Source organism: Ascaphus truei, chromosome 8 (genome assembly GCF_040206685.1).
Source record: "Ascaphus truei isolate aAscTru1 chromosome 8, aAscTru1.hap1, whole genome shotgun sequence".
Taxonomy (NCBI): Eukaryota; Metazoa; Chordata; class Amphibia; order Anura; family Ascaphidae; genus Ascaphus; species Ascaphus truei.
In genome coordinates, this window is record NC_134490.1 from 22,114,341 (window position 1) to 22,258,519 (window position 144,179).

Sequence of the window (144,179 nt, forward strand, 5' to 3'; positions counted from 1 at the left end):
CATCCACCCCTGCTCTTCCCATGCATGTTGTCTCCTGCCATCTATCCTTTGCCCGCAGGGTTGCCACCACTCCGGGTTTGACCCGGAGACTACGGGTCTTGGCCACGTATCTCCAGGCTACGGGTTTACCCGAAAAATCTCCGGACGGCGGCATTGGCATCTCCCCCGGCAAATCCCATCAACATGGATCTGCGACGTCAAATGGTGCCACTTTGCCATGACAATGGGATGCTATGTGACATCACGCGGTATCGCGTTGCCATGACAGCGGGACTCTATGCGGCGTCGCGGCATCACGTTGCCATGACAATGTACATCACGTGACGCCTCTGCGCCATAAGGTGTCCCATGGTCATGGAAACTTAACATCGCAAGGCGCCATGACGTCACATTTGTCATGGCAACATGCGCCTTTTTACGTCGCAGAGCCATGCTGATTGCACCCTGCAGAGGGAGATGCTGGCGCTGCTGCTGCTGAGTAAGAGAAGTAAATATATAAAATAAATAAATAAATGTAAAACATGTCATTGTAAAGCATCTCCGGGTTAGCCTTCAATAGATGGTGGCAACCCCTGTTTGCCCGCACCTCGTGGAGTCTGCACCAGGGAGATTCACCATGCTGCCGCCCTGCCGGTATGCTCGTGGCATCTCTGTGCTTAGCGTGGCTGGGGACCGTGTCCATGTGGGGGTGTATTAGTTTTTGCCAGTAATATTGAATTTTTTTGCTTTTGTTGTTGCGTGGTTTTGTTACAGCCTGGTCTTCCTGCCTCACACCATTAATATATTATTAATTAGAGTAATATTGAAGTTTTTTGCTTTTGTTGTTGCGTGGTTTTGTTACAGCCTGGCCTTCCTTCCTCACGCCATTAATATATTATTAATTAGGTTAATATTGAAGTTTTTTGATTTTGTTTTGTGGTTTTGTTACAGCCTGGCCTTCCTTCCTCACGCCATTAATATATTATTAATTAGAGTAATATTGAAGTTTTTTGCTTTTGTTTCGTGGTTTTGTTACAGCCTGGCCGTCCTGCCTCACACCATTAATATATTATTAATGAGGCACGCCTCTAAGTATATGTTAGTAGCGTCATTCTAATTTGTGAAATTTTATCCTGATTTAAAAATAAAATAAAAAATCTATTGTCCTTCAGGAAAATGTCAGCACTTTTTATACCCTCAAGCCCATTCTGGAGACTAGCGTTACAAATAAGAGATCAGATTGCTTCTAAATGCTAAAATCTTACTCTAACTCTGATGTCTGAGTTGTCTTTGGACCAAACTCTGCTCCTGAAAGAGGCCGGTTCCCTGTGGCTTATTACTGACAGTGTGAAAGCTTTACACACACACAGCTCGTCCAATTCATCTCACTCCTACCAAGATGTTCCTGTGGTTTTATTCAAGGCCTAAAACCCCACCCAGCTAGGCTCGGGCACCTGAATCGACTTGATTTGCGAACGCCCTGCGGTTTCAGGGTCGCCGCCGCTGTGTGTTGTGCATTGTGCAGTCAGCGGCAATCAGATCACGGGAATTGTCTGCTTCTCACACTTCATCCAAATTGTTCAAACGGTGACTGGTAATAGAATGGAAACTGTTTTTCTGTATGGAGCTTAGAAGCCGTTATGTAGGTGAGTGCCAGAACTTGCTTACTTCTTCGACAACATATTGGCCTCTGCTATGCATGTAATACTTACAAATGTATGTGTCTAAGTCCATTATTAACAGTCTCACTGACATGCCTCACATGCCGGTATCATATTTAATAGGTAACAGGTCTTATTCTATATCCAACCCTTAAATGTAGCTGTTTGACCTCCTTTTATATATATATATATATATATATATATATGTATTTTTTTTTAACTAATACTTTTAACATATGTTATGGGTAGGTTTTTACAATCTTTAGCTAATGTCTTTTGGTGATAAAGCTATTTGTCAGCCCTTAAAGCCCCAGGTCAATAGTTAGCTTTGCTGTGCTGTTGTTTGCAAAGTAATTATGATGCCCTCGTTAGTCAAACAGATTAACATACAGTAAGTAGCTGATATGCTTAAATACAGTGTTGCAATACAGATGTATTTTTCACAAAGTACAGGTAAGTAAGACAGTTGCTTTAAAGGTGAGTTAGGCCTTGTACATAGTAGGCGCACGTGCGTGATGTCATGAGCGCCTGATGCACAGGCGATCCGTGGCCTGTGGGGTTTGGAGGAGGACATGCGACCAAGAGCAGCTCTAATTCAATGTTTGGGGGCGTGGCTGTGACATCACGTGAGCGGTTTGCCCTCATTGGCTGAACCGCGGACGTGACTCAGCCGTCGTTCGACAAAAGCAAAATATTTTGCCTCGCGAAAAATCACGCGCGCTCTATGGCTATGCGCATTGCCTTACAGGCTTCTGTGTATGCGGCGCGGGTCGTCACGCAAACTATGGGCGCAGGCTAAATCTTTCTAAGAAAGCCAATTTTATTGATACGTTATTTAAAATTTTTGTTTTACTTATTTCGATACCATAAAAAAATAGCAATATTGCGTCTATTTTCAATCATCTACTTCTTCTGTCAGATGTACAGGGAGGAACGGAAGCTAAATAGATAAAAACATGCAAATAAAGATATTATGGGGGTTATTAATAAGTCTCCCGAGTGCAAATCTGGTGCAAAAATACCGCACCAGATTTTAAACGAAGAATCCTATTCGTTTCAGGGAAAGATTTTCTTGCTAAATCTGGGGCCCTTTTTTTAAATCCCAGTTTTGCACCGGAGAATTTGATAAATAACCCCACATAGGTTCTTAATTTGAAATGAAAATATATATATATATATCAGTTCTGCAAATATTCAGAGCCATATTTACCGAGCGGTGTCAGGCTAGAACCTTTTGGCGCTGGCCAATTCAAGTGAATAGACGGTACCGTGTGTTTTAGCATAGCAACATTTAGTATATATAGCCCACGGTCTTTTTTTTTTGTCTTGGTCAAACTGTGATGGTACTAAGGAATATGGTATTCAGTACACAAAAGTACCACTTTTTTCTTTGGACATTAACAGTTCCACTGTCTTTCTTAAAAAGGAGGATTTATGAAAAATGTATTAAAAGCTTTTTTCGTATTTGTATAGCATAAAATCTTTCTAAAACAAGATCCACAGAGATTTGCCACAATATTTGACAGGTTTTATATATATATATACAAATATGCTATACAAATACGAAAAAAGCTTTTAATACATTTTTCATAAATCCTCCTTTTTAAGAAAGACAGTGGAACTGTTAATGTCCAAAGAAAAAAGTGGTACTTTTGTGTACTGAATACCATATTCCTTAGTACCATCACAGTTTGACCAAGACAAAAAAAAAAGACCGTGGGCTATATATACTAAATGTTGCTATGCTAAAACACACGGTACCGTCTATTCACTTGAATTGGCCAGCGCCAAAAGGTTCTAGCCTGACACCGCTCGGTAAATATGGCTCTGAATATTTGCAGAACTGATATCATGCTGAGAGAGAACGCCAGATACAGGCCTGCTGAAAAATGAATGATAAAGAAGTATTGCTGCTTTAAACTCAAGACACCCAAAGGCAACAAAACATTATCTTGAAAGTACCTGTTTAAAAATGCATGTTCTAAGCCAGGGGTGCACAAACTGGGGGGTGCAACATTTTTTTGGGGGGGGGGGGGAGTGCCTACAGAGGCCCCGCGCTCTTACCCACAACATTTTATTCAAATGCTGGGGGAGTGTGCAAGGCCTCTGTAACTACATCTTACCTGCTCACCAGCGTCCTTTGTCGGCGCGTCGCCATGACAAAGCGGCGTCAATGGCAACGCAACGTCACATGACATTGTGACGTCAAATGACACCATCGATGCCGGAGAGAAGGTAAGAGTGTGGGGGGGGGGGGGGGAAGTGCGAGCAGGGGAGGTGAGCAGGCAGGCGGTGCAAAGAAAAAAATATGTGCACCCCTGTTTTAAACAATTAAAAAAACTGCAATCTGTATGTTTTCAAGTAAAGTTATTACTAATACTATGTGAGTTTTAAAGGAGCAATTTTTAACATAGGGTTGAAGCAGGGGGTCTCTGGAGCTGAAACCCGATAATTTCAGGTTTGTCGCCCCCCTGCTTCCTGAGATACAGACCTCCAAAGGGGGTGCCGGTAACTCGGTAAAATGTAAAGCTCCCGCGTCACGCCGGCCAATAGGAAGCCAAACCTGACGATGTCAAGGCTTCTTATTGGCCCGCAGGGCTCGGGAGCTGAGAAACGACGCCATTACGTGAACCCAGCTAGCCGAGCAGCTACCAGCATCCCCTATGGAGGTAAGTATCTCCAGAAGCCAGGGGTCCCCGCAGCTTAAATAAATGGGGTTCAGCTTTGGACACACCCTGCTTCAATCCTGTGGGGTTTTTTTAATTTATTTTTTTAAAGAGCACGAATTGCTTCTTTAAGTTCGCAATGAAACACAGAAAGGGGGAGGTTCTTGAGAGCATTGATAATACATTTGCAAAAAAAAATCGTAAACTTGGTTTGCCAAAGTAAAAAAAGGTCTAAATATCAATTTAAAAAAAAAGTTAAATCATGCAAAGTAATGGCCTTCATAGTTCCCCTCAGTGTGCTGCCGTGTCCAGTGTCCTGCATCTCTCTGCTGTCCAACTCCTGTGACGCCCAAAGAAACCGTTAGGTAAAAGCAGGAGGGGGTGCTTGATAGCAGTGTGATATTAATGTGACGTTTTCCTTTGAGACTGAGTTTGTTTAGCACTGATGTGTCCCAGTGCTAGATGTATTTATGTTGCCTGGTATCGTGTTGGCATCTGGGGAGAGTTGAGAGGTATGTTACATTACATCAATGTCACTAATTCCTGGAACGTCCCGTCATCAGCTACAGTACATCACTAATAAAAGCCACAGGCAACTCCCTCGTCTCCTTTCTGTTTAACACATGGATAATTCAAGTTAAAAAAACAAAACAAGCAACATTAAAATAAATAAAATGCACACTTAAATATTTTGAAAGTAACTTGCTTTTAAAGGCGCGTCCCTCCTGCTCGGACCAAAGTCTTCTAACTCCAGTGACATGTTAAAGGGGTTTCGTTTTGGTGGTTGATCCCTTTTCTTAACCAAACCTGACACCTATAATTATTTTTAAATCATTTTATTTAAGTTAGCGCGTAAACATGGCGAGCTGAGACTTTTGTGTGATGCCACGAGAAATCTCCTGTTCCAAATAAACCCCAAAACACCAAACTTTGTGATTTTTTTTATTTTATTTTTTTAAAAATATGTTTTTTTTTTTTAACTTTGTGTGTGTGTATATTTGTTTCACTGAATCATAAGTAATAGGCAGTAAAAGACACTGTGAGGGTCGCCGGATCTGTATACTGTATATTGGCGAGCAGGATTCATTAAACGGTTAAACTTGGCGCCCTGATTCATACATATACAGTCTAACACTTTTTGACATCTAAAATTACCGAGAGATACAATGTAAGCACTTAATAAATATACAAACTGAAGTCCTAGCACTTGCACATGGTTCTTAAATCTAACTTCAAAGTTATTGCACATGGTAAGACATTGTTTTTTTTAAGACTAAGCAGTTTGTTCCTTTCAGGATCATAGGTCGTTTTTAAGCACAGAATCAGAGAAAATATTTCAACACCTTTAAAATACACAGGTATATTAAAGGCTTATATAAAGAAGACATGCATGCGATTAGTCTGTGGCTCCCAAAGACATATCTGTTATGTCAAAAGCTAAACATCCTTTCAATTTGAGGATCAAGCACACGTGAAAACTATTTTAAACGTCAGTTTTATACCATGAAAAGACTTGGGCCAGGATGCATGAAGCCGCTATGCGGGTTGTTGACTTGAACGGCGGGTAATGCCCGATTGGTTGCAATAGCCTGCTTCCTGGCTTTGTGAAACTACCCCTTTGTGTTCTGTGCTCAGTTGCTAGAACAATATCAACATGATTTCCAGAAAGGACTTTGGAGATGCTGGGGTTTTTTTTTGTGTGGCCAAATGTGCTTGATTCTCACTCTGTAACACAATATGGACAAATAACGTCATTATACCACTGCAGAATTTGTTGGAAATTCAGGATATCATTTAAAGACTCCAGTGACCAAAAGTACATTTACATAAACATTTTGAGTGCCTTTATTACTTAGCATTTTATTTTCATGTACAAGTACAGCATTTCATTAAAATAGGATGTGGACTCTTGAAAGAAGGTTATGTATATTCAGTACAGTTTGCCTTACATTGGGAATGAAGGTGGATACATGAAATTCACTCTCATGGATGTTTCCAGTTACAGATTGCAGGGTGCCTGAAGCACCTGCATGTCCAACTAAAAAATAGGACAACGCTTCTCCTGAAACTCCAATCTAATGCCTCAACTCAACAGTACATTGACCAACCCTACCGCTAAAACATTAGCTAATTTCCTACTGTACCTTGAGGATTGGTAGTGGAATTAATGTTGACACCCACTCATAGGACCAGTCATATTATATGGCCTTACACTACATAGTTTATTTTTAGAATATCCTTTCAAAGTTTGTAAGGTGTGTTTGGTGACCAAACATTATCAGGAATATATACAATAGCAACAAAATTGTTGTTTGTGACCTATATCAATGCACAAAGTGATAAAATAAGCTGATGAAGATCATGATGAGAAAGTCAAATCTCCTCTTCTAGTCTGATGGCTAGTCCTACAAATGTATGCTTTGCGTTCTCCGTATGTCTGTACGCCATCCGGTTTTCTGTGGATCAATTTACATTTCATTCAATTTCTAAATGAAAGGACTTTCTCTGGATATTTACAGTGTGTAAAATATTAATACTCGTTATGTTGAATGAAAAATAAATACAGCTCTAGGGACATTTACAAGATTAAAATCCAGACCAAAAGCTGCAGGCAAGTGTGTAAAAAAAACAACCCAAGACAAAATTAGTATTTGTGTCAATACGGTGCAATTAAGGGGAGCAAAAACGTTTAATTGTGTCAACCTACGCCGGTGGCATATGTCTGAAGCCTGTTAATCTTCATACATCTGAGACTGATCTCTTAGGAGTAGAGGTTAACATCACTTAAACCTGTTAGATTTAAATGTTTCAAAGACTACACCCGATAAAGGGATACGTTTTGAATTGTCAGATTATAATATTGTGCAGACTATCTCCCCCTGTAACGCCTCCTATAACCATCTCAAATCGCTCACTGGTGCAAGAAGACCAGAATTGGCCCACAGCCCCATACATGATGATGAAGAGTCCAAACGATGCAATTTGGAACAATTTAAGATCAGCAGTGTGCGACACATGATAGATGTAGTGGAAAAAGGCAATGTAAGGAGAAATAAAGACAATAACTGGAAACAGATAAAAGTCCAGAAATGATAATATAGAAAAAATATACCATGCTAAAAAAAAAAGCAACATAAAAGATAAGAATCATGTTGTGGGTTGGTAGAAAACCTCAAACTTTCTCTGGATTGACGCATTAAAAATCTTCACTCTTATTAACCCCTGTGCTGCCCCTGTGGGAGTAAAGGGGTTAAGATATCAGGAGAAAGAGCTGAATGGATGTGATTCACGTGCATATGCAGTCAAGCAGAAAGCAATGTGAAGCTATAACATCATTCTTCCTCATTCTGCGTCATATAGCTAAGGATGCACATGGGAAACGGACACATTTCATACCAGTAACATACATCAGATTAAAGGAGACTGTGGTAATAAAGTGGCTGAACTGAGACCGCAAATCCACTTAGCCTGAGCCTAAATTGGTTCAGTGTTGAATAGCACACACATGGTATGAATTAAGAGTGTGTCACTCAACCATTAATTTTTATTTCCAAGCCACTTGGGCCATAGTTAGTAGGGTCCAATAACGGAACACATTGACATCTACCATACCAGCTGCTATCAAACTATTGTTTTCTTGATGGTCTCCCAAGTATGATGGTGCAATGAAACAGATTTGGGTCCAATAGCAACCAACAAGGAGATCTATGCTAACATCTAGGTTCCATCTTCTGGGTTCTTAATACTTTGCAATGTGACAGACTATATAGAAGTGATACTGGAGAAGTAGCACTCGCGCTTCTGCAAAAGGTCCACGGCCACATGTGCCGGAGCGTTTCAGCGTATGGATGTAGATTAGGAAAATCGCACTCACATGCTCGATGATAATAAGTGTTTATTAACAGTGGTCCATGTTTCAGTCCTAGTCGTGGATCTTTCTCAAGACATCAACCACTGTTAGTAAACACTTATTGTCATCAAGTCCATGCGAGTGCCACTTTCCTAATCTACGGACTACATAGAAGAACATATGTGAGACATTATTACTCATTTTATTTACAGCTTATGGGGAAATATTCTAGACGGTTAAATAACACAGGACTTGGTGACTGTGTAGGGCTGTACTCTATTGGGGCAGAAGATACTGCCTTTTAAAAAGGATTAAGGGCCATGGTTACCAAGTGAGTGTTTTCCATAAAACACCTTCCGGTGCTGGAGGACACTCATTCAAATGAATGGGTTGAAGGGTGTCTTCTGGGGCCGGAAGGTGTCTTATGGAATAGCACTTGTTTAGTAAATATGGGCCATATTGTTAATAGAAATAAGACTAGCAACATTAATATACAGTATTATGAAGTCAGCTGACCACCTACCGTAACTTTCGATATTAGATATATATTATTATATATTATATTCGGATCTAAAAACCTATGCTGCAGTGTTGCCCTGATTTCATTAAAGCACCCAGCCAAGTATCATTTATCTGGAGTGAGTCTCACTCACATGGAAGGCAATCTCACTGTTTTTGCTTTACTAATATCACTTGTAAATCTGTTGCATGAGTGCGTTTCATAAAGTTCATCGGAACCCTGCTCTTTAAGGCTAGAAAAAAAAATGCAATTCCCCCACACGCATTGGAAATCATTGACGGCGATCTGCTGGGTATTTCAAGTTGGGATATTAAAACTACAAGCGATTATATTTTATACAGTGTTACCAAACAGCTGTGGAATACAGAGCAATGTGATATAAGTCTATGTGAAATAAAGATGCGCAGCTAATGTTCCTATTTGTGAATAGCTTAGCAATATTGGGTAATTCTTCCTATTTTGGGTGATATTTCTAATCAATGTGTATTATAATTAAAGTATTCAGTTGTTGCCTTAAGTGTGAAATGCACATACAGTAGGTGGGAAATTGAACTAATGACCGTGATATGTTTCATCAAACTGGGTGACTGATGACTTTGCGATGCCAGAATGTTTTTAAAGCCCACTTGGTAGTGAAATAATTATCTTCGTTGCAATATGATGATGCTGAATCCACTGCAGATTAATATCCTTAACTCATGGTAACTCAACATTTGGTTTCCAACCCATATTGGGAGTTTACGTATACTGTTTGACTCATTAATAGTTTACTGTTACTAACGGTTAGAAATACTGACCAGTTTGCTAAACAAAATAGCTACCAAAAATAAAAAGATATTACTAAAAGAATGGAAAAATATAGAGGAAGGGAGAGCTTAAGGAAATAAGCATCTTGAATGTCTAGTTTTATTTTCAGTCTATAACACCTTTATGTATGGTCTAATGTAGCAGCCACCATCCTATTTACAGATATCTCAGGATATTTCCATGTGCTGTATCCCAGCTATTAACATTCTATTGTGAGACCATTCTTTATTTAGTATTATACTGTATCTCCAATTTGTGGTTAATATAAACTTTCTCTGTAGAGAAGGGTTTCTTAATACTACAATATCTGCAGGATTAAGCCATAAATATGGACCCAAAAACAAATACTTGGATGAAACCATCAGGGATATTTAGCAATGTCTCCCCAGTGTGGGAAAAAGGGACAAAACACAGGATTATATGAACTAACCTCTTTTACTTGGATTGCAGAATCATCTGTCAGCAAAGGAGTTACAGGGAAAAAATCACATTGAAAGCAATTATACTTTTGAAGATTGTTCATCCCCAGGGATTGGGTGGGAGGCAAAGCAAATTAGAGTGAAAACTACAGAAGTCAATTGAAATACTGTACTATACTGTATATGGAAAATGTATACATGTATGGTGCCATAATTATATATATGTTTGTATTTGCTTTTTCTAACATATTTTATTTTTATTGTCGTTTTTATTTCCAATTGGATGTTTCATGTCAACAATAACATGTCTGTAAAACGTAATACACAGATCAATGAGAAAAGAAAGAAACCAATGATATATTGTTGTTGTTTTACTTCAATACACTTGCTGCTGTTCTCTTTTTAGCAGCTTTGCACCATTCTTTGCAGCTTGGAGACTGTGATAGAGAAGTTATTTATCTTGCTATGGACCTAAATTGGACTAAATGTTGCTACTGAATCCTGCTCCAAACGGCCCCTTTTGATTCATTTTGTTATTTACTGTTTTGTAAAGAAGAAAAAAAAACCTTGGCTAAAGTCTGCATTTGAAATGTGTTTATACAGTATCACTGAGAGGCGTTCTTTGTTCATTGGATGTACATCATAGTATTGCCTATTGTATGATGGAAAGTATTTTACGACCGCTGAAGGATTCGCAGTCACAAACAGAAATCTCTTGCATTAAGTCACGCAAGCGGACAGAAAATCAAGGGCAGCTAAATAACCGTACCTTCCTTTCAATGGAAATACTGCAAAACAATATTATGTAACAGCAAACATGATCAGAATGATATGGAGAAAGAGAAGAATATTTCTATATGATGATTGCCAGTGTACTAGATTACTGTCACTTTTTATACTGATGGGAGAACAATAGAAATTGTCGTATGGTTATATTGTTCTAAGCGCACTTAGTAATGCTTATTCAGCTAGCTTTTCTAACACCCAGGTTTACTTAAAGCTGCAACCCCTTTAGGCTGTGGCCAGGCTGGAGTGAACCGCTCGCGCTCGGTGCGATTAGCTTGGTGACTCTGGGTGCACACGTCCAATGTGCGGTTGCATGCTCGCACACGTGGACGTCTGCTTGTTGCTTGGCGAGACAGACAAATTTGATTTGGCTGCTCCTGATGCGTCATGTGAGCGGCTCACCCAATGAGGGCGAACCAGCTCCGCCACACCCCCTGACATGCCCCCCCACGCACGCAACTAGTTGGCCAGGAATCGCCATGCCAAGCAGAGCGCATAACGTCACGGCGCTCGAGCGCCAGCGCGCTCCCAGCCTGGCCGCAGCCTTACCCCCTCATGATGAACTGTGCTATTTGTAACTCTGGGGTGCCTCCAGTTCCTGAGATATTTACCCTTTTATGTGCCAGTGTTTCTGGTCCCTTTTGGGAAATTAAATTGACTGCCATCCAAGCCTCACTCCTACGGCCAATAGGAACTCGCAATGTCATCAGAGCATGACATTGCAGCTTCCTATTGGATGAACCCGACAGCTATCGTTGACTTTAGTTTTATTTTACAGGCACATAAACAGTCAAATATCTCGGATACCGGAGGATCCCCAGAGTTAGGCATAACATGGTTCAGCTCCAGGCGACTACTGGTTCCCATTCTGTAAAATAAAATAGGATTGCTGCTTTAAATAATTATCTTTATATTAGGAAGTTCAGAAAAGAACTACTGTATAGCTTTGGCTAAAAACTCAATGTCATTTTCCTTACTTTAATGTGTTCTTTAACAGCTTTATTCCCAGAAATATTTGAATTAATAATGCATGTATATGTTTGTAAAGTAGCTAACAGCTTAAAACATAAAAATATGTATATATACTGTACTACGGTTGTGTAGGAAAACAGTTGAAACAATGGGTTGGTAAATATGTTGCTTTAACTCGGTTAAAGGACTACCCAGAAATGACAGTGACACATTGCTAAGAAAACTGTCTTTCTGACACCAAACAGGTTTGACAGCTGTGGCCATTAAATACATGCTGCATATAGAAATGCCCAACCTAAGGGCAAGGAGAGTGCTGGAGAGGAAGGAGACGGTGAGTGTGGTGTTTCTGTTAAGGTAGCAGGAAGAGTCTGCATAGGCATTCAGCATCTGTATGCTGAGGGGAGGCAAAAGCAGCAATTAGCTAGCAATACTCAAGCAAGAAAGCTAGAAAACCGGTCTGAAAGGCTACAAGCCACATGGAAACGTCAGGGTTTAATCTTCCAGGAAATATTTGGATGCAAGAGTTAGAGGCAGGATCCCACCTACCAGGGTAAAATAACATGCAGCAGAAAGGAATAATTCACACCTTCAAGTTAACTAAATATATATTACAAATTTTCACATTATACAACAAAAAAAAACAACCCCACAAAGGATTAGATGTCGGTGTCCAGAAGTGAAGGACATCAATTACGGCATCAAAACAAATGGGACAACGTTTTGACCAGTACCCACGAGCATTCATCAATGTTTTAAATCTGCATCTGATTTCCCTAGGCAATATGCTGGGAAGTTCTCTTCCCCGTGCTGGAGAAAGGTTTAGCTCCACTCAAATGAATGGGGCGTTTTCACAGCATATTGAATAGGGACCTTTGCTTCTGATGTCATTAAGTTTCTTAACCTCTAAATCAGGGGTGCGCAAAGTTTTTGACCTGCGCCCCCCCCTGCCTCGCAGCTCCAGCGTTCGCGTCCCCCCCCTCCTATGACCAGGCGTCAAATGACACCGCGGGTCATGTGACGTCACCCCTGCGTGTTGCCATGGTGACTTGTCACGTCACTTGACCCCGGGGTGTCATTTGGCTCTGCGTTGCCATGGCGACACGTCGCCGAAGACTCGGCTGGCAGCACGTTAGGGATGTTACAGAGGACTCACACCTCCCCCGGCATAGAATTTAAAGGCCTTGGGGAAGGGTGCGGGCCCTTTGTAACTGCATGCACCCCCCTAGAAAATCTTGTGCCCCCCAATTTGTGCACCCCTGCTCTAAATAATAGTAATAGGGTCTATGTATCAAGGCAATTTTGGGGCAGAACTAGTGCATTTTCACCCTGCATCTATGTATCGAAGCCTTTGCTCCCATTTTGCCCCATCTGCCCCAGCTTGCACCTTGGGCAGTGCCAGTAGGAGGAGTTGGGGAGGAGTTACACGGTGCACATATTATAATGAGATGTACAGTATCACAGTCTGTGTCTCTCTGCCCCAGCTTGCACGTTGGGCAGTGCCAGTAGGAGGAGATAAGGAGGAGGTACCCAGGGCACAGATTATAATGCCATGTTTCACAGTCTGCATCTTTTTTTTTTTGTCTTATTTGCCGCCCCCCCCCCCCCAAAAAAATATTCTAACATACTGCATCAGATATAAGAAACTGCTCAAACATTGCAACAGCTCTACTCCAATAAAACAGCAGTCTTCCCGACATTGATACAAAGACCCCAATATGTATTTTTCCGGTTATGTCATGATCACTGAATTCCTTAAATATAAGAATTATATATATATATATATATATATATATATATATATATATAATATTTTTAAAATATATATTTATATATTAATTTGTCTCAGGGTATTAACTTCAGCTGGCAGCTAAACGGCTCAGAGGTGTGTATGCTTGACATAAATTTTTAATGAATAATGTGATCCAATGCTAATTTATTTACCAACATCTCCATTTCTTTGAATGAAAGTATAACAATGACTTGTCTTTTTGCTGTCATGCAGCTCACATTGATTATGAGAAAAATTTGAGCTGCCGTCCTCGTCTCGCTTCTAAATAAAATTCAAAGCAATCAAATCGACAGGCACACTTGCATGCTCACACACACAATTTCTTTTGAAATATAATGTACATTCAGCTGTGTTTCCTGATCACTGTGGCATCTGATTACAATTTACTGCAGTCTTCCAACTTGTCTGCAAGACACAGAGAGAACTGTGCTGCTGTTTGTCTACCAGATATATCCTCCGTCATCTGCTTCTCCTGTCTCTCCCTCTTCCTCCTCTGCCTCCTCCCCGGCATCTTCGGTCTCTTTTTCCTCTTCATCTTCCCAGCCCACACCGCTCCCGAAATCCCCCGAGAATCCGACCATGTCATCTGGAGAGAGATATGCAAAAAAGATCAAGATTCCATGTTCATCACCAAGGACAGTGATATCATGAAGAATACCTATTATATATAATGTATATATGTGTCATATATATATATATATATATATATATATATATATATATATATATATATATATATATATATAATATAAATGTATATAGATAAATATATATACATATATACACTCGCCTTTCAGGGGTTACAAATACAGAAATAAGGAAAGAAAAAATAAATAAGGAGTGCAATACATATTTTTTATACATCAAAAAAGGTCCAATTAAAGAAGTTCCAAATGATCTGGTTCAGTATCGTGCTTTTTGAGGTCAGTAGATATTTAGTGGATGCTGGTAATTATGTGCAGAATGCAGCCAACCTTAATCAAGGCTGCTCATTTAGAAAGCGATTGAAGTGCTGCAATAATGAATAATGGTCTTTGGACCATCAAATGTCCCAGCAGGACATGTATTAATATATAAAGTAATTTGATCCTTCGTGTAGACCAAGAATTCTCTTGCATGTATTTTTGCCATCATTAGATTAACACAATGTATATTTTATTTCTAACATCTGCCACTGATTTCAGAGTCAGGGAAATTAATTTCACCACAGAACTTAAGTGACTGAAAGAAAAACGAAAACAAATCGGCAGATATAAACACAAACTCTGATACATCTTGTTCTAACACCAAGCCACTGCTCCAATAACCAGCTCCCCAAGTCTTTCAGCGAGTGCTTGAAGGCTCTATACACATTATTGAATCTACTGTATGAACAATTATCTTGTTGATCCATTGAAAGGCATCATAGCCTTTGACGAATCTGAAAATCCTCCAGAACCAACACACCTACTAGAACCTTGCATTTATTCCAGAACAGAAAAGGGACAACAGATTACAGAATGAAGCAGATCTAGGAAATATTATGTTTTACCACGAATTCTGGAAAAGTTAATTAAGGATAATATAAGGACATTCTGGAATCCTGAGTGTATAATATTGACTATATACAGTAATAGCTTCAAAACAAAATGATCTATTCCCGTCTTGTCTTACCACAGTCTGGGTTTCCATGTATCCTTGTTCCTGTCAGCTCCAAGCCAAGCTGATCCACACACCAGCATTCCCCACTGGACTGATCACACTGCATCTTCTTGTAATACCCATCTTCATCACAGCTGGGAATGAACACACCTGCAAGATAATTGTCAAGGTATTGTGTTAAACTAAATTAAACAGGGACTAGAAAAGAAGAATGAAACGATCTTGGTAAAATATGATCTGCCAATTCAAAGCCAAACATGCATCCTTGTTAAACAGAGACACATTAGATCGGAAAGAATACAATTGGGAAAACTGTTTTACAATGAAAAGGAAACTCACCAGGTTTCTTCTTAGCTGCCTCCTGGATCTGAACCTTCTCAAGCTCAACAAGGCATGGTGGCTCTAGAACAAATCCAGTAAACAGTAATGAATGAAATGGACTAGATCAGGGGTGCAAAAACTGGGGGGCGCAAGATTTTCCGGGGGGAGGAGGGGGTGGGGCGGCGGTTACAGAGGCCTCGCGCTCTTCCCCAATGCCGGGGGATCGTGTGAGGCCTCTGCAACTTCCCTAACTTGTCTTTGGCAACACGTCGCTATGGCAAAGCGGGGTCAAATGACGCTGCAGGGTCACGTGACCCCGTGGCGTCGTTTGACGCCCATAGAACAGGTAATGAGTGGGCGCAAGCAGGGGGGGAGCAGGCAGGGGGGAAAGTTTGCGCACCCCTGGACTAGATAACATGTAAAACACTTCACTGACAGAAGGGCCGTCATATTGGAATGTGTTGCTGGCCTCTTTGGCAGTGAAGGAGTTAATTGTCTTGTTAAACGTCATCTAATATTTACTCTCTGGATAAATCGAACGTGATGCACATGTGCCTTTTTTTCAACCAACATAAACATCGATGTCACTGTGCATCTATTAACCCTAGATAATATCCCCCAAATTCTCGATTCTGATCCTTTTCCTTTCACTAGGGCTCTTCAATGTCCATGGAGCGTGCAGAAAATGTATCTGCAGATTCATTGGCCGTTTCCAGTGTGAAACGTTTCCAGCAGAAGTTATCTTTCATTATTAATCATGGTATAATAAAGGTCCATATTTGATCTAATATTTTGGACGTCCCTATACTACAATAGCTGTGCATTGTTCTAAGTACATGTGTGGAGGGAATCGGTAATCTAATAATTGGTAATATGCGTCATGGAAGCCATCGGTCTGTTTGGCATCCTGCATTCCTTGTTCAGAAGACGCTAATTTCATAATTTGAGTACAAATGATCCCGGAGTGTTTTATATTGTAACAGATATTCCTTCCTTGGAAGTAAATTCTGAGTTGGCGTCCCTTTTTGTGAATTCACCTTGGATCGTATAAATGTCGCTTCTCATAGGCTCTCTCATATGAGTACTGGTATTGATGTAGATCAGGGGTGGTCAACGCCAGTCCTCAAGGGCAACCGGCAGGTCAGGTTTTAAGGATATCCCTGCATCAGCACAGGCGGCTCAATCAGTAGCTCAGTCATTGATTGAGACACTGATTGAGCCACCTGTGCTAAAAACAGGGTTATCCTTAAAACCTGACCTGCTGGGGGCCCTTGAGGACTGTAATGGTTGGAGTTATATACTGTTAGGATGATTTAATACATTGTGCTGCGGCCTTACCACCACCTTTTGAGTCTGGTGTAAGTTTTCAATTAAGCTAAGTTTATCTTAAAGGCTAATGCATCATAAAGTTCTCATGTGTGTTTGATTGTAAATGGTAGGGAGGTATGTGGCCCCTCCTCTTAGTTTAAGCTCGCCCACCCCACCCCTATTTGTGTATCGTTACATATTTGAAGACACTTTCCCGTAGCCCTCCAGTTGGCACAATTAAATATATCAATATGTAATACTGTGGGACTGGGTTTTGCGCTTGCTAAGATTGTGTATATCTAACTGACTCAGGGGAAATGTGAGGAAGGGCGTCTTCACTGAAAGAGTGGTGGGCGCATGGAATAGACTCAGAACAGAGGCGGCAGATGATAATACTGTAAGGAAACTAAAAAATGCTTGGGATAGTTATCCTCAATGTGAAAGAAAGACAATGATCAGAGTCTGAGTTTTTAGGATAGGAAAATTGGCAGACTATGTGAGAGAAATGATTTGTCATTCTGTTTTTATTATTCAATATGGGCTAGTCACAGAAGCTACTAGTCTTTAACCTGCTTTAAGTATCTGAGTCGCCAAAGTCCCTCACTTACTCTCTCTCCAGAAGCAGAAGCACCACTCGGCAGTAGAGACTCGCCCATCCTTGTAGGTGTCACAAGAGTTGAAGAAGGGCCGAATACAGATCTCGTACTTGTCCAGGTTGATGGCTGCTAACTCTGCTTGGTCCAGGAAGAGGTCATTGTTGGAGTCCAACTTAGAAAACATCCATCCAATGGAGTCCTTGCAGCTGGCCACCAGGCTCTTATCTAACACTGTGCAAAGAAAAGCCCTGGATTACAAGTACATTACGTCTAATACCACCTCCCCCCCCCGTCTTCTTTTTATCGGTAACAAAATGTAATCATTTAGTTAGTATTAAGCTGAAACCTGACATGAAGGGAAAAAAAAGCTTAATATGGTTATTAAATAATATATAGCTACGGATTCCAGTTGTCAGTATGTTTTTGTAAAATCAGTGTTAATCATTATTTTCTAAATACTTTTTCCATATACAATAAATCTGTTTTTTTTCTGTGTAAAAACAATAGATAACCATAAAAAATGTGCATCTGGGTGCCCTCTGCGATCTCTTTGCTGCTCTGCGCAGGATGGTAGTTGCGGACTGCGATCTCTGTGTTGCACAGGAAGACGGAACGCACAGGCTCCAAAGAGTTTCCCCACTCAGGATGTAGCTTGCTCACTGGGTACGACCTTCTAAACTCTCCTAGCTCATTGTTGCTCTAAGAAACAGTGCTTCATATCCAGGCTAAATCTGTTTTCAGCCTGAAAAGCACAATGATTGGATGTTTTATCCGTTTTTTTTTCTTGTAAACTGAAAAACGGAATCTTGTGCATCGTATAAAGTAAGTGTTGTTGCCATGAAGCTGATGCTAAAAGTGATACTTTATGCATGCATCTTTTGCCATTAGTGTTTTAATATTGCCCTTGTTTTACACCATGTACACCAGTGAACAATTTGGTATGTAGAGCAGTAGGCGTGTGAAGGAGGATGTTGGTTACGTGATGAGTTTCTGGTTCCTCTGGCAGTGGGAGGGTTGTCATTCTTTAAACCTCTCTGGCTGACTGATCCTTGTTAAATGTAACCATCTAAACCAGTGGTGCTCAACTCCGGTCCTCAAGACCCCCCAACAGGTCAGGTTTGAAGGATATCACAGCTTCAGCACAGGTGGCTTACTCAGAGACTGAGCCACTGATTGAGCCACCGGTGCTGAAGCTGTGATATCCTTAAAACCTGACCTTTTGGGGGGTCTTGAGATGTGAAGTTGAGCACCCTGATCTAAACTAGAAATATTCTTACATTTGATGCAGTTGCTACTTGCTAATAGAATGCATAATACAAGCTACACGTGGAGCTTCTTAATAGCCAGTAAGGCCAGGGGCTGTAACAGTCACTAATAGCTAAATGGCTACTTATTAAAAGCCTTAATATTGTAGAGCTCTTTTTTTACAACCTCTTAGATTGTAAGCTCTTCGGGACAGGAACTTCTTTTTCCTAATGTTACTTTCATGTCTCAAGCGCCTATTCCCACGATGTGTTATATTATTATGTCACGTGTATTACTTTTGTGAAGCGCTATATAAATAAAGATATACATACATATAGATACATTCAAATAAAGCATTTTGCTTTGTAACTGGGTTAAAAGGGATTAAGGAAACCTTGAGGTTACACTGAAAACAATAAATAAAAATGACAAATTAGTCACGGCTATTCCTGTCCTTAATCTGCAGAAGATTATCTTTTTTCCAAGGATTAGCCCAGTTTTTAGGCATTTTCTCACAGCCTGCTAGCATTTGTACTGTACCATTTTTTGGATGCTAAGTGATGCTACTTATTCAAGTCACTTTACGGCAATATTACCCCAGTGTCACAGCTATGAGCCTTTGATAATTAACTTCCGAAATGTTTTGCTTTTATAACGAGATGCTAATTATGTAATATAAAGCATGTATCAAAAGAACAGATCAAGATTTTTTTGGAATGTGAAATGTTCCAATAAATAATTGGCCCAGGTTTCAATCAACCTGCTTCTAGATTCAAGACCAGATGCTTCATTTAAATCTCTCTATTGACAATCATGCTGCACATGTCGGCACAGTGTTAATTACAAGAGTAAGGAGACAGGACTACAGTCTCATTCACTGGGTGGAAAGAATATGGAGAACAGTAACATTCACTAAGAGTTCAGTACTGTTCACTGGTTTCAGTGAGTAAGGAGCACAGTACCGCTCAATGGTTTTAATAAGGAGCCCAGTACCGCTCAATGGTTTTAGTAAGGAGCACTGTACCTCTCAATGGTTTTAGTAAGGACTACAATACCATTCACTGGTTTGGGGGCATAATGATTATGTTACCATTCATTTTGAAAGAGCAATACATACAATATAATTAATTAGTTTGAGTGAGCAATGAGTAATGTACCCATCACTGGTACTGTATTCCTTACTCACTCTTACCAATCACTGGTTTTATAGAGTACAGTACCATTCACTGGGTTGAGTAAGTAAGGAGCACAGTAACACTCAATGTTTTCAGTGAATAAGAAGTACAATAAAATCCTCTGTTTAACAGCATAGGGAGTGCAATTTGCTTGTTTGAGAAAGTAATTAGTACTGTACCATTCATTGGTTTGGTTCCTGGATTTGCTGAGTTGTTCTGCTTGGAGTTCTCATGAAGGAGCTGGAACCAGTCTCGTAAACGGTCACCCAGATCAGCTAAATCCTGACCAGTGCATGTCTCTCCTGTGAAATGATGTAGAGAATACAGCAAATAAGAAGAGTGAAGTTATCATGTTCACCAAATTAAAGAGTAGCCCAAACAATATAATTCTAAGATTTTGGATTGAGCTCCTGTAGGTTACTTTGCCCTGAAGAAGTACAGGTTTGTTCCAGGTTGTGAAACTTTTTTTTTTCTTCTTTATCTCATCTACCACCAAGAGATATAACTACAAAATCTAAAAATGTTTCCTATCTGCCGATGGCTAAAGATGGTGATACTGGAGGAAGCATAAGTCTACATTGAGCAGTGGAATTACAGACACGATGAGGACAATAACATGATTTCCTATGAATAAACTGTGGGGTTTTTTTTTATAGTGTGACTCTTTGTTCTTGGCAATTGCCAATATTTATCTTCTACACTTTTCAAAAGGAATGTAAAACCAATTCTACTAGATGTGCAACTGTGCCTGTTTCTCCTCGGTGTGGTAAACACATTTTGTAGTCATTTGTGATTAATGAGGAATGTAGGTTTGTACAGTACGAAAACACTACAAGAATCAGAGGGTACAAGCAGCCCACATTCTGCCCCTAAATCTCAAAATAAAGGTTCGTTTTCAAGGCCCCCACTCTAATTAATGCTTCAAGATGTATCCATGGTGCCAATAATAATTTAAAAAAAAACCGATGAAGCATTTGAATTTGCTGGCAGCAAAGTTTCATATTTAAATGCTAAAATAGAGAGAGACACCTCAATGAAGAAATGTAAATGCTAATCACTAATTGGAATGTGACTGCTACAGTAAAAGTGTACCGAATATAGGTCTTATCTTGACCTCAATAAATGTCCAAATATTAACCCAATGTGTTGCCCTTGCCTGCCCCTCTCGCAGCAAAGGGATTATATGAAGCGTATCGGTGAAGGGGGAAATAAAATCCTACTATGGAATTCCTGCTCCATTTTATTTTATATTTTTTTGCAAAATCGATACGGAGCTGAACTGCATTATTCTTATTCCATGATCCCCCCCAAAAATCGATCTTTTTTACTTGCTCGTGTTTTTGTTGGCTTTCAGTAAATCAAAATGGCCACCAACCGGAGCCTCACTTCTGCAGTCCAATAGGAAATTGCAATGTCATCCGAGCAGTTTAAATAATGGAAAGGTTCTATGTGTTGGGTGACCCCCAAAATATTACAGTACATTAGTTGGGATATCTTGTAAGTGACATTTTTCTTCATAGATTACAATTTAAAACCTCACAGGTGTCTTCTTCAAACACTGACCGTACACTTGAAAAAGATACCTGCAACCAAGTTGGTAAAATAGCACCTCCGCTGAGTGCTAAATAACTTCAGCATTTACAATACCACCTATTGACAGAGTATATATTGGTCACAAACTATAAATAGCTAAATTTCTTGGATAAAATCCTCATCAGGTTTTATTTGCATCAATAGCCTTAATTAAACAGCATCTGTAACTAATCAAAGGATCTTAAATACTAGACAAATGTAGAACTGAGCAGAAGGGGGCTGGGAAACCTCTGTGAAGAGGAACAGTGCTGTTGTTACCTGAAAGCAAGCTGTGTTAAAATACTATCTTAAAGTGTTTGAAGACAGGGTAACTGGTTTCCGGTAACTGGTAAACCTCCTGTAATATGATTTGTTTTTGGTTAGATTAGGACCGTGGTTCATTTCTTATTTTTCAGCCTAAAGAGTGCTAACAGGCCGTGAGCACTTTATTAACGGTGGACTATCAGAATAAACTGATTTAATTTAAAGCTAAATTGGTCTGTGATTCAAAGCCCGGGGACCTACAAGCATGGCTATTTGGGTAACATGGGACACCAAAGGGCCACGCTATAAAACCTATTGGCCAATGGGTAAAAGAGAGCACTGTGGCCACTGAACCTACAGTATGTCAGCATCTCAAAGTGAGCTTAGAAGCTGACTTACCTTGTTTGCTGCTGTCTGTGGTACTGATTGGAGTGTGCTCTGTTGGGCAAGGGCATGAACCTTGACATTTCACAGTCAGTTGTTTGCTGCTCAGACATGCCTGCTGCTCCAGTTTACACTAATTCAGGAAAGAGAGATGCATGCTCTGGGTGAGAGTCATGATGATTCCAAATGTGTGTGTGTATCTCTCTCTCTCTCTCTCTCTCTCTCTCTCTCTCTCTCTCTCTCTCTCTCTCTCTCTCTCTCTCTCTCTCTCTCTCTCTCTCTCTCTCTCTCTCTCTCTCTCATTAACTACTTCATATCTGCAATGGTACAACTCAAGAGGTGTGGAATCATTTGGTGAAGTAATAAATTAATGATTTCCAATTTGTACCTCTGGTAATTGGGATACATTATTACAAAAGTATTTGTGAAGAAGAAATTACATTTTCAGCTTTGTGTAACGCAGTCCAATTCTAATCACAACATCAATACCCAACACTTATTCCCAGGGATAAAAGTAGACAACTGGCACACAACACAATTAAGGCAATAAAGAAGTCCTTAAAATATACCAATAGAAGATATCTCTATTACCCGTAAGAGCTGCCCTATAACATTAGTCCCAGGGAAAGTGCAGCTAATGATACCCTTAATGGAATAGGGGAGCTGATAGAAGAGCTATCATAGCTCAAACACTAAATGAAGAGACTCAAGATTCATGTGCAAATGACATTTATACAGAACTGCCCAGTCAATCCATTAAGGCATCATTGACCATAATTATGCAAATTGAAAATGGCAAAATGCGAGTGTATTTTTAGTAGTGATGGAGTATCCAATGTACAACACTGCTAACGATGTTGAAGGCATCACAACCAGCAAACAGAGGAAGACAGGTTTAGCATATGGATTAGCATATGTATTGGATACAATAGCAGTGGTTGCATGGCACTGACAGATGCACCTTGTGTTTGTCACCTACACATAATTGTGATGCTTTTTGATTTATGGCTGCGCATTAGCATTTATTCCTCACCATAGAGCTGTAAGTGTGTCCATCGGAGCCACACACAGAGGCCGGCTGGGTCGATTGACATGGCTTGCAAAGGGTATCTTTGTTTCCATGGAATTTCAGGTTGGGCTGCTTAATTCTGCCCAGGAAAAGTGAGCAAGAGGTCAATACTTCAGGGAGGGAGGGAGGGAAGGGGGTTATTGGAAGAAGGGTCACATAAGAAAACTGGAGTGAATATTTATTAGAGTATAACATCCAATTGGGGAAAAACTATGTAAATAAATAACATCCCATTGTTGAATATATTGGTGTTTGTTACATCTGTTTTCTCCTCGTTTTGCTGCCTGTAGATGTTTCTAAATAGCCCAACTGCTACATTTCAGTAACACGTTCGAAGCAATACATCGCTGCTCTCTCGGTCAAAACAGGTGTAACAATTATATAAAAAGTTGACATATTCCATATGTTTTTCTTAGCACAGGTCCATGCAACTTGGATTTGCATTTTTTTAAAATATTTCAATGAAGATGGTCTCTGACACCCATTTGAACCAATCTCTACTGCGGATAACCATGACCCTGCCCTCTGCCCACAATCAGAGGACACAATAGGAGAGGTGAAGGGGGATATACAAAGCTCTGATATCGTAGCTCGATCTGGCGTTCACCGTCATTGGCCTGTATATCATTTAGTGCCAGATCAAGCTCCAATACGCCTTATTGGAGTTTAGGGAATCCCTCTTATTGCTGAGTTCCCAGAACACACAAATGGGAAGAGACCACTTTTTTTGGTTTAGGAACCCTATAATTATATTTTAAAATTCTGAGGAACCCCAACCCTCTCTAATAGCGCGTCTGAGATCAGATGCATTGTAAGGAACCCCAACCCTCTCTAACAGCGCGTCTCAGATCAGATGCATTGTAAGGAACTCAATAACTTGGTATGTGAGGTACAGCTCTCACATCAGGTCCCTGTATATTGCACTCAAAGTACATATTAATGTCATTAATATGATGAAATCATCAAGAATCTCATAATTCCTATAGAGCAAGGCATTAAATACACCTTATATGTACCACTGACTTTAAAGAAAAATATATAATGAAAATAATAACGTTTTATTTTATCATCATTGATTAACTATTTTTTCTCCCTATGCACCTAAGTATCAATTTATACTGATTAATATGTACGGCTTTAGGAGTGAGCGGATGGTTATCTTCAGTAAAGCATTGTAAGGAACCCCAACCTTCTCTAATACAACTGAGATCAGATGCATTGTAAGGAACCCCAACCCTCTCTTATAGCGCATCTGAGATCAGATGAATTGTAAGGAACCCCAACCTTCTCTAATAGCGCGTCTGAGATAAGATGAATTGTAAATTCTTCAGAATTTGGTCCAATTTTCAAATGACCTGAAAATTACATGGAACCCTTTAGGGATGTCCTAGGAACCCCTGTTGAAAAACACCGGTTTTACCCTTTAAACATGTCACCGTCCTTGTTCACTAGAAGGAGCTGCACTATAGGGGTACTTGTTACTGCTGCATGTACAGTGTGGTTGTGCAAATAATGTCCTTTGTAATAACTGCTTTTTCTTATAAAGCACCTATTTCATCTCACCTGTGTTCCAACTTCTTGCGGCTGATGCACATGGCTTTCTGATAACCGTGGGCAATGCAAACCTTGTGTCGACTACATTTGACTTTTTGGCAGGGATCCTTAGTGGTGTCCAGAGCTGGAATCAGAATACCAATATTTAAAAGTGCACTCCCATGAAAGAACATTGTGTAAACAAATTAGTACTGTGATTGGTTTCCTTAAATAAATCTAACCATGCTAAGAGCAAATGTTTGTCGGCTTTCATTTTTTTGGCGGGGGTGGGGAGGAGGGGTGAGGACTTAATTGCATGTTGAATTTCTTAGGGTGGTGAGTTTCACAATTAAGTGTTTTCTTTACCCTTAGCACACCCTGTTCTTTTCAGAGAGCCAATCAAGATAAGGGGGGAGGGGGTGGGGATTCTGGCTGTACAAGAACTTGTTGATCACACAATGACATCACACAAAAGTTAGAAGCCAGAGGAAATCAAACCCCTCCCAAGTCTCCGCTTACCATACTTACAAACCAATATAAAAGATTATTTACAAGTTTTTGGTAAAATAAATAAATCTATCACCAAAAATGTAACCACATGTCTTCTATTAGGCCATTTTGGCCCTAAGAGGGATTGGCCATTTAATGTACAATGCATATTTTCCTATAAGGATGAGAGTGTTATATATATTTCAGGCAAAAGGTGGCATTTGCATGTAATTTCCCAGAATCCCTTGCTGCAGTGGAAGCACTGTATGCTAGGTGATAATGGTGAAAGGCAGGATTGCAGACCTGTCTAAGACATGTGAATGTGCTCACAATTGATCTTTTTATTATATATATATACATACACACACTTTATACCTGCAAAGATTGAGGCAACACTGCACCATATGTATCTGAATGCACCCCCACTTGTTTTATTGTTTGATTAATCTGGTATTGTTATTTTTATACCAATTTTATATATGAATCATATACATTTATAATACCAGGTGACTGAGGGGGAACCAGAGCCATGTGACCTTGGATAATCCCCGTCAGGTCTCTGTGCCACATGCAGCAAAAATGAAATGAATACAGCGTTCTTCTAGCACAAGATCTGGAGGTGAGTATACCTCCAGCGCTGTATAAATAGACGACTCTACTCATCTTCTGAAGCTGCCCCCTCCAAAATAAATCGCGCTTGCTGAGACTTTCCTGCGGCTTGTTTGCTTAGCAGACAGGTAGCTGTTTTAGGAATTGAATGTAATTATTTAAACACACTGAGATTGTCTTCTTTACAACAGGTCCTTTAACAGACCGGAGTCCCTCATGCTGATAGTCACTAATTAGTCCTTTAGATAATGCTTGTCTTTTCTCTGCTCCTCCCCAATAGACTGAAACCACAGTGCTTTTGTCCCTCTCTTCTGTTCTGTTGTTTAGAGATTACATTTATGGGAAAGTGAATAGTATTTAAGGTAATAAAAAAGGAATACAGGGCTACGGGCACCTGCATTGACAAAAAATTAATTAAGCTAGGATGAAAGACCTAGCATTTTATTTCAGAGGTGTTTGCATTAATGGTGACATTGTCAGCAGAAAAGCAGCGATTGAAGACTAAACCGGCCAAAAAACAATCTTTTGCAATGCAGTTAAGTCTAATTGGCTTCCCTAAATAAACCATGTTAATAACACAGATTTGTCTGCCTTCAATTTTTTTTCATTGCATTTCTTAGCTCACCATGTTTACAAATGAACAAAGTTTTGATAGAAAAAAATGCGTGTAGGATTTAGATTTGAGTTTAAAAAAATCCTTCAATCACCTAGATAGGAGTGGCCAACTCCAGTCCTCAAGGGGCCAACAACAGGTCAGGTGTTCAGGATATCCCTGCTTCAGCACAGGTGGTGCAGTCTTTGACTGAGCCACCTGTGCCGAAGCAGGCATATCCTTACAATCTGACCTGGTTGTGGCCCTTAAGGACTGGAGTTGGCCACTCCTGACCTAGATATAACCCCTTAAACTTGTACTTGGTACCATGTTCATCTTAGAAGGAGTTACCCCTTTAAATAATGCTTTTGCCTCCTACCAAATAAAACACGGTAAGGCAATGTAAGAAACAGACAATTATCACAATGGCACCTAAATTGGTAGCTGGCGAAACAATTGCAACTACTGAAGTGGTTTTGAGTTGTGTTTTTTTTTTGGTTAAGCACTATTAGGGTGAGACAAATTGACAAAGCTGTATATGGGGACTTTATACGCATTCAGTTCATGTTCTGGAATACATTGAGGTGTTTAGTTTCCATCACAGTCTTGATCAGCACTAAATCCGTAACAATCAGCCCATTGCAAGGCTGACGAACAATGAGCCGGCAAATAGAAAAACACAATGCACTGCGAGCAGAGGTGAGGGATAAAATGCACACATCGACAGCTCTCTTCATTCATAGCGGTTTCTTTTATTCTAGCTGAGCCTACCCCGCGTTCTCTGTACAATGCACCTGTAAAATAATAGCATTGTTTCCACATTCCTCTGGCAGCACAGGGGTTAAGTGGAAAGAATAGATAGTCTCCAAAACAAGGACAGGGCCACTTATGATGCAGTCCCACTTAGCTCATAAAGAAGTGTAAACAACTCACAGTACCAATGCCACTGATTTAATTAAAGCGAACCTTTTGCTCTATGTCTCTGAGTGCTACCGCATTATAAACACTTCCATGAAAAAACAGAGATGCGGTGCACCACCAATTTAATGAAAATGCCGAGAGGGTGAACTCCGGTAATAGAAAAGTTAGGTTTATTAGGTGATGTTCAGATGGAAGGTACAAAAAAGAAACCCTATGCATATCGCACTGTAGGGCGCTTTATTAAGCGCTATTATTCCTGATTTTTTTATTATTATGAAAAGTCCAGGTAGGTGCTATTTTCATACACACACAGGTCTGGCAACTTTTCATTTCTCAAAGGTCAATTCTTACGGGATACCCTATTTTTGCAATCAGACATATGAAGAATCCTACGTTGCCTTAACTCTTTGGAGCACCATATTCCTTTTCAGGACTATCAGTATAAACACTTTCAGGCATCACTGCTACTAGTTTAATTTGGTCGCAAGTAGGACTACTACATGTTGGATACATCACTTACAGTAAGTGAGAGTTGGTGATACCAAACTCAAATAAATTACCTTCATCTCCTGGCTGGTTATCTTCCCAACTCTTGATATAGTCATCCTGAAAGGAAGAGCAAAGACACTGATGATCAAACTGAGTGCTGATAACACATGATGTGGCAATGAAGATTGCAAAGAGGACAAGGCATACCGGATAGAAGACTTGCAATTGTGGGCAGACCAATGTTTTTCACCATTTTAAAAGACACGGCTTACATTTAGCTGATGCGATACCAGCAGTAAGTAAAAAAAGCAAATACAGGTAGTCCTCGTTATCCAACGTTTCACTTTACAACGAATGGCATATCCAACGCTTTACAATGCAACCCTAATTGCCGTTTTTCGATGCCGGAATGCGCTATCCAACGCCTCACCACCACTGATTAACATGGGACTCACTTTACAGCGGTTTCACTATCCAACGCTACTTCCAGAACAGATTCTGTTGGATAACCGAGGACTGCCTGTATAGAAACATGGACTAAGTAATGATTGCAAGCCTCTTCTCTGGGGGTGTTCTGTATGCATATAGTCAGAAAAATAACCAAAGCAATTCAAAGGGATTCAGACTAGTAGTTAATAATGCAGCCGCTTCAAAGATTGTTGCAAGAAGCACTGAGGAGGTCAGTTGCCCTGGGTAAAATATAACTGCATTTAGATACATTTTGTGATAAGCCTGACATGGATGTGAGATGAGATACTACATTCTGTGGCCTATGGACATCCAGCCTTAGAGGCCTGCACAAAACTAGGAATATTGCAATATCCCAAACATAGTCAACACTCAGAACTTGGTTTACTGTCAGAGAAGAGATTAGTTATGAGGTTACTAATTTTGTTAGCATCAGGTCAGTCAGTATGAGGACTTTTATGCAATCTAGGTGATGTGTTATCTCTATGTATCCTGCCACTTACTGTAGATCAGTGGCTACAGTGTCCCTAGCATGGCAGTAAGAAACTCAGGAGTTGGGTTACCACCTGTATATCATTGCATGTTCCTTTTTCAATGAAGGACATGGCACTGCATTTTACTGTATACGGTAAAAATGTGGCTCTCTCCTGTAATTATTTTGGGAGGCTACACATTGTGTCTACCCTTTGTCTAAATCTCACTAATCACCCCAATTAAAAGTTCCCTGTGTGTCCAGTTCAATGTAGGACCAACTGTGCCTAGAACACTAGCAAGGGAACAGTTTGATTCTGTCTCTGTTATAAATCCTCATAGTATCTTTTAGGAGACAGCCAATGTAAATGTTATTTTTAGTAAGCTTTGTTGTGAGGAAATGTAACCCCTTCCCTGCCAAACAGGACAGCAATGCATTTGCCATCGCTATAGCAATGAAATAGTTAAAACAGAAGGACATGATACAAGGGCAAAAACATCAACATGTGGGTTAAAATCTGAGGCGTGGAACCGTGGCTTAGTGGTATATACATGTGCAACATGTTAAGTAAAGTTTGCAAACCAGGCGAAATTCACCAAAACACAAGTGATACAATTTTGTTGAAAACTGCAAAGTTTAACGTACAAGGTCACATGTCCCTTCATATACAGCCATTTATCGACATTTGGGCACAATTCTGATCAAAAGTAGCAAAAGTCTGGCAACATTAGTGACATTTCCCTGACAAAGTAGTTTGCTACGAAACATGTAGGATTGTTTATACTACATTGGACACTGTCCTGCAATACTACCAGCGTCTTTGATCCTGCTTGCACTACCCACGGGACTTTCGTTTGCTTCTCTGATCACTGGGAGGGTCCATTGTGGACCTACGGCGTGTTGAGGTGACATCAGAGTCCTGGTCTGTGAGTGTGGCGAATCGGAAGCTTTGCTGTTCCCTGACGGGCTTTGAGCTGAAGCAGATCGGATGGAGCAGGAGAGATTTGTTTCCATTTGTCTCTTCAATATAGCCTTTATTGGGTACTGTGTTACGGACAATACTTGCTAGCGTTGTTTGGCTACCCCTGCTGCTACTTAATATACTGGATCAGGAGCAGTGTATGCTGAAGGGCCCCACGAAGCAAGTCCCCATCTTCCAGAGGGCTTCCATCTGCTTATATGATTAGTCTTTCTTGCACGTGCAATCATTTACACTTTATTATTGTCATAATATAATTACATTTTTCCGCTAGGAGAGTCGTGCGCTTTGTTCTTTTTCTCTTTTATTAGTGAAATTTCCCAATAATCTTGTACCGCAGGCAGATGAGATGGTCAAATTCTATGTACAGAACTGAAACAACCGTCAGTGTTATATAGGAAACATTTTCTGGAAAGATTCAATGATATGTTTATTTTATTGAACTTTGCTTTCCCACCGCATCTTAAACAGAGTTTGTGCATATTTTCCAACCTTAGCTACTTGATGTTCCTCAGTGAAGCTATGACTTTTAAGAAATGTCAGATGTTCAATAAAAGATGTTCAAGGACTCACGCAAAAGAAGATGAAACCACGAATGGTAGCAAGAGGTTAAAAAAAATTCGACATAGAAATACACAATAATATTGCTCAGGGATATGGTGGTTGGAGAAGACCTTGAAAGTTGTTCAGATGAAATAACAAACAAAGCTCACTCCACTGAAACAGAGACAGACTTTCATTGGGGCGCCTTTGTACAAAAACACTGGCGGAGATTCTATCTTTCTTGCATCTTAAAAAAAAAAAAAAAAGGGAAACCGGTATTGCTGCTTTATTACAGGATTGAAGCAGGGGGTCTTCGAAGACTGAGCCACTAATTGAGCCACCTGTGCTGAAGCAGAGATATCCTGAAAACTTTACCTGCTGGCTGGTGGCACTTGAGGACTGGAGTTGCCCACCCCTGGCCTAACCTGTAGCCTGGAAAACTGTGATGTGATTATGGAGTAGTCATCTTACTGATCTTGGAGAGTGCAGAAAGCCCCCTTATTCAGGAGCCTGCTGCTATACCAGAGGTCTCCGTCAGATTAAAAAGTTATTTGACTCGGTGCCCAAGGAAGGGGAAGAATTCATCAGCAGAAATATTGTCCTTTGTGTTATTGTTCCCCTTTGGTAAACTTCTACCCACAAAGGTGGTTAAAACGAAGACATCAGTACTTCAAATATAGGGTCATATTTACTAAGGTGTGCTACTCCATAAGGCACGTTTCAGCAAGGGTTGGTAAATATGACCATTCAAAGCGTATTTAAGTGAATGGGCTCTAAAGTGTCTTTCGACCCAGAAGGTGCCTGATTGCGTATCACCGGTAAGTATATATTGCCCTTTATGGTCCATTCAATTGAATGTAACGTGTCTTCCAGCTCAGAAGGTGTCTTATGGATTAGCACTTCTTACTAAACATGGCCCATAATGCTATTTGGATGTTGATACTCATGATGAATATTGGAAGAGAGAAATTGGCAATTTCAGGACAAACACTTGTTTTGCTATTGTGCCACCTAGAACATCTACTGAGTCTGACAAAAATCGTGTAAAAGCTCCAAGAGTGACAGTCAATGCTGCTTAGAAGGAGCCATTAATCATAAGTGTTCATTCAGTTATTGGAGTTTGACACCGGATAATGCGGGTTGAAAGGGTAGAATGACTGGGAAGGAAAGGAGGGCTTTTACGGAACACTGAGGGGACAATACATGAGAATGCAACTCACTCAGTCTCCCTCGGTTAGCCCCGGCTGCGCCCGGTGTGGAGTACATGTTACTCACGATCAACCACCGCCTGTCTCCCTGGGAATCCAATGTGACCCTGACGTACAGAGACGTCTCCCTGGAACCTCCGGTGGTGAATGTAGATCCTCTCTCAGTAGCAAAGTGAATAGGTGAAGATCAATATCCATCCGCTCCGTGGAAGAAAAATAGAACTCACCAGCAAAAGAAGTTAAAACCTAATTTATTAAACTACATAAAAAAACAAAATAAACAAACAGTACAAAGTACTCTCCCACGCGTTTCACGCCCACTATGGCGCTTTTTCAAGGAGCACTTTGTACTGTTTGTTTATTTGTTTTTTTATGTAGTTTAATAAATTAGGTTTTAACTTCTCTTGCTGGTGAGTTCTATTTTTCTTCCACGGAGCGGATGGATATTGATCTTCACCTATTCACTTTGCACCTAGAACATGTAGTCCTATCAAATGTGATTCCATGGGGTTCTTCCTTATATTATATGAAGCGGTTTCCCCATAAATAAAAAGATTGCCCTCCTCTTCATGGAATTGAGCTTTATTCTTCTCGAGCACAGGGAAGCAGTTTAACAGCATATAGACAAGTCACGCGTCTCAAATACTGAAGTGCAATATCATGTCATCTCAGAATCAGTTGCTCCCATAGATTTCAATTGGATATCACTCTTTAAAATCAATATTTTTCAATTAACGTTCTAGAACCCCAAATCTCACAGTCTTAGATCTCTGCTTCCTGGCAGCCATAAACATCTCTCATTGATTTACCCGTGTAGTAACATTCCACACGGTGTTTAACACTTACTCAGGCTTGTTATTGCTGTAGCAACATACTTAAACACCAGTAAGATCATAGCTTTTGTAGCAAGATAGCTTATTGATTGTCCGCAGTACAGCTGTTACAATGTTAGCCTGTTCATCCAGAAAATATTGCTCTCTAGGGACCGCATGTGAACAAGTTTGATTTTATTTGTGGAATGAAACAGAATTTTACCGAGTACTTTTGCCAGGTGAAAATTATTTAATCATTACTTGAGCATTCATTCTACCTCACTGTTATCCAGGCAGGCATTTTATGGACAAAAAGACAGTTTTTATCCACTTTGTTATTGGCAAGAACAGTCTACTAGAGATATTAAACAATGTGTTTACAGTTATGCACTGACTATAACAATAAACAACCTGAATGTATCTCAATTTCAGCCGGTGCACCATTAAATCCCTAGCTTCAAGTTACAGAAGATGTCAGGGCTGCAATGAAGTGAAAGCACTCTAGTAAGTAACATCTTCTCTACCATTTATATATATATTTTTAATTATGTATGCAGTGGTAAACATGCCTTAAAACAGTACTGTTAGTGACTCATGTCAGTTAACGCTAAACCTGTTCAACATTGGGCCAAATCTCATTTGAAAAAGGTGGGCACAAGACTTATGTCCTTACTTATGCAAATTAAAAAAAAGGATGTCTTGTTATTTAAGTGACAACTTTTGCAGTGGCTTACGGCTGGGACCCGCTGCGCCTGGCGGCGCGGGCGGCCGCACGAGCGTTCCCCACCAGCAGGGTAATCCTCCCGAGCCGGTCCCAGTCCCCCCTCACTGCACAGCTCACTACACGCTGTGACGCGTCAGCTGCTAGGGGATTCAAGAGAATTGTAATCCCAAGTGGCGACGCGTCACGTGGTGTAGCTGTGAGCCAATGAGGAGGGGAGGCTTCGGGGAGCGGGGAGGAGAGTGTGGGGGGAAAGCAGCGATTTTAAATAAACTCTGCAGCACCCAGGAAGTCCCCCCTGCTCCTTCCCACAGACTCTCTCCTCTTGGGGGGAGGGGGTCCCCCTTCCGATTCCCCCCCTGCTCCGATCCCCCCTGCTCCGGTCCCCCCGTGTGTATTTGTGAGTGAGTGCGTGAGTGCCTGTCTGTGTGTGTGTATGTGTGTGCCTAGTGCGTGCGTGCCTGTCTGTGCGTATATGTGTGTGCCTGAGTGCGTGAGTGCCTGTCTGTGTGTGTGAGTGGCTGAGGGGCTTAACAGTTGAGGGGCTGAGGGGCTTAACAGTTGAGGGGCTGAACAGTTGAGGGGCTGAACGGCTGAGGGGCGGTCCCGCCCCCTCATGTCATGACCACGCCCCCAGACCCGTTTGGCCACCCCTCCCCCCCCCCCCCCCGCTCGCAAAAATGATCCCTTTGGACCGGAAAAAGCCCCAAGTGCCTCTCCACGCGCCGCCTGTCTGCAGTGCGGGCGCGTGGTCTGAGGCAGCGGGGCCTTAGCCTCCCAGTAACAGCTCCTTGTGAATTTAGACTTGTTCAGTTATCTCCTTAAGATTTGAAAACAAACACTTGCCATATTGATACTTTTAAGTACTTAAAAAAAAAATATAGACACTGTATATGTATCTGTAACTATTGGAACTTCTGCAAGACACGCTGCAGAGTAACTGAAACGGAAAATATAAATAAATCCTGCAAACTGCAGGTATCCTAAGTCTCACTTAGAATTACAGCTACTTATGCCCTAGATACAGGATATTAAAAAGTGGTACACATGTGTTACAGTGGGAACTGCAGTCAACATGTGGCTGACTCAATAAGCTACAAAAGGTGGTGCTGAACGGATAGCTCTCATTGACTCGACTTGGAAAGATATTGGCAGTTATTCAATAAACTGCAATAGTGCAATTTTGGGCACTATAGCATGAAAACTCCCACTAAAAGTCGTGCGATAGTGCCCCAATTAGTGAACAAGGAAAAATTGGAGGCGCTAAAGTCAATTATCTACAATATAGTGGTTTGGACGCACTGCAATGGGATTTGGTTGATTTCTGCTGCTTGGGTGAATGGTAGGGATTCTTAATTCCCTAGAACAAATGCAGAATAGAAAGGAATAGAACACCCTAGCGCAAGTACCACTGCTTAGGAAATATGACCCAGTGGGGCTAATTGGGGCACTGAAACTTTACCAATTAATTAAACCCTCAATGTTCCTTAGAAACAATTGGTACCAAGATTTCCAAGTACAATACAATGTGCAGATTCAAATATAAAATGTAATAAAAATTCAATACTTGTAAAAAAAATTGATGACTAACACTAAACTATTGGTTTGGTAAACCTAAACCATGTTCAAGTTTAAACACAATCAACTAACAACAACAAACAGTAAATAAAACAAACATATCATTATATTTTTAATAACAGAAGGACTATTACATGCAATTGGATGGCATGTGGAAGATTGATTCCCAACAAAGTCCCCACGGTTTAGTGAATTACATGATTGACACAATGACCCAAGTTTAAAAGTATCCAATGTGAAAGTATCATTTATTTCCACTTTGTATCTTCAGAAAGGGTTTATTTCCCTCTCCCCTGATTGTAGGGGAATAGATATTTACTTTTTTTGTATTATTAGATCAAACCTTGTGATTGTATTTGTAAAACAATATGTTCACACTCCGTGATAATGGAGTGGTTGATTATGTCCAGTAAATGGTACACATACTTTGGTTGAAGTAATTAAATTGTTTAATTATGTATGCTCGCTCCGTTGCTGTGAAATGCGTAGGGTGATACTGCTGCGGCAGAGTTTATTCGAGCATTTGCCCGTTCTCTGCCGCAGCAGTAGCCTGGCGCGCGCCCGAGAGTGACGGGCGCGCGCCGAAGCAGCGGAAGAGCGCCCTCCGGTCGGGGCGCTCTCCCTACCGCTGCCGGGTCCGCCGGGTCCCCCGGAACCCCCTGCCGCTGTCCCGCGATCGCGGGACACCAGGGCTCCCTCGGGGAGCCCCTGGACGCGCGTGCAGGGGGCGCACGCTCCCGAAGACGCGTGACCGCGCGTCTATGACGCGCGGCATGCCAAGGGGCGGCCACTAGCAAGCCGGGAGATTTCCCGGCTTGCGGTACTGACCACACTGCAATAAAGTGTGTCGGTACTGTATGGTGAGACAACCTAACTTTGTGAGGATCCGGTAGCCGAGCGTGAGGACCGCAGTTTCTCAGACATCGGACCAGGAAGCAGTGGGGAAGGAGAGTTCCCCCGACGGATCAACCGAAGGAACTGACACTCCAATTGGCAGCACAAAGGCTTCAGCAGACTTACCAGAAGAGGCACCAGTGCAGCACCGGGTGGGAGCGGGGACCGTGGATTTCTGAGGTCCGTGGAGCAGTGCCCCGGGGTAAGACTGCACTAACAAACTGCCGGCACATTCACATAACAAACAGCAATGGAGAGAGCATATATAATTAAAAAATTTCATTACTTCAACCGAAGAGAAGTATTGTATGTATAACATTTACTGGACATCATCAACCACTCCATTATCACGGAGTGTGAACATATTGTTTTACAAATACAATCACAAGGTTTGATCTAATAATACAAAAAACGTAAATACCTATTCCCCTACAATCAGGGAAGAGGGAAGTAAACACTTTCTGAAGATACAAAGTGGAAATAAATTACATTTCAGAGATACAACGTGGAAATAAATGATACTTTCACATTGGATACTTTTAAACTTGGGTCATTGTGTCAACCATGTAATTCACTAAACCGTGGGGACTTTGTTGGGAATCAATCTTTCACATGCCATTCAAATGCATTTAATAGTCCTTGTGTTATTAAGAATATAATGATTTGTTTGTTTTATTTACTGTTTGCTGTTGTTAGTTGATGATTGTGTTCAGGCCTGAACAAGGTTTAGGTTTACCAAACCAATTGTTTGGTGTTTGCCATCAATTTTTGTAAAATTATTGCATTTTTATTACATTTCATATTTGAATCTGCACATTGTATTGTCCTTGGAAATCTCTGTACCAATTGTTTCTAAGGAACATTGAGGGTTTAATTAATTGGTAAAGTTTCAGTGCCCCAATTAGCCCCACTGGGTCATATTTCCTAAGCAGTGGTACTCTACAAGACACTTTCCAGCATAGCTTTGTAAATATGGCCCATTACAGACCACTCAAGGGCATGGGCTGTCTTCCGGCATGGAAGGTGTCTTATGTAGTAACACTACTTAAGAAATGTGGCCCATTGAGATAAAGCCGTGTTAGAAACTTGAGAAGGGTCAATAGCAGGTCTAGGACATGTTCATTGGCAAATGGTATTTAGGACGTAATTAGTTCCAGGACGAGGTAACATGGACAAATTTGAAGTGTAGATGAGCTTTCGAAAAGTCATAATATTCTCAAGAGAAACCGTTTTGAAATGTTTGAATTACATGCACATGATAAAAAAATAATAATAAAATCATAATAATAATAAAAACAATAATAACAATCAAATATATATATATATATATATATATATATATATATATATATATATATATATATATATTTATATATATATATATATATATATATATATATATATAATTATTTGATTGTTATTATTATTTTTATTATTATTATTTTATTATTATTTTTTTATCATGTGCATGTAATTCAAACATTTCAAAACGGTTTCTCTTGAGAATATTATGACTTTTCGAAAGCTCATCTACACTTTCAAATTATATATATAATCCCAACCGCTAATTAAATCAGATGTGAAAAGGATAATGCGAAAAAGGAAAGAGAAATGACAGATAAAAAAAAATAAGTACTGACCTCCACCTCCTTGGACCAGGCAGCAAAGCAGCATCAAAGAGAAATAAAGAAACAGGATTTGTGTTAGTCAGATGAATAACATTATAACTTATGTCTAACATGTTTATATTTATCAAGGGTCATATTTACTGAGCAGTACTACTTCTAATAATAACTATTTTGTTTTCTTATATAGTGCTTATAGTGTACACAGAACTGTACACAGAATATTTGCCGGGACAATGCTGCCCTGAAATGCTTGCAGTATAATTTTGGTAAATAAATTAGCCAAAAGGTGTGTCACTGCGCTGTAAGGTGTGTCACTGCACTGTAAGGTGTGTCACTGCGCTGTAATGTGTGTCACTGCACCATAAGGTGTGTCACTGCACCGTAAGGTGTGTCACTGCACGTAACATTTGTCACTGCACCGTAACATGTCACTGCACCGTAACGTGTGTCACTGCACCGTAACGTGTGTCACTGCACCGTAACGTGTGTCACTGTGCAGTAAAGTGTGGTACTGCGCTGTAAGATCTGTGTAAGGTATGCCACTGCACTATAAGGTGTGTCACTGCACTGTAAGGTGTGTCACTGCACTGTGAGGTGTGTGTAAGGTGTGGCAGTGCGCTGTAGTGTGTGGCACAGCACTGTATGGTGGGTCACGGTGCCGTAAGCTGTAGCACTGCACCGTAGGGTGTGGGACAGCACTGTAAGGTGTAGCACTGCACCGTAGGGTGTGGGACAGCACTGTAAGCTGTAGCACTGCACCGTAGGGTGTGGGACAGCACTGTAAGGTGTAGCACTGCACCGTAGGGTGTGGCACTGCATTGTAAGATCTGTGTAAAGTGTGTCACGGCGCTGTAAGATCTATGTAAAGTGTGTCACGGCGCTGTAAGATCTATGTAAAGTGTGTCACGGCGCTGTAAGATCTATGTAAAGTGTGTCACGGCGCTGTAAGATCTATGTAAGGTGTGTCACTGCGCTGTAAGATCTGTGTAAACTGTGTCACGGCGCTGTAAGATCTGTGTAAAGTGTGTCACGGCGCTGTAAGATCTGTGTAAAGTGTGTCACGGCGCTGTAAGGCTACAGCCCCGCTGTCTGCGCTGCACGCGCACCTGCGAGGCTGGAGGCGCGCGCAGCCGAATTCCTCGGTCTGCAGTGAGCTGCATGGGGAACAACATGGGGGCATGACGGGGGAGCGCCCATGACATCACCCGGCAGGTTTGCCCTCATTGGCTGAACCGCCGGGGGCGTGGCCTAGCGCTCCTTAGTCCGTGTCCATCTCAATTTTCGTGTTTGGAAGAAAAACTCGCCGCCCAGCGGCCCCCCCTCGCAGCGGGCACAGCCCCATTGAGAGGCGCTCTTGTCACCGCAGCGCCCGACATAGCGAGCGCTGCAGTAGCCAGTGGGGACCAAGCAAGATTTCACACCTTGTTCAGTATGGGACCAACAGTGTCTTGTTACTGGGACCACTTCTCATACCAACAGCATATCTATAAAGGAATCACATGCAATCACTGCGCTGTATATGGAAGGAAAGCCTCATAGCGAGCAATGTCTGATGGTGTCTCTGATCATTTATAGTCAAAAAGTTGAACAACCTAAACACAAAAAGTCTATGGAAACTACAAAGCTTTAGGGTATTGTGCAAATAAAGGAAAATCACATAGAAGTGAACAAAGGCAAAGTCCCCAAGAAACACGGCTCGTCTCGGCATCACCTTTTGCATTAGCATTCAAACAAGTTAATATTTTTTTTTGGCTACACATGTACTTATTCACCTTGGGAAATGGAAATATGCTAATTTAATTCAGCATTGATTTTATTTTTTTCACAGTCACAAATTTGTGACCGCAGCCTCATTCCCAGCTTTAAATCCTACTGCTCTGCATACAAAAAATCCCTGTGGTTATACATGTTGATGTATTAGGTCCTTATCGGCTTTTACCATATTGTGTCCGGCCGTTCTGCAGAAGCACAGAGCACAGCGCTTGGCTTTGCTTCAAGGTTGACGGTGGCATCAAATGAAGGAGAACCTTGATACTTGGGTGAAAGATCCTGTACTTCATGGGCAGCTGTAATTAAAAACTTGTGGTCCAGGAAAATAGTTTTGATTTATTAAACAACTCACTGCAAACCTCTTATAGCATAATCTGTCTTTCCCTCACATAACCAGTAGTATGCCAATTGGGAAATGTATAATGAGCAATAGTGCCCTAAAATTGAATATCCACATCCCATACATTTCTCAAGTTACATTGAATTTCTACTACCCTCCCTGTGTATTTTTATTTTACACAGAATAAAAGGAGGAACTGGGAAACAGATACACAGGGCAGATATGAAAAGAAAATATATTACATTTTACGTGTGGGGACCATCACTATGACCTGTGTTATCCACAGCCAAGAAGATCTGGGACGTGGAAATAATTTCAATGAAAACAGACCTGCCTCAAATGTGGGAATCTTGATTAACGAATTGATTACATTTTTACTTAATCGCACTTCACGGGGGATTGAGGCCACCCAAGTTTTAAATCTTTAAAGTTGCAGTCCCACGCAGTCGCCTCTGAATGGGGAAGGGTTTGTCAAGCCAAGTGTTTTCTTTACTCTTATTCCGTTCCAGTACTTATCAGAGAACCAATAAAGATAAGGGGAGGTGGGGAGGGGGGCTCTGACTACAAGCACTCGCTGATCACACAGTGACATCACAAAGGGAGGAAGAGCCAGAAGACACAAACCCCTCCCAAGTCTAATGCTAAGGCCCCAGTGCCTGCGCTGCACGCGCGTCTGCAAGGCAGGCAGCGCGTGCAGCCGAATTCCCCGGTCTGCAGAGAGCTGCAGGGGGAAAGACGGGGGGGGGGGGGGAGGGGCATGATGGGGGAGCGGCCATGACATCACTCGGCAGGTTCGCCCTCATTGGCTGAACCACCGGGGGGGGTGTAGCCTAGCACTCCATCGCGAGTACGATCTCAATTTTCTTGAGAGCAGGAGAAACTGACGGCGCAGCGCGGCAGCCCCCCCTCGCAGCGGGCCCGGCCCTATTGTGGGGCGGCCGTTGCCCCTGCAGCGTCAGCTGCAGTAGCCAGCGGGGACCTGACCTAAGGCCACTGTTAGTGAATGGCTTGCTGGCAACTTCCTGTCAGCAGCCATTACATTTCTGAACATTCCAATACGTAAGGGATCAAATATATACTTTACCAGGGAGACCACCATGGAAAAAAAATCAGTGGTCCTCCTGACTCTCAAGTTTTAACAATGTAAGAAAAAGGAACTACATTAAATAAGTTGATATTTCAACCAGAAACATTTCAAATATTATTTCAACAGTTTCTAGTTACTGAACTGTTACAGTAATTGATTTGGAATATATTATGGTCTACATCTCTAATATCAAAAGCAAATAATAGCAGGATAAGTACTCTGCACGCTAAAAATATACATACATGGTGCTGTCTCAATCAACTGCAATGATTTGTACTCATTGGCAGCCAGTATGATTCATTCCCAGCATGCATCAGTGGCCCCACAGACTTTAATAGCGTCTGACTCAATGGAATCAGAATTATTCAATTACATTTATTATTTTTTTATTTGCTCCACGTCTCACTCGTTTATATCATTGACAGCAATTCATATAAGTCATTTCCCATCTTTGGTTGAACAGCTAAGTAAATATTGCAGAGGGGGAAAAAAAATGATGCGTTGGATTTTACAAGAGGTGAAGTGGAAAAACATACAGTCAGAAAATAATTGTCTACAAAATGGAATATGCCAAAAGGAAGGTTTTAATGGTCGAGGACAATGTTCATACCCCCATGACTCCTGATGAAGGAGATAGAGTCATGGAAATGTAAATAACCTTCGGGAGACAATTGAAGTTATTGCTCAGGAACAATGGCGTACTGCCTCTAGGGATTCTGGGATTGTGCTTGTTTGGTTAATGTAAGAGAATACGGGGGAACAAAATGAAAACAACGATTCTGCCATGGGCAGGACCATGCACCAAAACAATGTTATTGTTATATTGATTGTAGACAAAAACATTTTTTAAACATGCATCTTTTAGCATGTAACATGTATCACTTCAGCCCTTTGAGTGCCCTAGGACATGGCTAACATGTCATAGGGTCTGGCATCTTGGGTGCCTCATGACCTAGTAGCTATGCCCCCTCAAAAATGCTCATTTTGCTAGAGGACATCTCTGCACTGATGACGAACGGAAAGCGGATGCCTCCTCCCCTTCCATCATCAGTGACACAGTGATCATGTGACCTCCGGAACTCAAAGGGGTAATAATGAGGCGGCTACTGCTTAGATTTGTTGTGCGTGGGAGTATCAGCTCCATCCACACTGTGTTGTCTGTCTGCCCTGTTGAAGCAGGCTAAGCAATTTCAATGTAACCTCTGCCTTTAAAATCCTGTTGTCAACCCAGCTAGTACATTCCACAAACCACCGCCCACCCCATCTCCTCCTTCTCTGGCACTTTGCTCTCAGCATGGTGCAGTCGTGGACAACTCCAGTCCTTAAGGGCCACCAACAGGCCAAGTTTTAACAATATCCTTGCTTCAGTACAGGTGAGTCAATCAGTGGTTCAGTCATTGACACCTGTGCTGAAGCAGGGCTATCCTTAAAACCTAACCTGTTGGTGGCTCTTGAAGACTGGAGTTGGTCACCCCTAGCATAGGGTTTCTATATGCCCCCCCGTATATAATATGACACAAGAAAGATCAAAGTTACCTCGTTTAGTAAATTGTTATCAAATCTCCCACATACACAACACACTGAATTTTTAATTCTACAGAAGATTTAGTAGCCTCCCCCCCAACAGGTTTTAAGGATATGCCAGCTTCAACACAGGCGGCTCAATCAGTCCCTGCTTCAGCACAGGTGGCTGAATCCGTCCCTGCTTCAGCACAGGTGGTTCAATCCGTCCCTACTTCAGCACAAGTGGCTCAATCCGTCACTGCGTCAGCACAAGTGGTTCAATCAGTCCCTGCTTCAGCACAGGTGGTTCAATCAGTCCCTGCTTCAGCACTGGTGGCTCAATCAGTCCCTGCTTCCGCACAGGTGGCTCAATCAGTCCCTGCTTCAGCACAGGTGGCTCTGTCACCTGGTTCAGCATAGGTGGCTCAATCAGAGGCTCAGTCGAAGACATAGGGGGTTATGCACAAAGCAATGATAAGTGTTTTTAAGTGAGATAAATGCCTTTATTTCTCAATATTGCGTGCAGCGCAATTCACAAAGCAGTGATAACACTGCAGTATCGCGCTTAAAAGGCTTTTTATCACCAAAACACAGTCATTGCTAAAAAAATTGCGCCATAAAGCATTTATCTCACTTAAAAACACTTATCACTGCTTTGTGTATAACCCCCAGAGCCTCTGATTGAGCCACCTGTGCTGAAGCAGGGTTATCCTGAAAACCTTACCTGTTGGGGGGGAGGGGGGCAGGGGAAGGCTTGAGGACTGGAGTTGAGCTGCTCTAGTCCACCCTGTTCCTATTAGAGCACTAATAAAGATAAGGGGAGAGGAAAGTGGGGGATTTGCCTGTGTAAACTCCTGTTCAGCACAGCGTGATATCAAACAAAAGCTAAAGCAGATAGAGGAGATCAAATTCCTCCTGTGTCTCCGCTTACCTATCTTTCAGACCAACTGTAAGAAAATAACCTTATAGATGTACGTATTTTGTAATAAGGTGACAATCACCTAGATGAAACTTCCTAAATATATGTTCATTTTAATCCTAGTAGAAACTGCACCATTAATCTAAAGGAAGAATACCACAGGCCATGTTTACTAAACTGTCTTCTCCCATAAGACACATTACAGCCCATTAAAGGTGTCTTGTGATGGAAAAACAAAAGACCAATGGGTGCTAGAGCAATTTTGCTAGCTCCAAAAGATTGCGGAGGTCTGGGAGTCCCGGATATCACTAAATACTATTTGGCGGCCCAACTAAAACAAGTAATAATGTGGAACAACGACCCAACTACAAGTTGCTGGCTGGGGATTGAGTCTACCTATGCAGGACCCTCTTCTCTGCCGGCAACCCTTTGGACCGGGGGAGGGAGGGAGAGCCTAGCAGATAAATTAAAACTGGGAGCAATGAGGTGTACATGGAGGACATGGTCAAGAAATAAGGAGAAATATCACTTGGCATCGTCCCCCACTCTAATGACCCCCATATTTAGCAACCCCGAGTTTATCCCGGGCTGCCTCCCAAAGGGACTTAGTAAATATAAAGAGCTGAGGTTGGTAATGGCTGATGATTTTGTATCCAAAGATAAGATTCTTGCACTCCCAGAGTTGGAGAAAAAGCATAAAATTACAAATTTACCGGTGTTTGGTTATTTACAAATTCGACATTACCTACAAACAGTCTCAAAAGACACAGCGTTTGCTGCTATGACAAAATTTGAGAGATTATGCAGAAGAGGCTATTATTGCAAAGGTCTGATTTCTGAGGTATATCTGGGCCTGGCGTCAACTGGGGCACAATCTAAGCATAGCTACATGCTAAAATGGGCAGAGGACTTAAACCTAGAATTAGATAGAGATGACTGGGAGGATATCTGGGAAGCGGCCTCTAAAACATCAATCTGCACAACTATAAAAGAAAACATATACAAAATTCTGTTTCATTGGTACCTAACCCCAAATAGGTTGAGCCAGATTTTCCCCGGGTCCTCAGATTTGTGTTGGAGAGGATGCGGGCAAAAAGGAGATATGGCTCATATCTGGAGGAATTGCCCAAAAATTCAGGGGTTCTGGATCATGATACAAACAATGATACGAGAGCTCCTGGGGGTAGAGATAGAGGTGGACCCACTGGTCCTGGTGCTGTCTAAACCAATAGAGGGCCTACAACCCCAAGAGAACAAAATGATAAGCCACGTCCTCACCTCTGCTCGCTGCTCGGTAGCTGCGGCTTGAAAAAAAATAAACACCCCCTCCAAGCAGACAGTACTGAGACGTGTCAGGGAAATAAGACTAATGGAACTCCTCTCGGCACAGCTGAGTCAAAAGGTTGATAAATTCCAAAAGGTTTGGTCAGTATGGCCAGACAATTAACAATAAAACATAGGGGCCATACAAGACTGGAGTTAATAGGCCACCGCCCACCCCCTCCCTCTCATTTCTCCTACCCCACCCCCTCCCTCTTCTTTATTGCTTTTATCTCCACTATCCTTGATTTTCTCAGAGAGAGATGTTCGGAAGCGGCTGCTTCCTCAATAGGTTGTTAAAATTAAAAAAAAAAAAATATATATATATAACAAATGTTTTGTAGAATTCAACGGATGTAAGTTAATTTATAAGAAAAGAAGACAACAAGAGTATTATTTATGTTGTAATATAATGTTTAATATTTTTTTTCTTTTTATACACTGTGAAGTTGTAACAGATGTATGTTAAAACCTGTTATATGATGTCATTCTCTCAAAAAACAATAAAAAAAATTGAAAAAAAAAAAAAAAAAAAGGTGTCTTGTGATAGAAGCAGTTTCGGATTTAAAATGTACGTACACCCTGCCGCTTCCTGCTGCACCGCCACCTCCTCCTTCTGCAGCATCAAATGACGCATTTCCATGACAACGCGATGCCATGTGACGTCACATTGTCACAGTAACGCGTCACCATGTTGCAGTGTGTATTGACGTAGCGATGCTGCGAAAGGAGGAGGGCGGCGCGAAGGAGAAGGTAAGAGACCTTTACAGTGGCCCCATGCTCTCCTCCGGCCCCAAATTTTGTCACTCTAGGCCTGGGATCGCAGCAAGGCAACCTGTAACAGAGGGTACTGAATCCCGGTTTATGTATCAAGCCAAAGTGGTGCAATTCCTGGGCAACAAAACTGCACCATACGTATCCAAGATAAAATCCTATTGATACAAGTTGTGCAGATTTGCCCAGATTTTCAGTTTTTTGCCTTGATACATAGATCCCACCGTGTCAGTATTTGGAGGTGCAGACTTAACTGTGATGGTTCAAAGGTGTATGCAGTAGCACTATTATTAAAATGACTAACTTTGCAGTTACATTTCTTTTGTTAAAGATAGGATTGCTTTAAAGCAGCAAAACATGTGGAATCTTATATGGTTTGTCAGGGTCTCAGGTCCCTGTTTATTATAAAAAAAAAACTATGCACTTCACACACAAAAATCTGTTGTAGCAAAATGTGTCTGAAAATGTAAATACTCTCTCCAGAGTGTGCAACAGTTAGTTCAGAGCCCCAAATAATGACTTATTAAAGAATTGTTTAAAATATATATATATATATATATATATATATATATATATATATATATATATAAAAATACAGTGCTTCAGATTACAGAAAAGGAAAATTACAAGAACATGCAATTACAGTAAATGCAGGACATTTTCTTAAAATAACAGGATAAAACATAAAACAGAAATCCCTATACAGTATTTTACCATATGTCATAGTTTTTCCCCAGAGAGGTCACTGGCGTAGTAATATGAAAATTCACGTGTTTGGTCCCAAACACACCTCTGTTGAATTCTGATTTTCATAATGCTTAAGACTTATGCACAATTTTTCCCCCCAGTGAAACCACATAAGCCCACCCCTGTAAATCAGCTGCTAGGTTGACGGTTTTATGAGAAAAAAAACTCTGCTCTAAAAAGGCACTTAAAATCTTAAGTGGTGGGTTGGGAACAAAAAAACAACCAACATAATTAAATTGACAATACAAATTCCTCATTCCTCCATAATGAAGTCATAAGTGAGGGTTGTCCCATTAACCCCTTCTTTTTCTCCCATGTATCCCATACACTCAAAGTAAACTTAAAAATTGGGTGGTTATACACCTCTTTAGGTCTATTTTATGGTGGAATCCATAACAATGAGTCTATACTCTACGTAGGTATCTCACAAACTTCTATTTCTATCCATTTGATTGCTTGTGTGGGTTTATACCATGCTGGTAAATTGCTTAACTGTGCTGCGGCATAATATTTATTTAGTGATGGCAAAGCTAGACCCCCATCTGTTTTTAATGTACTAAGAATACTTCTTTTTCTTATTCTAATTTTTAATAAAGTCCCCTAACTAAGTCGTGACATGTGTGTGTCACCTCTCTCTGGGGTGCACAAGTAATCATTCAAGAATGTTTTGTTTTCTTTGAGGCTGAAAGAGTAGTATCTGGCTATTGTTTATTGCCTTCTAACAAATGCCACTTTTAGTGGGCCATCAGTAATAGCCCCCCCTCTTAGACTCTCCCCTCACTCCACCCTCACTTTCCCCTCTCCCTCTCCCCATCCTCTCTCACTCTCCCTCATCACACACATCTTACCCCCCCCCTCAAGATTCTTATCCCCCTCCCCCCCACAAGATTCTTACCTTGGGGCGTAGAGGCCCATGGATGTATCTATAAAAGGAAAACCCCTATGACGAGGCTATAAACTGCATGTAGTTTTAGGCAACTCCAAATAACTATGAGAACACAATTAATTTGTTTTTCATCTTCCATGAATGTACCTTTTACATTATAATCCCATTTAGAGGTCATTTAGGGAACTGTATGTTATAAAAATTATGTCTCTAATGCTTCAGAGTATTCATAAATGCACTTATTAAGCAGTGAGACAAATTGAATTGGCCGCCAAGCAGCAATTAATGTGAAAATACGAAACTATAAGATGTTGCATACTTGTGATATAGATGAATAGACAGACAGATGTTTTATAAGCCACACGGGGCTCCTGCTAAACTGGAGAATTATCCAGGGGAACAAAATGCAATTACAAGGAAAACATTTTTTAATTATTTTGATCAATTTAAACAGGGCAACTAAGGTTTTTGGATACCATTTTATATTTTTGCTAAAAGAACAGAAATGAAGTCGCAATTGTTAGAGCATCAATATTACATTCCCTCTTTTTTCCTTTCTTTTTTCTTATTTTTATATGTAAAGCATGTGACAATGTAAAATTCTACATTCTTACCTAAGCTTGCAATCGGTTGGTGCTTATAAATGTGTAAAAATCCTGATTATGTGCCTAACATAATAGCCGCCTTTCAGTTTCAATGAATCCTTCAGTCAGTGTAACTCAGCAGCTACAATGTATCCTTATATTACTAAGGTAACATTATCTATTGTTACAGTTTACACCTCAAACTTCTTGGAACATTGGCAACAAATTATCGCAAACAAGAAAGTCTGGAAAATATCTTGCACTGCTTGGGAGATGGGCTAAAACCTGCTATAGAAATCAAAGAATGCTTTAAAACTCAATAAAAATTGCATTGAGTTGAATTTTAAAAAAGTGTTTGTGTGGCGAGCATGCACATTTAAGTAAAACTTCTTTGTCTTTTGTCACTGTTTTGTCACAGAAACTGTTTTGTGGTGGTGAAGTTTTTAATTAAAAAGCAAAACACAATTTAAGTGACAAACCGCAAAGAAGTTTGACTTAGAACGCTTGTGCTCGGCATCCCCCCCCCCCCCTGAATTAGCTATTTGCACTTCTATATTTATACTGAGAATTCCTCGTGTGTATCTGTGAGTGTGTGTGTGTCTGTCTGTGTGTCTCTCTGTGTGTGTCTGTTTCTGTGTGTGCATGTGTGTGTCTGTGTGTGTGTGTGTCTGTGTCGGTGTCTCTTTGTGTGAATGTCTCTGTGTGTGTCTCTGTGTGTGTCTCTGTATCTGTGTGTGTGTGTGTGTCTCTGTGTGTGTGTGTGTGTGTGTGTGTGTGTGTGTGTGTCTCTATGTATGTGTCTGTGTGTGTGTGTGTGTGTGTGTGTGTGTGTGTGTGTGTGTGTGTGTGTGTGTGTGTGTGTGTGTGTGTTTGTGTGTGTGTTTCTGTGTGTGTGTGTCTCTCTGTGTGTGTATGTCTCTGTGTGTGTGTCTCTGTGTGTTTGTGTCTGTGTGTGTCCCCTTGCTTCTGCGCGCGTGTCCCCTTGCTTCTGCGCGCGTGTCCCCTTGCTTCTGCGCGCGTGTCCTCTTGCTTCTGCGCGCGTGGTCCCTTGCTTCTGCGCGCGTGTCCCCTTGCTTCTGCGCGCGTGTCCCCTTGCTTCTGCGCGCGTGTCCCCTTGCTTCTGCACATGCGCACCGAGCGCCGGAGGCTACCCACGTCACTCCCATTACTCTACTTCCATCACCTTGAAGGTAATTTGTGCAAGCGAAAATGTTGTAGGTGCCATCAAAGAAGTTTCACTTACAAAATATGCAGTAAGTATTATCTAACACTACAGAACTGATTTATTTTAAAAAAAAAAGTCATGATAATATTATGAGATATTAAGTAATTTAATGGATCTGGTGCTTCAGTGGTTAATGTAGCTATAGTGTGATTTTAAAAATACAAATATTGGGTTTCTGACAGGTCAAGACTTTTCCTGCGTCTGTGGTGTAGATAGGGGGGAGAGTGATAGGGGGAAGAGAGAGGGTGGAGTATAAAAGAGGGGGTGAGGGAGAGGGGGAATAGGTGGGAGAGTTATACAGAGGGGGGTGTGAGGGAAAGGTGAGGGAGTGAGAGGAGGGTGTGAGAGAGACAAAGGTGTGAGTGACAGGCGGGAGAGTGAGAGGGGGAGTGAGAGACAGAGGTGGGGGAGAGAGGGTTGGGGTTCCCCAGAATTTCATGCTATAATTATAGGGTCCAACATTGACCAAAAAAAGGTTGAAAGCCCCTGATCTATGCTGTTTTATTGTACACATTTGTATCTAAAAGGCAGAACCTTGCAAAGCAAGCACTTGGTAAGTCTTTGGGGTTTGTTTGTACAGAGCACTATTTCCCCGGTCTGGTACTCTGACGTCAACAACCTTGTGTTTATTCCTGGAGGACATGGCGTAAACTCAGACAGTATTACACTTTATGTGGGTATTGTGTGCAAGTTTTCTGCAAAAGTATCATTCCGGTAAATATAAAAACGATAATTTAAATTACAGCAATACAAAGCAAATACAGAATATAGAAGTATACAGAATAGAAGTACTCAGGGAGAAATAATAGAAGACCACAACAAATGTATATACTGTATAATGTAGTAGTAGTAGTGTTAGTATATTAGTGGTTGGTTCAGTTAGATGTGCACTCATATTGTGTATAATATAGTATATATGTAACCCTCTCTGCCAGGCTCCTAGGGCGTTTACACCAATGTCTTTTGTCTTGGTTTACTCAGAATTGATTACCTTGTCAGAGTGCTGGATTAGTGCGGCTGGGAAATGATATAGCAGTAATGGGCACCAGGAACTTTCTTAATTCAACGGCAGCTGTATTGTTCCATCAATATACAATATCCTCCCTCTGTTGGTGATAAATGTCCCTCTCGCGGGCACTGCGTACCTCCACCTCATGGCAGTCTGGAGTGGAGCCAGCTATGTACTCCGATGGGGCTGGTCCAACTATGCCTCAGGACTATGGGCTGTTGAGCCCCCACTGGGCATAGGCTGCCTCTCAGTAAACCTTTAGTGTTGAAGGGAGCCATCTGTGTGGGACGCTACCTAAGCAGGTCCCTCACTAAAAAACAATAAAAGGGCTTCTTTACACTATATAGAGGGGGGGGGGGGGTATTTAATAATACATTTTAAGTGACAGATTTTGATTAAAAAGACAACAAATCACCCAGATTTAAACCCTTACATGTGTCACTGTAATTAGAACACTTTGGGATGCGCTCTAATGCAGAACAGTTATATTCTTTGCTTTGTATATAGATCCAGTGGCTAACTTAATCTACATTGCTTAGTAGAAACACTTCATTTGGTCTTTCAACCTTTTACTCGGGATAAAAAAAGCTAATTTTCAGAATCACTGATCTTCCAATGTTTTTTTTCTCTCTTCCTTTCCCAAATTATTTGATTTTCTGTTAAATTGGATTCACATCTCTGATTTTATTCTGTATTTCCCTGGTTCTCTCTAGATTCTCTTTGCATTACAACACTCGGACCATGGCATGTTACTCATTCCATGTAATACAGGTCCCCATGGAAGGAAAAAGGTTAGCATGCTGCAGCAAAGCGATACTAAGTACGATACCATACTATACAAATAGAGCTAAGAGCTTAGAGATGAACATATAAACTCACAGCAGATTTGGGAATTCTATAGAGATACTCAGCATCTTTATACATCACACTAAACTCATTTCAAGGCATGGCTGGAAGGAAATGTGAGTCCCTTCTCCTCCCAAACACACAATGCAGGGTCTCCCTTCACGTATCATAATACTTTTCGTTTTAAGAAATTGCCTTTATTTTTGTTCTAATAACATGCGTACTTAAATATCTAACAGCATTTTTTACTCCATGGAAACAGTGATGTAAAATACATTTAGTGAGTCCTGTCAAGTATGTCAGTCACTTTTAATGAGCCAAACTCTCTGCAACTATAAAGCAATTGTAGCATACTTTCCTTATTTGGGGATTGATGGCTCTAGGGTCAGCAATAGACATGAAATTATCTCACACCGCCATCTTGGTTTTCTATTGTTAGCTGGAGCAAAGCTCCTCTAAGCAGCCATATCGTTCTTCACTGATTTCTCAACTGGGAGGTCCCAGGATAAATAAAGTAAAAGATAAATACAATGCATTTGACCAGCTTTAATTGCAACCTCGCTACTTGCTGCTATAATTGCAAACCCAATAGGTAATTAGAATTATGAACCATATTTTCTAAGCGAGGCTATTCCACGAGACACCTTCCAGCGGCAGAAATGGCCTGTAAGGCGTCTCCCAATGCCGGAGGGTGCCTTGTGCAATAGCACTGCTTAGTAAATATGGCCCTTTATGTGTATTAAGATCACATTATAAATGCACTGTTCAGAAATGATGCATTGTAACGGTCATATTCGCGTGAGTTAGGGGAGCCAAACCCTGGGGTGTCTTACTACTGGCAGTAAAAAGATTTCAATTGACGGCACAGAGAACCAGATCAGTATTATGCTGTCAGCTCTTCAAGTCTCCAATTTGTTCTCTGTTATCGATCCGCTTTAGCACCTCGTCTGCATCTCCCCTCCCTGAGATCTCTGCAGTTTTACTCTCCTCCCCTTTCGCAGCGTGTGATAGGTGCAAAGTGCTCTTAAAATCTTAAAGCCTTTTTGCTGGACCACCAGCTGTCCTCCGTAATGATTGATTCAATGGGGGGGGGCACCCATTCTAATTGGATCAACAGGACACGATTTCTGCACTTCTATCGAAGCAATATTAAAGCTGCAGTTCAAGATGCTATTTAAAAAATAATGTGCATCAATACAACCTGCACACTGGCAAGTGATTGGCTAAGCTGCAGATCGATCCGTTCTCCTGTAATCGATCGCTTGCTCCGGGTTATTTAATTCAGTTCTTGCACAGCATTCTGGGTAATGTAGTCCTGGAATATGATTGACTGGGCAGTTACTCTGCTAGAGAGAGGGCGGGGCTCAAGAGCCAGAGCCTATCAGAAAGGGAAGGGGGCTGTCACTTTGGAAATGCTTCCTACATTAGAAACATTAAAAATGTCTCTAAAACATTTTTTTTAAATGCTACAAGTATTTTCTCATAGCACAGAACTGATTTATTAAAAAAACGCACATGTAGGATATTGCTTGAACTGCTGCTTTAATGTGTCACTAAATGCTTTCACTCAACTCTGCTGCAAGAATAGGAAGTCAAATAAACCTGCAGCAGTAACATTACAAAGTGAGAAGGTTCAGGGTCAGAGCAGCGCTGCATTATCTCAGCCTTATCTGTTCATGGTCCAGGGATTTTTGTGCCTATTCTTTTGAAATACTCTCATTTACACTTAAAAACAATGACACTTGCATAGGTTAGACCAGGGGTGCGCAAACTATTCGAGCTGTGCCCCCGGTGCCCGCGCCCCCCCCCTACCTTTCTTTCCGGCGTGCGGGGGTCATGTGACATCACGCCATGACCCCACGGCGTCATTTGATGCCATGTTACCATGGTGATGCGTGGCCGAAGACCCGGCTGGCAGCAGGTAAGGGAGTTACAGAGGCCTCGCCTCCCCCGGCATTTAATTTAAATGCCGTGGGGAAGCGCGCAGGGCCTGTGTAACTGCCCTGCCCCCCCATGCAAAATCTCCTGCCCCCCTCATCTACTATGTAACTATGGAACTATTTAAGACACAATAGCAGGGATTCACTTATCTCCGATAAGAGGTATTGGAATTCGACTTGTAATAACTGCCATTCAACACCAGATCGAGCTCTGATACCCTGTATCCGAGCTTTGTGAATCCAAAGTTCCAAATTTTAACATTGACACTTCTTCCTTTATCATTTCTTCAGTGATGTGGTCATGGAAGAAGCTTGAATAACCCATTCCGTGCCAGAGAGGCCAGCAATGCACTGAGCTATAATGCATTGCAGGTCTCCCTAACAGCGGAAGTGTTAAACAGCATCATTAATATCACATCACTATGATCATAAAAGGTCTGTACTTTACATTCTTCCCGGGAGCTCTTTCCTTTTGTATTTAAGCTAAGAATAGCAGAATGGTTTGATAAATATTGGTCTTCGACCACTTGCAAAACCTTGTAAAAAGGGACTCATTATAGAATTAGCTGTGAAATCAGTGACATTGTTTCCATGGTATGTACACTAGGGAAGGACTTTGTTTTATAATTCAATAATTTAAAGAGGCAATCCAAGCGGCACTTTAAACAAAAACAAAAAATAGATACATTTGTTGTTTTAATACATTCAGTCTTTAATTACCTTTATTGAAAACTAATTACCTAAGCTGCCGATCGATTCGTTCTCCCGTAATTGATTAACAAAGATCCTGCTTCCCGGGATTCACTAAATGGCTTCCTTTCAGTTTCAATCAATCCTTCAGTCAGTGTAACTCAGCAGCTACAATGTATTCTTTGCAGCTCCAATGTATTCTTATATTACTAAGGTAACATTATCTATTTTTACAGTTCGTATGCTCAAACTGCTGGGAATATTGGCAACAAATTATCACAAATAGAAAAGTGTTGCAGAGGTGTGTTAGAACCTGCTGTAGAAATCAAAAGATGCTCATTATATTAAGACTCATTAAAAATGGCATTGAGTGGAATTAAAAAATGTTTCTTATAAGTATTATCTATTACTATAAGCGGCAGAGAAGCCCAATGCTACATCCAATATGACAAAAATACACAGTAAAATACTCTTGAAAAAGGGTCATTTAGTTTAACCCTTTGGCCAAAGCGTTGTAAGCTTGCGAGCCACGACAAGGCAGACCCATATCACAGGTCCTAACACTACCAGATAAAATACTAATATACCTCTATTAGGATTATAATTCTCATTTACCTCTATTAGGAGGGAGAAAGAAACATTGGATCTATATCCAGTAAAATGAAAAGGACCTGCTGACTTGGGAAGTGGGGAGGGGCGGGCTTAAAACCTGGGGGCTCTGGGGTTCCCAAAAAGAGCTTGCTGGGTTTTCTGTGTGTTGGTTATCTAATACTATACAACAAAACGGTTTTATGTAAAAATCACACATGTAGGATATTGCATGGAGTGCTTCTTTACCTCCCTTCACAGTAATGTCATTACAGACTGATCCAGTCTCATATGTACATTACCTGGGCAGGAAAACAATGTTTTCTCATCCTGTCTACCATGATTATCTGGTCATTTCTGTCCACGTTATATATAAAATCTCCGTTAACAGAGAAACGTTCAAATACAGGCTACGCAAAACACGGAAGGAGAATCCCTGTTGATGCACACTCCTCTACTAATATTGACAATAAATACATTTGATTAAATATAGAATGGAACACAACTATCTAATTTAAAACCTCAAACAGCGCCTGTGTGCTAAGTGCATATATCTTATTCTCAGAGAAGGGGTTGATCATTCATGCCTTAATGGTTAGCTATAGTAGTGCTATCCTCATGCTAGTTTCCATGAAGGGGTTAATGAATAATGCCCCAAAGGTGAGCTATAGTGTTGCAATCCTCATGCTAATATATAGTTTGCAAGGATTTGCTGGTACTCAATTGCAAAGCGTTATAGGTATACCAATATAACACTGGAAACAGAGGATATATGAAAGCAAGTGTCTCCCTGTTAGGATCGTAGCTACAGGTTTAACCAATACAGGATACAATGCGACAATGTTCACTCTCATGTATATTGGATCTTATTTGTGATAGTTAAGGGTCACCCCCTCCGGATAGAGACGCGAGGAACTTTCGCAAGAGTTTGCAATCCACACATAATCTGCCCTATTTCTTATCGGCAACACATTTTGCGGCCTAGTCAGTGTTCACAAGCGATTCGCCTAGCAGTAAATCCATGTGCAAAATCTAAAACTATTTTCGCTATATTATTAGCGCTTTGAGGCTTGGCGTCAAGTTTAGCGAAACCGCTAAATAAACAAAATGCCTGCAACCCCATGTTGGATAGTTTTGTGCCTCTTTTCTCCGAAGCGTCAGTATGCGCCACAACCTGAGTGACATTTGCATGAGAAAGGGATCCGGTGTCTGCCAGGGCGAGTTCTGAGATGCCAGGAGGCGGGGCCAATGAAGTTGGGGCGGGGCCAGTGACATTTAAAGGCAGGGTTAGGCCGCGTCCATAGTCCGTGCGATGAGACGTGCAAACAAAAGGCCGAACCTCAATAAGGAAGGCCATAGAGCCGATTCCCGGGCAGATAAAATCATTTGATTTTGTCGCGCGACTGCCAGGTCACGTGAGCGATTCAGCCAATGAGGGCAAACCACTCATGTAATGTCATGGACACGCCTCCGGCACACCTCCCCGTCGCGTCTCCCTCTTCCCATCCCACAAACCGCGGATCGCGTCTGCAGCAGGCGCGGGACACGATGTGCTTCATCTCACGCACCTGCACTATGTGATGTTATCACATATATGTTGGGAACAGAGTCAGTGATTAAGGGGGTGGATGCAAAGGACAGGGTTATGACATCAGGCACAGGATTTAGGGATGTGTGCTGGGGTCTCCCAGCAATGGCAGACCGTGAGACACAGCCCTAACATGTGAAACATGCAAATGACGTGAGACTTCACAGCGTTAGCGAGAAAGGATTGTATTTTTTGTTTAATAATACTTTGAAAATTGATTGTAGTGACAGACTTTAAAGCAGCAGTCCAATCTGCGGTTTTTTTTTATTTTAGTTTTTTTTCCCCTTAAATATGGGCATCCATACAATTTACACACTGATAAGTGATTAGCTAAGTTGCCGGTCGATCCTTTCTCCTGTGATCGATAGGTGAAGATTCGCCTCGGGGGGTTCACTAAATGGCTGTCAGTGCAGCAGCAGAGGACCCAAGATGCAAAGTTCTGTGGCGAAGATCATGTGACCAAGCAGTCAGTAGATACAATTGGTGCACTGCAGGAGAGAGGGCAGGGCTCAAACAGAGCAGGAAGGGGATGTGACTTTGTAAATGGTTGCTATAGAAACAAAAATGCTTGTTACATTATAATACATTCAAAATATCTTTCAGGGTGGTTTTAAAACAGAACTGATTTATTAAAAAAAAATTTTTTAAACCATGTAGGATATTGCCTGCTCAGCAGCTTTAAGACTGTACAGTAAATGTGCACATTTCTTGTCATAGGGCATGCGAGATTGTATTTTTAAAACCTTGCTGCTAATGGAATCTGTAACACACTGCACCATTTTCCTTTGGTTCTAATTGAATTGCTCCCCATAAGGGAGGGGGGGAGAGAATGAATAAAGAAAAAAGGAAGGAAGACAAAGGAAAGAGGATAGAAGAAAGGAAGGCACGTGGTGAGGAACAAAGCTCACAGACAGTTCAATATCCTACAGTTCTTTTCACATAATCTGTTTGCAATGTAAAGGATAAAATATGTATTTTGATAGTGTTGCCATTGAGTTTGAAGGGTTGGAGAGGTATGCAATATCAGAGACCCCATTGGCGTCTCAGTGAGGAGTTCCGATAAAAATTAACCTCGCGGCTTCCATTGAGGTTCTCGTCTCCATTTGGTTATTTAATGGAGAAAACAAAATTGCTTTGAAAACTAAACTAAAATCTAATCCAGAATATGTTCCTTCCCTGCCCAGAGATTTGAACATAGGTGCTGTATGTGGTAACTCAATATCTGCTTCCATTCTGATATGCGCCATCTTCTTTGCCTACGGCTCTCTAACCCTGACACACAGATTGTGCCCTGGGTTTTGTTTTAAGCTGTCTCTGCCCACTGTGGAGTACAAGTTCAGAGAGCCCGCGGCAAACCTTGCACTGATAAACAGCACAGCCATTCAAATATTCTAGTAGTCCCCATGACAACACAGGCCAAGGGTGTCTCATAATATATTCTTTTGAAAATGTGTTCAGTCTGGCAGAATTAAATATAAATGTGCTGAATTTCCAGGCTCAATCTACCAAAGCAAACCACAGATTCTAATAACTTTGCTGCTCGCTTTGACACGAAACTCAATCAAATAAAGAAGTTAACACAGTAACGTCAACGTCTTCAAGACCATCTGAGGGTACGTTATGTGCCTATCCGGCACACTCAATCAATGCCCTTTATTTCGACTTCATTTTAGCTGATGTATACTGTTTGTCTATTCCATCCACATTATTTTCTGTAAGAGGAGACCTGTGTTTGACATATTCACACAACGTACAGTGAAAAAGGGTGGGTGTCTGTGTATCGAGACGTAAAGGAAAGTGTTTTAGCTGCTTTGGTCATAAAGGTATTTTGATTTTGCATTTCAAATGTACAGCAGTATATTATTCCATTTGCATGTGAAGTGGTTACACGCAACAGCAGTGTTTGCTGGAGAACTAACTCCGGTAACCTTTCAATTTATTAAAAATGCAATGCCACTCAAAGTCAACTTTGAGCTGTACATATATAAAGGAAAGGTCAATTAGATGTAACTTTGGATCTAACTTTTCGTCTAAAAAAAATCTCCAAATCTTTCCCACATCTACAGAGATGGGCAAAATATTTGCACACATTCCATCTCGCAGCACATTCTGGACTTCTGTGGCTGCTGGAGAAATCACCAAAATATCAAACTTCACCCAAATTTCATCAAACCAGGGTATCTTACTCAGAGAACAACCTTGATTCCGACATCTGTGATGGTTTCGGTGAAAATGCTGCACATATTTGCCTTTTGCTCTCTCGGGATCTGTCTCATCCTCACTATTTATGGTTCTCTCTCTCTCTCCTGAGTTAGGGCAGTGACATTATCAGACTGGAAATAATGCTTCATCTGAGTGTACTTACCATGCTGTTCTATCCCAGTCAGCAGGGATTTTCCAAAGGCCTTTTTTTCTAACTACATTTGAAGTTCTTCCAAAGTCCAATAGTGTGAACAAAGGTTTTGAAACCAGGGAGGTCTCTTCCACATATTTGCACGTGAAGAAGAGACTCTTTTTTAAAAGTTCTGTACACCCTACTACACCTGTCAAAATCTATTGTATTGGTACAGTATATTTTTAAAAAAATACCACGACTTTGGAGAAGAAGCCGAGATAAAGGACCCAACAGTGAATCACGCATCTGCATGTCTTCCACTGGGCCTCAACCCCACTTTTCACGAGCAGGCAAGGATGCTGGGTAAAGATATATAACTGAGAGCACTCAGCATGCCACTTTTACAATCCTATGCATTTTTACATGGAGTCCTTTTCCTAAATAGAGCTTTTCCCTGCTACATTACAGAGCTTGAATGGCAACAATCCTGAGACAAGGAAGGTACAGAATCCGTTGACCCAGTCACAAACAGCTTGTCCTATTGGACTCAATCAGTTTGCGCTTGGATATTATCGTATTTGCCCGAATATAGGGTGACTCTATAATTTTAGAAGCAGCTGGCAAGAAAATAGATTATACACACACACACACACACACACACACACACACACACACACACACACACACACACACACACACACACACACACACACACACACACACAACACACACACTCTGTGTCTTTCAGTGTCTGTGTCCCTCTCTTTCTTGGTTTAACCTTGGTGCCACCAGGAACATGGCTGCATCAGTCCCCCAAGGTGGATCTTCCTCCATTTTACCTGCCTACATCCAACTGCTGATTAACTCACAAAGTGGGCGGGCCCGATTATAAGGCGAGTATGTACTTTTCAACTTAACTTTATTTAAAAAAACAACAACATTATCTTGTAATCGGGCAAAACCGGTAATACCGCATGTACAAGAGGCATGTAACACATTTGGGGAAGAACAAAGAGGGTTAGAAAAAAAATACCTATGCACCAGCATCAAAAACAGAGGGAGAAATCTCCTCACATGCCCCAAGAGGATTCTCAAAGCATCAGCGATCGTTAAACAAATGAGTGCTCATATCACTCAGGTTTGCACATTTAATTTAGGATGCCTACTGTAGGTGAGCATGACAACAAACAAATCAGAAACTGCTGCAGAGGCCATTATAATTCTAGCATCATAAAGGTTCACAGTGCATTGGATTAATGCTGCACAGGATGGCCTGGGCTGGGAGCACGCCAAGTACCTAGAGCAGATGTAATTTCAGGTTTGACTGGCGCTGGCATTTTCAGAGGCGGACCTCTGTAAGATATGCTGTCACACTTTGCTGAGGAGGACAGGAAACCTATTACTTTTGACACACACAGTGCTTCTTAAATAGCCCGACTGAAAGAGATACCAGGAAGAAAGGGAAAATCAAATGATGAAAAGCAGTGGGGGTTGGGGGGGGGGGATAAATAATGAGGGATGTGGCAGAGGAAAGGTAGCAGGGAAACTAGCAGGTAATAATATCTTTTATTAAGGGGCAGTATCCCTTAACCCGGGACGCGCCAAATCCAGTTCTCAAGGGCCACCAGCAAGTCAGGTTTTAAGGATGTACCTGATTCAGCACAGGTGGCTCAATCAGTGGCTCATTCGTTGACTGTGCTGATGCAGGGATGTCCTGAAAACATGACCTGCTGGTGGCCCCTTGAGGTCTGGAGTTGGCCACCCCTTCCTTAACCCCTAAAGTGCTTCACTAAAAGTGTAGGGAAGTGTGCAAATGATCTGGGTATTTATGGGGACATGTGCATGATCGGCCCAAGTTTGCCAGATTTGCCACCATGGCTGTATGTTGTACCCACTCCTATATTATACCGCAGCCAAACAAGAAGGAGAGAAAAATCACTAACTCCTTCATCTTTAGCATTGTTTGAAAAGGCAAAGAGGGTTGTGCTTGGGAAACAAGGCTGCATCGCAAGTGATGGAACTGTACGTTGAGTGCAACATCTTCCACTTCAAATGTCAAGACTTTTGGCGTAAGACTGGAGTTGGGCACCCCCAATGTAATTGATTGCGACTGTCAAAAAAAAAGTATTTCCCAGTTGTGATGTCAGCGTCATATCACTCTTCAACCCCATTCAATAAAACACAGCGAACTATTCAGTAACATGCATTCAGTTGAGTAGAAGCCCTTGCATTAGTGACAGCACAATATTCTTCTTTTCACTGTGCTGAATATGGACATTGGGTTTTGACAGCAATGTTTGTAGGATACACAGCATGAAGAATAAAATATGACTGTAGCGGCAGACGAACGATGCTGCATTATATCCATGTACGTCACACACTAGTTTCCGGGCTTGCGTCCCATATAGCGTTGGTGATCAGAAACGCAGCAAACGAAGCCCACGCCTTATTGCTGGGAGCTCTGAGACATATATGTGGCTGAACCGACTCCATGTTAAGTAGGGTGCTGGAGGATGGTGAAGGAGCTAGAGGTGCTGGAACGAAAAGCAAGCGGAAATGTCACACGAAACGTAACGGATGATAACGCCTGCAACGTAAATGTCACAGCGCTGGGGATTAGAAGCTAATGTAGCTGTCTTCTCCGGATATACACAACCCGACAGCCAACGCTTTGAAACAGAACTGCAGCAGAAACAGAGACACATGTATGACAAGGCTGGCAAACGCACACCCCGTTTCATTCCTACTGCACATTAGTGATGGTGACAGCCCTGGCACTGAAATGCTCAGTAGCTTTTGCTGAGGATTACTGAGGCACTTCTATTTAGCTCACGTATTTGAGTCTCAGCCAGGCGGGTTAGGCACCTGCATGTGTGACGTGGACGTACAATTGTCATCCTTATTGTGCTTTCTAGAATGGATAGTCTTGTTTATATAATAAGGGTGGACATCACTCAGTTAATCAATAATTGAAGCCTAAAACAAAGGTCCCTTTGTCGATTGGCTGTGAAGTTATTTTGATCATGGTCAGGGAAGCTCTAAACCCCATTTACTTGAGCGGAGGCAAATTAACAGGGCTTAGAGTTTAGCTCTCACTTCCCCCCAATCTGACATCTATTATTTACATTGGCACACTGCCCAGTTTAGTATGGATACAAATTAACATATTGGCCTGAATATAGTGCTATGTTTTTTTCCTAAAAATGTCCTTCCGAAAACTGCACTCATATTATATGCGCAGCCTAACACCTTTTATTTTTCATGTAGAACACCTTCACAATTTAGGGGTCATATTATGTGCGGGGTCGCAGTATATTCGGGCTAATACAGTACTTAAAAATTGGCTACATTTTAGGGACACAAAGAAAATGGTGCAGTGTTTTTAAAGGAGCACTCCAGGCCACACTATGCTTTTTTTTATAAATTGTTTTGAAGAAGGGGGTCGTCAGAGCTGAACCACGGGATTTCCGCTCTGGGAACCCCCTGCAACAGTGCGTGCGGCTCTAACAAAATGCAGGGTATCTATGGGGCCGGCCATAATGCGTGTGAGCGCGCATGCGAGGAAGCGCGCCAGATTTTTTAAAAGACAAACTGTTTTGGTTTTTTTCCGCGCGACGGCAGCGTCCTGTGAACGGCTCAGCCAATGAGGGCGAACCAGCTCGTGACGTCGCGGCTATGCCTTCCCGTTGCGAGCGATCTGAAGTTCACAGATCCGCTCAGGCGACTGGAGCCCGCGACGCCAATACGCTCCATCGCGCGCTCGCGCCTGCACTATATCCAAGGCCTTAGGCTCCAGTGAGGGATTTGAGGGAAGAAGTCACGTCACAAGCTGCAAAGCAAATACTTGCTAAGCTGTTAAAGCGCAACCGGATAACAGACAGCAGTGAGACCCGTTCCCGACACAAAGTATCCTTTGTGAAGTATGGAAGCCTCTTACAAATATTTCACCTATAACAGGCCTGCAACGCGACTACACACCAGCATAAAATAAGAGCTTCAACGCCATGCCGCCATTACTAGTGACCTATTTGTTTGCTAGACTGGACACTGGGACGCAGCATCCTCATTTATTGAGCATTGTGTGTATATATATATATTGCTAGACATACAGTAGTGTGGCGTTGAGATTGGTTTCTTCACGCATGAGGGCCGCTGGGCTACGGTTGCCCACGAGCCATAAAGCCCCAGTTAATAAATCCACAAGTCTCCTCTTATTTATCGGTCTGGTCGGTCCCATTGAGCGGTACTAAGGGAGGACGCACTCAGGCTCCGTCATAGCACATATAGGGGCAGATGCAGTAACTTGCGATATGTGTGTGTCGGCAGCGCGCTTAAATCTCCTGTGTTTGGCGGGAATTTGCCGCTAAATGCAGTAAATAGCGATTGTGAGATACAATGGTGAGTTGCACATGTTGCGAGTTCCTGCAGTGAGTGGCGGGTGACTGCATGTATCCGTATTTCACTTGAATGTGGCGTCAACCTCTGCACATAAATAAAAAAACCTCCTTCTTGCTTATAGCATTCAGTTACTCACGGTAGTGACTGTCTTGCTGTTACTGACATTAGCAAACCTTTTACTGCTGTCCCTAATTAGATACTTTTAGAAACATACCTGGTGCAGTGCTACAGTTGTGTCTTCTGTTCTTTGACACGTGAAGAGGTGATACATGGGTGCATGTGTCTTGTGACATTTCATGTACATTTGTGTCTGTGTGTTGGACTATGTTGCAAAGCTTACAGTACATTTCAGTGAGTTGCTGTGTGTACTGTAACCCGTGCATGCAGCAAGAGGGGAATCACTTCATGCATCTGTATTGAAGGAGAATTTGGCGGCAACTTTTGAACATGAAAAAATCACCTCAGGATAGTTTGACCTTACATTCTGTTACTCACAGCAGTGTGTTTCTTGCTGCTAGTGACATTAGCAAGGCTTTCACAGCGCTGTCCCTCAATATATAGTTTTAGGAACATACCTGCTTCTTGTCATTCACAAGACAGACACCTTTGGCTAACATTAATAATGTATTTTATTATAAACAACACATGTAACAGGTTCTGAATGACATGTAATACAATTGAAGCTGCGCTGCCAGCAGCAACAGTACAATGACACAACAATGTCACTAGCAGCTGAAATGTTCGGCTCTCGCCTGCTTGTTGGTGCCGCAGCTTTTTGGCGCTTTTCTCGCAAGGAGTTTCTCCCGCGCACCCCCGAGATCTTACTCGGCATCTACTGCATTCTGCGTGCTGCTTAATATGGCGAAATAGCCATTCTCGCCACCCCGCCAGCGCTTGATTTCCGGCAACAATTGCATATGCCGTTTTTCAGGTAACTCGCACACATACCGCCATCAACTGCATACTACATGCCAATCTCGCAATAAAACAGCCAAATTCAGCCTTCTCGCAAGTTACTGCATCGGCCCCATAGTCTGTGGATAGTGAGGGGTTACACACACACACACACACACACACACACAAAGTGTCGCCAGGAGGTGCCTCTTTAACATTGTCGTTCATTTCGGATTAATGTTCATGAATGTGATTAATGTTCATTTCGGATTAGGCTGCGTCCACGCTGCCGCTGAGCGCGCTTACCGCGTTTACTTCAGTGAATGTAAATCTGCACGGCCACGCTCGTGCACGGGCACCTATGCTCTCAGATAAAGACAGATAAAATTGATTTTGAAGCGCGCTCAGCAGCAGTCATTGCACACAGCTACACACACACACCACACACACACCACACACACCACACACACACACACTACACACAGAAATAGCCCCGATCCACCCAATGACAACCCCCCCCCCCTCGCGCTTGCAAAATTATGCAGGACACCCTGCGCTCATGCTTGGAGAGTTGGTGACGTCATGGCTCTCAAGCATGACCGCGCTCAGCGGCAGCGTGGCTGCAGCCTTATTTCGCTCTGCTCTTTTTTATGAAGGGTTTGTAATCACCAGTTTTTAGGACTGAACATCTATTGTATTTTTATGAACTTCTTCGGCTTTTCTTTGCGACTAAAAATGTTGAGCACATTGCTACATAAAAGTGACGCTTGTTTTGCTTGCATATATTTTGCTAGCCCACTGGCAGCAAAGGGGTTGCTGGCGCCCTCTGGTGGTTGTAGCTGCTGACCCCTAATGTCAGTACATGATGCACTTTAACTCCTAACACGCAGAGCACACCCACGTTAACCCTGGTTTGCACAGACACTGATATGCACATATACTGTTGGCACTTTTGCACAAAGCCTAAACACTGAGAAACTGATATAAACAATGATATACACACAGAATTGTGCATGTACAAAGATACACACATACAAGATACTATACTGTAATGCTGGGGTGCTCATCTCCAGTCCTCAAGCCCCTCCCAGCAGGTCAGGTTCTCAGAATATCCCTGCTTCAGCACAGGTGGCTCAATCAGTCCCTGCTTCAGCACAGATGGCTCAATCAGTCCCTGCTTCAGCACATGTGGGCCTCTGATTGAACCACCTGTGCTGAAACTGGAATATCTTGCAAAACTGTTGTGGGAGTCGAGCACCCCTGCTGTAATGTATTGATGAGCTGAAAGTACAGTCCTGTGCTTTTGGGCTTCTATGGATTTGAGGCCCTTTTAATGCGCTGGTTTACAAGTCACTGTCCACAATTTTGATATCTGCAGCTTAGACACCGTGCAGTGTTTGACAGACTGGAACAGACCTGCAGAAAGTGTTTGACACTAGAAGTGGATGGGCTCTTCCTTTTCTTTGTCTCGGCTGCAATTCAGAAACCCAGGTCTAAGTTCTTATCACCCAGAGCCATCAATGAAGGTACACAGACACAGACACACAGACACACAGACACACAGACACACACACAGACACAGACAGACACACACACACACACACACACACACACACACATCAATATGCATGAAATGTTCTTTACCCTGATTAATAGTTCCAAATTCAAGCCTTCGTGTTTCTTGCAGGCCCTGATTAGGTAATTTATTGATGTATCTGCAGTCTTGAGCTCTGCTGCTATGAAACTGGGAGGAAAATGTCACAGAAAGGAACACCTAATGAATAAAGAATGACATATACATAGGGATAAAGATTTATAGAGGTTTGTATGTATCCTTATGAAAGATTTAGAGCCATATCTACCAAGCAGCGCTAAGTCATAAGACACCTTGTTCTAGTGAATGGACCAGACGGTGTCTTATGGTGCCACAAGTTGTCTTACTGCATACTGTAGCACCACTGTGGCCATTACTCATATATTTGAGTTGCAATGAATTGAAGGTAGCCAGCTATGTAACACGTTCAATACGTGAATGTATGTTCATTAAGGATGTGTGTGCATCTTCCAACTCCACATGAAATCACTTTGTTGCCATATGTAATTAATAGTGGTTGATAGCTTTGGCCTTGCCCATTTACAGGGATATTGTGGCAGAGAAAGAAGAGGGGGGGGGAGCTGTTTTGAACTATGCTCGATAAGCAAGGAAGATCAGAAGGAGAGACGTAGTTCTAAGTTAGATTGTAAGCTCTTCGGGGCAGGGACTCCTTTTCCTAAGTGTCACTTTTATGCCTGAAGTACTTCTTCCCATTATGTGTTATTCGTAGTACTTGTTATTTATATGATTGTCACGTGTATTATTGCTGTGATGCGCTATGTAAATAAAGACAGACATACATACAGTACAAAAGTGACCTCAAGTTCTATAACCCAGAGGCTCTCCAGCTTATTTTTCACACGGGCAACTCCAGTGTTAACTTAACGTGTGTGTGTGTGTGTGTGTGTGTGTGTGTGTGTGTGTGTGTGTGTGTGTGTGTGTGTGTGTGTGTGTGTGTGTGTGTGTGTGTGTTGAAATTTTCTATGATACTCTAACTTTTTCATGTTTTCATTTTTTTAATTCTTTAAAACTCAAAGTAATAAACAGCATCTATAAATGTTAAACTGATTGAGCCACCTGTGCTGAAGCATGGATATCCTGAAAACCTGACCTGTTGGTGGCCCTTGAGGACTGGAGTTGGCTACCCCTTGTTTAAAATGTCACAGACAGAGCTCCAGCCCAGTGTTTCCCAACTCCAGTCCCCAGGGAGCCCCAACAGTTCAGGTCTTAAGGATATCCCTGCACCAGCACAGGTGGCTCAGTCAAAATGACTGAGCCGCTGATTGACCCACCTGTGCTGAAGCAGGGATATCCTTAAGACCTGACCTGTTGGGGCTCCCTGAGGACTGGAGTTGGGAAACACTGAGCTACACACTTTCCTAAAAAACATAGGGTGTTGTTCATTAAACTGTGATAGGGCTGGTCGGCGGCACTATCGCAGTATAACTTTGCCCGATTTGTACTGTATGGTTATTCGCTCAGAATGTGTGATTTCAACAGCCGCGATATTAGTGGAACATCTTATAGAATACGGCGCGACCGCCATTTATTTTCTGCTACTTGTCAAATGGCGCGATTTTACATGTACAATACCGCAGCTACTTAAATAGGCCCCATACAGTGTAAAAAGTCAAAACAGATTACTGAACTATGTAGTTACTGTATTCACTTATTCCAGGGTAGGATGGGGGGAAAAAAAGGAGGTGCGTTCTAAGTGTTTCAAGCCATAAATATCATAAACATGAAAGTACAATTTGATTGATAAAATACAATGAAGTTTGATTGGGAAGGCGCAGGCTCGGCAAATACCCCTTTTATTTTTATATATATATATATATATATATATATATATATATATATATATATATATATATATATATATAGCAAATGGAAATATTACTATATGTTCATTTGCATGTTTTTGACAGGTCTGCAACCCTGTCTTTCACCATTATCACCAGCACACAGCACTTCCACTGCAGCAAGGGATTCTGGGAAATGACGTGCAAATGAGCACACAGTGCCACCTTTTGTCTCAAGCTCATATTACACGAGCAACCCTTAAGCCAATGCATGCTGCTTTAAACACAGCTTTTAAGCATAGGCTGGGGTGAGATGCAAAGCCAGTAAACCCACTCACAGACATGTTTCAACCTTGATGGGTATCATCAGTGTGAGGTTGGTTGTGCTGGCTATGCTGGTTTGAGACTAAGAGTAGGTATTCACCACACATTATTAAGGTTATGGTGGGTAAAAAAAAGTGACAAAAACCCTCCACAGTAAAGCTTACTGGCTTTGCATCTCACCCCAGCCTATGCTTAAAAGCTTGGAAAAAGTTGGAAACAGGAGAGAGATTCCTTAGCTCACATTTGGGCTGACCGAAGGAAAGCAGAGAAGCCAGCACACAGACACTGTCTTGAGCACAAAGGTTGTGCTGAGATCAAGACACCCAGACACCTATATTTCCTGGACACCGAGGACCGAGGAACCTGCCAGAGACTGACATGGAGGGCCACTTGCTTTAGGTACTTCCTGAGACTTTGGGGTGATAGGCTGGTGATGGGAATATCCCTCCAGTCCTGCAGATAGGGTCTGGGGAAGTAAGTTAGTTCTTACAAAGGTATAGGGGTTTGCTATTTTGTTGTTTTTGTATGTGTTGCCTGGATAAAGGAACAGGCTTAATAAAGCCAAGATATACAGTAATTTCACCCAAATCGGGCTCCATTATATGTACCTCTGGACACGTCTCTTACACTGACCTTAATGTTTAAACACGACACATGGGCAATGTTCCAGGGAAAAAGTCAGCAAGAAGATCAAAATTAACAGGGGTTTATTCAATGGGTATTTTCGTGCGGCAATGCCCCCATTGGCCCTATTGCAGTTCAATGAATAACCTCCATAGTGTTTGTTCTGATTTTGTTCTTATTACCCATCATGCTCCTGAGATTAATGCATTTATAGAGTTTCATCGTGTTTGACTCATTCTTTTGTACGACTGGAATAGTTTTGTATTAAATCTATGTAGCATTGGGGATTATTTAAAGCTGCCCTGGTAGCTATCCAGGTAAATGGCAGCTGTGATAAAGTGAATGTCTCCAAATAACACTTTGTAGGCAATTTTAGTGAGCGTATGTACTAAAGCAAGAGTGGCCAACTCCAGTCCTCAAGGGCCACCAACAGGTCAGGTTTTAAGGATATCCCTGCTTCAACACAGTTGACTCAATCAGTGGCTCAGTCGTCGACTGAGCCACTGATTTAGCCACCTGTGCTGAAGCAGGGATATCTTTAAAACCTGACCTGTTGGTGGCCCTTGAGGACTGGAGTTGGCCACTTATGTACCAAAGCATATCTCCTTGGTCTGGCATCACTGGGCTCCAGGCCTACGGCTACTAAACTGCTTCATGTTACTGGGGGAAATAAAACATGGCCTATGTTTGGGCAGGTAATAGGGAACAAATCTACACATCCTATAAACCTTTACAAAAGGAGCTATTGTGGTAGCCCTACCCTGGTTCCCAACCATTTTAAACTAAGACTGTAATTTGTTTTGCCTTTGAGATCCCCATTGTGTAGTCAGGGCACAAAGAAACCCGTCCAAAGGTAGATGGTGCCCCATGAATATCACACGCAATAGAATAACAATTCCACCTAGGTGGATATATCAAACAGGCTATTGATGAAGGAAAACTGCTATTCTTCCCACTGTATGTCTCACTCTCTGACGCCATATATTTGTCACTTCATGCTTTCCCTTTTCTGTGCCACTTCTTCTATCTCCCTTTGTCTGTATTCCTCTTATCTTATTTAGAAGTTGCTTGATGCCCCCATAGGTACCAGCCCCCACCAGGTTATGAAACATTGCCCTACCCACTGGTCTGAAAACAGGTCCCGTGATCAAGTGAAAGGTTGCACTAAATCGAGCAAATAACCACAAGCTAAATGCTGATTAAGCCCTCAATGTGTTCACCCTGGTTAGGATACGTCTTGGGCATCAGCTTGGTGTCTGCAGGGGAGGATCACTGCAGTGCTCATCTTGGTGAGCGGCTATGCACATGACAGTAGCTGTGAGCAGCTTTGCTTGATGACCGGTTTAGCTGCTGACTCATTATCAAGTGACAATGACAGCACATGCCTCAATACAGGGACGCAGTATAGTCTCTTCTCGGGAAAAGAAGGCGCGGCTAGAAGAAATAGCAAAGTGATGGTACCAAACCGTGTTTGGTATCACCTAGTTAGGATGGGAAGTAAAAGATGAAGAGCAGTGGAAATACATTCATTCCATTAAATTGCTCCCCTCCACCTCTTTGAAGAGCTTCACACTTATGGCAAGATGTGTGATTCTCAAACAGTCAGACTGATTACCCCTCTGCTGTTACCAATGGTATAAAACCAGCGGAATTAAGAAAATACTTAAGAAACATGAACTACATTAAAATAACTTGAATTCCTGTAGACTTGTATTTTGAATACACAAATGAAGTACATTTCCTTTCATATCCTTCTCTGTCTTTTAGCTATATTTCTATTATTGAGTTGAAAGTTCATTCCCATTTGGCAATGTATATGGAAGTTATAATCAAGTAAAATCGCAGTTAGATAACACCCATTCTACCTCTTCTATTACTTGCTTTACTAATTATATATGCAAAAACAAACAAACATATATATGTAATAGTGAAACAAAAATAATGTGTGTGGTATATGTATCAGTGCACATGGTGAAATTCTGGGGCAAAACATGTACAGTATGTACATATAAAATACAAGGAGACAGAGAGAGATTTTCAGTAATGAAGGACCCATATCTAATCATCCTAGAAATGCTTCTATTATCCTACAAACATCTAACCACAGATTAAGATGAGTGAATCACACCCAGTGAACGCTAACAATTCTTCGTCAACATAAAAGGTTATAAATGGCAAGCACTATAAAATAAGAGACATCATCGCCACAACCAGCAATATTTTCATGCCATTCTTTTCATGCAGTAGTTATCAAAATTATTTGCAAACATTTTATTTGTGTGAAGATCTTCTCCTCATTAGATTCATGGCGTACAATGTTTAAACATTTTTCTCGTTTTAGTAGAAAATGATGGTTAAGGGTCATTTGAAGCAAGACTATTCAATACAAATCACAGTACACAAACTTCTCGTGACCTTGCAAAGGTCACTTTATGTCGCTCCGTGCTTCAGGCACCCACAACATTTATTGTAAACTCTAGTTCTAGTAATAGTTGTATTATATCATGCATAACTCTGGGTCAAATTGGTTGATGCCACCCTAGAGTTACCTCTTTTTCAGACCAGATCTGTGACAAACAGATGTCAATGGATCTGTGACAAACAGCTGCCAATGGATCTGTGACAAACAGCTGCCAATGGATCTGTGACAAACAGATGCCAATGGGTCACTAGGTATGACTTCAGTCAACAGCACTTCTACCAGACTGGAAGATGCCAACTCTCTATGGAACACTTTCACAGGAGGACCTCTTTAATGTCAGAAGGTCTGCAATGCATTGCCAAGCAAAGAACGCCATCGTTATGTAGAAGAAAATGGCGTTCTTATGCCAACTTTAATGCTTTCTTGAGATCACACTTGGTTTGCCATAAACTTTAAAGCCATGATCCTGCCCATTTCACCTATAGATTTTATTTACAGAATTACAACTTGGAGGTCTTATACAGCTGAACCGTACGATTTCCCAAGATACCTACCAGTTTAGTTACCAGTGTTCTTCCATGACATTTAAAGATGGTTGCGGCAGTCGTCCAATTGCAATCAGCAATGTCATCCCCCTAATAATGTTGTAACTCCTAATGGCCCACAGGACTCCAGAGATTTGGGTCAATTTTTTGATTTCTCTAGCAACTCAACCCCCTGGTTTGAATTTTATATATAAAAAAAAATCAGTAGATTATAAAAGGAGTATGTGGGATTTCTGCTTTAATATACATCATCTGTAGATTTTTGAGCACTAACATAAGGCAGCTGCCAAAATCCTTACCATCATCTTCTTACATTTCAAATCAAAGATGTATTGTACGTACAGAATTTACCCCCAAAATACAGGAACACAAAATATAGATGTAGGCAACATTATTGCACGGTGCACGGATACAGTAGCAATGTAGCCCAGCCCCCTTTTCACATGCGGCTGAGTCAAAGCAATGGCTGCTTCTCCCCAAGGTTATACAAATTATTATCATGTAGTAACAAAGGAGGGAGGGGGTTAGGGGGTATGATACATTGTATTGAACCAACAAGTACTATAGTTGTTATGTTACAAGCTTTCGAACCTCTCAGGCTCAGGGTTACCCAATGAAGGACCCTGAGAGTGTCAAAAGCTTGTAACAGATCAACTACTTGTTGACACAATAAAAAGGTATCGTAACCCGTACTCCCTCTCTCTCCTTTGTTACTACATGGAAGAAAGGACCGACACAGCTACCCACCCTTCTTTGCAAATTCTAGTCATACAGTATACTGTATCTCAGGGGATTAGAAAGACAAAAAGTCACAAAAAGATATTTACCATAAAATGGCCTTTTCAACATATTGCTGAAAAATTGGAACACTAAGTTTTTGCACAACACAGGCATTAAGGAAAAATGAACAGTTTAGAGAAAACCACATTATTTATTAGCTGGAGTCTTTACCAACAAGCATTTATTTAATAAAATCAGACAGGTTTATCGCTAGCTATAAGGACACATTGCATGAATTACATGGCAGTTGTGCCTAGATAGAAGCCAAATAAAATTACAAAATACATTGACAACGTAAAATCTATTCATTAGGAGGCTTGAAATACTCACACAGACGTAAAGGGAATTCATCAACTCCACACAGTGTCTAGGACATTTGAATGATAATGACAAATGTAAGTTTAATTCCTGGAGAAACTACAATGCAGTTGGAGGATCTATTTAAACCATGTTAATGATACAGTTGTAATTAGGCGCGAGTAGCACATAAATGGTATTTCACAGCAGACACACTACAATGAACCATTAAAAAAACGTCTTAAATGCAATAATAGCCAATTCGGTCCACACTGTTTCATCGCTTCAGTCCCCAAAAGGTCTGCAATACATTATACAGTCATTTTGTACTAGGCAAAAAGGCGAAGCCCTTCCCAATAACAGTTTTGCTTTGCAAAGCAGACCCGCTTAAAATATCTACTTTTTAAAAATTGTCCTCACTTTGCCTTTTGCTAGGGACATGATGCTATGTGTGTGTTTTTTAAACTGTGCTTTGTAGCTCGGCTCTGATCACTCAGGTTTAGCGTTTCTGCTGTATACTGTATAACATGCCTGTGTGGGTCTGTGTTCCTTTATACATGTCATTGTGCAGATCTGTGTATATCAGATCAGTGGGTGCCCAACCCGAGACCCGCAGGTAACTTCAGCATGTGAATTGGCCCACACCTGATCCTCCAGAGATCAGCCTCTTCTCGTGCCGGCCCGCGGCCCAAGTCGAGCCTAACCTTCATGAGGCCGCATTTCCCCGGATCGGAGGGGCGCTGGGGCCTTGTGACAGCTGCAGATCTTTGGCCCGACATCCGGTGCGGACCGCCGTGAAAAGAGGCTGATACCCGGAGGATCCTGTGTCACTGAACCCCCAAAGTACAATTGGGGGGGGGGGGGGAATTGTGAGTAGAGGAGGGATGAATTGTGAGTGGAGGGGTAGGATTGTAAAGGGGTAGGAATTGTGGGTGAGGGAGATTGTGTATGTGTGGGGAGGGGGGGGGTGAGTGAGAGGTGGAGAGTGAGTGAGAGGAGGGGGAAGAGAGAGGGGGAGTGCGTAACAGTTAGGGGAGAGAAATACATGGGGGAGGGTGAGAGAGAAATGAAGGGGGGTGAAAGCTAAGAGGTGACAGAGAGGGGTGTTGACAGGGCCGTCGACACAGGGGGCCTAGGGAGGAAACTCCTGAGCCCCGGGAAAGCTGTCGCCAGCCCTGCCCACTGCACACAGACTTTCGTCATCCCCACTGCTGCAATTCTACTGCCCCCCAGAATAGTTTTGCCCATTTATTGGGCCGCCAGAGAAGACAGTTGGCCACCCCCGGTTTAGACCATTGTGAATCAGTACATTTGTGTAAATCAGTGTTAATGTGAGTGTACTCTGTACCTCAGTGTGTCAGGGTGTGTGTATCAGTACATTTGTGTAAATCAGTGTTAATGTGAGTGTACTCTGTACCTCAGTGTGTCAGGGTGTGTGTGTATCAGTACATTTGTGTAAATCAGTGTTACTGTGAGTGTACTCTGTACCTCAGTGTGTCAGGGTGTGTGTATCAGTACATTTGTGTAAATCAGTGTTAATGTGAGTGTACTCTGTACCTCAGTGTGTCAGGGTGTGTGTATCAGTACATTTGTGTAAATCAGTGTTAATGTGAGTGTACTCTGTACCTCAGTGTGTCAGGGTGTGTGTATCAGTACATTTGTGTAAATCAGTGTTAATGTGAGTGTACTCTGTACCTCAGTGTGTCAGGGTGTGTGTATCAGTACATTTGTGTAAATCAGTGTTAATGTGAGTGTACTCTGTACCTCAGTGTGTCAGGGTGTGTGTGTATCAGTACATTTGTGTAAATCAGTGTTAATGTGAGTGTACTCTGTACCTCAGTGTGTCAGGGTGTGTGTGTATCAGTACATTTGTGTAAATCAGTGTTACTGTGAGTGTACTCTGTACCTCAGTGTGTCAGGGTGTGTGTATCAGTACATTTGTGTAAATCAGTGTTAATGTGAGTGTACTCTGTACCTCAGTGTGTCAGGGTGTGTGTATCAGTACATTTGTGTAAATCAGTGTTAATGTGAGTGTACTCTGTACCTCAGTGTGTCAGGGTGTGTGTATCAGTACATTTGTGTAAATCAGTGTTAATGTGAGTGTACTCTGTACCTCAGTGTGTCAGGGTGTGTGTATCAGTACATTTGTGTAAATCAGTGTTAATGTGAGTGTACTCTGTACCTCAGTGTGTCAGGGTGTGTGTATCAGTACATTTGTGTAAATCAGTGTTAATGTGAGTGTACTCTGTACCTCAGTGTGTCAGGGTGTGTGTATCAGTACATTTGTGTAAATCAGTGTTACTGTGAGTGTACTCTGTACCTCAGTGTGTCAGGGTGTGTGTATCAATACATTTGTGTAAATCAGTGTTAATGTGAGTGTACTCTGTACCTCAGTGTGTCAGGGTGTGTGTATCAGTACATTTGTGTAAATCAGTGTTACTGTGAGTGTACTCTGTACCTCAGTGTGTCAGGGTGTGTGTATCAGTACATTTGTGTAAATCAGTGTTAATGTGAGTGTACTCTGTACCTCAGTGTGTCAGGGTGTGTGTATCAGTACATTTGTGTAAATCAGTGTTACTGTGAGTGTACTCTGTACCTCAGTGTGTCAGGGTGTGTGTATCAGTACATTTGTGTAAATCAGTGTTAATGTGAGTGTACTCTGTACCTCAGTGTGTCAGGGTGTGTGTGTATCAGTACGGCCCATATACTAAGAGTCGCAAACTGCCTTATCTCGTGCAAAATTGGGAACGGAAACTTTATATTAAAGGAGCAATCCAAGCGATATCCTACGTGTTTATTTTTTTAAAATAAATTAGTTCTGTAGTATTAGATAATACTTACTACCTTTTTGTATGTTAAAATTCAACTCAATGTCATTTTTAAATGAATTTTAATATACAGAGCAGCCTTTGACGTCTATAGCAGGTTTTAGTCCACCTCCCCATCAGTGCAAGATCTTTGCAACACTTTCCTGTTTGTGATCATTTGTTGCCAATATTCCCAGCAGTTTGAGTTATAAACTGTAACAATAGGTAATGTTACCTCAGTAATATAAGATACATTGTAGCTGCTGAGTTAGGCTGCGTCCAGGGTTGCAGCAGCCGTATAGAGGCGCGCTGAGGGAAAGCGGGTGCTTTCCCTGGCCTTGGTTAGCGCGCCGTCCGTGGGCGTGTCGGGGGGCGGGCCAATGACGTCACGGAGCTGGTTCGCCCTCATTGGGCGAACCGCTCACGTGACCGGCCCTGCGCTCCCATGAGCGCGAAATCTAAAATTTGGATAAGACTTGCGTAAGCGTGCGCAAACCCCTACTAAAGCCGCTCTCATTGAGGCTGCAGGGGCTCACTGGAAAGCACCAGCGCGCCTCAGCACGGGTCAGCGCCTAAGCGCTGACCATGCCCGAGGCAATACACTGACTGAAGGATTCATTTGAAACTGACAGGCAGCCCTTTAGTGAACCCCGAGAAGCAGAAATTTGCTGATCGAACACTGGAGAACCAATCGATCGGCAGCTTAGGTAATTTGTTTTCAGTAAAGGTAATTAAAGACTGCATATATTAAAACAATATATATTTTTTACGCTGCTTGGATTGCACTTGTGTGCACCTATACACTAACCTGACATTTCTCATTCTGTGCAATTAGTGTCAAAAACACGGTTTATCATTTTGGGGGGCAGTGCTAGTTTTAGCCGTTTTAGTACTAAAATGTTGACGCATAACTAAAATTTTATGTTACTACGTAGGCCCCGGCTTATTCACTTAGTTAGTGAATTTGTGCCGTGCAGTTACAGAGTATCAGGTGCTGGCCTTAGCAGCTATAACTGGGGAAAGGCTTCATTAGCCAAATTGCTCTGGCAGTAAATGGGTTAACATGTGTGCCTGCATCTGTCCTGTCTGCCTCCCTCTATGTATTAACCTTTGCATGGTACGTGATGTTTGTTATTGCACTTGTCACAGTTAAGTTTGAAAGCCCACATTACCTACTTGCAAAGCAGTGCAAAACATTTGTACAATTACTGAAAGAAACCTTCATGTGTCAGAGTGTAAGGAATCCACACCTCAGTTTACTGCTTACCTTGCCTCACAGACCTGTGCAGTCCTGGAACACTCCCTCTGGTATCTACTGCAGCTGTGCAACCTATCACTGCAACCTAGCCTTGTATTCACTCATTAAAGCTATGCTGTCACACGCCCCTTCTGCTATTGGTTCACTGACCTTTAAAGACAGCCTTCCCCACAATGCTCCCTGCCGAGCATAGTCCTTCCTGGATGTCACTAGTGTTCTGCCATAAGCCCTTGGCTTGTCTGTGTATGTATTAACCTCTCTAGTTGTTATTCCCTAGTTCCTGAGGCCTGCTGCTAGTCTTCATGCAGGGGCCTGTATTTCCTGATTATCCTGTGTATCCTGAGACCGGCTGCTAGTGTCACGCAGCGGTCTGTTCCTGTCTCCTGTGCTGAAGCGGAGTACTCTCCTTGTTGACTTCAGCTCCCTGTTTCCTGAGACCGGCTGCTAGCCTCATGCAGCGGTCAGTTCCTGTCTCCTGTGCTGAAGCGGAGTACTCTCCTTGTTTACTTCAGCTCCTTGTTTCCTGAGACCGGCTGCTAGTGTCACGCAGCGGTCTGTTCCTGTCTCCTGTGCTGAAGCGGAGGTTTCCCCAGTGTTGCCTTCAGCTCCCTGGTTCCTGGGGTCTGCTGCTCATTCTCTACTGCAGAGGCCATGTCCTGGTTCCTGCTCTGAAGCGGAGGATTCTCCAGCCCGCTCAGGACTCTTGCGCTGAAGCACTGATCTACCACTGCTGCCTGACGGTGTGCCCACTCCGGTCTACCTATCACTTCCTGAGACCAACACCATGGGCCATAGTCGCCGCACGCGCAGAGCCCACTCCCGCGCTCCTAAGCTGAAGCGGGGAACTCCTGACTACCTGTTGCCAAACTCCTGCTTGAACAACATTTACCCTGATGTCTCCAGTCCTGACCCTGGCTTGTCCACTGACGATGCTGCCTTCTCCAGTCCTGACCCTCCTACGTACGACTACGAACTGTGCAATCCGGATCAGCCTGCGCGGTCTAAGGTCGGTGCTTTTACAACCCCACCTCAGCCACGCGGTCCGACCCAGGTTTGTGGCGAGCACAACCGTGACACAGAGAAGGTGTTAATCAGCTGAGTGCTTTTACTCTCCTTTACCTCCAAAGTTTGATGCTTAGTGAGTCTTCGGGGCATATGTATCAAGGCAAAAGTGGAGCAAGTCTGGGTCAAAATAACTGCACCGTATGTATCAAATTGAAAAATCTCATTCAAATCAATAGGATTTTTTTCTTTGATACATTTGGTGTAGTTATTTTGCCCCAGAAATTACGCATTTTCCCCTTGATACCGTACATATGCCCCTATATTGCTGCATTCTGCACCAGTGGAGAGGAGTAGGAGTAAGACATTGCTATAAAACTGTAAGGGGGAAGAAGTGCTAAGTAGGGTATACATTATGGAAGTCAGGGGGGTAGCTATAGCCCGGGCAAAGCTCGGACCAGCGATCTTGGGGGCCGTCATGATAATATCAGGAGATATTAGGTCGTTTAATCAATTTGGTGCTTGAGGGGTTAATGAGCTACACTTGTATTAACAAAATACAAAATGCTGGGTTTGAAACAGGTTAGGACTGTTTCTTTGGTTTGCTCTGAACATCAAAAGGACTTACTTGGGGCAGAGGTCCATCCTAGATAGCCCACTCAAGGTATCAACTGTTTTAATCAAGTTCTATAGACATGGTCCAGGTAAAGTAGCTTCAAAACATCCTCTAGAAGGGGTGGGCTTATGCCAGTGCCATGAGGAAAGAATGTATTGAAGTCTGGGCAAAGATTTTGAAAATCAGATCTCACCAGAGGCATGCTTTGGACAAAGCATGGGAGACCTCATGTTCTGAACCAGCGCCTCTCTGGGGAAAATCTATGGCATTTGGTAAAGTATAGGTTTTCTTTTAGGTTTTACCTTTTTATTTTAAGAAGCTGTTCTGCCTTGTATTGTAACTGTATGGTTTTTTTTGTAATACCTTTCTGTAACCTAAGCACTGTGTTTTTATATATATTAAAATGTTTAATAAGTAATGCTTTGGGCTCTGAATGAACTGGTGCACGCTCTGGAGAGAGTAATTTACGTATTCGGACACTTGTTGCTACAACTGATGTTGGTGTATTAAAGTGCATAGTTTTTTTTCTATAATAAACAGGGACCTGGGGCCATGGCAGATATTAGTCTGATATCTTTTAACATATTTGCATACTCTCAGGTGGTGGCAGTGGATAGATATGATTTATTTGCAATTGAGTAGGGGTTAATATTAACTCACTCATTCCTTGCGGAGGAGAAAGGTGGGTTGACTTGTGTAGCCGTGTGTATTAACCCTGGTTGCATATCTAAGTCACGTGCTCACTTGTATGCTGTTCGTGGCGGTGGTGTATTGGGACAGATTGAGGAGAGATACAACTCATTTGAGGGACCTTTGCGGAGGTGAAGAGTGGGGCAGCTAGTGAGCTGTATACTAATCCTGGATCCTGTAGAGGAGATATTGTCCATTTGATGGACCTTTGTGGAGATGAAAGGTGGGAGCGCTGTTAACGGTAGAAAATCCTCGTTAAACGGCCACTTCAAACTACATAAAATGACCCCCTAAGTGTCGCAATAACCTTAAATTGAATGTATACGCATCACTTTCACATTGCACCTGTTTGTGTCAATGTATACAAGCGCACTGAAACAATCCGCTTGCATCAGTGAGAGATTTGAGGGGGGGGGTGGTTTATGGCAGCACTGGAAGCCATTTTACAGCACTTTGGGGCATATGTATCTAGGCAAAAGTGGACACAAAGCAAAGTATATCATATGTATCAAATAAAAAAAGTCCCATTGAAATCAATAGGATTCTTTTCTTTGATGCATCTTGTGCACTCTCTTTGCCCCAGAATTGCACAGCTTTTGCCTACTGTAGATACATAGCCCTGCTGAACCCTACCTGAACAGGCTGTAAGGTGTCTTCTAGCCCACGTAAAGATGACCCAGAGTTTTCCAGGTTTGAGCTGGCATTTGCCTCTGCATCAAAATCAGACTTATAACACAAAACTCAAGTACCAAGTCTCGTACCTTTGCCGCCAAAGCGAACTGACTCAAATGACATTTTATGTCTCAATTGGTTCATCTTAATACAGATCTACTTCTTTAGCATAATGGTCAAAATATCAGGTACCTGACATTAACCCTTCAAGTACCAGAGGGTCCGTGGCACTCCTCAGCGATCACATGATCACGTAGTCACCAAGGTAACGCCATGGAGGGCAACGTACGGCATAAGCACATCCAAGGGGTTAATTTTTTGTCAGAGGCGGTTACGTCAAATCCGTCTCGGTGGAGGTTTTTAATTTGATTGCAGGGGAAACTAAAGTCAGAGATGCAGAGGTTCCATTATAATGCGAGTGTTGGGTAACTCTCTATTAATATTCCTTAAAGAATGCACAGTAACAAATAGCTGGAGGCATTGTTGCTACAAGATGCATTGCCCTCAATGCTTCTATTCTTACGAAGACACCATTTGCTTCTGTTGTTCTCTGCACTTAATGTAAAATGAAGCTTAGCATATTAATACACAGAGCTGGCTGCTGTGTCTTTAAGCGCACAGACAATACGCAGAGCACTCTCCTATTGGCTGACAGCGCTTCTGTTGCTAGGTCCATCCATCTGGGGAAAGACAAATTATAGGTATGCACTGCAGCTAGAGTCCTGGTGCTAAGAATACAACAATGAATTATCTCTGCCTGAAGTGGCATTTTCATTACAATCAATAACCATCCATCCCGTGTCATGGTTACAAATACTGCAGTATCCAGCCCTGTTGGACAGGTGTTTCACTAGGAAAACCAGACGGGGTTGAATGATGAGTATAAATCTGGGACGTTTATCCACACACAAAAGAAGACAGAGAAAGAGGGACACAGAGTTCTAGAGATTTTTGAGGCATCTTTAGACTTCATCAAGGGGTGCTAATACTCCCAAAGATATTGTGTTTAGATCCACACCAATCAAGGGTTGTAAAATTATTATTTTCTGGTCCGACCTGTCAACTATCACTGATTTTGCAGTCAATCTCACAGATTTTAAGCATCAGATGTCTTGTAGACTTTGATAGAGTCTCACTGATAAGAAGAAACCAGTGTTTCCATGAATATGCCCCAGAACACCCACATTTCACTGGTTTCGGTCCTTGGATGTTAACATCTCTGAAGATATGTTGATAGCTCAAGGACTTCATTGTCGCTGCTAGGGGATATGTAATGCAATACTCTGTGTTAAAGCAAAAATCACCCCTGATAGTCAATAGAATGTACAAAGAGTTTCTACTTTTCAGGTTCAATTGCCTTTGTCAGGCTTTATTCAGACTCTTTGTATTTTAACATCTCAAGGAGCCCAAGATTGGCAGTGTTGATCAACCCTTCTGAAGGTAGCTCCCTAAGGAGGGCTTGGGTCAGTCGTACCCTGGGAAACTCCCTATCCTTCAGATGTTAAACCTATAAATGTAAAGGAGATTTGATGTGGTTCCAATAATGTACAGAATTAGAATGCAGACAAGATACAATACCAGATGTGATTGACATGGTGAGGGGAGACCTCAATGTATTACTGTACAAAGCAGCATTCAATTGCTAACCTGAGAATAGACTGCACTGAGCAGACATTTGTAAGGAAACCACACTTAGAAAGGCAAGTAGAAAAGGGACAAAAGTGTTATGAAGTGTACTGACTATTACCTAATATATCATATTCTATGGACTACATCAAATCTACTTTAAACTTCCAAATTCAGGTGCTCATGGCTGAGCTAAGCATCCATATAAACTCATTATCTGTAATAATTGCAATTAATTTGTATATAGCATCATTATGAATAGAAATCTGCAGGGTATAACAAGCCTCATTCACAAAATATTAAATGTTTACCCCAAATTAATCACAATGGTGAATGACGACCATAACTTAGGGAGATAGTGACATTGCACAGTCAAAGGATTTCCTTATCTTATCTATAGTAGTTTCGAAAATACTGGGCATATCCCTAATGCTCAATTAAAATATACTTACTGGGTCAGCTTTTGGTATATAAAAGGGTCCTCCGGGTTTCAATGTTTCAGCGCTATACAGGCATACCCCGCATTAACGTACGCAATGGGACCAGAGCATGCATGTACTGCTGCGGCCCCTCCTATCCTCCGACTTACCCGGAAAAATGCGGGGATGTTATCCGACTCTCACGGGCCTTCTCCGCGCGGCCCGAAATCAGCTGATAGCGCTTATAGCGCTAGACAATGAAAGCGCTTAGCGCTAAACAATAGAAATGCCCGCAGGCGCCGAAAACGCCCGCGATTTTTAAAATCGCGGGGAAAAGGCCGCAGGAGGCTAAAGGCGGCCGCCACTGTAAAGAGAAAATGTACTTATAGTGAAGCACTACCTTTTCCCCCACTTATCGATGCTTCGGTACAGGTAGGGAGCCGGTATTGCTGTTCAGTACATGCTGACATGCGCATGCGCGAGCTGCCGTTTGCCTACTGGGCGAGGGGAATCGGCGCGTCACTACTACGGCGGTCTGTAGGGCAGAATAAGTGTCTGTACTCGCGAAGCGAGCGTACGGACACAGAGGTATGGGGCTATTGAAAATATGTCCTTACTCACGAGTGTGCTTAAAGTGAGTGTCCTTAAACCGGGGTATGCCTGTAATTAAGCACAAACACTAGGAATGGGACACATCCATAAATCAACAGCCAGCACATGTTGACGTAGAGTTATTCTTACTACAGTCATTTAGATATTTCCTACAGATTTAAAAAACAGCAACACATGATGGCACATTTTGCAAGGAAGTCACTGCTCTCATGAGCTTGCAATCTAAAGGAACAAGGTCATTATGAGCACTATGCAATAAAATGATGTCGTTAATCGGCATTCGGGGGTGTGTTTGCTATTGAAACATCGTTGGTTTTCAGGAACAGACAAACATTCATAAGTTTATGTCAAGCACAAAGCCAACGAGGGCAGTAAAACGAAGCCGAACGTAAAAGAAAAACACAAAGCTGTAAAACGGTCAGGGTTTTTTTTGAGGTGGTAAAGCAAAGGATGGTCACAAGGAGAGTAAGTTTCCAGAACACATAGATACAGGAAGAAATGTCATGTGTGTTGATGTACTCCGCTGTCATGTGTAATAAAAATGCTTATTGTGTCTCTTACATCGAGTTAGGGGCAGATTCATCAATAGACGGCACAGGTTACTGCACCTGATCCAGCGTTAACTCACATTCAAGTCAATTGGAGTTAAATCCGGATTGATGAGCTAACCCTTTCCAGTGCTTGATGATTCGGAACCGTATGGCCTTCTTTGCGACTCCATACAACACTTTCTGTGCTGGAAGAAATTTTACAGCCCCATTAATCTGAATGGGCCAGAAAGGGCCATATTTACTAAATGGTGTTACTCTATAAGATAGAAAGGAAGTTCTGCAGGCACACATCCTAAAGGTCACAAAACAAGAAAATGCCGGTGCTCCTAGAAGTAGGGAAAGTCCTGCAAATCCCAAGGAGTGATGTAGGAGTATAAGAGCAGCAGGGCTCACGGATTTAGCATGAAGAATATTTAATCCAGCCAAGAAAAACAACGTTTCTCGCCTTCATCTTGATCAAAATTGCGTGGCAGTCAGAACGTTGGTTTCCTTGGCTGGATTAAATATTCTTCAAGCTAACTCCATGAACCCTGCTGTTCTTATACCCCTACATTACTCTATAAAATACCATCCATGCCGGACGACACCTTACAATTCACTCACTTGAATGCGGCTTAAAGGGCCATATTTAATAAGCCATACTGGAAGGGGTCTTATGTCTTATTAAATATGGCCCTGAATGACACCTCAAGCCTGTCAAGCTTAACTAATTCAAGGTAAGAGTAAAATAATGTTCATTAACATTACAGATGCCAACCTGGATGCATCCTGTTATAACATGGTATCCAATAACGCCTCCCTTATCTTCTCCTTCAATCTTCAAACTGGTCACTGATGATGTGGAACTAGTTTGGCGCAAACCACCTTCATACGATAATATTAGGAGAACCCGACGGTGTTATATACCAAGCATGTCAACTACTTTTCAGTCAGCCTCACTGATTTGGAGTCAATGATTTTAGCATCAGAAGTCTCATATACGGTAGTTCAATGAAGTATCACTGTATCAGTGGAAGTCAACACTTTTTCATTAAATACTATTATTTTTGGTTAAAAATCCCCAAATCTACCTAATGTCGGGTCCGTGGACGTGACATCTCTGAGTGTCAATATACCAGCAAAATAAAAATGATCATGCTTTATAAATAGCCCTCCACAGATATTAAGGGCATTAAATCATTATTAACCCCATAACCACTTCTGCTTTGCAGTGTGCCCTACAGCACACAACTGGTTAATATATTTGTTCTGATCTTTAATTTTACGGATATTAAACATATTTAGAATGGGTGCTGTATGCTTCATAGGTGAAGAAATTATTCCAGGCAGCAGGGCCCCTGCGCATATAGTTAGCTTGCTTATCTCTTGAATCACCGCTGAGATGTGAGGGAAAATAGATAAAATCTGAGAATATACTTGAATGTGAAAAATATACAGTGAGATTGAAATTCAGGATCCATTTTCCAAGCAATGATTGTCAAACCTAATGCTCACTTGACATGCAATTTGCATTACTTCTTTCATTTCATATACGGTAACAGCAGCTGCGGTATATACTATGCTCTGTGTATATGATTTGCCATAAACAATTTTGCAAATGAAGCTTGTGCTGTATAAACTGTAAAACTCTTCATGCAAATAATATTCCTTCCTGTCAGGAGCTCTTGCATGTTTACTTAGGGGAAAAACAAAACAAAATACTGATCCTAGATTCTGATGGTCCAGGTAATTGTAAAGCCGGATACTTTATATTGAAATAAATTCCAAAATAACATTCAGCAAGAAAAATCCTTCAGAAAGGCAACTGTACGGTTTATTTCTGATCTCCGTCTTTATAAAGCAACGGTGCTTTAAAAGCAATCCATCATTTGATTCTAAAGCAGTGATCACTTGGTGATTTTCATAACAAGATTAAAAAAAAGAGAGAGAAGGTACTGCAGAGGAATGAAGGGCGATGATGAAAGACCAGGAATGGCCAGCGTTGCGGTGGAGGAGACAAGACAAATGAGGAGACGATGAGAAGGATGTGAGACTATGAAAGGTTCTTTGGAGTTCTGCACAAACACTGACGAGAGAGGAAGGTTCAAAAAGAAATCTTCGGAGTTAGCAAACAATGCCGACATTTGCAGGCATTATTCTGGTCACTGCCGCCTACTGGGACATGGCTTGTTTGAAGATTGGGGGGGAGGGGGAGGAATTCCCCCCCATCCCCACAAATTCCTAAAATGTATATGATGATCTCCATAATGATGCAGTGTGTTTCTTTTTAGTTTCTGCCCCCCACAGCTGCAGTATCTACTAAGAGAAAGAATTCACTTTTAGACGTCTATTCAAGAAATGTGCACACAGCATTTATTTATTCATTTGCTGCCTTCAAATGTGTCATGTAAGACGATTGTTGATGGCATGTCTTACATTCTACAGACAGGGACGTTTCTTAGACATGGAAAGATCTGATCTTGATAAGGACCACACGGTGACTTGGGATTTTTCAGGCTGTGTTCCGTGGAACCCTGGGGTTCAACTGGAGCTCCTCAAAGGTTCCCGGAGCCAAATATGTGCACGTCGGATATTTGACCTTTTAAGGCATTTGTTTTGCCATATTTTGCATGTAATATTTCAAACAGGTTAATGTTACCATGTTATGTTATAAATGTAAGACTGTAGGAAGATGTTAGTTTATTACCAAAAAATATACATAATCCACACAATGGTATTTTTAAGTACACTAGAAACATAGGTTGGGATTCCGCGAAGACCCAGTACATTGTTAAGGGGTTCCAGTGAATTACAGTACTTTTGAAAAGGGTACCACAGCTCTTAAAACACTGAAAACCACTGCTATAATTTATCAATATCTGCAAAAAAAGTCATTGGTAATAGGGTAGAGTAGAAGGTATTGCATCTTTAAGGCTATGCCTCCCTTGATATATAGAGAGAGAACCCAAAATCTGCAGAGCATTGCCATGTCTGAATGTTGATTTGGTGAATCCTCACTGTCCTTAAAATCACTGTATCTAATAAACAACATGTGAGCTTTTACCCATTGTATTAATTTCTCTATTGGCGTTTGAAAGGGACTTAAGAGAATAAGGATTAGCAGTGATCTTCTGTTATCTGAATATTAGAGGATTTGTTTTAGCTAGCTGGGAATGTGCAGCTATACTTAGTACTGCACCTCCACCATCAACCTTTCTTCTGTGCATTTCAGCAGTAGATGCCAATGCCTTTGGAGCCAGCGAACCCAGTTCAAATCCCAGTGTGAACTTTTTGTGTCTTTGGGCCAGTCATTTTCTGTCAGGTTGCCTGGTGTCCAGTATTGAACCCGACTGTCCTGTATTTGGACACTCTGTCCAGTAAAACATAATAGAGGTAATACTGGACATGCATTTGTCCGGTATTACCTCTCTTGACATAGTGACTTGACCGTCTTGGAGGGCTGCAGGATTTCCCCGAGCAGGACTGTTGCTAGTGGGCTGAGCAGCTTCCTCCATCCTGATTGGCTGCTGCTGGGTAATGCAACCAATCAGGAGGTGGTGTCAAAAGCCTGGGGAGTGGGGCCAAGGAGAGGAGAACAGCATGGAGGGCAGACCAAAGAGGTGTGTGTCCCGAGTGTGCATGTGTGTGTCTCAAGCGTGTCACACCTTTCACCATTGTGTTCAGTATTTTTGGAGAAGCCACCTGGCAACCCTAGTTCTGTGCCACAGGAACCACAAATTGGACTATCATTTCTACAGGGCACAAATGTGCTATGTACAGAGCTGCACTGTATCATCCATCCTTTGGATAAACCTGAAATGCATCTTAGGCTGCACAACAAACAGTACAGCTCTGGTTGTTACTACACTGTCTGCACTTCAAAGCTACCTATCTGTTTTCCTGAAGACATCGCTGACTGTGACTCATTATAGCATATGGCTTTCATTCCTTGAGAAGGCATTTTTCAGAAAGCCTGTTACTTGCTACTGTAAGAGAACCCAAAGATGAATGCATCCTCCGTCTGTATGTTCAGGGGGTATAACATGGTGCAGTGCTCTGCCAAGAAAAATAGAACACAAAAACATTCATAATGATAACAGCTGTCTGCAGAACACTATTATCCATACCTCATCCATCTAAAAGGGCATTCGCTTAATGAAATAACACTAATTCTCAATTCCACTCATATTTAAAATCTAGGTTCACTTAGCTTTTCTAAACTGTTAATCCGGAATATTGTGATTCTGTGCTAATGTGGAAGGTTTCATACAGTCTGCTTGGAATATAATAGCAATATGTTCAAAATGCTTTCACTATAAGCATAGTGTGGGAGAGGCAGTCTTTATCATTGTATCCTTTGTAGGTTGTCATACATTTCACATATAGCAATATGATCATGTGGTAGCCATGTTAGTTCAGCCAAATAAATACAACAAAATATCTAAACACTTTTACTGTGAAAGCTACCTCTTGAGCTGGTTAACCTCATTTCATATTCACAATAACCTGGGAGCTAAACTAGCCTTCATCAGGCCTAAAAACTGGAGCAAACTGAGAGTGATGACGCTGTACATGAGCTTTTGAGACTACAAAATGAACCATTAGTAGTACAAGACTCTGGTACAGTGCCTGGAAAGTTCTATCTTACCTGATGTGAACAGATGGCCGCACGTTTCCTCCGTGAGAAGACGGAAACTTTGTTTGAAATCTTTTTACTAATATTAGTGCACTACATATCAACTACAAGTCTGAGTTCCAATGAAGAAGGGACATCTAAAAAGGGACATGGCCAACCTTGACAGCTTTAAAGATCACAAGCAATAATATCCATAATTATTTCTTAACATGGTAGAAGGTACAGCTAACATTTTAAGAAGTGGTTATAATATTGGTCTTGAATATATAAGGCTGTGTTTGATTCCAGTCTTAGCCACATACAGTCACTCTATGGGGCAGTGTTTTTCATCCAGGGTCCTAGGAACCATTGGGTTCCCCGGGCATCCCTAAAGGGTTCACTGTAATTTTGAGGTCATTTTAAAATTGAACTAAATACATAGAATTTAGAATTAATCTGATCTCAGACACGCTATTCGAGAGGGTTGGGGTTCCTTACAATGCATCTGATCTCAGACTCGCTGTTAGAGAGGGTTGGGGTTCCTCAGAATTTCACATAGAGTTCCTTAACCAAATAAAAGTTGGAAACCACTGCTATGAGGTTTATCAAAGTAAACATTGCACGAAATGTATAAACAAAATCCTATAGCTTTCAAATAGATTTTTTCCTTGATACATAAGGTGCACATTTATAAACCCTGGGGGGAAAAAATCTGTGCTAAAGTGTGGGACCTTTTAGTGGCTGGATCCATGTCAACCTATCAACATATGATATAATTGGGAATTCCTAATATTATTGTTTATTTTTCTCCTCCCCCTTGGAGACTAACACAAATGCCTCTACGCATATCTGTAAAGTACTATGGATCTGAAAAGCACTTTGTAAATACAACATATTTTTATATGGTATGATGATGCCGAGTATCTCTATATACTTCTAGTCCAAGCCCCACAAGCTACACAAAGTTAAGTAGCCAATATGACCGCCTGCTAAGTATTCACTTTCCTTTGAGCTTGATTGATTCTTGAATCTCTACTACAAAAGGAAAGAAATAGTAATTTTCCATGGCTTGGCAGTTCAGCCAACTGAGAGGGAAGGAAGGCAAATGTAACAGCAATATCTATACTTTCACAGCTGCATGTACATTATAAATGATTACATGCAGAGAATTATGGATCTTTAACCAAACTTTGGGACACAGACACTGCTACATTCACGGAGCAGCAGAAAGACTGAGAAACCTTCTCATTGATTTTATCTCCTGAAAGAATAGATGTTCTAAAACACAGAATTACTTATGCTGTATGTCCAGCACATGGCAAATATAAACCCATTGAAATACAGCTTCAGTCTGCAAAAAAACGGCTTTCATCCAATCCTAAACTGGAAAAAAGCTCTGAAATGAAAAATACCATACCGGGATATACAGTACCATGGAGAGTGCTGTAAACAAGGACAACAATCAATGAGATAACAACCTATTCAATCCATACTGCACCGACACACTTTATTCGAGCAAATACCCAGTATGTACCTGGCAGATACCTGGAATGCGCCGCTCCTCACCTCTGACAAGCCCCGTTGCATTTGCCTTCCCAGCCTGGGTTCATGCCTGGCTGACGGGCGGCTGATCTGTTAAATGATAATGATTAGGATTTAATAGGCTGCAATGCTTCGCGTGTCTACCAGATGGCATAAATTCATGAATTGTAATGCAGTATATATATAAATACTGTGCAGTATTGCAGCCAGCGGGAATAAAATGCTTCAATCCCTGCCTGAAAATACCTCAATGCACTCGGGCAGAAAACAGTCACAAACCTCAATACACCCGGGTATACCCGAATTCGTGGGACTAGCCGAGCTCGAATAAAGTGTGTCGCCAGTGTAAGTAACCTCTCTTCTCGTAAACTGTGTCCAGTAAGATGTGTAAATGTCTGCAGCAAAAAGATTTACACTGTCCAGAGAGGGTGAGGATTCCAAACCTGATCCAATCATTTACTGCCGGATTCCGTGGCATCATTGCGGCCACTCACCATTTTATTATTGGTGTACATATTGCTTAGGGCAGGGGTTCTCAACTCCAGTCCACAAGACCCCCCAACAGGTCAGGTTTTCAGGATATCCTGCTTCAGCACAGATGACTCCATTTTTGACTGAGCCACTCTTTGAGCCACCTGTGCAGAAGCAGGCTCTTTGACTGAGACACTGATTGAGCCACCTGTGCTGAAGCAGGGATATCCTTAAAACCTGACCTGTTAGGGGGTCTTGAGGACTGGAGTTGAGAACCCCTTTATTAGGGGAACAGAGTGATTCCAAACGAGTTAGTAATGAAACTGTGATAGTGCTGATTGGGGTACTAATCACATTCACATGGGAGTTTCTGTGCCCTGATCGGCACTATCGCATTTTAACGAATACCCCTCCATATGTGAATGGTGTTCTTGATTGATGTTTATTTTAGCTACTGCTTTATTTCACCCGTCGATACTGTGCAGAGTGCGAAGCTGCCTTATCTTAGAGATTGCCTCTTTATCACAAGATTATGATGCCTACAATGTAGATGCGCTTTATGGATATGAAGACATAGTTAAGCGAAAGGGACATTTAAACTATGTAATGTTTATTACATACTACAGAAGTCCCCCATAAGCTAAAAGATGACGACCTTCTGCATACACAGTAATGATTTATTTGAAACCAAGATTACTGGTACCAAGAAACAGGTGCAATGGAGTGAGTGTGAGTGAGTGTGTGTGTGTGCGTGCGTGTGCGTGCGTGTGCGTGTGCGCATGTTAGTGTGTGCGTGTCCAGTACAATATCCACCTAAGAGTGAAACATTACGATCTCTGAAATAAAGCAATACAAACAGGAAGGTTATATGCTGCGTTGATGGAAGATTACAGAAATCCCTCACTTTACTCCAAAACGCCCCTCACACTAGAACAGGGGTGCACGAACTTGGGGGCATGAGATTTTTTTGGGGTGGGCACGGTGGTTAAAGAGGCCCCGTGCTCTTTCCCAAGGCATTTAAATTAAATGCCGGGGGAAGGGGGGGGGAGGGGGAGGAGTCTGTGTGAGGCCTCTGTAACTCACTTACCTTGATTCAGTCGGCTTTGGGTGACGTGTTGCCATGGCACGTCACATGACCCCAATGTGTCATTTAACCCCAGCACAAAGGTAGGGGGGGAGAGCAGGCAGGGGGGCCAGCACCAAATGTTTGCACACCCCTGTACTAGAATATGCCCAGTACTGTACCTTTCACTATTATATTAAATGGCTAAACAGCATAGGCCAGGACTGGATCATACTCCCAGAGAGTCAGCTGGCAGGAAGGTACAGCATATACAGTATCCCATATGGATGGTATCTATATTCGACACATTTACAAATGTCCACATGAAATAGGATTACATCTTAAAACCACTAATAACACCCACATCATCACAGAATATAAAAAACGAAGAATTGTTTGAACGCAAGCTACTCACTAATGTGTGCTGGATGCAAAATGAATGTTAAACCGCATCAGAGAAATACATCGCTGCTTTTTATCCATTTGATAAATCTGCTGATATATTTGCCCCACAAAGTTTAACTAGAACACTGGAAGCTGAAAGGAATGTCAATGGACGCAAGGTATTCAAGAGTTGATAAATGGAAAGATGATGTGACAGGTAATTTGTTCTTATTAAAAAAAACTCGTCTCAAATATATGATCGATTAATATACAGCTGTGTACACAATGGCTCAGGAGTCTTAAGTCTTAACGCGCTACATATCTGTAGAGACAAAGATCCGTATCCACCTGGGACCAAATTAAACTATGGATAGCAACATTTTTAATAGGTTAAAGGTGCCGTCTCTTGAAGGACCAAAGTGCACATTACACTGCCTAGGATCGGTCACACAGTTGTGTTAGCAATAGACTGATGAGTAGGCAATAATATTTATTAATAAGGTGTTTGAGGACCAAATATTTCGAAGCAGGAGAAAAGCTGACTCATTTTACACGAGAAGCAAATACATTACATTTGTGCTTAGGGACAATAGGAAGAAAGCATATGACACTGATAAATTGTTTCTAATAACTTTTTATTGCCCGCTATGCGGGACAGTCCTTGTAGTTCCTCCACGGATAGAAATGCTTTAAGGAAGTGGTATTAAACCTGGGTTCGGTGGAACCTTGTTTATCCAAAGGAGGTCACCAAGGGATCTCTGACAACATTTTGGGTATAGCCAATATTTTACTGTTCAACAACTAGATGTTTGCCATGTATTTTTTTTTTTCAATTTAATAATTCAAAAAACGTTATCAAATATTACACGGTAATGTTATAAATCATATATGATATAAAAGGCTAACATAAAATTAAAAAAATGGACACGCTTAGTTTAAATAGGCTGAAGTTGAATGGAGTCACAATACAATATTAAAGGGTCCTGCAGTTGACAATGACAACCACTGTTTTAAATCTGAGTGATATTTGACAGTTTCGGCGATTTGGAATGACGGTAAGATGGAAGCTGGTGTGGGTGGACATCCTGTAGATACCGTCTATTGCAGTGATGCTCAACTCCAGTCCTCAAGACCCCCCTCGAGGTCAGGTTTTAAGGATATCCCAGCTTCAGCACAGGTGGCTCAATCAGTGGCTCAGTCAAAGACTGCGTGTTGAAGACTGAGCCCCTGATTGAGCCACCTGTGCTGAAGCAGGGACTGATTGAGCCACCTGTCCTGGAGCCGGTATATCCTTAAAACCTGACCTGTTGGGGGGTCTGGAGGACTGGAATTGAGCACCTCCTTGTCTATTGTATGATATCAGTTTGAAAATCACAGTTTTAGGGTTTTAAACTGGTTGATACCACAACAATATTTGTAACAATGTATCAAAGGTAGCTTTGTACAGCTTGCGAGATGAAAGATGGCACAAGGTGGGCGTTCCGTAGCTCCTGATTACCGTATTTTATCACTGCGTGTTGAAAAAGGTACCTTTTTATCTTCCCAGTTCTGACATGAAGGGGACAGACTTTGGAGAGGGAATATTTAAATCCATTTTAATCCTTAAGATCCGAGCTGAAAACATTTTGTTTATTCTAAGAAACAAAAAAAAAAAATATTTAGCTCTAAACAAATTGATTACATTAGTCTGTTGGTTATAAAATACTTTTTTTGTGAGCTATGTGCAATTGCACCTTTAATACTATCTCTTGATGCTTTGCACAAAGTATTTTGTCAGCATGTAAATTCGATTTACTTTTAAATTGTCACTGCTACTTTCCTTTTCCATACCGGTTGAATATACAATAAAATATCTACCACCCTGAAAATGTTTGTGCTACAAAAAAAAACTAAGTTTACATACAAAATTGAAGCAGCGCTAACATGCTGATATACATGGGTCTCCAACTCATGCGTTGAATTTACTTGTAACTTAAAGTAGCAGTCCACGCTGCTGGTTTATTTTTTTATTATTTAATTTTTCCCCCCTCTAATATGTGCATCAATACAATCCACACAGTGATAAGTAATTAGCTAAGTTGCCGATCGATCGAGATGTGACCAGACAGTCACTAGATACAATTGGTGCACTCCTAGAGAGAGGGCAGGGCTCAAAAAGGGGTGTGCCAGAGCCTATTTCAGAAGAAGAAGGGGATGTGACCTTGTAAATGGTTGCTCTAGAAACAAAAAAATACTTGTTACATTATAATACATTAAAATATCTTTCAGGGTGTTTTTTTTTTTTTTTTTTAAATGCTACAAGTATTTTCTCATAGTACAGAACGGATTTATGGGGGAAATAGAACACACGAAGAATATTGCCTGTACTGCAGCTTTAAGGGAGAAATGTAAACTCTAGATGAAAACTGGTATATTTGTTGTAAATGCTGATCTCATCCACTCTGTGACCAGAGCCTTGATCGCTATCTCCTGGATGTATTCCATAAAAAGGGTTAGTAGCTCTGTTTCTTTGCCCTACAGCTACTGCCAAGATAAAAACACAAATATGTGCATTTTAATGACATTTGGTTTGCTTGTGTACGGTAAAGACCACTGGGTATTTTAGCATGGAAACTGGCAGTGTTGCAGGGGACAGTCCAACCTAGACGTCCTTGTAAGAGCAGCAAAAAGCAGTTATAACTAAGAGAACATTTGTGTGACCTCAACAAATTGAATTTAAAGAGAACATTGAAGTTCATTGAACTTGGATATACTGTAATAACGAATGGTTGCCTTCCCTACAAAGACTCAATCACATTAAAAGTAACAAATTCGCTGGCCCAAAAATGCCTATAGTTTCCTCGGGTCTGTTTTGTTCTAACTTGAACTGGTAATTATAGTTTTTTTTCCCCATTATCTTTTCGGATAATAATGACAGCATATTTCGTTTAGACCAAACATCCCAAGGAACAAAGACTGTGTCAACAATTTGCCTAAAATATGCCACCGTTTGCAAATGGTCTTATCACAAAGGATTAAGTAAAGAATATAAAATCGCTCCAAAGCATTAACCATTTAAGAAATTATGAGAAATACTTATACTTCCAAAAAAAAAAAATGTGTTTTTTTGTAAGTATAATTTTGTGTCTCGTTCACTTGTTAAAAAGATGGTAGATTTTCAGTCCTTGATTTGAGAATGCCCAGAATTTATTATAGAAACATGGATGGTAATTACCTATTTCGGAACTGTTCTACCCTGTAACAGTAATGGTAAAGTAGGAATAATGTCAAGAACCTGTTGAATTGGACCAGCATTCCTGGATGCCTTTCCTTGATGCCACCTCGTCTTCCTGTCTGAGACGTACTGTAAGGCTTGTTAATGTGTTCAGATTGTAAATGCGTTACCTTTACTTACATTTGTTGAATAAACAATTTTACAATATATGCTCCTTTTTCATCTTTTTTAGATTTATACCATAGAGGATTATAGGAAACTAGAAGCACAACTCCTTAATTTACTGGTGTGCAAAGGACGAATACTGGTGTGAGAAGGACTAATACTGGTGTGAGAAGGATGAATACTGTGTGAGAAGCACTAATACTGGTGTGAGAAGGACTAATACTGGTGTGAGAAGGACTAATACTGGTGTGAGAAGGACGAATACTGTGTGAGAAGCACTAATACTGGTGTGAGAAGGACTAATACTGGTGTGAGAAGCACTAATACTGGTGTCCAATGGACTACAGTAATACTGGTGTAGAAGGACTAATACTGGTGTGAGACGGACTAATACTGGTGTGAGAAGGACTAATACTGGCGTGAGAAGTACGAATACTGGTGTGAGGACTAATACTGCTGTGAGAAGGACTAATACTGGTGTGAGAAGTACTAATACTGGTGTGAAATGGACTACAGTAATACTGGTGTAAGAAGGACTAATACCGGTGTGAGACGGACTAATACTGGTGTGAGAAGGACTAATACTGGTGTGAGAAGGACTAATACTGGTCTGAGGACACTAATACCAATATTGCAATACTAAACCACTTCTTGACATTAATTCACTTAAGCAGTACTTCACTATATTTCTTTTTCTCTTTTTTTTCTTTCCATATTTACCGTGCACCTATGGATTCCTAACAAGTGACTAACCACTACATATATTAATATAAATATACCTTACACATTACCACAAGGACAACGCATGCATTGGAAATAGAATAACCAATTTCTGAATAGGGATTTCTAGTCTTGTTTACGATCCAACTGTTTAAATCTTTTCTTTCTTTTTCTGTGTGTATAAATCATACAATCTGTGCAAATACAGACACCAGATGCTTTCTCTCCAATTCCCCTTGTTATGAAGGATTTCAAATACTTCTGCCAACCTTCTTATCCAAGGCTAGCAGGTAGCGAAGCGAAAAGAGGGAACCAAGCTGCATTGGCATCACAAACACCAGTACAGGGAAAACTGATCCGATCTCCCAGACTCCACCATGGCAGGAGTCACGCATGTCACACACACGCGATGCAACTTATTCAATAACACATTGAGGGGGAGATACATACCTTTTAGAACACAAACATACAGTAACTTTACATCCCCAAAAAGTCCACTTGGTTCCAAGATCATATGATCTTTATTACAGCAATCACATTCTTGTGAATAGAGCTGATACAAAATCAAGTGGCCTTCCAAGAATGTCCCTCGGCCCGTTGGAATGAATGAATTTAGACTGCAAGCTCTTCAGGGCAGGGTCTCCTTTGCCCCAATGTTTGCTTTTCTGAATGATGCCGTTTGCCCTATTTGTAATAATATTTGGTGTATTGTGTCTTGCATAATATCTCTGTATAGTATCTCTGTAAAGAACTGCGTACATGGCTGGTGTTATCTAACTAAACATACAATTCAATACGATACTTGTGCAGTTCCTGGAATGGGAACCGATAAAGACTTAACTAATGCATCAATAATTCACTTATTGTAAGCTTCCACATAAGAAACAACTAAAATAATCAAGAAACCAGACTATTGTTCTGTAGTACATGGATTGCATACGCTTTTACTGAATCCTGTGATGGATGGTGCATTCATTGTATAGTGAAATGTACACTCCCAGCCCCACGTGAAATAGAGCCAGCGAACTCGCAAAGCAAGCCAGGTTTCTGCCTTCCAGTTTAACAGAGAAAGATTTACCAGTTTATGGGAATGCACTAGGATATTGCTCATGAAGTCCCTCTTGCCAAATTCCGGCTTGGTCCATTGGTGATCTTTTGCTTTCAATAGCTGAGACTTTGACAGGCCATGAGTTGGTCTTTAGGGAAGTCTAACAATCACAACGCAGTCAGCTAACAGCCTCTCAATGTGCATCTTCTTACATGATAAGCATTTCCCAGGGATAATAAAGCACAGTATTGTGAAACACACTATGTGACAAGGTTTGCTTAAAGCCTTCCTTTTTTTTTTCATTATTAGATTCTCCCCCTGCCAGTTTGTTAAACTGAGCAATACATATTTAAATGTATCTTGTATCTTGGGTCATTACTCAGCGCATCTAGACTTTGTCAAATGATCTTCCCTTGATTTATTCATCTCCAATATTTTACGATTAGAAGATGAGCCGAGATATACTCTCATTTTCATGTATGTTTTGGGATACAAAGCAGCAGAGTCATACATCACAATATATAGACACACAATGTAAGACGGTGCAGAGAACATGAAGATAAGTTAACCAAGTAGGTCAATTGCTTGAACATCTACTTGCCATACAGAGCTACAATACCCATTCTTCAGATTGTACAGCTGTATAATACAGGATCGAGGCAAAACTCTATTGAGGTTTCATTGACTGTTCACAACCCAACGTGCTTTATTGGTGGCTATTCTGATGCCATGATGTATCATATTGATACAAAATGTATTGGCAGACAGAATACTAAGATATATCTGATAATACATTGAGAATCTGATTTTCAAAATGGGATTTACCATAAAGCAAGTAGATCAGCTTATATTTAAACAGCTGTGCTAAATGAGGACACGGCAAAAAGGGATTTCCAAAGCGACTAATCGTACAGGACTCGAGATTTTAACACAAGGCTTTTCCACAAATATAAGCAATATCTTATATTAGGGTGATAGTAACCATTAACATTCATTGGCACATATTTGCTAAGCAGTGCTATGCCACAGGATACCTTCTGGCCCCGGAAGACATCATATTCATGTAAATAGACCATAAGATACCTTATGGCACAGCGACATTTAGCAAATACAGACCATTATGTTAGGGTAGTGGATGCATGAATCTGCCAGGTGGTTTTGGTCATTGCGGTAATTAAATAAAATATTGCATAAGGCAAGCACTGGGGAACTAATAATCTCTTTGAGGCACGAGGGACCGGCAAACCCATACTACACGGTAGGGTGGTCTCTTTTGGTACTTAATCTGTGCTAACGTTTAGTACGAGTGCTTAGTAAATCTGAGTTTAAGCGTATCACTTTTAAGCTTAATATCTTAATAGGAATGTATATAATACTGCAAACCCGCTACATTTAGAAACGTGGCCAAGGGAGTTACAGAGCTAGTGATCTATTTACGGGTACTGTTTCATCATTTGAGACTCATTAGTGAAAATATAGTTGCTACGGTACTGTAAGTTCTTGTTAAAATGGGAGGAAGCCTAAAATCGAACCAGAACATTTATGGAAATAAATGATGTGATGACAGGCATGGTTATTTGCATGTCTGCACAACACGATCCTATCCCTTGCAGTTGTATCATGTTTATAGAGACTGGAAGGGGTTTGTGGAACCTGTTCTGAAACATTTGCATAGCCTATTGCGTGTTTTCAATCTATTGTTCGTTGAGTAACTGAGACGTAAAGATATACTTTTCTACCTATTCCTCAAGAACATGACTTCTGGCAAGAAAAGATGACATTACTGCGCCAGATAAACAATAATATTCTTTCCCATATAGTGCTGACAATGCGGGATATAAAATGTTAGCAGGCACAGTAAGTCCCTGCACCAAAGAACCTAACAATTTAACTTTAGTACCTGAGGCATAGGAAGATAAGGGGCCATATTTACTAAGCAGTGGTGCTGTGCCATAACACAGGGGCACGCAAACGTTTGCCCCTGCGCCCCCTGCCTCCTCTACCCCTCCCCCTTACCTTGTCTACGGTGTCAAATGATGGCGCGGGGTAATGTGATGGCACGTTGCCATGCCAACGCGACATCACATGACCCCCGCTGTGTCATTTGATAACGCATTGCCACGGCGAAGCGTCACCCCAAAGCCGTCGGAGACCAGGTACCCAGGTACCCCAGTTATCGCACCCCTGCCATAACACACCTTCCACCCCATTCACTTGAAAGTTATTTGTGCAGGGTCACAATGGAAAATATAGGGATCTGAACCAGGTTCACCAGATTCAAAGGCGGTGTACACAGCAATAAGCGACTCCTTCATTGCTAGAGATATATGGTCCCGCTAAGCAAATAACTTTATTTTCCTTGAAGAAAACCGTTCTCCCTGTTACTTAACATAATGCTCCTACTACACTTTTTACGTTGAAGTAGACGTTTGAATCTAAACGTTAATGTTGTAGGGCAGGTGGTAGATTTTAAAAATGAGCGATGATATGAACACATCCAAGTTAACCTTCAAGCAGCCCCAGCTGTTTCCTGACACGGGAGCCCTCACGCTGCTTCCACTGCAGCTACAGATAATTTAATCTGCACGGATGCTCATTCTCAGATCTCAACTCCAAATCATTACCTTGTGCCAAATTGTATATGACAATCCTTTAAAGTTTACTGTCACTCAGAAAGTCCCACCTGCGCCCATCAAATTTATTACACTCAACCATATAACAGTGCAATCTGGGGCCTATAAAAACCTGTCTACACAGTACCTGTACTGCCTCACAATGACATCTATTCAAAATTCTGCAAAGATGTCTTCCAAGAAGATTTCAGTCTCGTTTTTTTTTAATGATTTCTTTTTGCAAATGGTTTTATTTTTTATTTTGTACGTAGGGTTGAAGCAGGGGGTGTCACGAGCTGAACCCCATCAATTTCCTATGTTAAAAATAAATCGCTAAAATGAAATCGCCAGCTTGGATTGCCTTTTTTTTAAGTGAATTTATGGAAATCCTATGGTCCACCTACAATCTTATTGGCTAACATGTCAATCACGGTGGTTTGGAGGTAAACATCTGCTATGGTCTTTCATTGAAAAATGTATCAGGAAGTAGAAAATGTTACATTTCCGATAAAATATTACGGATCCTTCCTGAGAAATATTAAGAGTTCATTCAAATACATGACGGTATGTTGATTTGTACATCTTCTGATTATATACAGATGCAGCACTATGGTCGGTCTCGCAGCCACCTTTAAATCCGCCGTGGCACCGTATTTTCTCCATCTGTGCTCGCGTCTGCTCGTGGTCTCAGTAAAGAGACTTAATGGCGCATCGGGATTAACACAGCAATGGTCCCTACGTTTGAATGGGATTCGCGTTGTGTGAATCCCACCAGGCTGCTGCTGTCTGTAAGAGACGCGCACTAGCAGTGAGACTAAATCAGTCACTGTCCCTGCGCGCCTCTATTAGGCGATTGCACGGCTTTTATTTTAATAACACAGTATTGAAGCAGGGGGTCTCAGGAGCTGAATCGCATTAATTTCGGGTCCGGGGACCCCTTGCTTCCCGAGTTACAGGCCCCGGTATGAGGTGCCGGTATCCCCGCCATGTTTAATTTTCCAGCGTCACGGCCCATGTGACTGGGACATTTAAAGAAAGCAGGGGGATACCGGCACCCCATACCGGGGCCTGTAACTCAGGAAGCAAGGGGTCCGAAGCTGAAATTAATGCGATTCAGCTCCTGAGACCCCCTGCTTCATTACTGTGTTATTAAAATAAAATAAAATCCGTGCGATCGCCTAATAGAGGCGCGCAGGGACAGTGACTGATTCAGTCTCACTCTTAGTGCGCGTCTCTTACAGACAGCAGCAGCCTGGTGGGATTCACACAACGCGAATCCCATTCAGACGTAGGGACCACCGCTGTGTTAATCCCGATGGGCCATTACAGACTTCTAGTAGGTGTACCGCGGACTGTCAAGGTTGAACAGTCCAGTTGCAGGTGACCGACCATAGTGCTACATCGTTACCACAACGTTTTCATTTCAAACCTTTTGCATTAGTATGTAATAAAATATGATATTGTTATATATATTGAATAACATATTTTGCCTACATGCTCGGGACAATATATGCAACTGTCAAATTAATCACTCTATACATTTTACAGATTATTACACAACTAAACTGTAAATCCATAAACCATTATCTGCATATCAACTGAAAATCATCATTGCCGTTATTATAAATATAAAATCCATTTTACCAAATAATGCAAAACATCCCATTCTAGCACATTAGATAAATACTAAATCACTTCACCGTTTTCAAATGCTGAAGTGCTAAATTATTGTGCGTGCGGCCTACGATAAATTGAGGAAGAACGAGACAAGTTGGAAGGTGAATAGACGTTGTCCTGTGCATACATATTGGTTAAGCCTTAAAAGATTGCCCATGCTAGAACTAGAGGCTGTTGAAATGGAGGAGAGAGAAGGACCCAGCAGCAGCAACCTTGAAATTGTGTATGTGCAGCCTACGGTAGATTGAGGAAGACTACAAAGAGTTGGAACGGTGTTAGACTTCAGCCTGGGTATACGTACGGTTTGTCCTGAAAAGAGTGCCAATAAAGGGGATCAACCTCTAAACACAAAGAGTCAGTCCTTCAGCACTGAGGAAAGGAAAGGTCCCCAGTGCAGGAAAGCTCTGGGGGTTTATGGCTGATAGATTATCCCTCGCTCTGGGGACTAAGAGGTTTTTGGGGCAAAGGCATAGCAGATTTCTGATACAGGAATTAGGAATTTAAGATTTGAAGCCGGAGGAGCTCCATCTTCCCAGTTGTTTGATGATTTAAGGTGGAACTTTATTTCTGGAGGCCGTGCTGATTCTGAAGGGGTTAAGGCCAAGTCGTAGTAGCAGTTTCCTTACAAGGGATACATATACTTTGGTCGTCAGTGGCTGATGGAAGGAGAGCGCCTTACGGATTTCTCTGAGTCAAGTTAGTTTGCAAGAGATTGAATGCATTGGCCGGACACCAGTGTGTTAGATTATTGGGAAGAACAACCCCTTTTGACAGGCGATCGGTTTGGAAGTGAATGAGATTAAGTTGGTAGATTGGATTCTGTAAAATAGGCAGACGATTTGGAAGAGTTGGTAAACTCTCCTGGTCTTAAGAATCCATAGAATGCCAAATGGATTGCTGCTGTTATAAATAGATTAGATGGTTTGAAGGTGCATGGAGCTAGGAGGTGGACACTTCCATGGAAAACGGATGGGATGCAGGTTGGTTGAGCGATAAGAAATTCCTAAATTTGGTCCAAGCAGTGGAGTAATCTTTCCTGGTGTTAGGAGCAAAAGCATTCCACAAAAAATGATTGAAAGGAGAATATATTTAAGGCATAATTAGGTCACTGAAGGCTTAAAATATAATAGGATTCAGAATGGCAAAAGGGTGATGATTAAAGAAATCCTACATTAAAAAATGTGATTGTGTGTCAGCTGCAAGGTGGTACTGCTGGGGATGAATTTACAATGGATGTGGAATAGGTATGATATAATGAAAACCATGTCCGTCCCAGCATGAATAGCATGATTGATGGGGAGGTAGATCTTGCTTTGTTGATCATTTCGGAAGTGGCTTTGTTGTCTGTTTAATGAGTCCCAAGTAAGAGCTGTGATGACAATAGGATACATTTCAAGTTTTATGACAATTTTGGAGGAAAAATAAATCCATCAGACATTTGGCAGAAATCCAGGTGTTCTGAAAAATAACAGGGTAGCCAAGTGTGGGAGAATCTTCGGTGATGATTTATGGATAGGAGGGAGTATGTTCCTGGGGAAATAGCGACTGGATATTCCAAATGTTTTTTGTAAAGCGGGCCTACATGGATATGGGACTGGTCTGGAGAGTGTGCCAGGTAGATGAGAGGCAAAAAAAAAAAAGAAAGCTCTAAACACGCGGTTTTCACCATTAATATGCAAATAGCAATACAATAAATAATAATGTGAAAAACCTCCAAAACATGAATCCACGGAATGTTAGTCCTGCGGCCGAACTCCTGTACGGAGGGATTTCCACACCCCTCCAGAAGACAACTGTAGCGGAAAAAATGTTGGCCCTTTTGATGGCGCATGGATTATTCAATTAATATAAAAAGAATAAAAGGAGAAGCATATAGGTAGATGAGAGGAGAGAAGGTATGAAATTAAGGAGCGCCCTTGAGGAATGATCCACATGGTTCAATTCTGGTAGCCTAAGAGTTCTTGTTGTCTTGAGCACAAATTTCTTAAAGAATATACCTCAACCAGGTTTTGAATGCAATGGACTTTGTCCAAGGGTAGATTTATTTAAATGGCTATGGGACCCAGAATGATCCACAGAAATTTGGTGGAAGTAGCAGGGCCGATGGTTTCATCTACTGAAAGTGGAACAGTCAAATAATGGAATAATTTGGTTAATTTTGGGAGACTGGCTGGAGGAGTGTCTGGAGGGTCTATGAAAACAAAGTTGTCCAATAAATAGATTACTACAGGGCAACGAGATATGTTGAGTAAAGTCAACATAATGTTTCTTCAAAGAGGTTGAATAGCTTGAGCTACTTTTGGAAACAAAGGTTAAAAGAATAGTGAAGTAGGAGGAGTATTGCCATTTCATGCCATGGGGATACTAAAGTGATGGGTGTATAGCAAAGAGTTTAAAGGTATCTGTGATGTCTGCATTGGATAACAAGGAAGCTTTGCCAAGATGCCTGATTTAGTGAATGGCATTGTCTATACGAACGTATTAAAGAGAGAATTCTTCTGAATGTATTCACAAATTCATGCTTGGGACTGTTTTGGAATATGGAGCTGAGAGATTGATGATTGGCATTTTCTTAACAGAGAACTTTCTAGATGATAAACCTACTAGGCTGACTCTCCATGCGGGGAATGGCAGAGTGGAGAAAGGGCCAATGATGTAAACTTTTGGGTAGCGCTTTGTTAATGAGTTGATCAACTAACTGGTTTGCGAATGGCCAATAGAAGGTTAGGACACGTGTAAGAAAAGGCAGGAATGGCAGAAATGCCTGTATGGCATCCTTGGAAGAATCCAAAGAGAAGAAAGTGGGTTACATCTTGGGTGATGCTCCAAGGCTTTTGCTAAAGCAGAGACGTTAACTGAAGAGTGTCCTTGTCAATTTTCTGGAAAACGCAGTTTGCGACACACAGTCTTGGCCTGTGCTCTGCTGCAAGTAGAACAGATATACAGTAGGCAATATATACTGGAGTGGCATCCCTAGATATTTAATGTATTGCATAGTTGGAACTGTCCCAATTGTGGATGGCTCTACCCAGTCTGTCCACCATGGGCAGGGCACTAGAAGGAATGGATTTGGTACATAAGATGCAAGGTAGTGAGGAGTTCCTCGTAGTGAAGAGCCAAGCTGAGAATCTTGCACTGACAAAGGACAGAGAGGTGTTAGGTGGCAAACGGATGAAGGTTAAGGTAGGGATGACTGCACAGTGGTTTAGACGTCTCACCACGGCAGCAAAGGGTGTGAGTCTTGCGGTGGTCACCCTACAATATAATATTCTACATTGTAAAACCTACAATAAGAAGTAGCACATAACAAGGGTCAAAATACATGTATTTTATGTAATGCAATGTATATATATTTTCAATTGAAGTACTTTAATGTTACTCTTTTGTCTGCCTTCTAAATGTTGATTAGAATGTTCTAATGCTCAAAGTTTAAGCCCTGAACTATGTTCTTCATGGTTTATATTCTTTTTATTACACTTTCTCTGTATGTTATAACATTGACTGTGTTGCATTATATTAGCCAGATACCTTGTTGATTGTATTTTATAGCTTTATTGTATAATTCATACTTATCATAGACTATTTTTTTTTAAACACAATACAATGTAAATGTATAAAATACATTCTGCAGCTGTTTCTTTTATAGTATTCTATACTCCATGCCAGTGGTGGGCAACTCCAGTCCTCAAGGGCCAGCAACAGCTCAGGTATTCAGGATATCCCTGCTTCAGTATAGGTGGCTCAATCCGTGGCTCAATCGACGAAGCAAGGAGCAAGCCTAGCACCTTATTATTTATATTTTGCCCAGGATTGAAGCAGGGGGTCTCCGGAGTTAAACCCCATAAGTTTCCGCTCCGGGGACCCCCTGCTTCCAGAGATTCTTAACTCTGTTGTAGGTGCCGGCAGCTGCTCCGGCTGAGCTAGCGGGGCTTTAAACGTTTAAAGCGCCCACGTTACGTGGGCCAATAGAGAGCTGAAACCCGATGATGTCACGGCTTCCTATTGGCCTGCAGGGTGCGGGAGCTTTAAACAGAGGCCATTACGTGATCCCCGGTACCCGAGCAGAGTGGCTACTGGTACCTACTATGGAGGAAAGTATCTCTGGAAGCAGGGGGCCCCCCCGGAGCTGAAATGAATGGGGTTCAGCTCCCGAGACCCCCTGCTTCAATCATGGGTGAAAAACTAGAAATAAAAAAATATATATATCTTTTCCAGTGCGGGGAAAGATGGCTTCACAGTATACTGAATATGAGTCTAAAGCACCTACCAATAGGAAAGTTTAAAGGGAAAGTCTTATTTATCTCACACACAAAAAACCCTATGAATTACTGGCCCTTTGGCACCACAATCACTGTTATTGCAAAAGGAAAAGATGCACTGAGATATACATTTCCTTTACAAGTATGTCATGCGAACGCAGAATGAGACAGCAATCTGCCCAGAGCCAGGCAATGAATTTAAGTGACCCTGACAGAAAGTGAAGGCAGAATCACAATAGCCAACTCTTTTTACTTATGATTTGTGGACATATGTGCCCTTTTTTTTTAACTTGCTCCCTGAAAAAGAAAATGAAGAGATCTCTCCCGTTTTCCTCCCAAATCTTGAAGAGTTCTCAGATGTTGCCCAGTACTGTGTGTTCATGCTCACATCTTTAACCACTACACCAGGATTTCTCCCCAGTATGGATGGGCTGTATTAAGTCATGTGGCCATCCCTGGCTACCATTTGCCCAGATTCTGTGACGGCTAAATCTGACAGCTAGCCAGCTCTTTCAGTTTTCAAGGTCAGTGAGTAACCTACTGGAGATCCTTAAAGCTGCAGACCAAGCAATATCCTACATGTGTGTTTTTTGTTTTTTTTAATAAATCAGTTCGGTACTATAAGAAAATATTTGTAGCATTTAAAAACAAAAAAAAGAAACCTCGGAATTATTTTTTTTATGTATTATAATGTAACAAGCATTTTTTGTTTCTATAGCAACCATTTACCACGTCACATCCCCTTCCTCTTCTGTAACAGAGCCTGGCACACCCCTTTTTGCCCTCTCTCTAGCTGTGCACCAATTGTATCTTCCCCACAGAACTTTGCATCTTGGGTCCTCTTCTGCTAGTGGCCGGATACTGGGCAGCGCAGATATATATAGAAAAGAACAAACACAGGCAAAATAGTGCAAGTATGTCTATTCAAGTGGTGGATGATTCAGGTCAATATTTCCCAATGAGATTTGTACTTACACATTTCTCAGAGGGTATCTGCCTCAGCGACTTGGACGGTGTTCAGACAACCGTCTTGGAGTGGTAGCGAATGGGTCTTTCTGTGTGGTAGGAGGAGGTGCCATCGGTCAGCTGATCAGGATGAAAACCTCGTGGTGAAACGCGTAGAGTGTCAGTCCACTTCAGCCAGCAGAGGGATACTCTGGAGGATTCCAGCCCGCCCGATTTCCTGCCTCTATGAGCTGCGACAGAGCCGGTATAGACGAGTGACGAGCAACGCGAATCACAAGGGCCCAGAGTGACGTGGGGAGAACGCACGGAGTTTCATCAGCTGACCAAACGCACCTCATCCTACCACACAGAAAGACCCATTCGCTACCACTCCAAGACAGTTGTCTGACACAGTCCAAGTCGCTGAGTCAGAGATACACCTGGCGGGGATACTATCCCAAACTGCTCGATTACACTTGTAAATTGTGAGTGCCTTTTTTATTGTTCTTATACATAACATTTTTGAACAGTCTGCGCTATGTCCAGTGTTCTTGTCTCTCCCTGCTAAGGTCCCACTATACACATTTATGTGTGAATTGGATTACACGATAACAAAGAAACCTTTATGTACACGCACCCTGTGAGAAATTTGTAAGTACAAATCTCATTGGGAAATATTGACCTGAATCATCCACCACTTGAATAGACATACTTGCACTATTTTGCTTGTGTTTGTTCTTTTCTATAAATATCTGCGCTCCCCAGTATCCGGCCCCCAGAAAACTGTTTGGATTGAAGAAAAACAATCTACACGAAGGGTTGAAGCAGCATTTATTTCTTACATCACTGATTTTTCACTTAATTCACTTTTGTATATTTTATACTATCACTGATGTGCACTTATTAAGTCACTGGAAATTAGATTTAAGCGCCACTCTTTAACCATTGGTTTGCACTAGTCAGCTTCTGCTACACTGACAGCCATTTAGTGAACCCCCGAGCCGAATCTTCGCCGATCGATCACAGGAGAACGGATCGATCGGCAACTTAGCTAATTACTTATCATTGTGTGGATTGTATTGATGCACATATTAAAGAGGGGGAAGGGGGGCGGGAATGTAATTTAAAAAAACGGCAGCTTGGACTGCTACTTTAAAGTTCTATCTACTATATATTTCTGAAAGCACTGTATGTCTGCGTCCCAAGGGCCAATCGCATTGCACCTTTGGCCTGTCGCTCAGGCCATGCCCGCCCCCGCACACCTCTCATTGGCCTGCGTCCAACACCAATGCCACACTGTCCCACCCCTCACTGACTCTCATTGGCCTGCGTCCAACACCAATGCCACACTGTCCCACCCCTCACTGAGCTACCACTTCCACACTGTCACGCTTCACAGCTCTCAAAACCCTCACCGTCTGCTACCACAGAACTGCCGAATCAGGTACAGAATCAGCTACACACAACGCACGATAACACCAAACACTGCACACACAGACATTCACACAACACCAAACACTGCACACTGCCTCTTCAAAACACCACCCTCGACCCCCCTCCCCCCCCCGGTCCACGCCACAGATCTCCCTCCCGCTACTTCAGACACTCTACGGGACGCGGACCGGCCCGCACGTCACACATCTCCCTCCCGCTACCGCAGACCCTCTACGGGCCGCGGCCTACACTAAAACACCATCGACACCGGCCCACACGCCACACATCTCCCTCCCGCTACCTCAGACACTCTACGGGCCGCGGATCGGCCCGCACGCCACAGATCTCCCGCCAAACAACATCGCCACCGGCCCGCAACGCCCCCAACAAACAAACACACACTATGCTAGGTACTCACTTTGGCACCGGCCCGCACGGAGCTCCTCCGAAGGCCACCGCAACCCCAAACACCATCGGCACCGGCCCACACGCTCCTCCTCTGGAGGACACCGCACGCCACACATCTCCTGCCAAACACCATCCGCACCGGCGCCGGGGGGGGGGGAGCGCGAGTCACGGGGAGGACAGTGTGTGTGGGGGGGAGGAACAGTGTGTGTGTGGGGGGGAGGAACAGTGTGTGTGTGGGGGGGAGGGAGGGACAGTGTGTGTGTGAGGGGGGTACAGTGTGTGTGTGGGGGGGGGACAGTGTGTGTGTGGGGGAGGGGGGGCAGTGTGTGTGTGGGGGAGGGGGGGCAGTGTGTGTGTGGGGGAGGGGGGGACACTGTGTGTGTGTGTGGGGGGGGGGGGAGGGGGACAGTGTGACTCCCGGGCAACGCCGGGTCTCTCAGCTAGTTCAATATATAGTTTAAAGGTGCAGACTTGTATAGGACCACATTCAAATAATGACCGTGTTATTTTTAGTACGTTGGCTTTTTTATGATCAATGCCTTTGAAAGATCAGATGAGTATGTGCTTTTTGAAAAGATTCTTGAATATTTATACTGGAAATGTCTGTAATCGACACAGTGAACAAGGTAGTCAGGCACCCCAAAAATAGACCAATCAAAAACGTGATTTCATGACTAAAATGAGTCATAACAGCATCCAACGTTTCGGTGCAACAGGCACCTTCATCATAACTTTTTGACGGGTCTATTTTTGGTGCGCTTGACTACCTTGTTCATGTTATCCTGTCTCCTTACCTGAGTTTTTGTGTCTCAGCACCCATTTGCTGGTCCCTTTAATGCCTTTAGACCCTATGAGGGGGCATCCCAATTTGATGGACCTGGTTCTGCTTTTGTAATGGATAAAGGCCATGTTCACCAAGCGATGCTATAACACCTTCCCTGTGGTCCATCCAAGCCAATGAGGGGTTACTTCAACGGGCCATGGAAATGAGTGGGTTGGAAGGTATTTTACAGCACAGCATCACGTTATAAACAGGGGCTTTTGTTTACTGCCCTTATTTCTTCATTATCTCTTCCCTTGTCTGGTTCTCTTTCCTAATCAGTGTTTTGTCAGAGGAGAGCGCATACATCTGGACACATTATCATTAGAGTGAAGTAAGCAAGGCCCAGACCTTACTGTAGATGAACAGAAAAATGTGCAGACTTTAAATAAATATATTTTAATTGCAGATACCTCTGGGGGTTTTTTTTTTGTTTGTTAAGAAATTCAACCAAGATTGAAACAGTTGAAGATATCAGCCACGTGGTACTAAGTGGAACTGCGCCTTTAACAGAGCATAGGCCAGGGTTGGGCAACTCCAGTCCTCAAGGGCCACCAACAGGTCAGGTTTTCTGGATATCCCTGCTTCAGCACAGGTGGCTCAATCAGTTTCTCGGTCTTCGACTGCACCACCTGTGCAGAAACAGGGGTATCCTGAAAACCTGACCTGTTGGTGGCCCTTGAGGACTGGGTTTGCCCACCCCGGGGTGCTGCATATCCACTACAGTCCACGCTCCACCTTCTGCTTTTCTGACCTTTCTATTAATTGTACAGCTCAATAAAGCAGACAAGAGGCAACCTCCTGCAGGATAGAAAATACTGTGTATGGATATACTGTAGGGAGGGGCTGATTTGCTCGCTGTACTGCAACCCTGGATATGCACAGGGAACAGAGCAGCTTATTAAACAACTGAAGATCCTTATACAACATGCAAAGGCCCTTCTACTAATGAGCATCGTTTAGTTTTTTCATTGTGAGCATATAATTTGCAGAAACAAAACTGGTCCGCTATCCTGTTTTAAAAAACAGTGTCAGTATGTAGAGATGCATTTTTAATGATGAAGTAGAGCAAAAGGAGTCAATAGCTATTGATCAGCAATTGATTGATATTAGGGTTGAAACCCTGCATCATCAGAGCAGAAGATGGGGAAGAATAAGGATCAAATAGAAACCCAGGGATCAGCTCGGGTGTGAGCTTTTACAGCAGAGAATGGGCAGGTGGGCCAAGTGCTTCTATCTGCGGTCAAATTGGATATTTCTATGTTTAAATGTAAAACCAGCATTGCATTCCTTCAGTGCAAGAGGTTAAAATGATACACACTTCCACTTCTCATATTATCTCGCCAGTGCTGCATTCCATCAAATCAGACAGCTATACAGAACCATTGCTCGGAGTGAGCTCAGCATATATTAGGCACATATATAATTGCTCAGCATATATTAGGCACATATATAATTGCTCAGCATATATTGGGCACATATATAATTGCTCAGCATATATTAGGCACATATATAATTGCTACTCAGCCTCTCTCTGCACATTTAATTTGAAGAGTTGGAATTACATCAGTTCCTTCCGCGTTCACTTCCACAGAACCCAGCAATCTGTTATTGGATCCATGTGTGATAAGCCGCTTGCAGAATATAGAAACAGGGTGGGAACCTCTTTACAAAAGGACAATTACTTGGGCTATTTATTTTTATATGCTCAGTTCACCCTCTGGTTTCTGTGCTATTTTTATCCTCACATCAAGCTAAGAAATGATGGGAAACAATGCACTATTATAGTGATATGTAATAATGCGGAGCCAGCTGTTTAGACTGACATGAAATGTCTCTTGAGAATATGTGCTGGCATTATATATTCCGAGAAGCTGTCAATAAAGGACGGAAATCTATCTGCATTTATTTTCAAACTCGAGGCTGCTTAGAAATTCACACTTCCCAGCGATATTTTCCACTGTATTTTCAATGAGGAAAATGTAAAGTTTTAATAAAATCTGATGCCACATTGCACAATATACATGTATTTACCACGATGGATTCAAATATATATATTTTTAAATCATTAAAATTCCATTACTAACATCTGCTCTTTTTAATATCTCACATCAGTGAATATTGGCTTCGCTCATTAACCACTTAGTTGCCAGAGGGGTCAGCAATTGTATAGCAATGCCACTCCTGGCAGGAAAAGGGGGTTAACCCCTCCAACACCAATTGTTCTCTTCTTACACCTAATGCGCAGCTGGCCATTCTGGCAAGATGAAGATCCTTCTCTAGGACCCATTATATACAGTATATATACACATACAGTACACACACAAAGTCAGTCTCTTGCCATTACCTCCCTATGATTTAAGGTTAAGAGGTTAGCAAAACTCTTTACTGTTAAGAGTATACACATATACAATACAATATAATTTTATATAGCTATTCATTGCATCTCTGTACTCATGAGTATGATCAATTGCTCCCTGACTTCTTCAACCATCCCCAAATATCCCCCATCCCATCTCATGATCCCCTTTTTGACTCTTCCTTGTATATATCAATTTTTTTTCTGTCTCTCTGGCCATAATATTTTCCCCCACACCCAGTGTCATTTTTGGATATCCCAGTTTTTTCTTCTGTCCATCCCCCTGAAGCTTTGTTTTTCTTTATCACCTTCTCTCCTTCATTTCTGCATCACATCAATTCATCTTATGTCTGCAAACATCCCTTTCATTGTCACCCCTTCTGTCCCAGCCTTACATAGCTCTCTGTATCTTAACCCTTTGCTTTCCTCTCTAATTCAGCCTTTATCTTGTCATGTTTCTGCTGTCTCTTTTTTGCTGGCCACATTCATGAATTTTTAAACTGCCAGAATATTCCTCAGGGCAATATAACATGAATCAGTGATGTATATTATATACCAGCATATCATATATGTGTGTGTGTGTGTGTGTGTGTGTGTGTGTGTGTGTGTGTGTGTGTGTGTGTGTGTGTGTGTGTGTGTGTGTGTGTGTGTGTGTGTGTGTGTGTGTGTGTGTGTGTGTGTGTGTGTGTGTGTGTGTGTGTGTGTGTGTGTGTGTGTGTATATATTAAACAATAATACAAGATCACATACATGTATGATACTAGTATATACTAATATATACTAACAAAATGTAACAGCTCCCTATGTTCTGCCTTTCCCAGTTCTACCCTCCTTTATTATTTAACTTTTACATGTTTGCAATTGTCTCTCATAATCCTTCTTTTATAACAGTCGTTGGCTGTTATAGAGGGGTATCATTTCAGCCCTGCCCTTTCTTTTAATTTCTGAAATTACCCCCCTGAACTTTAGCACCCCTCAGCCACATTTAGCTCCAGATCTTCTATTATCTTATTTCATTGCCTTACACTCTCATTGAGACTTATGATGTTCTACTCTCTGTTCCATGCCCCTCGCCTAACCTTCAATTGCCCCTCACTTAGTACACCTTCTAAAGTTAATACCTCTAATATTCCCTCTCTTCTATACAGTTCTACCTTTTGCCTTTATCTCTCTTCAACCTGCCCGTCCCTTTACCTTCTGCACTAGGCTTATCCTCATCTCCATTCTCTTATCTCCTTCAAATGTCCCTTAGTTTTAAAATCACTTATCTCCACCCCAATCTTGTATTTTTCTACCTCCTCCACTACATTTTAATTCGTAATTGCCATATCATCCGCATATACATCTATTTAATTCTATGCTACTGCCCCTTCTCCTGCAATTGCCCATCTCTACTCGCTCCTATTTCTCTGCCCTTCTTCATAAATGACCCTTTAATCGGCCCATTTATCTGCAATTAACTCCCCCACACCCTCACATCTTCTCTTCTCTCTTTCATTCCTACCTTGGAACCCTCTACCCATATTCTGCCCCATATTCTTCTCCATATTCTGCCCCATATTCTGCCCCATATTCTGCACTGTTAACTAAACATAACCCCTCTTACAGAACTAGACTCCACTGCCTCTCTTATTTCAGTCGCACCTTATTCTGTCCCCAACCCCCCTCTTCCATACCTTACTCTGCACCCCACCCTCCTCTTCTATACATTCCCTCTGTCCCCCACCCCCCTCTTCTATACCTTACTCTGCACCCCACCCCCCTCTTCCATACCTTCCCTCTGCCCCCATCCTCCTCTTCCATACCTTCCCTCTGCCCCCCACCCTCCTCTTCTATACCTTACTCTGCACCCCACCCTCCTCTTCTATACCTTACTCTGTCCCCCATCCTCCTCTTCTATACCTTCCCTCTGCCCCCACCCTCCTCTTCCATACCTTCCCTCTGTCCCCCACGCTCCTCTTCTATACCTTCCCTCTGCCCCCACCCTCCTCTTTCATACCTTCCCACTGCCCCCACCCTTCTCTTCCATACCTTCCCTCTGCCCCCACCCTCCTCTTCTATACCTTCCCTCTGCCCCCACCCTCCTCTTCTATACCTTTCTTCTGCCCCCACCTCCTCTTCTTTACCTTCCCTCTTCCCCCCACCCTCCTCTTTCATAGCTTCCCTCTGCCCCCCACCCTCCTCTTCCATACCTTCCCTCTGCCCCCACCCTCCTCTTCCATACCTTCCCACTGCCCCCGCCCTCCTCTTCCATACCTTCCCTCTGCCCCCCACCCTCCTCTTCCATAAATTCCCTCTGCCTCACATCCTCCTCTTCTATACCTTCCCTCTGCCCCCCATCCTCCTCTTCCATACCTTTCCTCTGCCCCCCACCCTCCTCTTCCAAACCTTTCTTCTGCCCCCACCCTCACCTTCTAAACCCATCCCTCTCCCCCTACACCTCATCCTCTCCCCCCTACACCTCATCCTCTCCCATCCAGTCTATTACCCTTATGCTCCTCCTGCACTTGCCCCTCTCCCTCACTCAGTCACTTATATGCCAGCAGTATATCCCTTTGCCCCTTTCTGCACGTGCCCATGAGGGATCCCCTGCCCAACTCAATTAACCCTTAACCCCCTCCCCCCATCTCTCCCCAGCCACTTACACATAAACACTTTGCCATAGCCCCCCTCCCATCTATCCCAGCCTTGCACCCCCGAATCTTCTATGCACGTGCCCCCAACTCCCTCTCCCATCTATCCCAGACTTGTACAACTAAACATCTCTTCATTGCCCACTAACCCCCTTCTCCTATCTACACCAGCCTTGTGTCCATCCAACTGCCCCCTTTCTGCACCTGCCCCCACCCTCTGCACAACCAGGACTCACATCTCTGAAGCGGTTCCAGTGCTTGATCTTGCCGCTGTACTGGTTGATGGAGGACAGCCATTGCTCATCCTCCATGAAATTGCCGGTGTTGTCCACCTCCTTGCCGTCTCCCTGGGTCCAAGCGATGGGCAGCAGCAGCGGCAGGAGAAAGAGGCAGGAGCCCCCCGGGTTCCTCATCCTAGCTGCGGGTGGAGGGTGCAGGGGAGCTGAAGGGCGAGAGAGAAGGAGCGGTCTTGGTCCTGTCTGCAGAGCAGAAGGGATGGGGAGATGGATGCAGAGAGGGAGGGGACCTGCTTCTCTGCTGAGACCTGGTGCTGCTGCCTTGGAGAGAGCCCCAGAGCTGGTAGCAGTCACAGGGACTGGAGAGAGACACGCAAGCTGGCAGGGGGAGCAGGGAGCCTGCGCCAGAGCAAGAACAGAAGAGGGGGAGGGAGAGAGATGGAGGGCAAGATAGACAGAGGGGGGGACAGAGAGCTTCTGACATCACACCTGAAACATTACAGGATGTGGTATAAAATGTGGTTAACAATGTTTTATCTATAACTGTAAAATCCACACAAATTCACTATATATATATATATATATTATACACATATACATGTACATATTCATGCCTATGTTAAATACACAACTATGTAGCAAATAAAAGCAAAGGATAGAGATAAATAGATATTGATAGTAGTTAGAGAAAGATAGAGATTTACTTTTATTAAAAATGATTCATAGTATACCATTCATCTCTCCCTCTCTCCCTCTCTCCCTCTCTCCCTCTCTCCCTCTCTCCCTCTCTCCCTCTCTCCCTCTCTCCCTCTCTCCCTCTCTCCCTCTCTCCCTCTCTCCCTCTCTCCCTCTCTCTCTCTCTCTCTCTCTCTCTCTCATATATATATATATAAATATATATATATATATATATATATATATATATATATATATATATACACCCCTATATATATATAGATAGAGATCTAAATATAGATAAAAGATCACTTGTGAGCACATTCACATGTCTTAGGCAGGTCTGCAACCCTGCCTTTCACCATTATACCCAGCATACAGTGCTTCCACTGCAGCAAGGGATTCTGGGAAATGACATGCAAATGAGCACACATGTCACCTTTTGTCTGAAAAACCATTGTTACATGGAGCCCATCTAAGCTAATGGTCGCTGTTAACACAGCTTTAAAGTATATATATATATATATATATATATATATATATATATATACACACACACACACACACACACACACACACACACACACACACACACAAAAATCCCCACCCAAAAATGCTGATTGACAGCACTATAAATGTTCACATTGTATGTCAGATTATGTGGGGGAGCTTGAGAAAGGACCGTAAGGTCCGAAACGTTGCTTCTTTTTTCTGTGATCGCCCCCTGATGCCTGTGTTACTTCATTAAATTGTATTTTTGGAATTTGTGAGTGCTCCAGATTCTTTGATATTGGGTATTTATCTATATCTATATCTATCTATCTATCTAATATGATATTATTAAGAATAATATCACTTAGATTGAGTGGCCATTATTATTAAAAAAAAAATTTGAATGAAATAGGAGCTCCTGGGATGTTCCCTTTAACCCCAAGCAATTCACAGGGCAAACACATCATAATCCTGCTTCCAGAGAACACTACCAGGGATGGAGCCTAATGTGGCCTGCCTGGCTACAGAGAGTCCAGAAATCCTGCATCCAATGGCGTAAAATAACTGCATTCACTTTTATTCTGGCTTCCTTGTGAAATCCTGTTACTAGAGAGATGATCTTTGCCGGAGAGAGATCTGCAGTGGTTGCAGGGTGAGGGTACCAGGAAGTAAGGTGTAAGGTACCACTTACAGCTCTGCTTCCTTTTTAAAGAAAGGGGGATGTAGTTTTAGAAAGCCTGGCCATAAGTATTGTCATAATCCTTTCTAACATGAGGGCCAATGTTGTAACAGGATCTGAAGTTCTTCAAACCTGTCACAGTACCGCTACTTTATTATTAAGTCACATCAACCACTGAATATCTGCACCTCTATGAATGCATCGTACGAATTGCTGTCTCATGATTTTTCTCAGTTGCCATATGTCCCTAAAGAATAACAGCTCAGTATATTTAAATAACTCCCTCCCCTCTTCTTTTAGGAGTGGGGGCTGGGTGGAGACCAGGGGATCTCTCTGTGCAGGACGGCAGTGATCATGCATTACCAGATCTTCCAGTCCCACAGAAATATGCATTGGAATAACTTATCCTCATTCAAGCTGGCTATTTTTGCATATAAGCCAAGAATGATGACCTCATACTGTAGTTCTTTGTTCATTCAGTGGTTTACCTGCAACTTCCTGTTGTTGGCCATTTTAAACCCCCCAACGTGCTGGTACATTGGAACTGAATATCTCTAGAGCTAATGGTATACAATGAGAATAAAAGTTGAACAGGAGGGAGTCATGCTTTAAACATCAGAAGCATTTAAGTACGTTTTAAATCCGTTGGGGTCTACAGTATGTATCAACGTAGAGAAACGTGTGTTTAGACGCACTGCACTGGTTTTTTGGATCAGAGCTGCGTCATACTGTATGTAAAAAAAATCTTCCTTACATCTAATGCAGAATATTAGACTGTCATCACTTCAGATATGGACCTTGTTTTTGGGGCAAATAAAAGGCAGAGAGACGGAGGATGAGATACATCTCATTGTAATATGTGCACCGCGTAACTCCCCCCAACTCCTCCTACTGACACTCCCCAAGGTGCCAGCTGGGACGGGGGTAATTGGCAAATGCTTTGATCCATTGGTGGAGGGTGAAATCCCCCCAGTTTTGCTCCAAAATAGCCTTGGTACATTGCCCCCTTTGATGCCAGAGGGATGTGCAATGCATTGCTTGTTTCACTGGCAGTCAAGGGGTTACATTTTGAAACGATGGAAGGAAAGGAGTCACGTGGATATTACTGCAAGAGCCACTTGCATTTACATTCTCGCCCAATGCTGTGCTGGGAGATCCTCCAAATAAGTTTTCTGTTTTAGAGATTCTTTTTCTTTGCATACACTGCAAAATAGCCACCATGATTACCATTTAATTCAAGATGCTTTATAACTCAGCCCTAATCCCTGTATTTTGGGAATCCCAACTGCATTCATCCTCAGCTTGGTACGAGACTTTAAGAAACTCAGTACAGGTGCTCCTCGCTATCCGACGAACGGCTTATCCGACGCTGGATAATCAACTCCGCTGAACGTATTATCCGACTTCGGATATCCTTAAAACCTGACCTGTTGGTGACCCTTGAGGACTGGAGTTGCCCACCTCTGGTATATACTGTTATATACTTCTAAAATTATAAACCTGGCTTTTTTTTTTTGCTTATACGGGCGATACTCTTGTGAACAGGGTTATATTTTGAGATACACCACACAGTGAACCACAGAATAGACCCAGCTTCCTGTGTAACAGCTGTATGAGAGTGTTCCGTTGACCATTTTTGATGCTTGCGGAAATAACAACCTTGGGGCAAGTCTCGCAAACTTTCCCATATCATAAATCACATCAAGTGTTATTAGTCACGCAGAGGAACACCTTATTCTCTGAGCCCCGTTTATTTATGTATTAAAAACAGTCAGCAGGCAAACTGCAAGAGAAAAAAAGGGGTGATACTTGTGTCTGAATTTAAGATTTCCCAACCTGTTTACCATCGGGGGAACAAACAAAAGAAGTTATGTCTAGCACACCTGTAAGAGTATAATAAAGCAGCAATATACTTGCAGTTAGAGGTACCGGTGCTCCGTGGTTCAGGGAAATAACCTGTCTGTGTAATTTCAAGATATATGTGCCTAGAATAAATTTCTTTTCTTAAAAATCCGTAGTGCCCTGGATCCTCCCATTTACCATCGGGGGAAAACACGTTAGACATTTTATACCATTTGTACTATAAAAAGATAATACTTTCAATGGGGAACATACAGGAGGGTAGAGGGGAATTAATCTCATTCATACCTTTCTTTAGCCATGTGTCAGAAGACAAGGTAGAACATGGGTTTGCTTCTTATTTGTGCAAGGTCCCACTTAATGCACAGTGAGAACCCTCTAAAAAGAGTATCTAGATTAAATTAAGGCCCATATTTACTAAGCAGTCTTTTGAAATAATCTACCAACCGGCGCTGGTAGAGACACCCCTTATAACCCAGTGACTATGGGGTGTAAGATGTCTTCCAATGCCCTTGATGTGCCTTGTGATGGAAAGAGACTGCTTAGTAACTGGGGCCCTAGACCGCCCTCGTGTTGAATTGTAGGATGTTATCAAAGTACCGTCCCTCACCCAGATTTAGAACCATGTTCACTAAACAGTCTTCAGCACCTTACAACTCATTGAACTCCATCTTTATTTTCTATAGCCTACGTAAATGAGTTTGGAGGAAATGGGGTTGGAAGGAGGTGCCACAAGATGCCACACACTGTAAAAAGTACATGAGGATGTAGAGTATTAATGAGGTTTAAATCAATCTCCTTTTAATGGGCATTTTAATATTTGAAAAGTTATCCTGGCGTGCAGAATATTTATCTTAAAGCGTGTAACACCATATAACTCACTGCCCATGGTCCATGCCCACCCAGCTCCATAATGCCATTGTCAAAACATCCCAATTTCGATTGTCTGCTCTTGAAGCCACTGCTTCTCTCATCTTCTGGACATTCCTCGTTCATATCCAGGCTCCTGTAATCTCTGGAGCGGTAGCATGACCCAACACGCACACGGACGCCTGCTGAGGGAGAAATGATAGAAGCTGTTTTCTGTAGTTATGATGCACTGAGATTGCTCATGTGTTTGATTTTAGAAAAGCTGCAAGCCAAGAGAAGGGAAAAGCAATCCCGCATCTCGCACTCAATTCTCCTCCTCACTTTTAAAGCTTTACATTCTTCTGTCCCTCCTTATATCTCAGTCGAAGACTTGGCAACTGATTGAGCCACTTGTGCTGAAGCAGGGATATACCTAATACCTGGCCAGTTAGTGCTCTTGAGGACTGGAGTTGGCCACCCTGCTGTAATGCAATGAAAAGCTGTTTGGTATAAACACACAGAAAAAAAATTGAAAATTGATTGGCTACTCTCCTAATTAAACATTGTATGAAGACACACTAATAATATACAGTATTAGAAATCACCAAATTCTAAGAAAAATATCTATTCTCAACCATATGAAAAAATGTAACAACAAAATATTAGTGATGTAGTATTTATCCATTGCACTTTTTAGCGATACTTGAATGTACAGTATATCTCAGTTGCACACATATATATATATATATATATATATATATATATATATATATATAAAATAAAAAAAACATATTACTATCCTTGCGTCAGGCAAATAAGAGACAGCACTCACTTCCAGGGAATAAAATGTGTATTCAGGCATGTGTGAACAGACAACCGATCCCGACGTTTCGGCTCCGGAACGGAACCTTTCTCAAAAACGAATAGACGAAAAGACGATACCATTCTGTGGCTAACGAATAAAAATCTACACATTCTCATACTTCTAGTCAAGTCCCAGAGATACGTGTGAAGTTAATGGGTTTAAATCTTCCCCAGAGGAAACAAAATGGCTGCCCTCTGGCCAGTAGTAAGCTGCAACATCATCAATTGTGGCTTCCTATTGAATGGCCATTTAAATTCCCTTTAAAAACCAGGAAGTAACTGGTAACTTCACCAGTAGGGAATTGTAGGGAATTGGGGAAGGGGGTTCCCTTGAGCTGAAAATAGTGCAGGTCGTCTCTGAAAGACCCCCTGGTTCATAGTGTCCTGTTATGGTCAGTGCAGAACCTCCCAATGGCCAATGGTTGCCTTTTCACAGTAATCGTCCTACAGTATTCAAGTCAGAGACTGTCAAATAGTCACCGCTTCATTCCATCAGCTCATTGCAGGTGTACAGCGTCTTATGACTCACATTCAGTGCTCACACCTGACACATACACGATATAATATACAAACATATAATGCACAGATGTATAATACAGAACTATGGTTTCTCATACTCCCAAAAATGTGCAACTCCCCAAAAAAGGTTAACAAAAATGTCTAAATTGAAAGACCTTATGAAAGGACCATATGGGACCTGAAACTTTGCTATTCCACTGTTTTTTGCTGTCACATTAAATGGAGAACTTCATTATGGGCTTGTGAGTAGAGCTTTGCTTTGCATCTCTGTTTTTGAAGAGACCTGCACTTGAAGAAGAAAATAAATTGAAATACAACATAAACCTATGTGGTAATCTTTCGTCAGGTACCACATCCGAAACGCGTAGTTCATCTAGGGACCTGGAGCTTTTTGGCTGCACGCGGACACCGTGTCCGGCGCCTTCACTTTGGAACTGCAGACCTGTATACCGGACGCGGTGATCGGGAGCACACTGCACCGGAGTGCGGTAGCTGGCGACGTGGACCAGAGGCAGTCACTTTGGTGTGAGTGATACTGTAATTCATTATTTATTTAAATAAAACCTTTAAACCTATGTATGCGGCGCTGTCTTCCATCCCATACTGATTGGTGAGACCACGTCTGGCAAAGACACAGAGGAGAGCATTGGCTGCCTGCTGTAGAGACGGAACAACATAGTAAAGACATCTCCTAAAGACATAGTACCACACAGAGCCGTGTGAGTACATCTATAGATTTTCCCATTCTACATCATTGGCATTCTATCCATTGTGCTATTTTATTGGTTCACCGTTTTATTATTTTCAAATAATTATTTGATACCTTTGCGCCACCATCACCCCTGTTTTCTTTCATATCCTATCACGAGGATCGTGGGAAGATCCTCCTTGGGGCTGAGCAGCAACCATATATTCTTTGTGCTGGTCTGGTATATTTTAGCCATTATATATTCACTTTTAGCAGAGTGTGATTTGTAAGGGAGCGCCCCAGTTTTGTCTACACCTAAGTCTCTCCTGTCTCGATTACTGTAACCTCCTGCTGTCCGGCCTTCCTGCCTCTCACCTTCTCCCCTACAATCTATCCTAAACGCTGCTGCCAGAATCACTCTACTACTTCCGAAATCTGTCTCAGCGTCTCCCCTGCTGAAATCCCCCTCCTGGCTTCCTATCAAAACTTGCATCTCGCATCTCGCACTCAATTCTCCTCCTCACTTTTAAAGCTTTACACTCTTCTGCCCCTCCTTACATCTCAGCCCTAATTTCTCGCTATGCACCATCCCGACTCTTGCGTTCTGCTCAAGGATGTCTTCCCTCTACCCCCTTTGTATCTAAAGCCCTCTCCCGCCTTAAACCTTTATCACTGACTGCCCCACAGCTCTGGAATGCCCTTCCCCTCAATACCCAACTAGCACCCTCTCTATCCACCTTTAAGACCCACCTTAAGACACATTTGCTTAAAGAAGCATATGAGTAGCGCCGTGGCTAATACTATACAAGATACATAAAGCTTGGCCCCCTGCAGACGCACTTACCTGAATGCCCTCCTACTGTCTTTGTACGTTCTCCCCACCAATTAGATTGTAAGCTCTTCGGAGCAGGGACTCCTCTTCCACAATGTTACTTTTATGTCTGAAGCACTTATTCCCCTGATCTGTTATTTGTAGTTATTTGTTATTGATATGATTATCACGTGTATTACTGCTGTGAAGCGCTATGTACATTAATGGCGCTATATCAATAAAGACATACATACAATAACAGAGTATTGTATTCTCACATATATGGCTGTGATGTTGTGTTGGGATTAAGATGGAGGATTTAGTTGTATATTTGGTTCTATCTTCTGGCACTGTGTGATGTTGGACAAATCCTTTTACTGTACGGTATTTCCGTGTGCCTCCTTTCTCGAAGTGTTCTTAAATAATGATTATATTTACCCCGACCACGTCATTTCTTCTTTAATGAGTTGCAGAATTCTGCCCCGGAGTGGCTGCACAGCTACGGCTAAAATACCATTTTAAAGCACTTTACATTTGAAAGGTGTATAAAATACAGGTTATTATGGTTCTTACTAGTGCTTTGAACGTAAAAGCATTGTGTAATTATCTTGCAGCAATTCTAGAAAAAGGGCAGTAATCCAATATTAAATCAAGCGGTTTTATCAAATTCCTAAACCCTAGGCTAATTTACCATAGAAATAAGGTTTCTGGTGTCCCCTTCCCTTCAATTTGTGCGTTTAATCTACAGTAATTATGTCAGAATTATGGCAGCATTAAAAAAAGGTTTGGGAAAATAGCAAATACAAGTATCGCTTGTGATCACATCCACGTCTCAGACAGGTCTGCAACCCGGCTTTTCCCCATTACCTCTTAGCATACACTGCTTCCACTGTAGCAAGGGATTCTGGGAAATGGCATGCAAATGAGCACACAGGGGGGAAAATATGACATTTCCAAAACCATTGAGCTCTCTCACCACCCCTTATCCTCTTTTATTGATCATACACAAGCTGTCCCACATTTACATTATGCTGCACAAATCACCTAACAAATCTATATCTGCCAAATCACTCCAAATGAGAAAATAAAACATATTATAATAGTTGTGAATTGGATTTAAAGCTGCAGATCAAGCAATATCGTGTGTGTATGTGAGTGTGTGTGTGTGTGTGTGTGTGTGTGTGTGTGTGTGTGTGTGTGTGTGTGTGTGTGTGTGTGTGTGTGTGTGTGTGTGTGTGTGTGTGTGTGTGTGTGTGTGTGTGTGTGTGTGTGTGTTTAATAAATCAGATCTGTACTATGAGAAAATACTTCTAGTATTAAAAAAAATTAAGAAATCTGTAATGTACTCAAATGTAACAGACATTTTTGTCCCTATAGCAACCATTTACAAAGTCACATCCCCTTCCCCTTCTGAAACAGCATTACCTGTTTGAGCCCTGCCCTCTCTAACAGTGAACCAATTGAATCTAGTGCCTGCCTGGTCACATGATCTTCCGCACAGAACTTTGGCTGTCAATGCAGCAGAAGATTACCCAAGATGCATTTAGTGAGCTCCCAGCAAAATTTCAGCGATCGATTACAGGAGAACGGATCGATCGGCAACTTAGCTAATCACTTGTCAGTGTGCAGATTGTATTGATGCACATTTTGAATGACAAAAATGGTGTATATTTTGAATACCATTGTCGTTCAGTTTGTAAAATTTAAAGCGGGTGATGCCTCAACACAAATGCTGAGCAAAGTTGACACAAATTGTGTCCTTTTCATCTCGAATCATTTTGCGTAAATATATTATGGTCTGCTCCAAATTTTTAGACGTGTAGGGAATGTCAGTAGGAAACGTTAGTGAGCAGTTACACGATGCACAGATTATAAGGAGATGCTGTGCATGTACATTTTTGTATATGGTATTAACATTTTAAAAAATACGCTTCACTGGCTAACAATTTACAGAGGTTTTTTATACGGTGCCACACAGTTTAATGTACAAATTAAAGGGCTAGGTAAAAATACTGTATTTGTAACTGGATTGAAAACTGGTTGGAGGATAGACAGCAGAGAGTTTTCATAAATGGAACCTTTTCAGGTTTGGCTCAAGTTGTAAGTGGAGTACCTCAAGGATCGGTACTGCGACCCCTGCTTTTTAAGTTGTTTATTAATGACCTTGAGTTCGGCATAGAGAGCAAAGTCTCCATCTTTGCTGATGATACTAAATTATGTAAGATAGTGAAATCATATGGATGTAATTTCTCACCAGAAGAACTTGGATAAACTGGAAACGTGGGCAGGTAAATGGCAGATGAGGTTTAATACAGATAAATGTAAGGTTAGGCATTTGTGAAGCAAGAATAAACAGGCTACATACTGTACAAACTAAATGGGACAAAATTATGTCAATCCTTGATGGAGAAGGATTTAGGAGTGCTTGTAGACAGTAGGCTTAGCAATCCTGCTCAATGTCGGGCAGTAGCTGCAAAGGCAAAGAAGATATTATTCTTGCATAAAATGGGAAGACAGTATAATTTTGCTACTGTGTAAATCCTTAGTAAGACCAAATCTTAAATATGGAGTAAAGTTTTGGGCACCACTCCATAAAGAAGACATTATAGAACTGGAAAAAGTGCAGAGTAGAGCCACCAAATTAATAAAGGGGGTGGAAGGTCTTCTGAGCAGAGGCTAGCTAAATTAGACATTATAACTATTTACATATTCAGGGACAATACAAGGAGCTTTCAAGAGAACTATTTATCCCAAAGACAATACAAACGACATGGGGTCATCCCTTAAGGAAAGGGTTCTTTATATGAGCAAGTAAAATTGGGAATTTATTACCCATAAAACTGGGAATTTATCACCCATGTGATGGCAGATACAATAATATATTTAAGAAAAGATTAGACATCTTTACTATGATTGCCGCTGGTAGAGTCAGGAAGGAAATGTTTTCACCTTATGAGACATAATATGATAATGTTTCACGTAGTTTTTTGTTTGCCTTCCTCTGGATCAATATACTGTAAATACAAATATAGAACGAGTATCAGCGTTGTCTAAATTTAACACAGGTTGAACTCAATGTTTCATCTACTACGTAACATGTTGGAAACTTCTTCTTACATATGATACAAATACAAGCAGAAGATGGAGCATTTCCATCATCTGCATTGTCTTCTTTTTTTTTTAAACCAACAATAAAATATTGGAAACGATGAGCTTCCTTGAGTTGAGAATAGCTCAGAACAGGTTGGGGACGAAGAAGCACATAGGTTCAGAACATTTTATCAACAAGAGATATTTTCTGGTGCAGGCTACATTACAGGACTATAGAAATAGTTTCCCCTACAGGAGGGGTGGGCTACTCCAATCCTCAAGGGCCATCAACAGGTCTGGTTTTCAGGATATCCCTGCTTCAGCACAGGTGACTGAGCCACCTGTGCTGAAGCAGGGATATCATGAAAATCTGATGTGTTGGTGGCCCTTGAGGACTGAAGTTGCCCACCCCTGCCCAAAAGAGATTTTTCTAGATTAAAGACAGAAAGCAGCCTCAAATATGGATTGAATCCCTCCATTGCCAGCAGGGCCCTGATTGCCAGAACATCCAGCAACGCATTGCGGGCCCCGCCAGCCCTAAAAGAATAAATCACCGTTGACACAACATGTGAAAAATGATGAGGATGCTAGAGGCAAGTAAAATTAAGAAGACATTGGGAACATCACTCTCCAAGACCTCTAGAAACTGAGTTTATTTTCACCTAAACATAATCAATCTTGTTTTCTCAGCGGCTTGATTTCTTTTCTTTCCTTCCTATTTTTTATGTAGCACAGTCAGCAAGTAGAAGCAGAAGGAACAGGGCTGCCAATTTTTCAAAGTGCAATTCAGGGAGATTTTGCTATGTATCAAGATCCACAAAAATGGCTGTTTTGCAGTTACATTGATACTTAAAGCAGCAGTTCGAGCGGCTGTTTCCCCCCTTTTAATATGTGCATTAATACAATCCACACAAAATGTAGATATGTACAGTAATTAGCTAAGTTGACGATCGATCCGTTCTCCTGTGATCGATCGGCGAAGATTCGGCTGGGGGGTTCACTAAATGGCTGCAGAGGAGTATTCTGTTTCAGAGGGGGAAGGGGATGTGACTTTGTAAATGATTGCTAAGGAAACAAAAAAGGCTTGTTTCATTATAAAACATGTCATTCAGACTTGTTTAATAAAAATGCTACAAGTACAGAACTGATTTATTTAAATAAAAAATAAAAAAACCACACACATGTAGGATATTGCTTGGTCTGCAGCTTTAAACTCCTATTGGCTTTTGGTGTGCTTGATGCCTTAAGCAATTACCTCTGTAAGGTTTCTGTGACACTCATATTTGTTTGTAATAAATCTTTTAGGCAACGACTCACATTGAAAATACAATTTAGTATATTTACATAAATCTTCGTGTCCAGTGAATGTGTCATTTGCATTGATAATAAGCATGGCATCCTAACCTAATCTCATATTCTAGCGCCTTGCTAACTAAAAGTATCATGACATATATATTTTTTCTAAGTGCTCCCATTCTGCTTCTTCTAGTAAAGATGAAGAGATAGCTATAGAAGGGGATGTCGAATGTTTCCGCTGGGCTTTGTAGCAGAATATTACAGCTGCCATCTACTTTTCCCCTTAGAAATATTAGTATAATGATTCTTCAGATAATCTTATTCCCATGCATCATACTTTTTTTTGCCTAGCTTGTAAAGTACCGCCTGCCGTACAAAAATATATCTTATTAGATGCAAAATTGCTGTAGATCTGAAGATCAATGGCTGCAAATGATGGGTTATACTAATGAGAATATCATTTTACGCTGTACTCTTTATGTCTATTCACTTCACTAATTATAAATCCATTAAATTACTTGGCTCACGAGCACAGCATGAAAAATGATGTACTGTGTATATTGTGCATGTCTGCAGTGTTCTGCGCTCTCCAAATGCATCTTAAAGTGTTTTTATGTTTACAAAAAACAATAGGTCACTGTCATAGTAAATCCACTAAATTGGATTTTCAAGGCAAAAAAAAATAATTATGTAACTGTTATTATAATAATCATTTATTGGTTTTGTATCAAATCCTGCACCACAGTACACTGTTGTAGACAAAAGACAGTGACATAGAGAATGCAGTATAAACACAATCATTAATGTAGCGGTGATACTTTTCATATCATATCCGACACTTTAGGAATGGTTTAGTCCAGGGGTGGCAAACTCCAGTCCTCAAGGGCCACCAACAGGGCACGTATTAGGGATGTCCCTCACTTCACACAAACAGTGAATAAGGGGGTGCTGTGTCCTCTTAAGGGCATGCATAAGTGAAATAAAACAAGTGAAATAATTAAAGTTCATAAATTGTTAGAAAAGTGTTTCCAAGTGATATAACTCAGGTTCAAAACAGCATTATCCAGTGTATAGTGATCAAAGTGTCAGTTGTGCAGAAATTATAGAAAAGTCAAAGTAGCTCAACCCATGAAAAGAATTGTTCCACCAATCCTTCTCAAGTATGTTCATTGTCCAAAACAGGGGAGCGCAATGAAGTAACCGAAAAGAACAAGGGAAAAAAAACAGAATATAGAGCAATTCAAAGTGTTGGATTTCCACGAATCTGGTGGTTAAAAGTGATACTCACATATTCCCAAATTTCTAAATCTTATCCAAAATACTGTGGCAAATCTTAGTGCTTGTAGTCTGGTGGCAGATGAACCCTCCAGGAAAAGCAGAGAAATAGAGGATAGTGCAGACAAATAAAACAATCTTTATATAAATGACATAAACTATGTTAGAGAAAGAAACCCAGCTTGGGCACTCGTCCACCTGCTGGATGGTTAATGAAATAATTAAAATGACTTTATTTAATATCCAATTTAAAATAATGGGTGGTAAAACGATAATTAAACGCACTTGTGATCCTACTGTATGAACATTGTGGTATATGTTCTGAATCAATCATGAACTTATGAATAGGATAACATAAATGTTTAAACCTAATCAAAGCGAGAATGTGGATATAATATCCACTGCCCTTAGATAGAGCAAGAAATGTAAGGTTTAGCTTAGTAATCCCTGTCACAGGAGAGATTTCATGTGGGTGCAGCCCCCGCCCCCCCCCCCCAGATCCTCAGGCAGTATCCTTGCTGATAGTGAAGGGATATACCCTTGCCTGGTCTGCCACAGTGAGGTAATCTGTAAAGTGCAAAAAACAGGTGCCCATAGAATGTAAAAAAAGGGATGCCACAGTATATGGAGAGAACCAGTTACTCAAATGTGTAGATATAGTAAAATCAGTAAAGCAAGGAAGCGTGCAGAATAAAAACGCACCCTGCTAGATGAAGTAAGGATACTGACACCAGTATAATAAAAGCAAGCAAATGAGTCAACTCTAGTACTTGAGTCTACTCATAACCCTGCAGAGTCTTGTACAGTAGCTATACGAGTGGTAATGGGGCTGGTATTAAAAACTTAGTGAGCCCCAGTAGTAATAGCTGAGACACAAAGAGCACACTGTGACAGACTCTGTGCGAAATAGGGATCTGTACCCTCTACGTGCCAGGAGGTGCTCTGATTAGTCATAGGCTGTATAGAACCAATAAGTAGACAAATGTAACCAAACTTAGGGTATAATTATAGCTGAAGCACCTGCTGGTGTCAGCAAAGTCAGTGATATTGTAGTCAAACTCCTCTTCCATGCTCCCTTAGACCATCGGGTCTTAAGTAAAGGAGCAACACTTAGTACACGGGCAATTACTTTCAACTATGTTGCCTGTCGGTTCCATGTGGGGGCGTGGGAACCCTGAGCGTGCACATGAGATGCCGACGTGTGCGTTTCACGTGAAAACGCTTTCTCAAGGCACGTATTGGGGAGGGTGTCACGGGAGACCAAGGCTTTTAACACCAAAATACCCGGATCTTTTGATTGAGCAAAGCAAGAGATAAAATAAATTGTAATTTATTTACAAAATGAACATACACAGCTTGATTTACAGTTACAACGAAAAATACACTTACTAGTTACGCTGGTAAGTCTGGTTACAGGATGGATCTTTCACTGCATGACGAATCTTGTTACATGATGGAACTCCTTCCCCATGGGTTGCAGTGTTTTTTATGCACTAAACAGGCCTATACTTAACCCATGCAGCCAATATACTCCGTAGGAATAATTCCTTCCCCCTATCACGGAATTGCCACTACTTTGCAAACCTGGCAGAGGGGCTTCTCAGTCTGCTTTGGGCATGTGCCAACTTTGCACCTTGACCTCTTAGCATATGAGGCCCGTCCCCTCTACCTGGCGCTGCTCAGTCTGGGCAGAACAGCCATTTGCCAGGGTGGCTTTGAAATTCTCTTCCTTGCTAACAAAAGGTTTAACACCTCCATATCCTGGATCGCCTTTGAAGCTTGGAGTAGCCACTCTGTCTCTGGCGTGTTAGATGAAAATCCCCATATGCCTAACATGTTGGTACAATTAAAATAGGGGGACTTTAATTCATCCATTTTTTATATAACTCTATAAAAATTGTGCAACATGATAGTTCCTGATTTTACCCGAACAGTACTAACAGCAAATCTCACGGCGCTAGCAGCTTCCTAGCGAAAATTAGCAAAAAGCCGCCTGCTATGCTGAAAGCTGCTAGGTTTTAAAACCATTTTTCCTTTCACACGCTTACAAGAAAACACTGCCACAGTTATACACATAATCTTAAAAATTACTTTACTCTGAACCCCCCCCCCCCTGGTTCTGGGATTCGCGGGCATATACCGGGGGACCTGAATGTAATTCATTCCCCTGCCCGGTCTTACTATTCTGGTCTGTGCTGAAGCAGGGAAATGTCCGCTGCTTAACACTCCTGGAATAATAAGACATACAGCTTATCACAAAACACAATGTTTCTGCCATGATTGGGTTGCAGAGCTGACAATCACAATTCCCCAATATGGCTCGGGGGCACCAAGCCGGGTCAAATACCTTTTATTTACTGGCCTGGGCACCCCTTCACCGTCACAGAGGGTCCCATTGAATCCATACTGTGATTTATAGCACTGCGCTAATTAGATCTGCTGACTCCTATTAACCCTTGAAGTACCTCCTGTGCTAGTGATAGCATATAGCCTGTTGCTACACAGGAAAGTAGGTATACTAGAGGTGCATTCATGACCACTCAAGAGTCTGGATCAATACAATAAAGTATTCCTTGCCCATCTCTGTCAAAGTTTCAATGCAATGTGTTACTGCATTAATGTATACGTGGGGCGCCCTGTTTGTATACTGCAATGTTGGGGTCACCCCCACTATGGTTCTGAGTCAAAATGAGTAATGCAGAGATAGGTGGTCCGTAATAATGAAGACCTGCCTAGGCTACATATTCAGTAGATGGGTTATAGTGAATAAAAGTATTGGATATTTGTGGCAGTCCCTCTAAAAAGTTTTAAAGGTGCCATCTAATGCCTCAAACGGGATGTAGTCCAGAATGAATTAGTGGATTCCAGATGTAAACGATTTTATAAAATAATGAAAGATAAATAAATGAGCAGGATTAAAGGTTTATGCCCATCTCCGGGCTGACAGGAGAGAGGCAAAAATATGGAGGCATATTAGAGCATGGGTGGTATACTTACATCAGTTAGATAAAAAATATATATGTGTGTACTGGTACCCAAACGTATCTTACAGTTAAAGGGCTGACGACAGAAAAAGACAGAAAAGGCCAAACTACATCCAATATGACAAAAATACACAGTGAAATACATATATACTCTTGAAAAAGGGTCATTTGATTAAAGCCTTTGACCAAAGCGTTATAAGCCTGCAAGCCACATCAAGGCATGACCAAATTATATATATACACATATATTTTTATATAACTCTGATGTAAGTATACTACCCGTGCTTTTTCAAGCGAATATTATATTAAAATATAATATTGCATGTAGCATTGGGCTTTTCTGTCTTTTGTTGTATACATTTGACCACGCCCAGTAGCACTCCTTTTGACACACACACACACACACACACACACACACACACACACACACACACACACACACACACACACACACACACACACACACACACACACACACACACACACACACAGGTTATAGTGGGTAAAAAAAGTGACAAAAACCCTCCACAGTAAAGCATAAAGCAACTGTAAATATTACTGTATATTCATTTGCATGTCTTAGACAGGTCTGCAACCCTGTCTTTCACCATTATCACCCAGCATACAGTGCTTCCACTGCAGCAAGGGATTCTGGGAAATGATATGCAAATGAGCACACAGTGCCGCCTTTTGTCTCAAGCTCGTATTACACAGGCAAATCCTCAAGCCAATGCATACTGTTTTAAACACAGCTTTTAGACAGATGCTGGGATGAGATGCAAAGCCAGTAAACCCACTCACAGACATGTTTCAACCTTGATGGGTATCATCAGTGTGAGGTGTAATATTACAGTAATATTTACAGTTGCTATATATATATATGGTATGTTTTGGGGTTTCTTGAGCTTGCTGGGATTCTGTGTGTTAGTTAAAGGGCTGTGAATGAAACGCCTGAAGTTAGTTAACAGAACAAGGCTTAAATAAAGGGCTTAAAACAAAGCCCTCATTTAGTCTTCATTGTATAAATTCATCTAGCCTCCTTTTTCAAGAGGTCTTCATCCCAATTGCCTTTCCTAATACCAGGTGAGTATTGATCAATACCGATAAATTGTATGGCGCTTGTATCTCCATTTTGGCAGGAATTAATATTTCTGGCCACAGGTGTTTCAACATTATTGCGTATTGTACCTATGTGTTCAAGGATTCTTTGTTTGAACATCCTCCTTGTTTTGCCTACATACTTCCTTCCACAGGCACACACCCTCAGATAGATGACCCCCTGGGGTGAGACAGTTGATAAATTTGCGTATTTTGAAAGTTTTGGAGTCATCCCAGTTGCCGAATTCCTTCGTCACCTTGATATGTTTACATGCCTTGCATCTTTGACAGGTGTATGTCCCACTGGTTTTGTTGGTAGCCAGAGGCTGAGGATGGTTTACTGAGGTGGTTCAGTAAAGTGACTGTGGACCAGAGCGTCGCGTAAGTTTCTGGCTCTTCTACTCGCCATTGATGGGTAAGTATTTAAAGCTTCACTGATGTCAGGGTCGGCCTTAAGTATATGCCAGTGACGCTGTAGAATGTCTCGAGCTATGTGCCATTGGTTGTTGCAAGTTCCAATAAAACGTGTCAATTTTTGCTCCGTGTTCTGAGTTTTTTCTTTAAGAAGCTCCAAGTGTGGCGTGTATTTAGCGCGCTTGTATGCTGTTTTTATCACCTTCTTGCTGTAGCCACGGTCTAGGAACCGTTTAGTCATTAATGCTACCTGTCTCTCAAATTCGCAGTTATCACTGCAATTCCTCTTAATACGTAAAAATTGGCCAACCGGTATCCCTCGTACTAATGCCCTAGGGTGATGGCTGGTTGCCTGGAGGATGCTGTTAGTGCCCATGGGTTTTCTGTAAATGGTCGTTGTCACGGGAGACCAGGCCAGTTACACTTTTATACTGGGATCATATCACTGAGCAAAACAAGATAATGAAATAAATTGTAATTTATTCACTTAAAATAGGCAAACACAGAATGATACACAAAATACAGGCAAAAATACACACTTGCTTGAACCTGGGGTACGAAACTATTCTTTCCTAGGTGTAGGGGCTTATCAATCCCCAGTTTACCCTAAATAGACCCTAAATAGTCTTGGAACTGCAAATATTCCAGGCAGATTTTGCTCAGCAGAGCCTTACCTCTGGAAACTAGAAAAACTTTAGAATCTTGAGAGAATCTAAAAATCTGAGCAGTGTAAGGGTTTTTAAATTCTCAGTTTCATTCACAGTAACCTACAGCCCAATCAAAAGCGTGATAAATTTCTCAGTAGCCAATCAGAGCAGGGCTCACCTGGCTGATGATGTCAGAGGCAGGGGGCGTGTTGAGTCAGCTTGAAAAAGCGTGTGGGCTGGAAATATGAATTAGCCAATGGGAAATATTCCCACAAGCAGCAACTTCCCCCCAGCTAACCCCTTGCCGGCTCCGCTCAATCTGGTGGGATCAAATGGGAATGTATAGGGCGTCCCTTGATCTTAGGATGTCCTTCCCTCCTGCCCAAATGGTCTTGACACCTCTATATCCTTGATTCCCTTTGAGGCCAGAAGGCGAGGTAGCCATAATGTCTCCTATGCAAATGGCTAAGGCGGACTACATGGATTTTTATACATACAGTATAACACCCTCTGAACCATACTTTAATAAAGTATAAACCTTGGGGACCCTAAATGCCCCTAAACAGGTCAGGTTTTCATATACTTTACAGGGGACTTCCATAACCCACAACCCAATACAAGTTCTGGGACACCTTGGCACTAACTGGGGTATCCCTATGTTACCTAGGGATACCATGTACCCCTATGTACCAGCAGCTAAAGGAACACTTTTCATCCCTGTGTCTCATTTTACTGTGCACAATGCATGTACTTAACAAACTTTGTTAATAAAATATACCTTACACTTTTATGATGCTAAAATGTCTCATTCTTTTTGGTGATGAGGGATAGAATGAGAACTTGTACTTTTTATTCCCACTAGCCATATGCCTCACACTCTGCAAAACCTGACTTTAGGCTTTAACAAAACCTCACAGTCTTATATATAACTGGAGCACCCCCTGAATCCCTATTCTGGGTTCAGGGTGATCTGTGCATTAACTGGGCATCCACCCTTATACTAAGGTCCCCTTTACCGTTCAGGGACACCTCCCATCCCTATGCCCCTTTTACCTTTCTGGTCTGTGCTGAAGCAGGTAACCCCTAGTGGTGAATCGTGAAAGCGTTTTAAAGGGGAGAGATTACTGAGACCACGTGTCGACATGCATCCAGGATACCTGGGTACATTTTTAGGGGAACCAGCAACTCTGGGCCCTCGCTAGAACACTTTCTCCGCAAAACCCCCCTTGAAACTCATACCACAGCAATCTCTGCTTGCCGGCACTCCTGGAAAGGTAAAAACACATAAAATACTTTATAACTGCACCAATTACAGGTTATGCATGTACAAACCCCGAGCTCAAGAGCTGACACTCTATAAACCCAACACACGGATCAGGGGTAACCAAACAGGCTTAAACCTTTCTTGGATAGCCTGGCTATCCCCTACCATCACAGTCGTTTCTAAAGCCCCATCTCTTCCCCGTGATATTTTGAGGTCCAAGAAGCAAATGCTCTGTAAACACCACCTCTGCCTCCCACCAGCATAAATTGACATATTAGGGTGCAGATTTCGTCTCCATAACTGTGCCTTGTATTTGATGGAAAAATTTGTTATTAAATAGAAAATAGTTTTTTGTGAGTACAAATTCCAGTAATTTCAATACAAAGGCATTATGAGTCTCATGCCATTGCCCCCCGTGTTGACAAAAAGTGTGATATATCCGCCAGACCCGACCTGTGCTGAATACTGGTGTACAAGCCCTCCACGTCAAAACTTACTAGTAAAGTATCCTCACTGATAAAGACACCCTCTAGTTTGTTGAGCACGTCTTTCGTGTCTTTAAGGTAGGATGTCAGTGTCACTACGAATGGCCTTAGTATCTGATCTACATATGAGCAGGCATGTTCCATTAGACTCCCTATACCTGAGACGAGGTGGTGGCCTCCTGTTTGTATGGATCTTTGGGAGAATGTCGCCACTCTAGGTGTTTTTATAAGAAAATAGTTAAGTTCATGTTGTGAAATGACCTTATCTCAGAGACCTTTATTCAAAATGCTGGTGAGTTCCCTGTTGTACTGAATGGTGGGATCTCTGTCCAGTACTTCAGAACAGGTCGTGTTGGATAGGAGTCTAAGGTTTTCTGTTTTATAGTCCTTGGAACGCATAATTACCAAGTTGCCCCCCTTGTCGGAGGGTTTGATAACAATGGTGTTGTTCTCCTCAAGCTCTTTAAGGACACATTTCTCCTCATACTTTAAGTTGTTAACTTGTCTGGCCTTAGGTAGGCCCTCCAAGTCCTGAGGAACCAACTTAACGAAAACATCTATATTGTTGAAGTTTTCACTGAAAGGAAGAAATTTAGACCTAGGTTTTAGATCTGTGTATGGACCTTCTCCCTGGACATTATTGGAATCTTCCAAGAGAGCTGTTATGTAGTTAATGTTTGCTAGATCTAGGGGATCGGCAAGGGCATCCCCATTAATTGACAATCTATGTTCTCTTCTTTTAAAGAACTTATGTAACTTCAATTTTCTCGCAAATAGATTGATGTCCTTAACCCATTCAAAGGCATGCATATCGGTGGTCGGAGAGAAGGACAGCCCTCTGCTAAGAACGCTTAAGTTGTTTTCATTAAGCACGCTTCCTTACTTTACTGATTTTACTATATCTACACATTTTAGTAACTGGTTCTCTCCATATACTGTGGCACCCCTTTTTTACATTCTATGGGAACCCAGTTTTTTTGCATTTTGCAGATTACCTCAGTGTGGCAGACCAGGCAAGGATATATCCCTTCACTATCAGCAAGGAATGTGAAAGGAGAAACTTATCTAAAAAGTGGCGCTCTACATAAATCAATTAGCTAAACATAGTGATATAATAGTGATTGAAATAATCAAAAAGTGATACTTATACAAACACATAAACAGGTGCTGCTATGACCCGGTGAGGATTGCTCTGTCAGTCCTCGTAGTAAGAAGTAGGGATGATTCTCCGGGAAGCGCAGGGATATGTGGAAAAAAATATATATAGATAGTGCAATATTGATGTGATAAATTCAAAGTAAATTGGCTGATCTATTGTAGATGTACTCACAAGTGTGAGAGGATTAAAGGCACGTAAAGGTATCTTTCCATAATATGGATATCACACGGTAGTCAGGAAATCAGTCTTAGCCCCATATAGACTCCAAGAGACCTTAAAGAAGAAGACTGGACATAGTGCAGACTGTATACAAAGAATTTATAAAAGGTAAGTGGAAAGTATTACACTCACATGGTTTCAAAAGTTTAAAAGCATTTCGATCACACGCAGTGGATCTCAGCAGCCGGATAGATGGTGTGTCTGGTTCCCCTCCTTCTGTGGCGTGCGTGTCACTGGTTGCGTTCCAACTGCACCGGAAGTGATGTCATCCACTTCCAGGGGTTCCGGCCAATGGTAAAGACGTCACTCTACGCGTTTCACCTCTTCGGTTTCATCAGGAGTGACATTATGATGATTATGGGAGATATATACAGTATACTCCTAACTTAGTTTCCATTGGTGAATGGCTAACTAGATGTTAATTGGGTTTCGGTTACACTGAGTGGGTACACATGGGGTTATAATGAGACATATAATTAATCCCTCTACATCGTACATATGCAGAGGTCCAAAAAACGTTTATTATTTAATAGATACAATCGATCAATGCAGAAAATGTAAAAAATGTAAAAAATGCTAATACATGGGTGTTAAGAATGTTAAATAAACATTATAAAATGATATAAATATAAGAACAGGTATATAAGCAGTGTGTAAACAATTTAATTAATAGTGAGGGAACTAGCTTATTTTTAAGCGCATTTAGTTCAAAGAGATGGATGAAATCTAATGTGGAGACAAAAAACAGGGCATAAGTATATATACAGTTATACATTATAGAAAAGGTTTCAAATCAAATTCCAAATTCAGACCAGCAGGAGACATAGTTTTTAATTCGAACATCCAATATGATTCTCTTTTTATCAGGGCTGTGTGTCTATTACCCCCTCTCCAGTATGGCATTACCTGTTCGATAGCTTTAAATGTTAACCCTTTCGGATCTGAATTGTGTGATATTAAAAAATGATTTGAAACACTGTGTGTGGTCAGTTTTCTTTTTATGTTTCCAATATGTTCTAATATACGGGTTTTTAAAGGTCTTATAGTTTTCCCAATATATTGTAGACCACACTCACATCTACTTACTTGAATGTGAGAAAAGGGTTAACATTTGAACTAAATGCGCTTAAAAATAAGCTAGTTCCCTCACTATTAATTAAATTGTTTACACATTGCTTATATACCTGTTCTTATATTTATATCATTTTATAATGTTTATTTAACATTCTTAACACCCATGTATTAGCATTTTTTACATTTTTTAAATTTTCTGCATTGATCGATTGTATCTATTAAATAATAAACGTTTTTTTGGACCTCTGCATATGTACGATGTAGAGGGATTAATTATATGTCTCATTATAACCGCATGTGTACCCACTCAGTGTAACCGAAACCCAATTAACATCTAGTTAGCCATTCACCAATGGAAACTAAGTTAGGAGTATATATATCTCCCATAATCATCATAATGTCACTCCTGATGAAACCGAAGAGGTGAAACGCGTAGAGTGACGTCTTTACCATTGGCCGGAACCCCTGGAAGTGGATGACATCACTTCCGGTGCAGTTGGTACGCAACCAGTGACACGCACGCCACAGAAGGAGGGGAACCAGACACACCATCTATCCGGCTGCTGAGATCCACTGCGTGTGATCGAAATGCTTTTAAACTTTTGAAACCATGTGAGTGTAATACTTTCCACTTACCTTTTATAAATTCTTTGTATACAGTCTGCACTATGTCCAGCCTTCTTCTTTAAGGTCTCTTGGAGTCTATATGGGGCTAAGACTGATTTCCTGACTACCGTGTGATATCCATATTATGGAAAGATACCTTTACGTGCCTTTAATCCTCTCACACTTGTGAGTACATCTACAATAGATCAGCCAATTTACTTTGAATTTATCACATCATTTTTTTCCACATATCCCTGCGCTTCCCGGAGAATCATCCCTACTATCAGCAAGGACACTGCCTGAGGATCTCGGGGACTGCTCCCACATGGGACCTCTCCTGTGACAGTGATTACTAAGCTAAACCTTACATTTCTTGCTCTATCTAAGGGCAGTGGATATTATATTCACATTCTCGCTTTGATTAGGTTTAAACATTTATGTTATCCTATTCATAAGTTCAAAACTGATCCAGAACATATACCACAATGTTCATACAGTAGGATCACAAGTGCGTTGAATTATTGTTTTAACACCCATTATTTTAAATTGGATATTAAATAAAGTAATTTTAATTATTTCATTAACCATCAAGCTGGTGGACGAGTGCCCAAGCTGGGTTTCTTTCTCTCATATAGTTTATATCCATAACCTACCCAGAGGGCATCACCACCACATTATCTTATAGCTGATGCGGGGGTAACTTTATATAAATGACACTTGGTAAGAAATACTCGCACATGGTATCAGTTCTTTAAAACATGGTATATAAAATCATGGATCACCGCCTCTCAGTCTCTCTCGGACGCCGGCGTTGCTCTGCACATCCGGATTGGGTGCCCTGGATGTTCGCCCACAGGAAATGTACGCGTCTCTCTCAGCTCCCTGGATACGGTCGAATGAAAGGCGACGCGTTTCACCGCAAAAAAACGGCTTCCTCGGGAGTATTCATCACACATCCTAGACTACTTCTTAAATACCCCATACATAATAATTGCATGTTCTTGTATAGCGCTGCTAGTTTTACGTAGCGCTTTACAGAGACATTTTGCAGGCACAGATCCCTCTGCCCCGTGCAGCTTACAATCTATGTTTTTAGTGCCTGAGGCACAGGGAGATAAAGTGACTTGCCCAAGGTCACAAGGAGCTGACACCGGGAATTGAACCAGGCTCCCCTGCTTCAAACTCTCAGTGCCACTCAGTGTCTTTTACTCACTGAGCCACTCCCTTCCACATCCTCCCTAATTGCACCCATGGTAATGCTATCACAAAAGATTTCTTTGCAAAGTATTCACAAATGGATCGTAACAGTGTAGAGAAAACACAACACATCCAAGAGGATAAGAATTCAAAATCAGTTCATTCGTATCTAAGTTCTATATATATATAGTGTGTGTGTGTGTGTGTGTGTGTGTGTGTGTGTGTGTGTGTGTGTGTGTGTGTGTGTGTGTGTGTGTGTGTGTGTGTGTGTGTGTGTGTGTGTGTGTGTGTGTGTGTGTGTGTGTGTGTGTGTGTGTGTGTGTGTGTGTGTGTGTGTGTGTAAAAGAAAGTACACCCTCTTTGAATTCTATGGTTTTACATATCAGGACATAATAACAATCATCTGTTCCTTAGCAGGTCTTACAATTAGGTAAATACAACCTCAGATGAACAACAACACATGACCTATTACACCGTGCCATGATTTATTTAACAAAAATCAAGCCAAAATGGAGAAGCTATGTGTGAAAAACTAAGTACACCTTATGATTCAACCTTTAGCAGCAATAACTTGAAGTAATCGTTTTCTGTATGACTTTATCAGTCTCTCACATCACACCTTCCGCCAGCATTCACAGGTGTTCCTGCATCACTCCATATAGAGTAACAGTTAAAGCAAGGTATTATACAAATTATAATTAGTCAATTAGCCTAAACCAGCAGTTAATAACATAATAAAATCTATTTAGAAGATCATATACAATCAAAACACAAATGCTGATAATAAACATCAAAATAAAAACATAGACAGCAACAGAATAATATTAATAATAATAATAATATAAAAAATAAACACAAATGGGGAAAATATTGAAAGAAAATTAAAAAAAACACAAGAATTAGAAGCATTCAAAAATGCAATAATGCAAACATAAAATGAATCAGAAAATAGGATTTTAGCTCTAAAAACTCATATTAGATAAATATGCCAAAGGAAATGACTGGTGATAGTATACTCTATAGTAAAAAATGATAACATATAAACTGCCAAAAAAATTAAACCAACAAAAAAAGCCCCAATTTCTATATCTACATTTAGCCCCAGAGGTACCAGAGTCCTCAACTGGTGGATCCAAAAAGTGACTGAGCCACTGATTGAGCCCCCTGTGCTGAAGCAGGGATATCCTGAAAACCTGGCCTCTTGGTGGCCCTTGAAGACTGAAGTTGGCCCATCCCTGTCATAGTGTATTGAAAAAGGACCTAATATCCTAAACAGAATGGCATTGTTATGCTTGGAAGTACTTGGAAACCCGATGGTGAAATATAGCACGAGGCTGAGACAGGGACCACTTTGAGTAGGAGGATGTGCTGAGTGTAATGTGGAAGGACCTGTGGAGTCGCTGGGGGAGTTGCACGAAGGACTGGCAAAGGAATAACTGTTGCACGAGTAAAGTGAGTCTGGCAGCAACATCTTTAATGAAGTGAAGTGAGGAGACACGAGGAAACAAGGGCCCGGGAGGAGGAAGCTGCAATCATGTACAAAGATTTGTGGACTACGCCTAAAAACTAGTCCTGTTCTTGCAACGGTCGCACCGGATGTGGCTGCAGTATCCTCTTAATGCGCTTTCTGTCGTAGTCACTTTAGTCATTGCACTGCCAAAGGGATTTTAAAACAGGGCTGGCCAACTCCCGTCCTCAAGAGCTACCAACAGGTCAGGTTAACAGGATATCCCTGCTTCAGCACAGGTTATGGTCGAAGACTGAGCCACTGATTGAGCCACCTGTGCTGAAGCAGGGATATCCGGAAATCCTTGAGAACTGGAGTTGGCCACCCCTGCTTTACAGCATTGTAATGGGTTGCAAACCTCCCTCTAGCTGCAAGAGGTTAGGATTCAGAGTTGCTGTTTCGCTTACAAGCTGTAATTATAATAAGCAATTTCATGTTTTTTCAACAGATTCCAAAAACAAGCCGCCAATGTCAGTTTTCAAGCAGCTTTTTCTAATTAATTAATTTATTTTCCCTTTAATATGTGCATCAATACAATCTACACAATGATAAGTAATTAGCTAAGTTGCCGATCGGTCCGTTCTCCCGGGATTGATCGTCCAAGATTCCGCTCGGGGGGTTCACTAAATGGCGGTCAGTACCGCAGAAGAGGACCAAAGATGCAAAGTTCGGTGGGGAAGATCATGTGACCAGGCAGTCACTAGGTACAATTGGTGCACTGCTAGAGAGAGGGCTCAAAAATGGGTGTGCCAGAGTCTGTTTCAGAAGAAGAAGTGGATGTGACTTTGTAAATGGTTGCTATAGAAACAAAAATTGCTTGTTACATTATAATACATTACAAATGTCATTCAGAGTTGTTGTTTTTTTTGTTTTTTAAATGCTACAAGTATTTTCTCATAGTACAGAACTGATTTATTAAAAAGAAAACACACATGTAAGATACTTGCTTTATAGAGCTGAGAAACTGAATGTAGATAGGGACAGCTTTTTCCGCATGGTCTGTCCATGTTTCTGTGTGTGTGCAACCTTAGACCACATTTCATACTTGGGTTCTTGCCGAATTTAGGATACCCATCTGTCTCTGATAAGCAGTTAGAGGCTGGTCCAGTTATATTCTACTGTATCAATAAAGAAATACTTATTTCATCCTCTAATTACTAAGCACAACCTATTCATCTACAGTTACACTTATTTTTTTTATAAATGTCCCCTGCTTCATGTAGCCCGGCAATGTATTGTCTTTTCTGTGCTATTAGAACGTGCAGTATTTGAAGGTGGGTCTTTGGGCATCAATTGGAAACAACTAAACCATGGATGCAACACTATAGAGATCATATACAAGAAACAATACAGTGAAGAAGAGATAAGTGCGTTATACCTAAAGGTAAACATTGAGGGGAAGGTGTACCTGCTCCGAAGAGCTCATAGTCTTTCAGGGATGCTCAACTCCAGCCCTCAAGACCTCCAAACAGGTCAGGTTTTCAGGATATACTAGCTTCAGCACACGTGGCTCTTCTACTGAGCCTCTGATTGAGTCGCATGTGCTGAAGCAGGGACTGATTAAGCCACCTGTGCTGAGGCAGGGATTGATTAAGCCACCTGTGCTGAAGCAGGGATATCTTGAAATCTTGACCTGTAGGGGCGCTGGAGGACTGGAGTTGAGCACCCCAGGTCTAAGTGGTGAGATGATACATACAAAGAAGTGCAATAACGTTCACGCCGTGGTCAAGATTAAGGTGTGTGTGTGTTACAATGCTATGGAAAGGTTTTATTTTAAAAGTAGGTCTCAGGTGAGTCTTGACTATGGGGAAAGAGGGAGATATATTTCCAGAGATAAAGAGCAATATGAGATGTCAGGTGGGACACAACAGAACAAATGCATGGGACAGAGAAGACCATGCTGAGAAAAGTGCAGGAGTTGTGCAGACACATAAAGAGATATGAAAGCAGAGATAAGGAGCTGCTGATTAGTAAAGAGCCCTGAAGGAGAGGAGGAGAATTTTGGAGGTATGGAATTGAATGGTAAGTCAGCAAAGGGACTTGAGGAAGATAGAAGCAGACCCAGATGAATAAGAAAGTCAAAGAATGATAGCTGCAGAGTAGTATACGTGGACCAACAACTTGGTGTCAGGAAGTGGCTGGGAGCCTTCACACTACTGCTGAGCCTGGATATTTATCCAATGTGGGACTGCACCATTTATCCCTTCAGTGTCCTATAGAAGTACAGCTCATTTCCAAGGGGGCATTCACAAACAGAGCTCCACTGGAGCGCCAACTGCGAACTAAGCGGAAAGGGTATCCACCCCTTCTGTTTACATTAATGGAAGTAGAAGAGCGATCACGTGATTACTAGTGCCAGAGGTACAGTGGCCACAGAGGTGGCAGGACCCTACCACACTGAAGGGGTTAAAGAAAACCCCACCAACATTGCTGCATCCCAACTATGCTATAAGTACAGAGCTTATACAATTTCAATGTAATCATGGCCGTGTAGAAGGACTTGCTTTTTTCTCTATGCGCTCCACAGTGTATAAATAGAGATACAATGACACCCTTTGGTATCTGAGATAATGATTCATTATCAATATCACATGTTAATTTCCAGAGCTAAAAGTGTGGTGGCTGTTGATGGAGGGCCTGAGCACGAGTTATGATGCCAATCTGGTCAGGAGCAGTTGGATTTTCTCCATGGATTCAAAGCAGAGCAAAGTTTAAATGGATTTGTTTTCAATTACCTAGACCCCTTGGTGTTTGCCATGCAAGTCATTATGAGCAGTTCTAATGCCATGCTCATATTGTCAATTAACTATGCATGATTGAATTTGCAGGGCGATAAATAAAACATAGGACAAGGCTTGCATAACAGTCCTCTCAGTGGTTTAGCTACACGAGAAAAAGGTCGCTTCATAACCCATTTTTAGCCTACGAGGAATGGTACCGATAGATGTAACAGATTGTAGAAAGCAGCTTCCTTAACGCCTTTAAGGAGTTAATTCTGCAAGGTGGGGATCTCTGGGTCTTCCATTCGAATACATTGGGTTGAAAGAACTATGTATTAAGTAAGAAGCAAAGCAATGATACCATTTTTAAAGAAAGAACAGGGCGCTGTCATTTATCATACAGTGCATATGCAGTACACTCCACTGCTGAATTGGAATCATAGTAATATGGATAAAGGAAAGGTACAACCTTTACAAAATACCACTCCTAAAAGTCTACTCATTTCTAAACAATTCCAGTGCTAAGTATTATCACAGTATCAAAGGGACTCCATGGCTTATTACTTCCTCTCCCAGAATCCCTTGCTTGTGCTGAGTGTTTGTTGACTTCTTACCACGTGATATAATTAGACTAGCATTAAAGCTTTCAGGCCCGCTGACAGCTTTTCCAGGGGCCAAGGACAGGGTGGCTGAATCTTACATGGGGGGTGGGGTTAGGTGGCCACACAGCATGGAGAGGCACTCGGCCCCACGGTGCATGGTGGCACCCGGCAGCCGTACCCAAAAATTGGGCTGGACTTGTGGACGGGCCGAACTTCCTGCATCGGTTGGCTTTTCTAGCGCACCTAATACATTGAACATTTAAATAATTTGAAATGTTGGGTAAGCTTACCATAAATTATGGTCCCTCTGTTCGGAAAGGCTTTAAACTTTCAGCCCCATGTAGCGTAATTTGTTGCTTTAGAAAGGTGAAATCCCCTGTAAACTCACACATCTCGCTTATTTGAATCCTGTGAAATGTCATACGTGTCTGTCTTCCTTCTCTTCGGAGCGGCTGAATTCATGCTTACCAGCTACTTCTGTTTATCTGTTTGGCTAATGATGACAACACGGTTACTGTACTTTACAAATAAAGACCAACTTAAAAAAACAATTTGCCAAACAATCTTAGTGTATAACAAAAAAAGACATCAAATCAACATTGTACAAAACATACAATGAAAATGGGGTTACCAATTTTCGGCAGTTGGATACATTTAACCCATTAACCCCTTGAGTGCCCTATGGATGTACAACGTATGGCATAAAGTCCTGGCACCCTGGAGGTCCTTGTGAGATACACGGTACGTCATTGCTCTTTGTTAATTTTATATGGCAGATCGCGTACTGCGCTGCCTGCAATCTGAAAGGAGGAGGAGGGCCTTCGTTCACATCACCGTAGTGACATGGTGGGTGTTCACATGACCAGGAGTTACCTAAAGAAGTTGGTTGAGAAGACAACACGTGTGTTATTTATTGCATCGTTTTGTGCGTTTACTCGTGTTAATGGGGGGGGGGTAACAGCGCCTGCTCCATCTGTATGTAAAAGAAAATCTAATAATAAAACAATTTGTCATCATTATTGCTTTGAGGGAGTGTCAATAAAGAGTTCGTAAGGAGATAAGAAATGCACCTATTATGTACTGTAGGATGCATCCAATTCTGCATTTCTTTTCTCCCTCCCCTCAGCATCTAAACATAAAGCCAAGTGTAAGGTGGAACAAACCTCCCTGCTTAATGATCTGCATCTAATGTGAAAAAGTTGATTAACAAGCTTCTTACAACTGACACTGACGCAGGCGAAAATGAACAGAGAACACTTTTCTGTGCTTAGATACATCTCTTTTAGGAAAGTTTTGCTGCTTCAGTTTAAATGAGCTGCAAGTATATTTATCTCAAGAGGGACCAGCAATTAATTGCATATGACTGTGTTGCGAAGGAGTTAAGTAGAAAAAAAAACTCAGAGCAGAATCCATCAAGTCTTGAACTCTTCCATCTGGAACTCGGATGGCCAGGTTAATTCCTGCTCTTGTTGGGTTATTATAGACATAGGGGTCATTGGGAAGATTCACTAAGCACCAATGTGGGGAATGATATCCTAAACTGACGTTAACTGCCATAAACTTGTATGGTGGTTAATCCAGGATTGGGTGTTAAACCCTGTATTGCCGCTTAGTGAACCTACCCCTATGTATCAAGGCAAACATCACGTACAAAAATCCCATTGGATTAAATAGGATTTTTTTTCTTTAATGCATGTGGTGGAACTGTTTTGTTTCAGTATTGTTCCTCTTAAGTGAGTTCTGTATCTTTGTTCTTTGCCGAAATGGAAATAATATTTTTAATAAAAATCCAAGAGCTGAACCTGAGGGATGTATTGGGAACGGTCTTGGAAAGATACTCCTCCCCCTCCCCCCCCTCACCCAGTGTGCTGGTAACAAGCCAGTGTATCTTGTAGTCATTACTTTGTTGCTGATCCCGTGTTGTGTCTTTATGGAGGAGTGGTTTTGACAGACAGCAGCTTCAGCCAAAGTTGCACGTACCAAATGAGATAGTAAACTCCTTAAGCGCGGGGGTGTTTGCATTGTATAGCTTTATGCACTACACCATACTCCTTATCAACAAGAAAATAATGATCTCCTAATTTGGTGAAGGTTATGTTTTATTTGCCATGCTGGCTTCATTTGCATGTTGGCAAGTACCTTTCCTACTTTAGCCGGGTATATTGTTCAAGCTTTCACAGTACGGTTAAACCTACCAGCACAAGCACCACTCTACATCTTCCTGAACAACCGTTGCCACCTTCCCGTCACTTTGAGGCAGCGAGATAAGGATTTGAGGGAAGGTGGCAACAACAGGCAACAAATTGGAAAACTAGTTGAAGCATGTAACAAAGTGGGCCTCCATATGAATCTCAGCAAGACTAAAGTGATGTTCAACAAATGTGTCAAGTCTGCAAAGATTGAAATAAATGGAGCAGAACTAGAAGAAGTCCATGACTACCTTGGCTGGGAAATAACAATGGATTGGAACTTTTTTAATGAAATCAATAAGAGAATGAAAATGGGATGGAGCACAAGCCAATATTTCAAAGGAGCCTTCCACTGTGACTCAAGAACAAAGTTTTTGACCAGTGTATTCTGCCTGCGCTCACTTATGGATTTGAAACTTGGACCCTAAAGGCAAAGATAATTCAGAAGCTTCAGACAATGCAAAGAAGTATGGAGAGATGCATGCTGGGTATTACCCAAAGAGACAGGAAAAATAATGAATGGGTTTGAAACTGAACACAAATACCATCTTTGTCCAACGGTGGCCATTACTTCTTGTGATACGTCCGGCCCATTGCCATCGTCATTTCTTCACATCATCACATGGGTGATGAAATTTAAATTGCAGTGGGCCGGACATATCGCATTAAGAAATTACCATCATTGGACAAAGATGGTACTCGATTCCAGGGGGAATTAAAAGACCAAGACGACCAAAAGTAAGATGGGAAGATGAAATCAGGGAATTTGTTGGAGCAACATGGAGAAGAGCGGCTGCAACCGCAGGACCTGGAAGATCATTGGGGAGGCTTCATCCAACAGTGAATCGACAAGGGCTGAAGAAGATGAAGAAAATCTATGTATATCTTTATATCTATGTATATCTTTATATCTATGTATATCTTTATATCTATGTATATCTTTATTTATATAGCGCCCAAAATGTAATCAGCGCTTTACAAAAGAGACAAACCTAAACAGGGAATTATAATACGGTAAGTGCAACAAACAAAATCAGACAATAGGGGTTTGGCCCAGACCCAGAGAGCTTACATTTTAAGTTTAAGATGATATACCATACACATATATACTTACACATTTATACACACAAATTAGATTATTTTCTCCACAAAACCTCAAAAATTATAGGGAGAAGCCATCAATATTTTCTGATTTTGTATCTGCTTTTCCCCCTGTAGCTAAAGCCGCGATTATACTGCTTGTGCGTGACCACGTGACATAATGCGCACGTGGCGCGCAAGCGAAACA

At 41.7% G+C, this 144,179-nt stretch overlaps 1 protein-coding gene across 1 annotated transcript; it reads right to left on the reverse strand.

The window, feature by feature from the left end:
• Positions 1 to 5,564: 5,564 nt before the first annotated feature.
• Positions 5,565 to 112,050, reverse strand: SPOCK2 (SPARC (osteonectin), cwcv and kazal like domains proteoglycan 2). Its single transcript, XM_075610769.1, has 10 exons — positions 111,629 to 112,050; positions 27,729 to 27,774; positions 24,588 to 24,702; positions 22,989 to 23,103; positions 21,971 to 22,088; positions 19,915 to 20,037; positions 17,328 to 17,546; positions 15,430 to 15,492; positions 15,103 to 15,240; positions 5,565 to 14,035 (listed from the first exon to the last, which is right to left on the reverse strand). Exons 1-10 carry the CDS (start codon positions 111,803 to 111,805, stop codon positions 13,890 to 13,892), a joined length of 1,260 nt encoding a protein of 419 aa, XP_075466884.1. The 5' UTR covers positions 111,806 to 112,050; the 3' UTR covers positions 5,565 to 13,889.
• Between the last annotated feature and the right edge of the window lie 32,129 nt (positions 112,051 to 144,179).

Excerpts from the sequence above, each read along its gene's own strand:
- SPOCK2 (XM_075610769.1), bottom strand. The coding sequence starts at position 111,805 with ATGAGGAACCCGGGGGGCTCCTGCCTCTTTCTCCTGCCGCTGCTGCTG. Across the intron at positions 24,703-27,728 it reads TAACCAGCCAGGAGATGAAG|CTCTGGACACCACTAAGGAT; the intron begins GTAATTTATTTG and ends TTCTGATTCCAG. Across the intron at positions 14,036-15,102 it reads ACATGGAAACCCAGACTGTG|ATGACATGGTCGGATTCTCG; the intron begins GTAAGACAAGAC and ends ATCTCTCTCCAG.